Consider the following 144,179-nt stretch of genomic DNA (forward strand, 5'->3'; position numbering starts at 1 on the left):
GATCAGATCAGATCAGTCGCTCAGTCGTGTCCAACTCTTTGCGACCCCATGAATCGCAGCACGCCAGGCCTCCCTGTCCATCACCAACTCCCGGAGTTCACTCAGACTCACGTCCATCGAGTCAGTGATGCCATCCAGACATCTCATCCTCTGTCGTCCCCTTCTCCTCTTGCCCCCAATCCCTCCCAGCATCAGAGTCTTTTCCAAGGAGTCAACTCTTCACATGAGGTGGCCAAAGTACTGGAGTTTCAGCTTTAGCATCATTCCTTCCAAAGAAATCCCAGGGCTGATCTCCTTCAGAATGGACTGGTTGGATCTCCTTGCAGTCCAAGGGACTCTCAAGAGTCTTCTCCAACACCACAGTTCAAAAGCATCAATTCTTCGGCGATCAGCTTTCTTCACAGTCCAACTCTCACATCCATACATGACCACAGGAAAAACCATAGCCTTGACTAGATAGACCTTTGTTGGCAAAGTACTGTCTCTGCTTTTGAATATGCTATCTAGGTTGGTCATAACTTTCCTTCCAAGGAGTAAGCGTCTTTTCATTTCATGGCTGCAGTCACCGTCTGCAGTGATTTTGGAGCCCAGAAAAATAAAGTCTGACACTGTTTCCACTGTTTCTCCATCTATTTCCCATGAAGTGATGGGACCGGATTCCATGATCTTCATTTTCTCAATGTTGAGCGTTAAGCCAACTTTTTCACTCTCCTCTTTCACTTTCATCAAGAGGCTTTTTAGTTCCTCTTCAATGTCTGCCATAAGGGTGGTGTCATCTGCATATCTGAGGTTATTGATATTTCTCCTGGCAATCTTGATTCTAGCTTGTGTTTCTTCCAGTCCAGCATTTCTCATGATGTACTCTGCATATAAATTAAATAAACAGGGTGACAATATACAGCCTTGACGTACTCCTTTTCCTATTTGGAACCAGTCTGTTGTTCCATGTCCAGTTCTAACTGTTGCTTCCTGACCTGCATACAAATTTCTCAAGAGGCAGATCAGGTGGTCTGGTATTCCCATCTCTTTCAGAATTTTCCACAGTTTATTGTGATCCACACAGTCAAAGGCTTTGGCATAGTCAATAAAGCAGAAATAGATGTTTTTCTGGAACTCTCTTGCTTTTTCGATGATCCAGCAGATGTTGGCAATTTGATCTCTGGTTCCTCTGCCTTCTCTAAAACCAGCTTGAACATCAACTGTGACCTTAAGGATCCTTAATTGTTACACATGCTAAAAGCCACTGATTCATGCCCTTGGTGCCGAAGATTCTGGATTTGATGAGCCTCCCCTCTTGCTCCTTGGCTGTGGAACAAAGTCACAAAGCTGGACTCACAGGTTCAGGGACAGATTCCTGTCCCACCTCAACTGGATCTTCTTGCAACCCTAATTCTGGCTCTTTGTCACTTTATAGAAACTAAAACAATCCGGTTTGATTGTCAGCTACCCTCCTGTCTACCTCACATTTCTCTATTTGTTTCTATCCTTTCCTCTTATCTTAAAGGTGCAGGCCTCATTCTGTCCATGGCCAACCCTCCATGAATGTCCTATCTCTCTTCCTGTTCATTGAGACTACAAATTCATGCTCAGTTCTCTCTATCAATTAAAAAGCAAAACTAAACTAAAGAACCAATCACAGAAACAACTTTGTATGTTTGGCTACCTCCTTACTAGCTTCAGATTTATCTTTTCCCCTCTCATTTGTTGTTTCTCAGTAGTTCAGTCATGTCCGAATCTTTGCTACTCCATGGACTACAGCACGCCAGGCTTCCCTGTCCTTCACCATCTCCCAGTTTGCTCAAACCCATGACCATTGAGTTGGTGATGCCATCCAACCAGCTCATCCTCTGTAGCCCCCTTTTCCTCCTGCACTCAGTCTTTCCCAACATCAGGGTCTTCTCAAATGATTTGGCTCTTCGCATCAGGTGGCCAAAGTATTGGAGCGTCCACTTCAGCATCAGTCTTTCCAATGAATATTGAGGACTGATTTCCTTTAGGATTGACTGGTTTGATCTTGCAGTCCAAGGGACTCTCAAGAGTCTTCTCCAGCAACACAGTTCCAAAGCATCAATTCTTTGGTGCTCAGCTTTCTTTATGATCCAGCTCTCACATCCATACATGACTAGTGGAAAACCTGTAGCTTTGACTATATGGACCTTTGTCCGCAGGGTGATGTTTCTGCTTTTTAACATGATGTCTAGGTTTGTCATAGTTTTTCTTCCAGGGAGCAAGTTTGTCATAGCTTTCTTCTTTTAATTTTATGGCTGCAGTCACTGTCCCCAGTGATTTTGGAGCCCTGGAAAATAAAATTTGCTATGAAGTGATGGGACCAGACACCATTATCTTAGTCTTTTGAATGTTGAGTTTTAAGCCAGCTTTTTCACTCTCCTCTTTCACCCTCATCAAGAGGCTCTTCAGTTCCTCTTTGCTTTCTGCCATTCTTGTCTCTCATTCAGTTCAGTTCAGTTCAGTCGCTCAGTCATGTCCTACTCTTTGCGACCCTATGAATCGCAGCACACTAGGCCTCCCAGTCCATTACCAACTCCCAGAGTTCACCCAAACTCATGTCCATCGAGTCGGTGATGCCATCCAGCCATCTTGTCCTCTGTCGTCCCCTTCTCCTCCTGCCCCCAATCCCTCCCAGCATCAGAGTCTTTTCCAATGAGTCAACTCTTCGCATGAGGTGGCCAAAGTATTGGAGTTTCAGCTTTAGCATCAGTCCTTCCAAAGAATACCCAGGACTGATCTCCTTTAGGGTGGACTGATTGGATCTCCTTGCAGTCCAAGGGACTCTCAAGAGTCTTCTCCAACACCACAGTTCAAAAGCATCGATTCTTCGGTGTTCAGCTTTCTTCACAGTCCAACTCTCACATCCATACATGACCACTAGAAAAACCATAGCCTTGACTAGATGGACCTTTGTTGGCAAAGTAATGTCTCTGCTTTTGAATATGCTATCTAGGTTGGTCATAACTTTCCTTCCAAGGAGTAAGCGTCTTTTCATTTCATGGCTGCAATTACCATCTGCAGTGATTTTGGAGCCCCCAAAAATAAAGTCTGACACTGTTCCCACTGTTTCCCATCTAATTCCCATGAATTAGAGGAATTGAATTCCCATGAATTGGGACCAGATACCATGATCTTCATTTTCTGAATGTTGAGCTTTAAGCCAACTTTTTCCACTCTCCACTTTCACTTTCATCAAGAGGCTTTTTAGTTCCTCTTCAATTTCTGCCATAAGGGTGGTGTCATCTGCATATCTGAGATTATTGATATTTCTCCCGGCAATCTTGATTCTAGCTTGTGTTTCTTCCAGTCCAGCATTTCTCATGATGTACTCTGCATATAAGTTAAATAAGCAGGGTGACAATATACAGCCTTGACGTACTCCTTTTCCTATTTGGTACCAGTCTGTTGTTCCATGTCCAGTTCTAACTGTTGCTTCCTGACCTGCATACAGGCTTCTCAAGAGGCAGGTCAGGTGGTCTGGTATTCCCATCTCTTTCAGAATTTTCCACAGTTGATTGTGATCCACACAGTCAAAGGCTTTGGCATAGTCAATAAAGCAGAAATAGATGTTTTTCTGGAACTCTCTTGCTTTTTTGATGATCCAGCGGATGTTGGCAATTTGATCTCTGGTTCCTCTGCCTTTTTTAAAACCAGCTTGAATAACTGGAAGTTCATGGTTCACGTATTGCTGAAGCCTGGCTTGGAAAATTTTAAGCATTAGTTACTCTTATTAAATAAGAGTAGCTATTACTTCTTTAGTAAGTATAGCTACTACTTCCTTGTCACTTAATCATTTCTTAGCTTTTTGCAGCTTGGCTTCTATGTTACTCCCCCAAGAATTCTATCTTCAGTGGGTCACTAGTGGCCCATTTAGTGTGGTATAAACTGCCCATTCTCATCAACGCCCACAGTTCCCAGCCTCTGCTACAGAGAGACACTGGCTCCTGGCTGTTGGGATGTGAGCGGAAGTGGCAGTTGTAGTTGTTCAGTCGTTCAGTCATGTCCGACTCTTCTGCGATCCCTGGACTGTAACTCACCAGGCTCCTCTGTCCATGGGATTTCCCCCATAAGAACACTGGAGTGGGTTGCCATTTCCTTCTCTAGAGGATCTTCCCAACCCAGGGATCGAACCCATGTCTCCTGCATTGACAGGCAGATTCTTTACCACTGAATCACCAGGGAAGCCAGAAGTGATAGGCTGTCTCATAAAACTCGCAAGTGCTGATCACTGCTCTTCGTCCCATCCACTTGTGGAATGGAGACTCTGAGAACCTAGGAGAATATCAAACCAGATGTGTCCATTCCAAGTTTCAAGGTCCCATTCCTTCTCAGTCACAGGAAAGGCTTAGTAAGACTGAATTCAACTGATAACATTCAATAACATGCACTATATTTTTGTTCTATTTGTAGCTAATAAGTCTGGTGACTACAAGAAATAAGAGATCTTTCATGGGCTATCATGGAAGCTCTGTGACTCTCTGACCATGCTTTGAGCTGAGAGTTTAAAGGCCCCAGCTTGTCATCTTCTTTCTGTGAGGACTCATGCTCTCAGAATTCCTTCTGCGGTCATCATCACTGCAGTCCCTGTAGTCATCCTCACTGCCATACAGTCAAGTACAACAGCCACTTGGGCCCCCAAGGCATTTGCTTTAGTTATCACGCATCACAAATAACCACAGGTGATAATTTGATTAATCATGTTGCCGCAGCATGCCATGAATTAGCAGCATCACATTTCTCATTGGCAAGAAGCTCAACACATTCAAACCCCATGACACAACCAAAACAGTTCCCTAATCCCATCTTCTCAGTCGATTCCCTGGGACCCCTCCTAGCGCCAATTTCTGTATCCCTCAGGGTCCTGCCGATGAGAAAGAAACCACACAAGTCACTGGAGAAAATGTAATAAACAGAATGATTAGCCATTCTAGGTATAACATTGTTATTAGTTATCTGAAAGGGTGAAAAGAAAACAGATTCTATGGAGGCAGCAATAGTAAGAAGCATCTAAACTCCTAGGACTAGGAGAACAAAAGGAAGAGTTTGGAATTACTAAAACTTGGAAACTTAGAAGAGGGGTCCTACAGAGTTGAAACTCAGACCTCTAAGTCTAGTGTTGGTGGAGGAGAGACCAACACTTCTGAGAAAGAGGTGCTAGAGATGGTGTTGGTGTCTCTAATTGGTACGCCATGAAGCAGGGTCTGCAATTTTTGGAAAAAACTGCAAGTGGATTCAGCTGCTGCTACAGGATGACACTGCTGCTGCTGGGGTGAAGGAGCATAGTTTAGGATGATCTCACAGGAACAGGAAGCAAACTGAAGAAAGCAGTCTTTTCTTCCTCTTCTGACCTCATTATCTCCCTCTAGTGGCCCTTATTGGCAGAGTCAAACATAGAGCCCGCCGTCAATAGCAATGTGATTTGCAAAGTCCCAGGTCCAGTATCTCATAGTAGAAAGTAGAAGGGTGGATTTGGAGCTGAAACAATAACTTAATAACTAGCCCAGGTACCTTCATAAAGTATTGGGAGAAAAAGGTGAATTTAGGTGAGGATTAGCTTATTTTTCAGGCAGAGGAAGTCCAGAAACGATGGGCCTCTCAGGGTCACTAAAAGTGACTGTTTCTGGACTAGAAATTGTATAAGATTGAAAAAGTTCTCAGACAACATGAGTTGAAAGATGTGGTCATCTCTAAGGCAAATATCAGGTGAAGACTGTGGCCTTCCCACTTATTATTTCAGATGACCTCAATGTAGCCATCATTACATTGGAAGTGAGGCAAGGGGATACTAGGAGGAGATAAATATATCAGCTTGAAAATTCTATCTAGAAAAGAACTGGAGTGTGGTTGTGTCACATGGATCTGACTAGAAGCAAAGAGAGCAGAAATCTATTGTGCTAATTTTGTGTCAACTTGGCTAGGCCACAGCATGCATATATTTGGTCAAATATTCTGGACATTTCTGTGAAGGTACTTTTCAGGTGAGGGTAACATTTAAGTCAGAAGGAGTAAAGCAGATTATCCTCCATAAATTGACTGGGTCTCATCTAATCAGCTGAAGGCCTTAACAGAAAAAAGACTGACTTTCCCTGAGAAAGAAGGAATTCTGCCAGTAGACCTGCCTTCAGACTTTTATTACATCAATTGTTCTATTGAGTCTCCAGCTGCTGGCCTACCCAGCAGATTGTGGACTTGCCAGCTTCCACAATCATATGAGCCAATTCATTAAAACCTCTCTATAAAAAAAAAAAAAACACACCTCTCTATAGACAGATAAACAGATAGGTATAGATATACACACACACACAATCCTACAGGCTATGTTCCTCTGGAGAATTCTGACTTACACATCAAAAATATTTTGAGGTAATGGTATTGTCAAAGAAACCATGAGCCTAAATTGAAAAAAGAAAGAAAGAAAGAAAGAAAAAAACGTTGACAACTTAAATATAACAGGAAATCTCAAAGGACCCTGAATAGCCAGAACAATTTTGAACAAGAAGAGTAGAGTTGGAGGTCTCACCCTTCCTGATTTCAGAACTTACTACAAAGCTATAGTAATCAAAACAGTATGGTACCAGCATAAAGAGAGGCATAAAACAGACAGCTTAGGAACCCTTGCATATATAGTCAAATGATTTAATAAGGATTCCAAGACCTTTCAATGGGAAAAGCACAGTCTTTTCAATAAATAGTGCTGGGAAAACTGGATATTCACATGTATAAGAAAGTAAGAACTTTACCTTATTCCACATACAAAATTGAACCCAAAATGGATAGAAGCTAAAACTATAAAACCCTAAACATAAAAGCTAAAACTATAAAACTCTTAGAAGAAAACACAAGGGAAAATCTTCATGATACTGAATTTGGTGATGATTTTTCTGCATATGATACCAAAAGCATAGGCAATAAGAGAAAAATAGATGAATTGGACTTCATCAAAACTAAAAGTTTTGTGCATTGAAGGGCACTATCAATAGAGTGAAAAGGCAACACATGAAATGGGAAAAAATATCTGTTAATCACATATCTGATTAAAATCCAAAATATATAAAGAACTTCAACAATTCAACAACAAAGAAACAACCCAATTTAAAAATGAGCAGGGCTTCCTTGGTGACTCAGTGGTAAAGAATCCGCATGCCAATGCAGGAGACATGGGTTCGATCCCTGATCCAGGAAGAACCCTCATGCCATGGAGCAACTAAGGCCGTGCACCACACAAGTTGAGCCTGGGCTCTAGAGCCCAGGAGCCATAACTACAGAAGCCCATGCACCTAGAGCCTGTGCTCTGCAACAAGACAAGCCACCACAGTGAGAAGTATGATCACTGCAACTGGAGAGTAGCCCTGCTCACTGCAGCTTGAGAGAAGCTTGTAGAGCAATGAAGACCTAGGACAGCCAAACATAAATAAATAAAATTATAAAAAATGGGCAAAGGATCTGAATAGACACTTTCCCAAAAGTATACAAATGGTCAAAAGCACATAAAAAGATGCTCAACATCACTAGTTATGAGGGAAATGCAAATCAAAACCACAGTGAGATACCACTTCATACCCACTAGGATGGCAAGTATTAAAAAAAAAAAATAGAAGAAGAAGGGACGAAAAAGGAAAGTAAGTGTTGGTGAGGCTGTGGAGAAATCTGGATCCTTGTGCATTGCTACTGGGAATACAAAATGGTGCAACTGCTATGAAAAACAGCATAGCAGTTCCTAAAACAACAACAACAGCAGCGTAGAATTACCACGTGATCCAGCACTATATGCTTCTCAGTATATACCTCAAAGAACTGAAAACAGGCAACTGTAATGTTCATATGGCTTCCCTGATAGCTCAGCTGGTGAAGAATCTGCCTGCAATGCAGGAGATCCTGGATCAATTCCTGAGTCAGGAAGATCCACTGGAGAAGGGATAGGCTACCCACTCCAGTACTCCTGGGCTTCCCTGGTGGCTCAGCTGGTAAAGAATCCACCTGCAACGTGGGAGACTTGGGATCGATCCCTGGATTAGGAAGATCTCCTAGAGAAGGGAACAGCTACGAACTCCAATATTCTGGCCTGGAGAATTCCATGGACTGTATAGTCCATGGGGTTGCAAAGAACTGAACAGGACTGAGCGACTTTCACTTTTCAATGGGCTTCCCTTGTAGTTCAGTCAGTAAAGAATCTGCCTGCAAAAAAAAAAAAAAGAATCTGCCTGCAGTGTAGGAGATCTGCGTTTGAACCCTTTGTTGGGAAGATCCCCCGGAGAAGGAAATGGCAACCCACTCCAGTATCCTTGCCTGGAAAATCTCACGGACGGTGGAGCCTGGTGGGCTGCAGTCCACTGGGGTCCCAACGACTGAGCGACTAATACTTAATTACTTTTCTATGTTCATTAGTAGTATTATTTTAAATAGCCAAAAGGTGGCGCTATCCAAGTATATCCATCAACAGACAAATAGATAAACAAACTGTGATGTATACATAGAATAACGTTTCATTGTCATATCTTTTTGCCCTTTCATACTCTGAGGAGAAAAGGAAAGATACAACCATCTGAATGCACAGTTCCAAAGAATAGCAAGAAGAGATAAGAAAGCCTTCCTAAGTGAACAATGCAAAGAAATAGAGGAAAACAATAGAATGGGAAAAACTAGAGATCTCTTCAAGAAAATTAGAGATACCAAGGGAACATGACCCAGATAACCACGATGGTGTGATCACTCACCTAGAGCCATACTCTAGGTCCTGGCTCTAGGTCAAGTGGGCCTTAGGAAGCATCACTACGAAGAAAGTTAGTGGAGGTGATGGAATTCCAGTTGAGCTATTTCAAATCCTAACAGATGATGCTGTGAAAGTGCTGCACTCAATATGTCAGCAAATTTGGAAAACTGAGCAGAGGCCACAGGACTGGAAAATGTCAGTTTTCATTCCAATCCCAAAGAACGGCAATGCCAAATAATGTTCAAACTACTGCACAATTGCACTCATCTCAGTTCAGTTCAGGTATGTCCGACTCTTTGCAACCCCATGGACTGCAGCACGCCAGGATTCCCTGTCCTTCACCAACTCCCAGAGTTCTCTCAAACTCAAGTACATTGAGTCGGTGATACCATCCAACCATCTCATCCTCTGTCGTCCCCTTCTCCTACTGCCTTCAATCTTGCCCAGCATCAGGGGCTTTTCCAGTGAGTCAGTTCTTCACATTAGGTGGCCAAAGTATTGGAGTTTCAGCTTCAGCATCAGTCCTTCCAAGAGTATTGAGGACTGATTTCCTTTAGGATTGAATGGTTTGATCTCCTTGCTGTCCAAGGGACTCTCAAGAGTCTTCTCCAACACCACAGTTCAAAAACATCAATTCTTTGGCGCTCAGCTTTCTTTATAGTCCAACTCTCAAATCCATACATGACTACTGGAAAAACCATAGCTTTAACAAGACGGGTGCTCATCTCACTGCTAGCTCAAATTCTGCAAGCCAGGTTCAACAGTACTTGAACCGTGAACTTCCAGATGTTCAAGCTGGATTTAGAAAAGTCAGAGGAATCAGAGACCAAATTGCCAACATCCACTGGATCATCAAAAAAGAAAGAGAGTTCCAGAAAAACATCTACTTCTGCTTACTTGACTACACCAAGCCCTTTGACTCTGTGGATCACAACAAACTGTGGAAAATTCTTAAAGAGATGGGAATACCAGACCACCTCACCTGCCTCCTGAGAAATCTGTATGCAGGTCAAAAAGCAAGTTAGAACCAGACATGGAACAATAGACTGGTTCCAAATTGGGAAAGGAGTACATCAAGGCTGTATATTGTCACCCTGCTTGTTTAACTTATATGCAGAGCACATCATGTGAAATGCCAGACTGGATAAGGCACAAGCTGGAATCAAGATTTCCGGGAGAAATATCAATAACCTTAGATATGCAGATGACATCACCCTTATGGCAGAAAGTAAAGAGGAACTAAAGAAACTCTTGAGGAAAGTGAAAAAGGAGAGTGAAAAAGTTGGCTTAAAACTCAACATTCAAAAAACTAAAATCATGGCATCCATTTCCATCACTTCATGGCAAATAGAGGGGGAAACAATGGAAGCAGTGACAGACTATTTTCTTGGGCTCCAAAATCACTGCAGATGGTGATTGTAGCCATGAAATTAAGATGCTTGCTCCTTGGAAGAAAAGCTATGACCAACCTAGACAACATATTAAAAAGCAGAGACATTACTTTGCCAACAAAGGTCCATCTAGTCAAAGCTATGGTTTTTCCAGTAGTCATGTATGGATTTGAGAGTTGGACTATAAAGAAACCTGAGTGCCAAAGAATTGATGTTTTTGAACCGTGGTGTTGGGGAAGACTCTTGAGAGTCCCTTGGCCTGCAAGGAGATCCAACCAGTCCATCCTGAAGGAAATCAGTCCTGAATATTCATTGGAAGGACTGATGCTGAAGCTGAAACTTCTATACTTTGGCCACCTGATCCGAAGAACTGACTCACTGGAAAAGACCCTGCTGCTGGGAAAGATTGAAGGCAGGAGGAAAAGGGGACGACAGAGGATGAGATGGTTAGATGGCATCACTGACTCAATGGACATGAGTTTGAGAGAACTCTGGGAGTTGGTGAAGGACAGGGAAGCCTGGCGTGCTGTAGTCCCTGGGGTTGCAGAGTCAGACATGACTGAGCAACTGAACAATAACAACACACCTACAATGGAATGTTATTTAGCCTTAAAAAGAATGGAAGTATTTTTAAATTTATTTTTTATTGAAGCATAATTGATTTTCAAAGTTAATTTCTGCTGCAGAGCAAAGTGACTCAGTTATACACATATATACATTCTTTTTTTTTCTCTTTTTTTGGCAGCACTGCAGAGCTTATAGGATCTCAGTTCCCAGACTAACGACTGAACCTGGATCAGGGCAATGAAAGCCTGGAATCCTAACCACTAGACCACCGGGGAACTCCCTATACATTCTTTTTTATATTCATTTCCATTATGGTTTATCCTAGGATATGAATATAGTTCCCTGTGCTATACAGTAGGAACTTGTTGTTTATCCATTCTATATAAAAAAGGAAATTTTCACACCTTCTATATGAATGAACCTTGAAGTGGTGATGGTTGCACAACAATGCAAATATACTTAATGCCACTGAAATTTATACTTAAAGATGGTTAAAATGATGAACTTTATGTTATGTATGTCTTTACCCCTCCCCACACACATACATAGGCTTTTGGCTGGCCAAGATTTAAAGTAACTTTTAGGCCCTTCATGCTTGTACCAGCAAGAAGTGGCTGAACATTCACCAAGGAGGTCATACTTCCCAAAGCCCATTTCCTGTGTGGTCATGCACAATAAACAAGCCAGGAGCTGTGAGAAGAGTGGAGAACAACGGACAAAGGAGTCTTTCCGAGAGCAAGTCAGGGTTAATCAAGGAACTCTCCCCAGGCCCAGGGAAGAGAGCTTTGACAAGTCTGACCATTAGAGATTAAGGAGTGCTTTGGAAGTGACAGTTTTACATCTTCCATTCTCTTCTTTTCTGAATAGGAGCTTACACTGAGGTTACCCTATTCTTGCTCTATTATTGTATACTTTCTTGTCGGGTATGGATAAAAACTCCCAACAAAGGAGCAGATGGATTCACAAGAGAATTCCACCAAACTTTTTCTTATGGGTGTGTATACTTTTTTTTTTTTTTTTTTTTTTGGAGTAAAGCTGATTTTGGGCTTCCCAGATGGTTTAGTGGTAAAGAATCTGCCTGCCAAGCAGATGTGGGTTTGATCCCTGGGTTGGGCAGATCCCCTGGAGAAGGAATTGGTAACCAACTCCAGTACTCTCGCCTGGGAAATCCCATGGACAGAGGAGCCTGGTGGGCTACAGCCCATGGGCTCGCAAAGAGTTGAACCAAACTTAGTGACTAAATAACAACAACATAGTTGACTTACAGTATTAATTTCAGGTGTACAGCAAACCGAATCAGGTATACATATACATATATTCACTCTTTTTAAGAATCTTTTCCCATGGATAACTTGGTTTTTTAGTTCATCATCACCTTAAGGAACCATATTAGAAGATGGCTGAGCCACCTGGAGCTGAATAGGGTAACTAGATGGGATTTGGGAGAGTCTCCCTTGGGAAGGGTAACTGTTCTTTCTGTGGGAAGGGCAGAAACAGGCATTTGATTCAGAAACACAGACTGAGGCATACTGTGACACACAAATATCTGTGTTCTCTTTGTCCTAAACTCATAGCCAGACTTCACTTCCCACTAGGGTTGCCAATTTAGCAAATAAAAATACAGTATATCCAATTAAATTTGAATTTCAGATAAACAATGAACTTCTTACATGTCTCCTACAATATTTGGAACATAATTATACTGAAAAAATATATGTCACTTACCTGAAATTTAAATTTAACTGAGCATCCTGTATTTTATCTGGCAACTCTACTTCCCAACCTCCCTTGGGAGTTAGATGTGGCCATATGACCGAGTTCCAGTCAATGGAATGACAGTGAAAGTGACGTACAACTCTCCCAGCTCTGGCCCCTGAAAACCTCTCCGCAAGCAGAGGACTCTGAGCATCTATCTGAAGGACGGCAGGGTCAGGAAACGGAAGCAGCCTGGGTCCCAAATGACCTGGTGGAGCAGGCATCCCTCCCCAACTCTCTACTAGACTATGATGTGAGCAAGAAAAATCTTTTATTATTAAACCACTGAGTTTGGGGAGTTGTTTGTTACCGCAGTTAGCCTACCCTGATTAATATCCCTAATCCCTAAATTCAATAGCTTTTCTCATCCTTTCCTTAACAGCATATGAGCCTGGTAACCGTTTCTTTCTTCTTCTTTTTCTGGCCATGCAACACAGCATGTGGGATCTTAGTTCCCCGACCAGTGATCAAACAAGTCTTAACTGGACCTCCAGGGAAATCCCCATTTCTTTCTCTTGAAACTCTCTTTTCCACCTCATACAATTTGTTCCTGGTCTTTCAGTGACAATGACTATGACAATGATGATAATGACAATAAAAAATAGCTACCATTCATGAAGTTCTTCCTACGCGCTAGGTGCTAAGCTAGTGCTTTATCAGGTTTCTCATTGAATCTTCATAACTACTCTGTACGGTAAGTGGTATCACCCCCATTTTAGAGATGCCCCATCCAATACCGTGGCTGCTGTAATTATCCTGTCAGTGCGGAAAGCTCCCTGACCCCCCCTTTGTCTCCAGTTCCACCTTTCCTGGTTTAGGAATGTGCTGATGGCACTGTAAATTCAACATGTCCAAAATGCAGCGATTCCTTTGTTAGTCCTTTTCATTTAATTTGCACAACAACCCTATGAGACAGACAATGTTATTATTCATATCTGCGAGGTAGATCGTGTTATCCACGTTTTACAGATGAGTAAACAGAGGCCTAGAGATTCAGTACCTTGCTCACCTTTACACAGCTAGTACGCAGTGGAGCTGAGCTTGTGGGTTTCAAGGCTTAGATGTCAACAACGACACACCTCAAGTTCCACTCAAACTGAGTTCTCCTCGTTCTGTTCTGTTTCCTGCTGCTTATACTCATTCTCTGGCCTTAACTTTCAAATCCTATCAGTCTATCCCTTGTGAAGTCTTTTCAAGTATTTCAAGCTGGGCGGGACCTCCATCTTGTGCGAATTTACAGTGTACTAACTCTGTAATGTCAGAGAAGGCGATGGCACCCCACTCCAGTACTCTTGCTTGGAAAATCCCATGGACGGAGGAGCCTGGTAGGCTGCAGTCCATGGGGTCGCTAGGAGTCGGACACGACTAAGCGACTCCACTTTCACTTTTCACTTTCATGCATTGGAGAAGGAAATGGCAACCCACTCCAGTGTTCTTGCCTGGAGAATCCCAAGGACAGGGGAGCCTGGTGGGCTGCCGTCTCTGGGGTCGCACAGAGTCGGACATGACTGAAGTGACTTAGTAGCAGCAGCAGCAGCAACTCTGTAATGTGGGGTCTTCCCTGGTGGCTCAGCAGTAAAGAATCTGCCTGCAATGCAGGAGACGTGGGTTCGATCCCTGGGTTGCAAAGATCCCCTGGAGAAGGGAATGGCTACCCACTCCAGTATTCTTGCCTGGAGAATCCCATGGACAGAGGAGCCTGGCGGGCTACAGTCCATGGCATCACAACAGTCAGACACGACTGAGTGATTAAAACACCACCACCAGTTCTTGTACCACACTTACCCTTTCCTAAGTAAAATTCATCCTCATCACAAATAAGTTCAAGTAGAGAAATATAGAGCAAAAAGTTTTTAAGTGTCTCTCCATTCCCCAGAATTTATCAGTCTTTCCCTTGATTAATGGTCCTGTGTTTCTGCTAGAAACTATCAAATAGCTATTTGAGGACAAGAGGCACGCCAGTCTTATTCCCCTAAAATAGGCATTACTAAACAATTGCTCAAAGAATCGGTTTCAAATCCCCTAAGCCTGCACACACTCCATGTTTTAGATGAAAGTGAGAGGGTCGGGTCAAGAAAAGTGATTATTTTTTTCCAGGGAGGCTGGTAAAGACATGTCAAACACTCCCTTCTCCTCCCACTTTCATTAAAGAACAAAAAAGCATCTACTTCTAGGTACATGAAGGGTCTGGTTTCTGTTTTAGCTGGGTCTCAGAAGGAAATGACTTTTCTCTGAAATTGTAGACGCCCAACCCAGCTGCAGCATTGTTAGACCTCAGGGTAAACAGGAAGCTTCCTGCCTTGGGTCCTTCATGTCCCTCTCCCAGACTATTAAAGACTGTTAATAGGATAGTAAAAAGACAGCTGCTGGCCATAAAATCAGCCCATTCCTTAGTTCCTTAGAGAACAGCAACTAGATCCCTCCAAGGTCAGAGAGAAAACGGTGTCCGTCCCAGGTCACACCAGGTGTGTCCACCTAGCTGGGGTTCTCAGTTATCTCCTCTACGATCAACTGTACCTAGAATGGTCTTTGCAAAATACCAGAGTGATTTAATTCCTTGACATTAGTTGAGAAGGAGAGGTTCCAGTTTATAAGGGTTTCTGGTCCTTGAAATCATTTGTTTCCGGGGTGATGAGATCCAGTGTGAAGGTTAAGCTGAGGCTGCCAAAGCAGTGAAATCACCCCCTAACCTGTGGAGTCTGAGTCACCTCTTCCAGTAGGGGAATAATCGGTCCTGATTACCCGCCAAAAGCGGCAGCGAGGTGCATCCGTGAGGGCAAACCACCTAGTACTTCTCCCTCTGCTGTGAAGAGCTGATTCAGGACCTCAACTCTTCCTGTACACAGGGTGGAAGGCCCCAGACTTGCAGCTGTTGCTGAGGAGAGAGGGAGCAGTTTCTGCCAACTGGAGGGACACTAGGGCAGGGGTGATCATTTTTGCCAAGAAGGGCACTCGGGTGTCTTGGCAGAAGGGCTGTCCTGATTTGTGTGTACATTTTCAGAAGCACTTGACTCTGGACCAAATTCTCTCAGCTGTGCTAAAGCTGGGGCAATGGATGGGAAATGCTTATTGGCCAGGCTGACTAGGAGCTCCAACAGAGGGTGCTGGGGCTCAGCCAGGAGCGTCCCTTCAGCTGGCAAGTTGAGCTTTCAGTCATGGTCAGAGGGAGTGTGTCATAATTCTAATTCTCACAGGGCTCTCCAGAAGCCGCTTATCCATCTATTTTGAAGTTTCTGCTTGCTGGAATTTTTGGTTCAAATGGGGAACGAGTGGTGATGATGCAGAACATCTTACCTGGCTCAAAGAATGAGAAAAAGTAGCTCAGCAGGGATCAAGGATTTTACTACAATTACACAGACAGGCCCATAACCAAACGGGGGCCAGAAGATACCATTTCATTCAACCCTGGACTTACCTACAATTTATCAATTCCTGCTGCTGTGATGGTTCCTCTGATCCTTGTCTACTAATAAAGCAAGCACAGGCACTTGTGAAGGGCAGGAAAACCAGTCACCGCTCACTGAGCTGAACACCTAGTTGCCTTGGGCAGGTTTACTAACACACGACAGGAGCCTTAGTTGCCAGTGTCAGTGCTTTTCCTCATTCAAAGGAAAGGTCACTGAAGTTACTCCTCAGAGTTGCACCTGCGAAGAGGGAGAGTTTCTTCTAAGTGCTGAAAACAGGAGAACTGGGTATTTTTCTCCAGTAAGCTAATAGTTTCCCCTTAGTTTCAGAAGAGGTAACTGAGGCTCGGGAAACTCTTCCTGGCATGCAGCTTGTGAGTGGGGTTTCCTGAGGGACCAGGACTAGGCCTTCTGCCTCCTCATGCAGTGCTCTTATCATGACTTCCCCCGCAAATAACTTGATGCAGAGCATGTGGCAGGGTCTCAGCCCTTAATTTGTGTTATTATTTTTAAAATCTTTATTTTTAAAATTATTTTTGGCTGCACTGGGTCTTCGGTGCTATCTGTGGGCTTGCTCTAGTTGCAGTGAGCAGGGGCTACTCTTCATGGCGGTGCACAGGCTTCTCACTGCAGTGGCTGCTCAGGTTGCACACGGCCTTCAGTAGTTGCTGCACGTGGGCTCAGCAGTTGTGGTTCACGGGCTCGGCTGACCCACGGCATGTAGGAATCTTCCTGGACCAGGAATCGAACCTGTGCCCCCCTACATTGGCAGGCGAATTCTTAATCATTGCACCAAAGGGAAGACCTGTATTATTTTTTTTGAAAGATAATTTATGGGATTTCCCTGGCAGTCCAGTTTAGTGCTTTCACTGCAATAGCCCGGGTTTAATCCCTGCTAGGGGAACTAAGGTCCTGCAAGCCAATGTAAGTAATAACAATAAAAAGGTAATTCATTACAGATATAAACAAAAGTTTAATATGCATATCTTTGTAAGATCATATAAATAAGTGAACAAATCATGAAAAAACTCGTCAGAAACAACATCCCATTTAGAAAAGATGGTCCCATTTTACTTACTATCGCTGCTACACTGTTCAGGCCTCCATCATCACTGTGTGGACTATGACCAGCTTGTCAGCTAGAGCCTTTGATGAAACTGATATTTAAATTTACATGTGGGTAGGTGGTAAGTTTCGGAGAAGGCAATGGCACCCCACTCCAGTACTCTTGCCTGGAGACTCCCATGGACGGAGGAGCCTGGTGGGCTGCAGTCCATGGGGTCGCTAATAGTCGGACACGACTGAGCGACTTCACTTTCACTTTTCACTTTCATGCATTGGAGAAGGAAATGGCAACCCACTCCAGTGTTCTTGCCTGGAGAATCCCAGGGATGGCAGAGCCCGGTGGGCTGCCGTCTATGGGGTCGCACAGAGTTGGACACGACTGAAACGACTTAGCAGCAGCAGCAGCAGGTGGTAAGTTTAAGACTATCTCTGCTAAGGTTGACTGACAACATAGATCTGGAATAAGATTTCTTCCTTTATAGAGAAAACAGTTACTACTCTAAAATTTGCCACAGCAAGGACCAGAAAGGGTTCTCTAGAGGCTTTCACTTTTTCCATTCCTAACCAACGTTCACCTACAGAGAGAGGTTCTAATGGACGGAGTAAGGATTCCAGGGAGCACAGGCAGCCCCAGAGTGTATTTGTACTTTCAGACCCTGGTTATGTCTGCTTCAGGCCTGTCCCCTAGGTCTCCAGGTTATGTCCAAGGCAGCCAGTTGCAATGGAGGAGTAGTCCCAAGAGCCAGTAAGTCACGAAGTAGCCTAGAACGCATCGTGTGACCAGAGAACAAGTTTTCCAGTTGTACAAGAGTCCCATGATAGAGTTTCTGGGGCCCTTTTGTCCTGGTGGAGGGTCCCCTGCAGGAGGCTTCCCAGGCACAGCCTCTAGGGATTTCAGCAGCGGTTCTTGATCCAGAAGCAAGTGAGCTGAAAACCAGTACACAATAGGAGTGGAGGAGCATAAAAACCTGGTGAGAACCTGGAATCATAAGAGGGGGAAAATCCACACATTTATTGGAATGTCACTGTCTCAAATGGGATAAGGCTGGGACCTCCCTGCTTCTGGGTAAACTATAGCTCCCAGACTAGGAATGTATTGTACTGGAAAAGATATTCATTCAGCAGAGCTTAGTATCTGCCTTATAAAGCTGTGTATAACACCAGCCAGGTGACTGAAATGTTACAAGTAAACATAGCTACAGACTAATTACCACAATAATGGGCCAATCAATACTAAAAACTCCATGGGGTCTACTTTTAGCCCAGGACCAGGACTCTAAACTCTCGGCTGGGGACCTCCCTGGTGGTCCAGTGGTTAAGACTCAGTGCTTCAAATGCAGGGGGCCTGGGTTCGATCCCTGGTCAGGGAACTAGATCCCACATGCCACAACTAAAGATCCCGAGTGCTGCAACTCACACCTGATGCAGCCAAATAAACAAATAAATATTAAGCTCTAGGCTGCCCCTGGGGCTTTGGGAACCTGAAGCGGTTCTCTCATGTCCTGGGGATAGTAAAGCAGAAGGAAAGGGGCAGGGAATCCTGTGGTTCAACACGGCCCCTCTGGGGGAGTCCAAAGCCAGGTCTCCAAATGGTCTCCCTCATCTCTGGAAACTCTAAGCTTTGCTGGCATTCACTCCAGTAGCTAACCTGGCTACAAACACAGAATGCTACTTTCTATTTCCCCTGTGCCTCTTATTCATATAGCTTGGAGAACTTTAAAGACAGCCAATGTGCACCTCCAAGAAGCAGAAACTGCTGAAGAATGACCAGTATGGAGACCAAAAGACTTCCCCGGAGTCATGCTGACCTGAGGTCACAACCAGGAACAAAAACAATCGGACATACAATCAAACCCTTCCCATCTCTCTCCATCCTCACCACTGACCGAATACTGCACAAGACGTCCCCTCCAAACACAAAGCCCCTGCCAGAGCTCAGAGTACCTCAGAAAGCTGGCATTCAAGGAGACATTCCAGGTACAGCTGTATGTTAGAGGAAGGTCCCAGAGGCATCCTCTGTGCTCATCCCTATAACTCAGTCAGATCAGGTCCTTTTAGGACTCTCACCCATGCCCTTCCATCTGCCAGAGTGCTCATCCTCTGCTTCTTAAATGGAATTCCTTCTTACTCTTCAGGACCCAGCCTACACATGACACCCTCCTCGCCTCCTTGGACAGCTGACTACTGTTTCCTCTGTGCTTCCACAATGCTTTATCTCAAAAGGATCTCCTCTTCCATTCTGCTATACTGTGCTTTTACCTTTTACTTGTTAAATGTCTGCCTCTCCATTTTGACCACAAGACCCACTAGGGCAGCAACCTTATCTTATTCATGTTCCACCCTTAGTGGTCTGACCCAGGGACTCACAATAAAAACACCCCCAAATAGTAGTTGAATGAATGAATTAGGTACAGGTCACTCAAACGGAAGAAGTCAGCTGTCTTGCCTGTTCCTGACCAGCGGGTGTGGCCTGTGTTCACACCTCTTCCCAGCCAGGAGTCCACCTCACCTGAACATGCATGCACAGACTGCCAAACAGCAGCAGCGCTGCAGCATGGACCAGGTACACAAACACCCGAGGACTGAGGAATCCAGGTTCAGGCTTCTCCAGGGTCTTTTTGTTCTTGCTCCTTTGCATCCCAAGTGTAAGGAAGAGCCAAGGGTGGGTGGTCACGTATGTCCAAGTTGCCCAGGCAACCAATATAGCCATCGGTGCAGCCAGTAGAAAATTGGGCACCTGCTTGAGTTCAAAGTATCTCAAAAAGCCAACATTCCAATAGACATCCTGGATGTAGCTGTATATTAGGGGAAGTCCCCAGGAGCACCAAGGTGGCTTGTTTCCCTCTGCAGTTCGGTAGCCCTGGTCTACAGCTAATTGCAGCAAGGGCTGAGGAATGGGGTGGGCTGAGCCTGGCAGACAGAACTGGGTATAGGCGTAATACTGAAAGAGGGCAAAGGGAAGGCCGAGTGTGAACACTGACAGGAACACAGAGCCCATCAGCTTCAAGAGCTGTCTCAGAGCATTGTGCACCATGAGAGATGAGAAAAAGCCCTGGCACTGAGAATGTATGAGGAAGCCAATGTTGACTAGCCCATTGGAGCGTACACCAGTGGCCATGGCAAAAAGGAGTCCACTAGTCCAGCTGTGGCCCCTTTCCAGCTGCCCCATGGCGCTGAATGTCAGGAGAGCAAATAAAGCTTCTGAGTAACCAGCAGTCAGGAAGACATTGGCGGGGCTGAGGCAGAAGAGCAGTGCTCCATAAGAGGCCTGGCGGGGACAGCGCAAAACCAAACAGCCCAGGTCATGAAGTGCAAGTGCAGCCAGCGCGGAAAACAAGGAATTGAGCAGTGCTACTGAGATGAGCAGGCAACTCCGTAGGTTCAGTAACCCCCACAGGGGTCTCAGCAATTCAGCCCCAAGCAACAGGACCAGGGGGAAACCAGGGAAGAAGGCAAAGTTGTGCTCATACAGGTAGCCGTGCTCGGCAATGAACAGGAAGTGTTCAGCGTCCCAGTGAGATAGGCCACCCAGAAGACCTTCCACGAGTTGGTCTGCAGAGCCAGAGGGGGCGAGGCGAGGAGGAGAGAAGGCTTCTGCACGATGGTCTGGGATGATGGCATTGAAGACAGCCTGTGGGATAAAGAAGAACTAGTACTTTGGTTGAGCAAGTGGAAGAACTACCATTTAATAAAATGAGGAAGAAAAGACACGTTGGGGAAGAATCACGAGTTCAGTTTGAAGTAGACGTTCCAGTGTAGCGGTCAATGAGGCAGTGATATATATGAATCTTGAGGGTGAGGAGAACCATCAAGGGTGGAGATATAAATTCGGAAGTCGTAAGTGGATGGATAGTATTAAAAAGTGTAGACTGAATGATATCACCCAGGGAAGAAGTGCAGATACAGAAAAGAAGAGCTCTGAAGATTGGGTCCTGGACATGCCATATTTAGAGGCCCAAAGAGAGCGAGGCTCCAGCAATAACGGTAAAGAAGGAAGGGTCAGTGAGGTAGGGAGGAATCAGAAGAGCACAGTGTCATAGAACCAAGCAAAGCAAAGGAGTGATCGGCTCTGTTAAATGTGGTTGACAGGTCAAGTAAGATGGGAACTGAAACTGACCACTGGATTTAGCAATCCAGTGAAGGTCACCAGTGACTATGACGAGAGCTATTTCACTGAAGTGGAGGAGAGAGAAGACTGCCTAGACTGGGTTCAACAGAGAAAGGGAGAAGGGAAACAGTAGATACAGACAACTATTTGGAGGATTTTTGCTGTAAAGGGGAGCAGAGATGGGATAATAGGTGAATGACATTGTGGGGTCAAGAGAAATCTTTTTTTTTAAGTGGGAGGCGTTTGTTTGCCAACGGGAATAATCCAGCAGAATGGAAACCACTGTGTACGCGAGTGAGAAAGGGAAGCGTTGGTGGAGCAAGCAGAAGGGCATGGAATCTGCTACAGAAGTGGAGGAGCTGACCTTAGTTTAGAGAGGACAGACAGTTCACCCCGCCTTCAGCAGTGAAGGTGCAGAGGTGCAGAGGTAGGTTTGTGGATGGCTGTGGAGGAAGTATTCAGAAGGTTGCTTCTTATTGCTTCTATTCTTCTGAATTTTCATTCAGGAAAACAAGCTAGAGAAAAGGTGCTAGAGACTTGAGGAAGTAAGAAAAATGTGTAAAGTAAGTAATTTCTGACCCCAGTTCTCAAAATAGCCTGTGCACTGGATTTTCAAATACAAGATGCCTGGGTTTCTCCTCTGCTCCACAACATTGATTTAACCAGTATGGGGTACAGCCTGGGCATTTAGGTTGTTTTTAGCTCTCCCAGGTGATTCTGATAGGCAGAAAAATTTAGAGAATACGTAGGGACTGGACCAGGGAAATACACTAAGATTGCCAGGCAGCACTAAGGACTCACTTGGGTTAATGGTATTGAATTTAAAGAGAGACTAGTTAACAGAGTTGTATGCTTTTCTCTGAGCAGATGCAGGCGCAGAGTACACATGGAATTGAATTTAATCAAGGTTGGGCTTTTGTCTTGTGATTAACACAGGAAGAAGGGAGCAACTGAGTTGTACATGTATGCATTGTAGACCATGGACTCTAAGCTGGGTAAGAAGGGCAGCTGAAGCCACGAGGTGAGTGAGGGACAGGGAACACAGCTAGAATCAATGGCTAAGTCCTGAGGGAGTAAACTGCAAAGACAGGAGATAGTGGTTAGATGTATAGTGGTTAGCTGTATCAGCTTTATTAATATTGAAACCACCAAGAAACATACAGTAATGCTGGAAAGAGCAAGAGTGAATCAGGAGCTAAAACCTTCAAGGAATGAGGAAGAATGAGCTGTCACTAGCAGAGATAACAGAAACAATGAGGGGTAACTGGGGATATAACCTGATGGCAGGAGTTTTAAAGCTGCCAGTGGGGAAGGGGAGGACAACGAAATAGTATTATTATTAAATGTGTTTTTCCCCATTAGACTTCCTCTTAAGAGGAAAGAGATCATGACTTTTTATACTCCCACCTAGCAATTCTTTGAACAGAGCAGGAACTTAATAAAATTTGGTGGCTGAGTGAACAGCACAGAGGAAACATGCTTGTTTCCAAATCACCTGAATTAGAACCCCCGCTTCCTGGTACCCTATCCCAGGTGCCATGCAGTCACAGCACTGCTTCCTTAGTTCTGCCAGTCACTCAGTTGATGCTGGTTCAAAGCCATCATCAAGTCAGTTTTCCCAAGCCTGGCCACAGGAGTACAACCTCATTTTTAAGGCTCTTTCCTTTTTTGGTCAATTTCTTTACTAGGCCACTTTGAACAGTGAAACAAGTGGGACAGGACTGACAGTCACAGGGAACAGTCCTTGGCTCCAAGCTGAAGACGCTTTTAACTAAACCTGGGACCTAGCAGAGCCTGTTACGCCACATATAGTTGGGGAGGAGAGCGGAAAGGAGTTTTCCACAAAGGAACCAGCTATGAGCCTGAGATAATGTGCTTGTGATGAAAGGCACACAGAATATGTTGACAGAACATCCCTAGGCTGCTGACGTACATTCAACAATAATAGATACTGTGGACCTACAAGCAGTGGGTACTGTGCTAGGCACCATATATAGTTCATATATACCTGAAATCGGATTAAAATATCTATCAAGGGCAGCCATGGAAGGGAAAGGGAGTTGCAAAATGCACTGGAGGTTGTGTGTGGGTGAGACAGGAAGGGGACACAGCTAGGGAAAGAGCAGAAGACACTGATGACTAAACAGATAAACACAGATGGTCGCAGGACAGTGCCCCCTCTCTTTCACTCAACGGACTGATACTGTGCTCAGCCTCCTGGTTGGGGACCCAGGGTAAAGGCATCAGGTTACAGAACATCACGGTCTGGTGGAAAGATCACTAGCCCAGGGGTAAGGAAACCTGGGGTATGATCTTGGCCCTTTTCTAACTTGTCTTGTGACTTTAAGGAAGCCATTGAAGCTTTCTGGGCCTCAGCCATTTCATGTGTATAATAAGAGATTAATAGATCATTTCTAAGAGTCTGTCCACTTTTCAGCTATGTGGTCTAGGTCTCTAGAGTTCTTACCACGTGGAGGGGCACATCTGGGAAACCGAAAGATGAGGCCTATTCTTAGCATCTAGCTCAGTCATGTGGCAACGGCATGTTCGGGACAAAAGATCAGAGACTGACCTGCAGCACCAGAGTCAGGACACGGCAGCTGACTGCAAACCCCAGGACCTCCTTCCGGGATGGGTCCAGGGGCCACATCCTCTCACCACCAGGAACTCAGGGGGCCTGCTGCCAGGGCTGAGCTCCCTCAGGCTTCTAAACACAAAATCCAAGGAGGAAATGTCACACATGGGCAGAAAGTAAATTCTTGAAAGCGTTCTTCATAGAAACACCCTCCTGCTTCAGCATTATTATGGCAAACTTAACCACCTAACCTCCTAGATGAAGAAAAAGCATCTTAAAGGCAGATGGGACTGCCTCCCATCACTCTGAAGCACTGTATTCTTGTAGGAAAGTTCCACATTTCCTCTAGGCAGGAAGCTGGAAAGCTAAGCTCACAGAAAACCTTTAAAAGCCTGTTGAGAGCCCCCGTGCGGGAACTAAAGGCCTGGGTTCAAGTCCTGACTTTCTCATCCATAAGTTTTCATTTTGTTCTTTTCAGCTTCAGTTCTCTAGGTGTAAGTGAGATTGGACTCTTTTTGTCTGTTTCATGAAATTGTCATGATGGTGAAATGGGCTGAAGTGTGAAAAAAGCACTACCAAATCTACACTGCGGTTTCTATTATTTGGTGTGTGCCCTTTCCCTCTTGCCCAGAATAATACACTAGGTCCCAAACCAGAGTCCCAAAAGTGGGGCATAGAACTGAACTGGAAGACCATAATGACTACACACTCTAGTTAAGCTCTCTGATGTGTATTCAGTTGGTCTGTTAAATTAAGTGGAGAAGGAAAAGAAAACCACCACTCAGCAGGACTTCAGCCAGCTCATATTGCTAAAACAAACTGAGAGGGACGACAAAGTCGACTACTACAGATGGAGAAACTGTTATTTCCCATCTCTTCATTGGAATGGCAGCAATGTATAAACAACTGCAAAGCCATTCTGAGGGAAGGACTGCACTTAATGGCTTTTTTTTTTTGTTTTTTTAAACACAATTCCTTGGGTTCACAGAAGTAGCAATGGCTCTTACAGAACCAGTCAGAAATCAGAAGGGAGGGCAGGAGCATCAGAGGCAGCTCATCAACTTGGGGTGAAGAACTAACCCTAAAGGAAAAATATTGTACTTAAACTGAGAAATTAAGAGGGAGGGCTGGAACACTTTCCTAACACCAAACCTTTAAGTATCACTTGTTTCTGGAATTCTGTGACCCTCACTAGACTATGTGATATGCTCTCATTACCCTCTCCCTTGTCGTCTTTACAGTTATTGCTTATTTAAGTTGTTTATGAGAGCAGGGGTTTTGTCTATCTTGTTCCCAACCACCCTTCCAGGGCCTCGCATTACACACAGGCACATTAAACCTGTGTTCTGATTCAGTGGAAGTGGCAGGAACTGGATATGGCTTCACCAGTTCACTGGCTCTGGAAACAAAATCTCTGCTCCAAGTACTCCTCCCACCATATCTCACGTTGAGAGCAAAACAAAGTCATAGAAGCCACAGGAAAACACAATTTTTGCAGAAGCAACAGTTCTCTTTCTTCAGCACAAGGGGGCGCCTGTTGATTACTCCATCACCAGGAGGCCTGGAGGAAGGGAGGGGCCACCAACGCCACACCGGTTTGCTCATCAAAATTCAGTTCAAAGGCAAGCTTTCGAAATCCCCAGAGAACAGCGGTAGTTTGTGAATCTACCTAACATTGCCAGTATCTGACTCGCTGAATCGAGAGGAATCGTAGAAACAAGAACAGCCAAACTTACACGGCCGCTGGTTCTTTATCCTAGGATGAATTCACTTTTTCCCTTCCTTCACTTCCTATCCACATGCAGAAGAGTCGGGAACAGAAAAGCACATAACCCACCTCTGCCTCTTCACCAGGCTTCCATTCTTCCTTTCGTCTCTCGAGACTCAAGCTCTAGACCCAGCGAGCACACAAGACGTGTAGCCTACACTTAGTTTGCAGGCAAACCAAGTAAAAACAAGAATAAAGCCAGTGAGCTCTCCCTCTCAGCTAATTGCGGCCCTCACTTCCCAACAACCCCTTTACGAAAGCAGACTCTGAACTGGCAGGACACGTACAGAGCAACTAGTTTTACTCTTTTCCCTTGAGATAAATATGCCCCAGGGAAGTCAGTAATAAAAACTCTCCAGAGTTTTTACACAGAGAGCTCATTAGACCCTGTGTAATTACCATCGCCATTTTACAGATGTGGAAACTGAGGCTCACTAGATCAAGTGGCACACCCAAGGATATATTTAAGGAGAATGTCTTTTTTTTTTTTTTCTGTCTGAAACATCAGTCTTTTCCACCAGCCCTCACTCCTGCCAAAGCGGATGCGCTCTTTCAGAGCCAGGATCTCCCAACTCCAAGCTCAGTACTTGTCAGATGACAGCGCATGCTCTTGTATGCTTAGGGCAGGGAGGGTCCCATCTGAGCAGACAGGAAAACCTGTTGAATCTGAGCCCTGGACCCTTTGGGTAAGACTAACATCCTCGGGGGCGAGGGGTGTTGTTCGGACCCAGGGTCCCCGGGACCAGAGGCCTTGCTGGCCGCCGGCTTCAGGGGCCGCTTTCTGCCGCCCACCCGGGTCCGAAGCCCTTTCCAGCCGTTTCCTTTTCGACAAGAGTCCCAAGCAGAGATTGGGCATCTCTTCTCTCCAAAGGGCCACGGCTCAGGGGTTACTCCGGAGGGGGCCGGCGACGCCTGGCCCGGCCTACGACCGGAAGGCAGGGGAGGGCGAGAGGCTGTAAAGGAAGGGGCGGCACTGGGAGGCCGCTATGGCGGAGGGGGCGGGGCTCCTCGCTTCTCGGCGGCCTCCGCCTCATTTCCCTCGGCCTCCGTTTGACGACTTCCCTCCCCCACCCTCAAAACTCCTAGGCTCCGAAGCTGGCGCCGGATCCCCAGCGCCGGCGGGTCTCAACCTCCCAGGCGGGGTCCGAACCTTAGCTCCTCCATCCGGGCCTCCGAGCGGGCGCGCCTGCGCACTGGCTCCGCGGATGGCGGCCCCGCCCCGCTCCTGCCGGGAGTCGGAGCTGCCCCGCCCCCTCCGCAGCCGCCATGTTGATTCCGGGAGAGCGGGGCGGGGACGGCATAGCCCCTCGACTCAGCGCCCCTCTGCCTTGGCCCCTGCCAGCCTTGGTGACACCTGAGGAGTCCCCGCTCCGCCAGCCCCTTCCCCCCGCCTTCAGTTAGTCCTCCAGGGCTGCTGTCTTAGCGTCGGTGCTCTTGGCCCAGTTCGAACCACCCCTCAAACATCCATAAGTTCCCTTGAGGGCCGAGGCCCTCGGAGTTGGGGGCTGCCCTGCGGCCCTTTCACTGAAGCCAGAGCCGCATTTTCCCTCCTATCAGGCAAGAACAGCTCAGGACAGGTTCTGGCACACAATAGCTGTAGTTTGAGTAGAAAGAAAAGCCTTCTTGGGGTTTCTGTGGCCAGCAGCGGCACCCCGCATCTTGGGTGTGAAGAAAGTGGGGGTTCCCCCGGACTTTCCCCTCCTCCGGCTACTAGGGACCTTCTGTCCTGCTTCAGTCCTCAGCCCCAAGTCAGGTGGCTAATGAGGGTGGTGAAGGAAACTTAAGAGAACGCCCCCCACGACTCCTTTCTCCTTCACTGAAGCCGTTTCTCTCGTAGGAAGTGGGGCCAAAAAAGAAGAAAAAAGAAGCTAACTCAACAAAACCGTCTGTTAGGGAGGAGCGGCCAGTTGGTACCCCTGTAACGGAAACTGTTAGAACAACTTTGCACCCTCCTTAGAGGAAACAGATAATAAATCCTTCTCCGTTGGTGGATTTCTCGTTTCTCAGGATTCCAGAGCCCTTTGTGGTTTCAGTTATCTGCCCTCCAAACGAAGCTAGGGTCTGGGTTAGCCTCTGGCCACAGCCCTGGCTGAGGGAGGGGTTTATCTTCCGCCACAGCTACTCCTGTGGGTGGGAACAAAAGAGGTGGTTGCTATCTCTCCAGGCAAAGACAGGCAGCTCACGGCAGTTCTGTGGGGGCCAGGGACTGTATCTTTGGATTCTTCATAGCTCATTTCAGGCTCTGAGACCTAAATTGCCCTCAGATATTTGTTGTGTGTAAGGTGGATCTATCACGTTTTAGTCGTGGAGTGCTGGAGACGGGGGGAAAATGGAGCTTAGAACCCTAGGTTTCTCAGTGACACACCCTTCTTCTCGGCTCCAGAGGCATGTGAGTGAGTCGGCAAAGCTGTGGGTTACACTCGTGACTGGGGCCTAAGGTTGTGGCTTGAATCTCTAGACGTCTTTGAGGCTCCAAGCAGTAGTGTCTGCAAGGACAAAACCGAGAAATGAACCATCCTTCCTTTGTGAATTCACAAGGGAAAAAGACATGCATTCTTAAGATTCCCTCTGTTCACACACCAAATTCTCTCAAAAATCTACTTGTGAAAAGGACAGGCGTCTATTGTGACAATTCAGAATGTTTTTTTTAAAGCTCAACTGTCACCCTTCAGAGGTAGAACTTTGTCCAGATCTTCAGCTCTACTTTCTTGCAATTTCTCCTTCCTTTCCTTCTCTACTACCCACCCCCCTCCTCTTCCGCTCTGTTTCCTGTTTCATTTTCTGGCTCCTGCTCCGACTGGAAAACAAGGAGGCTGAATCTTGTGCTCACAAAGCTCTGGCTTGTCAGAATGGAGGAAGACTTAGGTGGGATGGGAGGGGTTCTGGGCCTCCAGGACTGTGAGTAAGTAGTGGAGGAGGCAGCTCTCTAGTCTGCTTTTAGAGTCTGCTGCTAAAATGGAGCCTGCAGCCACACAGGGAGCCAGCTGAGCGGCCAGCGCTGTGGGAGAGCCAGGGAGGCAGAGACTTACCCAGGGCTCCCAAAAGATTCTACACCACTCAGCCACTTCCCTAAAGAAGTAAATACGCCACACCACCAAGACACGGTTTCATAATACAGATCTCTGACTAAATTAACCAATGTAAGCAGTGTACCACTGTTTCTAGAATCCTAGAATGTAAGAGAGTTAGAACATTTCTCTTTCTTGAACTTGCCTAGCTATGCTCTTGCTGTTTCCTCTGCTTGAAATGCTTCACTGCCGATTACCCTTTGGCCAACCCACTTCAGGTCTCAGCTGAAATGCCACCTCCTTGGAGAAGCTTTCTCTGTCTACCCCATGGCAGTCACCACCCTGTACTTCCCACCACCCTAATTCTGCTCTCTTTATGGCATTTATGATCACCTGGTTGTCCTGTCCATGAATCAAGTATTTGTTTCATTGTCTTGTTTTCCTCATGGAATCTAAGTGCTATGGCGGGGAGGGGGCCTTGTTCACCAAGGTGTTTCCAGCACTTAGCACCTTGTATATTGTGTGTACTCAGTAAGGATCTAGTGAATACATCTGTTCGTTTAACCTGCACTTTATGGATGAGGAAACTGAGGCTCAGGTGAAAATGACCAGTTCTGAAGTTACACAGCTAGTGGCAGAGGTGGGATTTGAATGAAAAACCTTCCTGGCTGTTTTGTTTTTTTTTTACCACCCCACACTATTTTAAATCTTTCTCAGGTTTACCTCTTTGCTTCTCTTCCTTTTTTCACTCAACTATGGGTCTTTATGGGCTATATTGAAAATTCTACATAGGGCACACCAAGTCTTAACAGCTCCTACCTACTGTTTCCTTCATTAAATTCCAATTTTACCTTTTGATTTACTCAACAAAATAGACTACTATGTAATGAGGATGAGAACAAAACACTGAACAAGACAGACACAGCCCTTGTCCTCATGGGAGATGATGGTATCCTTTTTAAATTAATCTTTAAATGAAACAAAGGTGAATTATTTTTAATGATAAAAGGTACAATTCACAAAGAAGCTAGACATCATAATCCATGATGGTATCGTTTGTTACAAGGATTTTATAGCGCTTGGCACAAATTGCTTGATAAAGTTGGGCTGTTACAACTCCCTGAACAAAAAGGGGAGCAAGTGATTTTCCCATTGACGATGTGAAGGAAGTTTGGTAGTTTCCATAGGATTAGGACCATGGAGTGTCTAGAGACAAAATTATAAGAGACGGCCAAGGCCATCTCCAAATGTGATGGCAGAGCAAAGCAAGGTAGCTAGAGAGAAGTAAGTTGTCAGGTTGCTCCAAGGAAGCGTGTGCTCCATGAGAACTACTAAACTTCCTTCACAGAGTCGGACAAGACAGAGTGACTGAGAACACAATCCTACGGGAAGGATGGAGTAGCTGATGCTGATCTTGGTTTTGAGGGCATGCCATTATGGGACAAAAGTGACCACACTGGCCTCTGATCTGCCAACAGTTAGCAGGCAGTGCTAATGCCTATGATGACAGGCACATGAGCCTTACCAGAACTTTATGCTCCTTCTTTTATGTGGATTCTTTTTGTGGGCATTCATTGGCAGTTTTCAAGGATGCTGGATGACGCTAAAATCCATCTTGAAACTAGGGGTGGCACCACCAGAAGCATCCTTTTTGGCCTTGCCATATGTATCACTTGAGGATGCCCATCCACCCTGCAACAGAGACCCCACCCTCCTGTCAGTTTCAGCAGTCAAATGCTGATCCTTTAAAGGCCATGGATACTATATATTTTCCACCCTTTCTTTGGTGTTTGCCTTTCAGTAATTAGAAAGCCTTGACCCCACAGAGAGGCCTAGTGGGAAGGGACTTAGCCACTTGGGGGTGGTAGTGGCTGCAGGGCAAAAGAGCCAATGAGGTTGAGAGTATTGTTTAGGCTGGACTTGGCGGCTCTCCAGTTATGAAAGAAGGTTAAGGTCATTTGGGGGGTGGGGAGGGAGGAGCCTGGGAAAAGAACTGCTGGCCACACCCCTGGGTTCTCCACTGGCTAGGTTCTATTTACTTCTCCAAAGCAAATTACTCACAGCTCAGTGGCCAGCAGTTCTTTCTGCATGTGGTAACTCCAGTCAGAAACTGGAGTCCAGGCTAGGCTCATCCTGCATTGCAGGAGAGCAGATGAAAGGAACCCAGGAAACCAAACTCCTAGGTAATGTTCCACACACAGCCCAGAAATGCACTTTCTTGACTAGAAACTGGAGTTTCAGAGGCCCAGAGCAAAAATACCCATTAGCAGTATTACTTGCCAAAATATAGATATGAAAAGTTTGCCATTTAGTTTTTTCCCCCGAGAGTTCTAGGAAGGCAGCTTAGTTGACAAACATTAGCCAGTTGTCTCTGTTTCCCCCCCTCTCAATGGAGAAATATACAAACTATTCATTCCTGTCCCTGACCCAAATATTAACAACCACACTTCGTTTGACAAACACTTGATTGAAATCAATGGAACAATTTTTACCTCATGCTGAACACAACAAAAACCAAATCTTGCCTGCTGTGCTCCGCAACTAGATCCAGTTACTCCTGGTTGTCCTCCAACCCAGAAAGGAGGTGGAGTGTGTATTAAGAACATGGGCCTTGGAGTCATGGGCCTTTGTATGTGAGCTCAAAGAAGCTCCTTTTCTCAACTGTAAAATGGGAGCCAGAATACTTACCTCACAGGCACAGAACTGTTGGGGAATTATTTGCAGTACTCTGTTTCGTACACAAGTAGATACTCAATAGAAAGCTGTTGTTTCAAGTTTCACTTTAAACGTCCATGATAATAGCATTTTCTGTTACTGCTTTTGGTTTCTCCATTGTGTCCCTAAGGAAATAGATGAGAGAAACTATATATTGCAACATTAACCTTATAAAAGTAACTGTGTCTGGCCAACATCTACCATTTCATTCAACAACTACTTAGTAAGTGGCTGCAATTGCCAGGCTGTTCTGTAGGACAGGAATATAGAAATGAACCAAATAAACTCCCTGTCCTCAGAGAACTTACATTAATTACAGTGGAAGGCAGTAGGTAAGTACAATATACAAAAAGTCTGATGGTAACAAGTGCCATAAAGAAAAATTCAGCAGAGAAGGGAAATGAGGCAGGGGAACAGGTTGCTTTTTTTTCCTTTTTTTTTGGTCGTATCACATGGCATGTGGAACTTCTCCAACCAGGGACGGAAACCCATACCCCTTGCAGTGTAAGCAGAGTCTTAACAACTGGAACACCAAGGATGTCCCAAATCACTATTTTAAATAAGGTAGCCAAAAAAAAAAAAAAAGGTAGCCAGGGAAAGACTCACTGAGATGATATTTGAGCAAAGACCCGAAAGAGATGAGGACTTTAGCTATGCAGTTATCTGGCAAAACAGTATTCTAGACAGAGGGAACAGTAAGTGCACAGGTCTCAAGGTGGAAACAGCTCTCTATGGTGGAATGTGCAATGGGGAAGAGAGAAGAGAAAACCAAAAAGGTAACAGCAAGCTAGATAACTGAGGGCCAGGTAGATCATTATAAAGATCTGGACTTTTATTCAGAGTAAGGCTGAAGCACTGGAAGATTTTGATCTCAGATTTTAATGGGAGCATTCTGGTTGCTATGTTGAGAATAGGTTCAAACACCAGGCAAAGCAGAAGCAGGGAGGCCAGTTTGGAGGATATTTTAAAAGTTTAAGAAAGACACGATGGTTACTTGAACTACAGAGATGGTAGCTGGACGGAGGATTATTTTTTGAAGAGTACCAACAGACTGGATGTGGACATGAAAGGAGTCAAGGATGTCTTTGGCCAAGCGATGGAGTTGCCATTTCCTGAGGCTTCTAGAGGAAGAGGCTTCTAGAGGGCTTTTTAGGCATGTTCAGACTGAACTTCCAAGCAGAGATGTCAAGAGGACAGGTGAATGCTCTAATCTGGAATCAGGGGATAGAGCTGGTCTGGGGAAATATTTCTAAAGAAAAAACACAGAGATACTCTCTTTGCCAACTATTTTCAAAAGGTTTCTTTTTCTGGGGTATCATTACTTTCTTTGGCTACTTAAACCCACTTTATTTCAAGAGGCTAATAAGATTTTTGAGTTTCTCTGGTGGTTCAGTGGTAAAGAATCCGCCTGCCAATGCAGGAGACGCAGGTTTGATTTCCCAGGTCGGGAAGATCCACTGGAAAAGGAAATGGCAACCCACTCCAGTATTCTTGCCTGGGAAATCCTGTGGACAGAGCAGCCTAGTAGGCTACAGAGCTTTCTTAAATTCAGACTTACACTGTGGAAGGTCAAGTGGAATATGGTACAGAAATGACAGGGGCCAGGATGTCACCATTTAGGGAGAGAGCATACATACCAAGGGAGATTTGCAAGAACAAGACGAATTCCCCCAAGCCCCCAAAAGGTCAAGATTTTAAACAGTTTGAAAATAAAAAGCCTCACAAACGTCTTACCAAGATTTAATGTACATTTATTCTTAACACGTGGAACATATAGTATAAAGATTTCATACTGAATAAATGATATTCATTAAGCCAAAAAAGGAAAAAAGGAGGAATTTACATCAAGTTTTAGCTACATTGTTTGAAATACAAATATGCAGATTTTATCACTGAAAAAATCTCAATTGTGTTTCTTCATCAGGAACTTCAACTGAACCTAGAACTTTTTCACACCTCGATTAGAAAGAAAACAAAAACAAAAACAAAAACCCAGAAAAAAATAAACTATAAGTTGATTGGCTGCTGAGACAGCAAGGACTTTTTACAGAGACCTGTACAGCATCGCACCAAGAGGGGCGATGTCTGGCAAGAGATTAAATAGCTGTGTCTCGCTTTGTGCAGGTCACCAACTCGTTAACTCGTCATACTATAAAGGGGTACCTGGGAGGGGGACCAAACTGTGGGGATCCAAGGGTATGTGCAATGTACAACGTCATATATATACACACGTGGCAGCGCAGCCGCTGCAGCTAAAGGTTAAAACCAGTTCTAAGAGGTGATCTCAGGGTTATTCATACAATCAAGGAGGAGAGAAAGAGGTCAGGGTGTTGTAGGTTCACACATGATACTTTGGGGGAAAAGCCTTTTTTTTTTTTTTCTCCTCAACGTTTAACTAAAAACATTTTTAAAAACTACAGCTTGCTGCTGACCCAGCGTTTTCTCTTGTTTCCATGTGAGACATTATTATTACAGTATGTTTACAGTATCAGGTGTACAGTACAGTACATGAAAGGGTCTACACTCTACTGCACAGGCCTCTCCAGTGAACAGGGTCTGTCCACAACTGCGAACTTCTCGGTTCCTGCAAGATTGTGAATGTACAACAATAAACCACACACAGTTCAGCAGTCACCTTTTTTGTCCTTCAGGATTTTTTTTTGTACTTTTTTTTCCTTTTTTTTTTTTTTTTTAACCATTAAAAACAGTTATGAAATGTGGCATCCCCTTGATGCAAGGACCGGGAAAGCCATTTTTATTTTATTTTTTTTCCCCAAACTCACTGTAAACGACAGTAACTTTGGTTAAAATAAAAAAAGTCTTCTATGTAGGCAGAGCTTTGTCTTTTCAAATAGGGCAGGGTCCTGAGGGGAGTAAAGTGAGGACAGGGACTAGAAAGGTGAGGGTGAAGGTGAAGAAGGGGTGAGAAGGGGGAGGAAAGAGGAAATAGGGGAGACTTCTTTTCCCGGGGAGAAGCTGGACAGCACAGGGTAAACTGGATTCTGAGGTGGTTTTGCATAAATAAAGGGCAACAGTCAGTTTCTAAGTTCTCCACACACGCACACACACACGGGGAGGGAGGTGTCCCACGGCTGTCATGACTGGCCAATCAAAAACAGTACATCACAAATGACTTGTGAAACCAGTGAGTTCATCAGCGGTGATACCGAGATGTCCAACAGCCGTGACTCATACAGCGTGAACTCTGAGTGGTTCTCGTCCACCTTGGCCAGGGCCAGCAGCGCACGGGCAGCCCGTCGCATCATGTCCACACTGGTTGGCTCAAAGGGCGGGTTCTGCATGTGGAGCAGGCTGGCCTGGCTCTGCTGGAACTGTGTGGCAGCAAGGCTGTCCTCCAGGAAGCCCAGGAGGTTGCCGATGCTGCCCTTCTGTACTGCGATGGCACGGGCTGCCAGGCTGTCGCCCTGTGCCAGGTTGGCCAGCAGTACTACAGCCATCTCCCGGCACACTGGGTTCTTTCGGTCACTGAGGAAGCGCACCATGGTGCTATACAACTTCTCCAGGCGGCTGAAGGGGGGCGTGGCCAGGATCAGGTCCACATTGTTGTCCTGGATGCTGAGTTTGCTGAGGGTTTCCAAGACCAGTCTCTGTGGGGAGAGGACGGCGTTGGGGCCCAGGGTGGAGAAGGGGTCCTGGGCCTCAGCTGAAGGGCAGACTGCCCAGTGTAGGAGTCCGTCCAGGACAGGCAGGCAAATGCTCTCGGGGTACGGGGAGAGGTCCAGCTGCCCCGAGATGTTGGCGAGCGTGACCAAGGTGTTTTCCCGAAGCATCTCCAAGCAGTCCCACCACCACTCCACTTTGTTGCAGCTCACCCCTTGGTCCTGCTCCTCCTCCTTCTCGTAAGTTAGTGGTGCCTGCTTCCGTTCTGGGTGCTTGTGGTGCAGAAGGATCAGCTTGCCCAGGATCAGCAGCAGCCCCGGGTGTTTGGACATCTCAAAGTCGTTGCCTGGCACAAATGACAGGCTTCGGATGGTGTTGGAGACACAGATGCAGCGTTTGGCAAGGGAATCCTGCCAGTCCAGAAGGGTACACAGTGGGGTCTCATCTTTACTGTGGGGTTCATCCTCTAGGATCTTGATGTTCCGATGGCTCTGCGCTGGGCTGATGCCGAATGGGAACTTGCTGCTTTCCTTGGTGGCCTCTACACTCTTAGCGCCCTCCTCGGTCAGTGTGCTAGACCTCGTGGACAACATGTCGTCCATAGTGGCCGTGATCCGTTTTTCTGGAGGGCCATCAGGCGGGGGGCCCTCCTGCTCTGCTGTCCCTGGTGTGCCCTCTACTGCTGTGACATACTTCCGAGGGACTGGGGGGCAGGGCACATGAGGCCGGGAAGGCAGCAGCTCTGTCTTGCTCTCAAAGTGGGTCTGGATATGCTCAGTGGTGTCGCCCCCACCAATCCGCCAGTGCAGCAGGCCGCTGTCAAACTCCTGCACGCGCCCAAGCTTATCTGAGCAGTCCACCACAAACGGGTCATTCTTCTGCACGATCTTTACTGGAAGTTTGTCAAACTTACTAATCAGTTTCTCCTCACTATTCTCTGAGGCTGCTTTGTCCTTGCCCGAAAAGGCCATCTCCTCATCATTTTCAATTACTTCCTCCTCTTCTTCCTCCTCTAGTTTGGGACCTAGAAGGTCTTCCTCCTCCTCCCCTTCCACAGGGGCTGGACTAGACGCTTTGCTGAATCTCCCAGGGTCCAATAGTGTTCTCTGTCCTGGGTCACCCACCTCATACTCCTTTAAAATGCCAAAGATCTCAATCAGGCAACGTCGGAAATATTCCACAAGGAGTTCGAGCAACCCTGGGAGCTAAAAGAGAAAGAACAGGAACTAAATTAAGGGAGAAAAGTGGCTAAGAAGAGAATCCTTGACTTGAGAGGCCTGCCAAAGTCTTCTATTTAACCTCCCCTCTTCCCTTCCAGATCACACATCTGTATCACTGGGAGAGTCAGGGTTCTTCTTTCCCAAAGGCTGTTCACAAAGCAAGTCATTAAATTCTCCTCTGCCCAGCACAAAGTTCTTCCTTCAGCCCAGTCTTCACAGAAGCCTGCGTCTGCAGATGGACATGCTGACCAGCAACTCTGTACCTTACCTACCAGGGCCACCCACCTCTCCACCTCACCTTTCTCAACCAACTTCTGCTTTTCTTCACCAGGCCCAGTTTCCTACCTATTGGGTCACTGCCATTGTCCCTCTAGGAGGACACTCTACATTCCAGTGCCAGTGGAGCCCAAGGCTAGGCATGCTGGGATGATGCCTTCCAATACAAGGCAGGCTGGACAGATGTTCGTCTACTCTTCCCCAACCTCCCCAACTTCCCAGGAGGCTGGGCCTCTATGCATCACCTAACACAGTAAATGGGATGAGGCTTGTGCTCTCTGAACACTGCTCCAAGCTGGTACAACTTTCCAGCTTAGATCCTGTGCAGGCTATTTCCTACCCCTAGCAGAAAACATTAATCCAGTAAGATTAATCTCTGGCTGAAGAGTATAACTGAAAGGAAAAAATAGGGCTTTAGACTTAAAAAAGGATCCAGGTTTGAATTCTGGCTTGTCCAGGAACTATCTGTGTAACTGAAAATTCTGAGCTGCAGCTTTCCTATCTTTCCACTGAAAATGAGGCAAATTCCTAAATTTCATAGCGTTGTTCTGAGGTTTAAACGGAATATGTCAAGTGCCTGGCTTATGGAAATTGCTCAATCAATATTTGTTCCTTTCTTTCTCATGGGAAGCAGGCTTTGGATTCAGAAAGACTGCTAACAGCTGTGTGAACCTGGGCAAAAATAAGACTCTCAGCCTATTTACTCATCTCTAAGCGGCCACATCTGCTCAGATGGCTACAGTGAGGACGACACAAAAGAAAACACAAAGGACCTAGCACGAAGTGAGGGCACAGTAAATGGAACTATTAATAGCATTGCCCCGCTAGTCAGTTCCTTGACAGATGAGCTAGGAGGTACTGAGGATGATCAAAAGACAGAGTAGGGTGGTGCAGAAGAACCTCTTCCTAGCTGAGAAAACTCCCAGCTACATGTCTCTGCAGAGAAGTTTTGGAATTTGGAAAGCCACCTCTGTGTTAACCTCCCCCACTGCCCCACAATGTACACTTCTTCACACTTTCCATTCTACATCTTAGGAAAAATGGTTGTCAATAAAGACTTCATCTATTCAGCAAAGGTGAAGAAAGAAAGGGAAAATAAAGAAACTGCTCTGCTCAGGGACAGAGACCACAGGTTCATGGATAGAGACCCCAGGTTCTTTTCGGTCTAGAAAATATGGTGTCCTCATTGGCATCAGCAGAATCCGCCCTTCTTACCAATACCAAGAAGTTTCTCCCAAATTCCCTTTAAAGTCAGTCCTGATCAACTAACACAAATTATCAGGCCTATGACAAGGGGCAAAGTATTGGCATAGAAGGTATCAAGACAACAAGTGAAATAAAGGAGACCATGTTGGCCAGGGAGGGTAGAATTCCCTGGTCACTTAGTACCATCTACTTTAAGAAGATCCCAGGCCCTCCCGGTGTTCCCCCAGCACCTAGACTCACCTGACTGAGGTTGAAAGTCATGATGCTGTTGTCATCGTACAGCAGGATGTTAATGGTGTCTAATGCCCACGTGCTCTCTGCCAGCAGCCCAGACTTGAGGGACATCATTACCCGCCATGCCTCCGGGGTTCCTGAAATAAACCTCCACGTCGTCCATCCACCACGCCCAGGTTGGCAGGAGGCCCCCCACCCCAGAGCTGGCTCATTAGTCAGGCTACTCTGAGGAGAACACATGGTGAGAGGCACTTCCCATCTGCCCCTCATGGCTTCTAGGCTCGCTTAGGACATCACTGCGTGGCAATTCCTTTAGTAAAGCCTGACATCGGCTGATTTCTTCCTTACTCAAAGTTCTTTGGCTCTATTTTAGTCAACACTGGACCAGATTTTAACTCATCCAGAACATCAGGATGGAGAGAGAACACTGAACCAGATGTAAAGAGGCAGATTAAGCAACCCAATCAAGGAGGTCTCCTTACCAATGTCTTTCATTGTGAGCCGCCTCCGCTGCTTCAACACAGGCTGTGTGGCTTCAACAGAGCCAGGTGGGAAGGTGATGTCCCGCCGAATCAGAGGGGGCTGCACAGGAGCAGGCGCTATGTGCGAGGCGGGTACTGGGGGCCCTGCCTTCTGCATCTTCATCCCAGAGTGCAGGAATGGAGACTTGCTCGGAGAGGTGCGGTTCTCCATTGGCCGGGGCAGGGGAGCAGGGCTGGATACCTGAGGAATGTGATTCTGCATGCTTGGTGGGGGCTGGTAGTTGGCTGGAGGGGGCCTTGTCATGGGGGGCACGGGGGCAGAAGGACCATAGGGGGGCTGGCGTGTGCCATGGGAAGGCCACGGGCCTTCATGGTTGGCCCTCTGATCCGTGTGCAGCATTTCATCTGTTCGGTTCACGCCATGATAGGTGGGGCCTTGCGGGGCCGAGCCCGTGCTCTGCCTGTTGGCGTAGTTGTAGGTCATGTCATTGCGCCCCTGCCACATGGTGCCTTGCTGGGCAACCTCAGCCGATGCCTGTATGGGGCCGCCCATCATCTGTGGTGGCATGTTCTGCTGGGCATTGGAGCCAGGGGGTGCTGAGACACGGTCCCGGCCAAACTGGAATGGAAACTGGTTCTGGGGGCCGCCTGCTGGTCGGCGCTCAGTAGCAGCGGCGGCAGTGGCAGGATAGGCGTTGCCGTACTGGTTGTACACGTCCTGCTGAGGGGGAGGCTGAGCAGCTTGCTGCTGGTTGGCAGGTGGGGGCTGGGCGGGGGGCAGCTGCTGCTGCTGGGGCTGCCCCTGCCCCGCACTGTACGGCACGCTGTACATCTCCCCTTCGTGCCGCTTGGCAGGAGGGCCATAGGTGCCATCCATCGGCCGCTTGTAATTCTAAGACAGGGACAGAAGCAGAGAGAAAGTTAACACTCTGTATCCGGGGACGCAAGACCACAGCTGCCAAGATGCAACACCAGACACGTGCTGGGCTTACTTCTGCCCCTCTAGGAGAGGGGACACAGACTCCACGGGAACAAAGGAGTCACCTTTACGAGTTATCTTTTGAAGCTCCTTCTGAAAGCAAGAATCATTCTCTATTCCCTCTGGCTCTCCCTTGCTCTAAGCAGAAAAATGTAGAAAGGTTCAAAAATCAAAATACAAAATACCCTAACCCTCATGGAGCACTGGAGATGGGCCTGGACCCCAAACAGGGAAGAAGAGACTGAAAGCTTGGCTCTTCACACAAAACTGGCTGTCGGGGTGGGAGAAGAACGCCAAGGAATCTAAAGGGACTTCTCAACTCTGCCTGCTGACAAGGCTCTTGGGGGGAACCTGTAGGCCAGCCCATCCACTGCCCTCCTCACCTGCTGCTGCTGCTGATACATTGTGGTCTGCTGGCTGGGGAAGGGGCTGCCGGAAGGGGTGCCTTGAGCGGAGAACTGATTGCCATAGGAATCATGTCTGCGGGCAGGAGAGAAGCGGACGGTCAGGGTGGGAGTGGGGAAGCCTGAGTCACAGCAGCGCGGCGACCAGGCTTTACTCACCGTTGCTGCTGCTGCTGCTGCTGTGGCGGGTAACGGCTGGGAGAATACATCCCCGAGTCTGGGTTGGAAGGCATGAGATTCGGCTGTGGGGCCCCAGTGCCCATGTTTCCCTCGGGTCCTATGCCAGGCTCCGTCCTAAACAAAATCAGAAGAGCAGGTTGAGTCCATGATAGTTGTGGGGTGTTGGGGTGGGACGGGGTGGGGGTGGGGGGACATGCTTACCTCACTCTGTCATAAGGACCTCCATAGGGATAGTGCTGTCGCGGTCCCATTGCCACATTTCCCAGCCCAGGGCCGGCAGCTCGACTGTAGGGGTCCCCCATCCCGCCATTGGGGCCCTGACCTGAGGACATGAAGGGATCGCTCCCCGGAGCTGAGAGCAAAAGGGAAGGCAGTGAGTAAACTGGTGGGTCAGCGGGCCGAGTAACCTCTGCCTCGCCTGCCCCCAAAACCCAGACCCTCTTCAGAGCTCAGGTTTGTTCCGTTTTCCTGACCGGTTTGAAACAGAGATCTAGAAAGGCCCCAACTAGCAAAGAACACGTACTTGTAAAGGATGATGCGTGAGCCCAGGGAGAAGACGACAAGAAAGAGGATGAAGGGGATGGTGTGACGAGCAACAAGAACCTTAAGCCACTCCAACGCCCCCATACTCTGGCCCTGCCCTCAACGACAGAAGGCCAACAGCAGTCAGTCACCTTTCCTCATGCTGCCGTAAGGATCCTTATTTGGCTCATAGGACATGCGCCCCATCATGTCGGAGGTATTCATACTGGGCTGGTACCCAGGGTTTGGAGTCATGGAATTCCGCTTCTGGAATGTGGGGTCACTTCCATCAGGAAAGGCATCCTGGATCCCAACTGAATTGCTCCTACTCAAGAGTGAAGGGAGCCAATTAGACCCTAAATAAAGCAATTCCTCCAATAACACAAGGCACATGGGAGTCACTGGTTGGACAGAGCAGGGACATACCCTGGGTTACACAGCCTGACCCTGCTCCTGGCCTTACCTCATGCCTGGCAAGGGGGGGATCTGGCTGTGCGGCGTGGATGCTGGAGTTGGTGGCTTCAGGTCTCCTCCTTCTGCCATGGAGCTGCTGGTTGACTGAGGTGTCTGTGGCCCCTGCATTGACCCTGATCCCGCTGTGGACAGTGATACAGGATGAGCAGGAAAACTCTCACAGAAACACACACATGCCCTAGGATCTCTTTGAAGAGGAACACTAAAAAGGCTAGAACTAGGGTTCTTTAAAACCTAAATCACCCTTCTCAGCAGATCTGCAAGGCCAGTAATAAAGAAGGGAATTTGAGGGCTCCATCGCTTCTCGCTGCTGTTCACGTTTGGAGACCATTAGCATGCTGGTGATGACGTGAGTCTCTGTCAAGATTCCCAACTCTTTTTCTTTACTTCCCCAAGGACCCTGTCTAACCTATTATACCTTGTAATGCTGGTACACAAGCTCCCAGTAAGGGGCCCTGGAAAGCTGGGTGGTGAGGTCCCCTCTTACCCCAAACCTGCAGAGCACTGTAGGAACCTAGGAACTCCTATTCTCAAGCATCTAACCCAGTGTCACCAGCAGTTCGAATGTTCCCCGAAGCCAATGAGCACAGTACCAGTAATTAAGGCTTCCATTAGTTACCATTCTCAGCAGCAGATACCCCGCGGCTTTGGCCTCCCCAGCTGATGAGTCATCTCAGGCACTGCTTACACCCTTGGAGGTCAACCCCAGGGCACATGTGTTCACACCCACCTTCTAGGAGCCCTGGCCTTCCTCCCTCGACATGCCTGTCCAGGCCCCATCCTCCTCTCAGAAAGGAGGGTGGGCAGAGGCGCTCCCTGCGGAGTACTCCATTCATATTCCCGCCCCACGCCCTCCTTCCCATTCACTGCCATCTCAGCTCCCTGGGGAATTCAGGGCTCTAGTCTGAGCAGCATTCTTAAGGCGCTGACATCAGTGGGCCAAGGCTCCCAGATGGCCTGCCTCACTGCTATTTGTCAGATTTCCCGACTTGTTCAGTGTCCCTCCCACTCACTAGTTTACAAACATTTGGCAAGGTGCCAGGTGCACAATGAAAATTTAAACTTAAGGGTTGCTGCAAACTACCTCCCAAGGGAGTCGCCACCGCCCGCTCTTCAGTCTGCCAACCTGTTATGCTCAGTGGTAGGACAGGACAGAGTACACATCCCTGGTGGCAGCCACTGGTGAATGAGGAGCCTAGGCCCTGGACTGCTACCCCTGCAGGGTGAGCCTTGGTGAGGCTGCTCACCCCATCCTTACCAGGCGAGGGAGGCTGGATCTTGGGCTGGGACTTCTTGGAATCAGCAGCTGCAAAGATGTCTGGGGGAGGGTCTTCTCCCCGTTCGATCTTGCACTCAAAGGCATAGAGACACTGGATGTACTGCTTTTTCAAGGAGCTGGCAGCACTGCTTGAGGTGCCGACATTGAGGTTGGTCGCAAGTTCCCGCCACTTCTTGTTCTTGTTGACCTGTACAACCAACCAGAAGAGTCGGGGTGCATCTTCCATCTGGCCTTCCTGCCCACATACCCCAAACCCCATCAGGCAACCGACCAGGTACTCATCTTGTGAAACCACAATTCTCAGTTAACCACAGAAGTTATCCTTGCTTGGTGGATAGTACACAGCCAACATTAAATCCATGGCTTCCCTCTACCCTCAGCAGGTTTTATCCACAGATCACTGCAACTGTCAGACAGCGCTTATTCAAAATAGGGCGAATTTTACATCACTATTAGTCAGAGAGATCAGAATTCAGAAGGTATGTGCTTTGCGTTACACAAGTGTACTGTTGAAAAACGATGTGCAAAGCACCATCAGATCCAAATCATATTTTACATGCACTGATAAAAACTAACATTTTATAAAATGGAGATGTGTGGCAATATCAACAACCACCCTGCCTGACTTACTTTGTCAAACTGGGGGTTTTCATATCGGATTTTTTTTTTCTTCTCAGTGTGGGGCTTCTTACAAATTTGACATTCTGTGTCCCTGCTCCCGCATCTCAGTGACGTATGACTGCAAGCCCCTCGCCCTCAGCAGTCACTGTCCTGACTACCCAGGAGATGCTTCAGGCCCCATGACTTCATTTTTACCTTCCCAGGGATCAGTCTAGAGCTCTGCTTCCTTTCCTCAGCTTCAGAATACACTGTCTCCCATCCCTACAATTAGTCTGTCTGCTTTAGCCAGGCAGGATTCCTTCTTCACGTAATTGTTTTTTGACTGCGCTGCACAACATGCAGGATCTTAGCTCCCCGACCAGGGCATGATCCCGTGTCCCTGCAGTGGCAGCGTCTAACCACTGGACCACCAGGGAATTCCCCTTGAGGTATTCTTATGTTTATTCGTCCACCACGTGATAAGCCTGTCTCTCAAGGGCTACAAACACCAACTTTCCAGTCCCAATCCACAGGGAATTCAAAATGTTTTGACACCTGCTGATCTGGTACCTGTGACACCAGAGACAAGAGTGATAAGGAAGCAAAGAAAGGAATAGTTTAGATGGAGGGGAAATGACCAGGAACACTTCCTAGAGCAGGCAATGTCTGAGCTGAGACTTGGAAGGCTGGAGGTGGCATTGGTAGGGTATATTCCAGACCCTTTCCCATCTTCATGCCATCAGGGCCAGTCAACTGGAACAGCTCCTCACTTGACCCAAACCCTGTTAATCCTTCAGAGAGCTCAAGACTCATCTTTTGCCTTCTTGGAGCCTTCACAAACTAACTCATAACAGCACTCTATCTTCTCTGAACTGTCTTTAGAATTCAATCACATCACAGCATCTAAAAGGCTGGCAACCTTTTGGAAACTGGAAGACAGACCCCTGGGCTTTGGGATTCTCCCTATACCTCATTTTAGGCCCGGTGAATCCAGAAGCCCATGCAATTAAAAAGTATGCCAAACCTAACCCAATGCCCCTTTTCTCTACAGGTAGGAGTGCCCTGACTATGAGAACTCAACACCAGGGAGAATGGCAGCAGTGAACCCAGGTCACCGCAGAAGCCTGCTGGGCTCTGCTTCCCACGCTGGTTATGTGGCAGTGTGCACGTGTCTTGTTTTATTTTGTTTTCCTTTTGTGAGGGAGGGGAATAAAGCCTGAGGGAGAAGGAATTCATAACTGACTGTTGGTTGGCTTCATTCCAATCATTTTCTCTTCTGCTGGTGACAGCTGTTTTCCTCTTCTGATTTAGAAGATTTGGAGTCCACCCCTTCCCACCATGCATCCCCCTGAGCTCAGCTGCACATTCAGATCCAATAGCAAGCTCCTGGTATGATGACTACAGAACATACATAGGAAGAAAGTTTGCAAGGCATGATGAACTGTCTGCCACGATTGCCTCACCTGTTTGACTCCTGGGCTGAGTATAAAATAAAGATTTAAGCTATCAGGGCAGGCGCAAGGCTCAGGGTGGTGTTCAGTTTGGGTTTCCAGTGGAGATTAATCCATTCATTTAAGTCTCGCATACAGAGTAACTAAACACAATTTCCCACCTACTTCTTCCTTCATAAACTATTTCTACTTAATAGCTCCTGAAGTCCCATCTCCACTGGGAAGCTTTCTAGAATGAAAGGATCAGCAACTATTCTGGCTTCCCTTGTACCATCCTGTAGACCAATTTATGTGGCAGAAATCTTGCTCCAAGTTTTGTTTGATTATCCCTAGCTTTCAACAGTCTAGCAGGATACACACTGTCCCTACATTACAAATAAGAAAAACGAAGGCTCAGAGTGGTTACACCTCTTGATTAAGGTCACTTAGGTTGTAAGTGGCTAAGAAAGAATTCAAAACCAGACCCCTCTCTGAATCTTGCCCTTGTCTCATACTCCAAACTGCCTGCCATGGAATCAGAATGCTCATAGACTTGCCCTGTTTTGCAACTCAGGGGGACTCTGGGCACATGTAAATTAATGCTAATACTTCACGCTACCCATGGAGATCTCAGCCTCCTCCCGTGGCCTTGTCTTCTGGAAGGCCTGGGCTCCCTGGCCTGTCAGTATGTGACTCAGAGAGCAGGGGAGGGTGATGTGCCTGTGGGAGGCATGGCACCAGTGAGGCCACTGAGTACCTACAGAAAGGCTTGTTGAAACCACAGGGGGAGCCAAGTGCCAGGCACTCACCTGAGTCAATCCACCAATTTCCTTCACAGACACATAGAGGCGGTACAGGTCCAGAGGTTTCCTACCCACAGCAGGCAGATTTGTCATGCCCATGGCCTTCTCCTCCGTGAAGGCCAGATAACGGTCCACCCACATCTTCCTCTCAGGCTCACCACCCAGCTCATACAACTTGGTGATCTTCTCATTGGTTGTAGTAGAAGAACTGGATTTCTGGAAGGGGCAGGTCAAGATTCATAGGAACTGGTCAGATTCAAAGCCTATGCTAGGGGTCTCAGAAGCCCCTTGATTAGGGCAGTAGTAAAGCTTCTCACTCTGGGGTGGTCACTAACATCTGCCCTGCCTTCACAAAAACCAAAAGGGAGCTAGACCTTCCTGTAAAGAAAGCAAGCTAACCCTGCCTATACATTAGGTATTGAGTGCTGTGCCAGAGGCCTTTATGCAACAGGTATTACAATTATCCTTCTCTTAAAAGGTAAGGCAGCAGGCACCAAGGAGGCCATGCCTAAGATCTCCTAGTGTTTCAGTAGCAGGACTGAGAGTCAAACCCTTGTCCACCTGACATCAATGTCACTAATACACCCACACCACTACCCAGGAGCCTGGACACGCTTTTACAGACGTTTCAGAGAAATCAAGAAACTCAAAAATATGACCTTGAGACGATAGACTAAAATGAAAAGGAACTTTTCCTCCTCTTAAGAAAGGAAGGGTTCTGCTTGAATGGCTTTGGATGACTATCCAAGACATGAGGATGACTAAAAGGGTCTGGAAGCCAGAGGTGAACGTCCACAAGAGGTGGCAGCTAGGATTGTTATTTCCCCTACTTTATAAGGTAGGGAAAATGAGGTATGACGAAGGGCAGAAATATTTTAAATGACTCAGATACTGAGCAGGTCCCCAGAATGCCACACAGCCCAACAGAGAGCAGACCCAGGACCAACCTGAGAGAGGTCAAGGACCCAAAGCCCACCTGCCTCTTCTCCCCCTTTATGGAACATAGGGTACCAACCATTCCTGCTGTTCTGAGTCCAGGAAGGTCCAGGAAGACAACAACCAGTCACCCATGACATACGTCATCTATCAGTGCATAAGGACAGGGGTCACAGTTTCAGAGAGTACAGCGTAGAGAATTCTACTCTGCCAGTCTGGCATTTCCTCCGTATCAGACAGACATGAGAACACTATGTTATTTACATTAGGACCCCTTGGGCTAACTCATACCTAATTCAATGAACGATTATCCTGGGACTCTTCATGGTTAAGAAGAGGTAACAACACCCTTTGCCAAGATTATCTAGTCGGTGTCATATAAAAGGCTGGAGTCTAATCACCCTTTCTTCTTTTTCCTTCCTATCACTGAAAGGATGGGACAGAAAGTTGAGGAGTCAAGATATAAGCCATTACCTTGGATTTAGATTCCGTCTTGGGTGTCCCATCTGCCTTGTTGTTCATTTTGGAGGCTGGAGTTAACTTGACATCCCCAAGACCCATCATCTCTGGACTGGCTGCCATTCCTACAAAAGAAGAGAAAAGTCCGATGGGTTTGTGACATAAAGACCGTTCTGGAAGAAATCCCTGGGGTGATGCCTATGACTTACCTGCTGAATTGTTGGCCATGGTTCCACCCATGGGATATGGGGGTCCCTGAGGGTTGATCATGCCAGCCATACTATTAATCCCCTGTCCATAGGGAGGTCCAGTTCCCATTATGCCCCCTTGATTCATATTGGGGTAGCCGGGTGGTCTAAGGAAGAAGATGCAGAGTATGAGAGACAAGAGTTAGAGACGCTAAGCTTTCAAATTAGGGATGAACAGGGCTGTGTGAGACGAGATCATCTAGTTAGGCTTACAAGGGAAAGTCTTATGGGCCCCACAAACTACAACCATGCACACAGATATTCTTATTTTCTACCACCCACAAAAGTTCTAAGAGGGTTTAAGCTCCCAAAAGGAAATCATCGCTCAGTTTTAAAGGATGCACTCCTTGAAGAATGGAGTCTTACTGTGTCTCTTAAATACTACTTCCCTTTAAGGCATCTCCAAAGTCAAGCTGTGTTTCCATTTAGGGGCCCTCACTATGGCAAAAGGCCTAGATTAAATACTCAGTTTTACTACTCTGTCATGTCACCCCAACCAAACTCACAGCATAGCACCTGGAGGGTCTGTGTATTTTAAACTACACCTCAAAAAAAAAAAAAATCTTAGTTTTATTTATTTTTTGGCCACACTGCACAACTTGTGGGATCGCAGTTCCCTGACCAGGTATTAAACTTGAGCCACAGCAGTGAAAGCCAGAATCCCAACCACTAGGCCGCCAGGAACACCCCTTTGTATTCTTCCTTGATGGGCCTACTGCAAACTTTGTGTTTCTATCATCCTAAAGTACTATCAAATCCACCTCTCTTTATTCAGTTACCCTATTCTACCTTTGTTCACCAGCATCCCAGTTAAGAATCACTGTAAGAACTGTCAGCATCAACAATGGGGTACACAGACAGTCTTCAGAAACAGCAGAATCATAGTCACTGAAGCCAGTGGCCAAGGAAGAGATGAATGTTGAAGTCATAAACCAAATCACACAAGCCTTCTGCACTTTCGCACCAGAGTCAAATACAAAGGAGCACACAGAAGAGTAAGCAAGACGGCAGACCACAACCTCACCATCCTCCATTTCCCACACCGCAGGCGCAAATCATGTGCATCGTTCAAAAGAATTTTTGGAAACCAAGAAGCTGGATTGGCAGAAGAAATAAACTCTGAAAACCTATTTTACTAATCAAAGTAACGTATACTTTATAAATTTCTTTACATATGATGTCTGATACCAATCTGAGATGCTTACAAGTCAGCACTTCTGCTGTCTTTTTCACTGTAAAGAAACATGGTTTTCTAAAGAGCTCTCAATAAAATGCCTATTTACCAAGATAACACGGTTTAGGTCCAGAAGTATCTCAACGACCTAAACGACTCTGCAATTAGATTAAATGCTCGCTTCCCAATTAGATGAAATGCTCTCCTTGCACTGCTACTGTCCCCCTTCACTTCCCAGGCCTTACCTGTTTTGGATAGAGTTGGCAGCAACATGCATGGCAACAGCAGTTTCTTGAGTTTTCCGGTTCATGCCCCCGGGAGGGGGACACATCCCTGACCCAACCTGAGGTGGCATATTGGCCATGTTAGGGCCATAAGGCCGGTTGCCCATGGAGGCGTGACTCATCCTCCCGGGAGGGAGTGTGCCATAAGGTGGGATGCCAGGTTGCCCATGCATCTGACCTCCAGCACCCATAGGGTTCATGCTTCCAGCCATGCCTGCACTGGGGTAGTTAGCATTGGGCAAGGCATTATAGTTTGGCTGCCTGGGGTAGCCTCCTGAGAGGGGAAGGAGAGAAGATACAGAGACTTGGTTAGTGACTCACTGGCAACTCATTAATAATGCTCAACTCTTAAACTCTAAAGACATAAACAATGGGAATCATTCAATATTTGGTCTGGAAAGAGACCAATTTCATGGTCTCTTTAAAAAAACAACAAAACCTCATAGTCCATTAAAAAAAAAAAGTTTAAGGAGGGTGTGGCAGGAATGTATAAAGCCAGGCCTCAGTTGCCCCTCATCTTAAAGACAGCACAGCACAGGGCAAGGCTGGCTGGCAGGCAAGGCTGGCTGTGCTGCTAAGCCAGGTCCTTCACCTCCCAGATTCTTCCCTTTCTACACACTCATCTTCCATGCTCTAAGAAATTCAGCTTGAGATCCATCTAGGGCTGATTTTGAGCAAATATCTATTCTATTGGGACTAATTTACTAAAAAATAAAAATTAATAACCAATAATTACCACTTACTAAGTGTTTGTGCTCTGTCTTGGGCTAAATTACCTTATCCTCATTTTACAGATGAAACAGAGGCTCAGAGAGATTCAAGGACTTTCCCATGATGGCAGTCCTGCTCTACTTTAAGACCTGGCCTGGGTGGATTTAAGGCAAACATAGTTCTACTCTTATAACCCAGATAGCAACCTATCAAACAAGGAACTCTTTTCTAGCCTCACCCCCATGTACTCCTGCCTGGGTAGTATACTCACCCTGTGGGCCGTACTGACTCCCCTGGGGACCATAGCTCCCCATGGAGTTCTGCTGGTAGGAGCCCATGCCTGTGTGCATCTGTCCTCCGGAAGGCTGACGTGGAGATAAGGCTGACCCGGGCTGGGGGGAACTGTACTGGGGCATCTGGGGGTTCCTCTGCATGTAACCTATTTGTGGGTAGTGTCCACATAGTTATTATCTCAGTACCATGGGAACAAATACTCTCCCTTATCCTAGGACTTCACCATCTACATTTTCTTTAGCAAATACTTACATGAAGTCTCTTATTTGTTGTATAATTATGTGCTCTTTTAGGCACCCTCAAAAGTGACACAGTCATTAACCCAGGGCATACCAACTGTTTCTACTAAATGGAGGTTTGAGGAAAAAAAAAAAAGCAAAGACCCCTGCCCCAAATCCCTGATAAATGCTGTAGGATTTACAGGGTAAAGATTTGATGCTGAGTATTTAGTATTTGCTGACCAAATTAGGCACAATGGAGGGGTAATCCATCAAAACACATGACCAATAAAAATGGCTGTGGGGAGATGTAATTCTGGAGCCACCAAGATGGCCAAGCCCATCCTAATTTCACAATCTGCTGCTGAGATTGTCCTAAGCTTCATGGTCATATAGTTCTCCAAAAGCTGTTGCAGAGATAATGAACCAAAGGTCTGCCTCTGCCCTCCACCCCTCTCCCTTGAAGCCCAGGCTCTCACCTCGATCTTGGGCAATGCTTGATTGGTTCATAGAAGGATGCATGATGCTGTCCGACTGGCCACTGGGTGGCCGAGGTGGCATCTGGTTGCCTGCTCCAGAGAGAGAAAGAAGTAAGCCAGTCATGGCTACACCTGGAAAACCTAGTCAGCAGGTTAAGTTCGAAGTGGAAATGGCTTCTGGGAAGGCCAAGAACCTCCCAGGATCACATACACTGGAGGATCCAGTAAAGGGGCTCCCATCTCCTTTCTTCAAATGCTGAAGGGAATCTCTCAGCCAGTGGAAGGCCGGGACTCCCTAATATCATGCGGGGGAGGAGGTGGGGGTGTGCGGGGGTCACAGCAGTCCTCTTTCCCTTTCCCCAGAGGTCAGTACTTGATAGTACCTGGCACTGCAGCAGGCGAGAGTGGTCCTGAGCGAGACTGAGCAACACTGGCAGGAGAGCCAACCGGGGACGGGGAGGGGCCTCGGATGCCAGGCAGGTGAGGGGAGGTATGGGGAGAGAAGGGAGACTGAGCTGGATTACTCTGCTCCCCTTGGCTGCTGGAAATCCCTGATGTGCTCACTCCAGGGCTCAGAGCTCCTTCTGTCCCCATGGGGAGATCATCTATTGAACCAGACAGATCCTGGAACATATACACAAGGATATGGATTAGCAATTTTGAGGTAGAAAGATTCTTTGTTCAACAATCCTACTACAGGATTAACATTTTCCTTAAACAGCCCAAAGTAAATACAGGGCACACATTTATGTACTCGTGATACTAGAGCTTACAGTATACAGCAAACACTCTATTAAGGGCTAGATACAGAATAGTTTAGACTCTGCAGCCCATACAGTCTGTGTCACAACTGTTCAACTCAGGCCATCAGAGTACAAAAGTAGTCACAGACAATTCGTAAACAAATGGATGTGATTGTGCCCTAACAAAATATTACTTATAAAAACAAGTAGCTAGCCCACAAGCTATTGTTTGCTGACCCCTGGTCTATCTACCAGAAGCAGATTGAGTACTTTCATCTTCTTTCCCAGCCCCAACTTCTATAGTCAAAAGAGAGCAGCTCTGTCAGTGAGCCTTTAGTTCTCTTCCAACGGGGAAACTTACAACACTGCCAGCATGGCACCAGGAGCTATAAGAAAATGTTAACAAGTTTGGGCAACATTCACAGATCCCCTCTGCATCAGATTATTATAACCTACATTTACCAAGAACTCACTCCAAGTTGCCATACTTTAAAACATAAGGGGTAGGAGGTAAGAAAGGGATATATTACACAGACAATTCCTTAACTGCCAAGAAGGCCTGGGACTACATTCCTAACACCTGGCCAATAACAGGGATGAACAAATGTTTGCCAACTGAACAAACCAAGTTTTTTTTGTTTTTTTTTTTTTAGTTTTATGTTTCAATGAGAACTTGGTGTTTATTTGGGGGTTGTGCTTAGGGATTGTGTCTTGAATTAAACTGTAAAGAGTTCACTTTTCACTCTTAAAAAAAAGTTCACGCTCCATCAGTAAACCCCAAGGTTAGCACTTAGGACCTCAATATGAAAAAATACTCTGAAAAAGAAAAAAAAAGAGGGACTTCCCCAGCAGTTCAGTGGTTAAGATTCCACACTTCCACAGAAGGGGGCATGGGTTTGATCCCTGGTCAGGGAACCAAGATCCTGCATGCCATGTGGCCCAGCCAAAAAAGAAAGGAAAAAAAAGGAAGATATTCACCCCAGAAAATGCATCCCCACCCCACCCCAGCCCCAATTTCACTCTCTGGCAACACCACAGGCTCAACATCATACATTAACTTCAAGCTGGGAACTAACTACACTTTGAAGAAAGGATGAAAGCTTTGGGAACAGGCTCAGGTCTGGGAAAACCCTAAGGCTCAAATGGTTAAGAAAAGAGTTCTCTTAAAGAGACACATCTGAAGAGGAAAAAAATCCAAAATGGCCTGATTTGAGTCTATTCCTATTCCCACAACAAGCTCACCTTGGAAAGTTGAGTTGGAGGAGATTCTGACCCTAGAGTCAGACAATAACACTGGAGATCAAGAGTACCTCTTACGCTCGCCCCAAGTGTCCAGGTTGGCTGGACCTTTTGCAAACCAGTTGGTTACTTTACTAGGTTGGGAGTATTTCTGCTGAGTTTTGTGGGAACAAAGCTTGCCTTGAAGGCAAGGCAGGCAGGTAGGTGTACATTTGTCTGTGTTCAGCTCTCAGGGTGAGCTGAGATTTCAGAAAATGCTAGCTTTTCTATAAGAAGCAGACCCAGTACACCATAGCATGCTTTAAAAATGCAATTAGAATTAGTCCCAGCATGGACGAGAACTTAAGAAGCCCTCCTCTAGGTAACACCAAAGGGCCTCTTTCTTTTCAAAGGACTAAAGCACCTGGAGTTCTAAAGAGCCTTGGGTTCATCCCAACAGAGGATTCCTTCCACGTTGAGGGCTAAGCTGTCCCAGGACACCTGGCTTCTGAACCAAGAAGGGTAAACCCAAAGTGGCAGCAAGATGACAAGAGGAGCCAACTGTGTCGGCCAGAAAAGGCCTCGAAAGCCACTTGTTAAGCCCTGGTCTATAACAGAAACCACAGCCCAATGCTCTGTTTTAGGGACCATGAGCTTCCCTCGCATTCCTTCCTACTGTCTCCATTCTTTACCAAACCACCAGCTTCTAGTAATAAGAGCTACTTGCTTAGAGGAAAAAGAAATCAACATATTTTGGAACAGAACAAGAATCAACGGTCCAGCCATAAGACAAGAACTCTTCCAGTGGCCTTGAAAAATTATTTTAAACATTTCTGTCTTTAATTAAACAAGTAAAACATGAACAGTTTCATGGTAAAAATAGCTCAGATAGTACACGTAAACTCAAAGTCCCCCTCTGTTCTCGTTTGGCTGCTTTCAATAGAGGCACCCTATTCCATTTGGTATATATCCTTGGACACCTTCTGAGGAACTGAGGAGGGGGAAAAAAATAAAGGATGTTCAACAACACTAATTATCAGGGAAAAGGAATTCAAACCATAACGAGCCTCATGTCTATTAGGATGGCTATTGACAAAAATAAAGAAACCCATTTTGGCAAGGATGTGGAAAAAAGGGAACCCTTAGGCACTGTTGGTGGGAATACAAACTGGTACAGCCACTACGGAAAACAGTATGAAGGTTCCTCAAAAAACGAGGGAAAAAAAAAAGGACTACCAAGTGATCCAGCTATTTCACTTCTGGATATTTATCCTAAGTAAACCAAAGCAATCACTTGAAAAGATACACATACTACCATGTTCACTGCAACATGGAAAAATTATTTCCAATAGCCAAAGCAGGAAAGCAACCTAACCCCAATGACAGATGAATAAATAAAGGAAATGTGGTGTGTACACACACAAGAATACTCAGTCATAAAGAAGAACGAAACCTTGCCATCTGTGACAACACGGACGGACCTGAGGGGCATTATGCTGAGTGAAGCAAGTCAGAGAAAGTAAGTACCATACGATATTACTTACATGTGGAATCTAAAACAAACAAAGCCAGCTCACGTTGGTTGGCTGTCAGAGGGGGAAGGAGAAATGAGAAGGGAGTCAACAGTACAAACTTCCAGTTATAAAATAAATAAGCCAAGGGGGTGTGATGTACAGCACGGTGACTAGAGTTAATAAAACTGTATATCTGACATCTTTCAAAAGTTCTCATCACAAGAAAAAAAATTCTGCAACTATATGTTAGTCACTCAGTGGTGTCCGACTCTTTGCGATCCCATGGACTACAGCTCTTCAGGCTCTTCGGTCCATGGCTTTTCCAGGCAAGAATACAGGAATGAGTAGCCATTCCCTTCTCCAGAGGATCTTCCCAACCCATGGATCGAACCTGGGTCTCCTGCGCTACAGGCAGACTCTTCACCGTCTGAGCCACCAGGAAGCCCTGTAAACTTCAGGGATGACGTTAACTAGACTTGCAGTACTCATTTTGCAACACATGCATATACTGAATCATTACATTATACACCTGAAACGAGTATTATGTTGTAAGTCAATTGTATCTCAATAAACAAAAATAAAAGGAAAAAACCCTACCAGCTCACTGACCACTGCTACAAGGTCAGAGTAAAGCCTGCAAATGCTCCTTCAGTTAGAGTGTGTTATAAATCAGGCTCTCCAGAGACACACAGGTGAGTGTCCTAGTGCAGCTGAGGGATCCCAGGGGCCTGGAGGCCTGTGGTGGCAACGTGGCGGCTTCCTTCACAGAGGCACTCTGAGGAGAGCTGTCAGTTTTGGTAAAGTGCCCTGAGGCTCCTCTGGAGAAAAAGTACTAAATAAACCACTTGTCAACAGCAGCCCACGTGGACTGGAATGCCTGGGCAGAGAATAATAGTAGGGAAAGAATCAGCATTAATCTTCTTATCTCTCTCATTTGATTGGTATGAGGCCAGTCCCTCAAAACTACCGTTGTCATCAGATGGCAAGTGGTCAGGGGAGGGGTTGATTAAAAAAAGAAATTTTTAAGAATCAGAATGTTGGACTCCCCTGGTGGCATAGGGATAAGAATCCACCTGCCGATGCAGGGGACACGGGTTCAATCCCTGGTCCAGGAAGATTCCACATGCTGCAGAGCAACTAAGCCCCAGCACCACAGCTACTGAGCCCACACGCTAGAGCCCGTGCTCTGCAGCAAGAGAAGTCACTGCAATGAGAAGCCTGCATACCGCAACTAGAGAAAGCCCCCGCATAGTAACAAAGACCCAGTGCAACCAAGATAAATAAATTGAAAAAAAAAAAACAAACAAACCTAGAATGTTAGCACAGGAAAGAACTGAGCATTTATATGAATATTAATGATCATTTGAGCATCTATGATGCTTCAGACATTTTATGGAAGTGGAAGTGTTAGTCACTCAGTCATGTCTGACTCTGACTCTTTGTGACGCCATGGACCGTAGCCCACCAGGCTCCTCTGTCCATGGAATTCTCCAGGCAAGAATACTGGAGTGGGCGGCCATTCCCTTCTCCAGGGGATCTTCCCCATCCAGGGATCAAACTCGGGTCTCTCCTGCATTGCAGGCAGATTCTTTACCACCTGAGCCACGCTATGGAGTTCCTTAATTATCCACAATTCTCAGCTGTAGATACTAGTACCACTAATATGTTAAAAAGGAGTAAGTTGATTCTCCGGGAGACCTGCCCAAGCCACCCACCAAGTAAATGACAGAAATTAAGACTTTGAACCCAGATCTGCTGAACCCCAAAGCCTGTGTTCTCTCTCCATTATGCTGTGATACCATAAAGACTGAGGAAAAAGCATCACAAGCTTGAGTTAGGAGACTAAAGCTCTTGGTACTTATCAGTTGTGACCTCGGGCAAGCTAGCAACAAGCTAGGCTTCAGTTCTATCACTTAAAACGACAAGATGACTGGACAAATCTGAGTCTGTGATGCCCCTGGGGCATTTGCAAGAAACTCTACTGGCACCACATGGTCAGGGCCATATGGAAAATGCAATACCAGCAGCAGTACCCTGGAATAAGAGACACAACACAACAACACGCGGCAGTATAAGACGTAAGACACACCCATCAGCTCCAGCAGCTAATCACAGGAAAAGTTTTTATTGGGAAATGAGAGGGAGAGGTAAAGGCGGAAGACTCCAAAAGAGGGCTCCCCGCTCCATCTACATGGACACTGCTCTAAACTCCATGTCCTTTTATTGCACAGGACACACCTCTGCTTTCTACCCTACAAAAAGCCAGTTTTTCAGGTCTTTTGTTCCACAAAGAGCTGGATGTCTGATTGTTGAGTCAGACCTCAATGTGCCTAACGAGTTCGACTTTCTACAACACTTAGCACACAAAGTCCAAACAATCCAAGCCCCTGTTCGCTCCTTCTGCTGGGCCACCTTTTAGCATTTCAGGACTCTGGGTCTCAGTTCTCCCAAGTCCACCCAACAGGTGCCTTCCAGGAGGACTGCTGAAAAGAACTACAGCAATGCCCTGTAAGTGGAAAGATCTCTTTTCCCAGCTCTGCTTTCCTCCAAGCACAATCCTGCTGAGAGACAGGAGGTGAGGATCAGCCCACTCAGTGCCCTGCCAGTTCCAAGGAAGCAGCAGGGCCAGGGAGGATTTCCTCACGTGTTTCCAACGTGTTTCATGCATTTTATTGCTCATCTACCATGCAGATCAAAAGCGCTGGAGCAGGTCCAACTATTTCACACAGAATCTCACACTCCAGGCTGGCTACAGCCCCGAAAGCCTTCGTTTCTTCACTTGAAATACTGCCCAATGTTATTTTGGGATATGACCTGATAGAGGAAGCCCATAGGGATTCCATGACGATAAGCGTTCCAGCTGTGATTGGTTGCCCAGCCCCAGCGAGTGCCAGCATGGGTTTGTCAGGCTCTGCTGACAAACAGAACTCAGCAGCTAACACCTTCTTTTCACACCACAACAAAACCATGCCCGAAAATCACACAGGCCATACCTCATTGGGGGTGTGGGGCGGGGGTTTGCTAGTGCTCTCGCAGGAAGAGCTGCGAGTTCTAACATGAATCGGCTGCCTGACTGAGTACATTTTCAAGCAGAAAGATACCAGATCAGGGTTACAGAAGGGGGTTAAACAATCTCCCAACAGAGACTCACAAGGATGACATCAGTTCATTTTGCTGAGCAGATTAAACAACATCAATAAGGAAGTTTCATGGCAATGTTCAGTTCAGGGTTTTCTCAGAAATTTGGCTGAATCCTTGAGAAATGGAGCTTTTGTTAACCCCCCAGATGGAGTTCTCATATTCTTCACTTGTGAAGAGCTTTTGCCAAGCTGTGCTGACTACTGGCAGGGAAACCATCCACCCCAGGTAAATACTACACACACACTTGTAGTAAATGTGTATGTGTGCAAGCATGGGGTGCATGTGAATGTGGTAGGAACTTCACAACTCAGCCATACTCACTTAAATGACAAGTCCCGGATGAAAAAAGTCCAAATGCACAGACAGAAGAGACCAAATCTGCACTAGCACTCTGTTAGCCTAGCCTAACGGGCCCACGGCCACGGAGGGAGGCTGCTCCCAGGCTGGAGAATGGGAGGAAACCCTGAAGAACACAGAAGAGGCTGGGAAACCTAACCTTTGATGAAAGGCAGGTGGTAGGAAAGGAGGCAACAGTTTTGACAAACTTCAAGGAAAAGACAAACTTTAGGAATGACTTAAGACAAATAAGTTTTGGGGAGGCCTGATTTTTCATAAAGCCTTCTTTAAAGCAACATTTATATGTCAAGGATCAGAGGAAGAAGAGACTACCTCTATCAAACACCTCCCCCGCCCCGAATATTCAGTACAATAATTCTCTTTCTTTCCTTCAGTCTTTGCTAAATAGAAAGATGGGTGATCTGACCCACCCAGACTTGTTCCAATGAGGGGTCTTCGTCCAAGAGATTAAATGCCAACCCTCCCTAGAGAGCAGTGCTGGCTGAAATGCCAGGAACGAATCAACACACAGAAGAGGCTGCCTCTTACTCCCCAGTCAGGGTTTAAGCAGGCACTAAGGAAGAAACGGGCTTCCCGTGTGGCTCAACGGGTAAAGAATCGCCTGCAATGCAGGAGACCAGGGTTCGATCCCTGGGTTGGGAAGATCCCCTGGAGAAGGGAAGGGCTACCCACTCCAGTATTCTGGCCTGGAGAATTCCATGGACTGTATAACCCATGGGGTCACAAAGAGTCGGGCACAACTGAGTGACTTTCACACTTCAAGGAAGAAGAAAGAAAAGACAAGGAGACTGGCACTATCCTACAGTTTGGGACCATCATCCTGCCTGGACTACATTCACTGTGGAAAAGCAGAAACCGCTCTGGGAAAGGCTCAGAGAACTCTTATTTCTTACCCCCTACCCCAAGTTTCCAAAAAAAAAAAAAAAAAAAACCCTCACCAAACTCCCTCTTCCCTTTTTCTACAGGTTATTACTCTGTGGACAATGAATAATTTCTTTCTGGTACCTTCTGACTGCCTGGTGGGGAATGCACAGTAGAGAAAAGGTCAGACTCTTCTTGTCTCCAGGACGCTTTTCAGGGCCCACCCACCTCCAAGAAGAGATCCCATACATGTACATGTTGAATTTCATAAAGAAAGCTCTGGGAGACCAAATCTCCAAATTCAAAGAATGTTAGAAAGAGGAGTAAAGCAAGATCCTTCATATCTTCCTCTTGAAGGGACTTAGAACTGACATGAATACATAACTCTCAGGTGTTCAACCCAAGGGTACATGGCTGTCTCACACTTCATTCTCGCATCATTTTCTGGGGTAGGGATCGTGCCCATTTTAGCAAAGAAGCAAGAAGCTCAGAAGTTAAATGACTTGCCCAAGGACAGAAAACTGTTAAACAGGAGAACTGGGTTTAAACCCATATTTCTGACTCCAAAGCCTGCACTCTTCCCACCATAAGGTGGGAGCTTGCCAACATCAATGGCTGGGCTCCATGCTCCACACAACATGAGGCAACAGCTTGTCTCCAGACATGCTGGGTGGTTAGCTACATGACTCTAAGAGGCTAACCTCACTCGGCATCACTTAGTTCTTTGCAGAAGAAAAGAGCAAAACCAAACAATTCAGCTCCCCAAGTCTACCATGCTGTGTGTCCCTCTCTTTCCTAGCCACTCTTCCTTACTAAACTTTCTTTCATGGTTATTTCAAGTCAGCCCTTTCACCTGTAACTTTCTTGATTTAAGCCTACTTTTTCTAAACTAAAGGGTATAGTACTTTTCCTCACCTCTGGGTCCTCAGAAGGGTACTTAATGGATGGAGCGGGGAAGAGAATGACTCAGAATCCGGGGAGATAAGCAGAAGTCCCATGAAAGTAGCTATGTGATCTCAGCCTGTGCTCCTGTGCCCTAACCCTACTATCAGGCACAAAGGTGGGGCTCAGAGAGAGAAGTCAACACATTCCTGGCCTCCAGGTGGCCTCATCTCAGATAACTTCAAACCCCCACACTTTTTTCCTCACCCGGCCCTGTGACCACCCTTCCAAACTGCAGGACAATTGGGTCTTGCTGAGCAGCCCCAAACTACAACATGGGAAAGCTCCTTTCCAGGGGCATGAGCCAAGCAAGGTCCAACCCCCTGCCCACAGCCGTGCCCAACAATGGGGCAACAGAACGCGCCTTAACAGCACCAGGCAGCCCATTTCCCAGCCATCAGTGAGAATCGGGTGGGAAGACCAGTTGTGTGAAGTTGCACCACCAGTGCAGCAACTACAGACTAGAGTTGTTTTCTGCCTTGGGAACTTCAAAGACAAGAACAGCTTCGTGGGGGCAAAGCCTCCACAACCACAGTATAACTTCCCTGATCCCCCCTCCCTCCACAGACAAAGCCGAGTCCCTTCAAGATCCCCCAGAGCCAAAGTTCAGGACTGGTGGCACTATGCTCAATCTGCCCCTCTCCTCACTAGCCCGTGGGGTGAGAGCCTCCAATGTTACTACTAATGCCAGGCCCACAAAAGATAAAATGCTTGATAAATATTACTCAAAAGCATCCTCTTTAGATCCAATCTCTATTAGTCTCTCTCTCTTCTTTAACAGTCCTTCCCTCACCCCAACACTGTACCTTCACTCTAGACCTCCACAGTTGAAGGAGGGACTCGGGTGTTGTCATCAAGGGAACTGACTTTCCCGACTAAAACTGAGAAGTGTGATGCTGAAAGGACTTCGGCCGCCTGGTAAGAACTCTTGACAGAATTGCACTAAAGGGAGGAATGTCTGGAGAGGAGGCTGTTGGGAGGCAGGTCTCTGTGTCCCTGGAGAAATTTCCATCTAATTACAAAAATACAAGAACCCACTGTCCTAATCCACCTCAGCAGAATCTCTTGAGGTAGGTCTGACCCTTTGAGTGAAGGTTGACGGCGCCGCTGAGGTGAAAAGAGGGGAGAAGAAAGAGTGCTGGGCTGCTGGCATTCCTACAGTGGGTACCCCTTCAGACAGCAGCTCAGCCACTGCAGCTGCCATTGATTTTCCAGGGGTTGATACTCTGCTCCCACAGATCTGCTCAGCTGGAGGCTGAATCACATTGAGCGCTTCTGCTCATCTCCCTGCACTGGCCCCTCCCCAAACCAGTCAAACAAACACCAAACACAATGTTAGCTGGCAACAGAGAGATGGTGCTCCCCACACACATCCCCACCCCCAGAAAAATCATAAACACCAGTTCAAGGGAACCAAAGCTACATGGGCAACCCACAAGACGCTGCCTGGGCCAACCCACAGACCCCAGAGAGCCTTTTAATCCACTGCCCAACATCCCCACAGAGATCTTTCTAAAGATGCAGACGTTCTACAGAAAAAAATCCAGGTTCCCAACTTGTGAAAACAACAGATGCTAGAACTCCCAGAGAGCGCTGATGGATTGAAACCCTGCTTTCTGGTTTGTCACAGACCCCACCAGGTCCGTATGATACCCATGTTACTACCTGAGCAGTCTTCTGACACACACCCCTCCCCCTACCAGGGTTTCTCACTTAGGCCAAGACAGAGAATGTCTTCTCTAGTCAAAAACCACCTCCTGGCCAAAAATGTACAGCGTGTTCTAAGGGTCACTAGCTAAGACTCAAATTTGAAAAAAAAAAAAAAAAAAGAAACTAGGGCAGAGCTGGGTCTGAGTTAGAGCAGTCAAGACCGGTGCATATTTATGGAAAAGGGCTATTCTAATCCCAGCAGGAAAAGAGCACTGTAAAGCTAGAGAAGGCAAAGAAGTGAAGAACTCCCTACTTTCTCCAAGTCCTGCATTCCATCAGGAAGGCCAACCACACAGACCATGTTCCTTCATGGTCATCAGCTTGGATCCTTGAACTTGAGCAAGCAGACTAGGAAAAGGGGGGCAGGAAAATAACACAGAAAACACAGCAGAATTCTGGGTCTGAGAAGTTTAAGGGGGAGGGGTACTGCCTTAAGCTTCCACCTCCTTTGGCTGCTCCTCAGAAATATAGCAACCAGAAAACAAGGAGGATGCGATGTGCACCGGCGGGGAAGGTGAGCTTGGCACTGCGCTGAACACAGTGCAGACCGAGGTCTGGGGGGCTGGATGGCCTCCTTGGTTTGATATTTAAAGCTCTAAATGTGTATCTCCAGTGGTCTTCCTTACCATGACCTACAGGTCTAGATAAAATCCAAAAATTTAGAAGGAAGAAGTGGAACAAACAAATCTGAGTGGGAAATGGATAGACTCTTAAACCAGAAAAGACAGCCATCAACCCTGAAGGCCTTTAAAACCAAAAACACCAACTCTATATACAGGGAAAGACACGGTCAAGTCCTAAAGGTAGAAGACGAAGCAGGGGGAAGAGGAACGACGCGCACTCGTGACAGCAGTGCCTCTGCGCACAGGTCCTCGGACTACTGGAACTCCACTTCTCTCCTACCTTTCCCCCAACCATCAGATCACCTTCTCGCATCTCGGTAAACAACATTCAGTGTTCTTCCCACATCAAAGCTGGCCTTCAGGAAGGGACAGATAAGCTGTCAGCTTACGCCTCCAATGCCCAGTTCCCACCTGCAACAAGGCGAGGTTTCTTAGACCCCTTGGGAAAAGTCAAATGGGAAGCAAGCTAACAGCGTGGAGGTGAGCTCCACCTCAGGGCAATCAGAGATTACGTCACAATACCAGACAATTCCATGCTGACAGCAGGTGTGGAGGAGGAATAGGTTCTGGCTACCGAGGTAGACAGAACAAGAGATCAAGCAGTGGCCCCCAGAGGGACAGCCCTAGATCACATACCAGTTTCATCACAGCTTTCAGGTAGAACACCAAATATCTTAGAAATATGAGAAAAAGACAACAGAGCTGATTCTGTGCTTGATTTATCAGGTATGTTAACATAGCTCCACACCTATGGGCCCTCCCCTCTGGGCCCAGATTCTCACTCTGCTGCAGGGGGCCCTACTGGTTTCTGTAAAGACAGCATTGCTAGGCAAGCTTTGTTCAAAAACCCCAAGATACCCCTCACCCTCTGCTGCTTCTCACCCTCTTCCCCAGAAAGACAAGACACAGCTTGGCAGTCCCACACCTAGGGGCTAGCTTTTGGATTTTGGTTGGTCTTCTTGAAGGAGGACAATGGCAGAACCAGGGTAGGTACCTCACTGAGGTCGTCTCCCAAACGGCTTTGCAGAAGGTTGTAAAAGCACCAACAGGAGAGAAGGGGAAGAGGAGATAAAGATGGAGGAAAGCCACTATCACCAAGGCAACTGAGTTCATCCATATGTTGACTCGGGAAATTCAAGAAATTCGAGCTTTTGAGGTTTCTTCCTTCCAGAATAAATGCTTCCTACATCTTCCTGGGGAGCAGACCCAAACCCAGAAGCTATAGTATCATTACCTTTGCCTAGAAGTTTCAATCTCACACCTCTCCATCCCACCTCCTTTCCTTTCTCCAAAGAGAAGAATATATGGAAGACAAAGTCTGTCTTTTTAATATGGCATTCTTCCTTCTCTTAAAGGAGCTTTTTGCAGATCCTTTATAGGAGTTGGTCCTAATAGTAAAAGCAATGGGCTAGAAGTCAGGGAACCCCATGTTCTCAGTTACTGAATGACCTTGGGCAACTCCTATACCCTTTCTGGGCCTTAGGTTCTCGTATATGTAAAGTGTGGGGTGAAAGGGGATGATGGTGTTTGTGTTAGTGTGGTGAATATTCTGTGGAGTAGCTCATGCTGCCTCCACTCTGCTCTTTTCCTAACTGCAGAGGTTAAAAAGCTAAAAACTACATTTCCCAGAATCCCCCTGCAGATGCTTTTGGCTACAATTTAGGTTCTGCTAATTAGAATCAGACTCAAGATTAGATCAAAGTATGGCAGTGGCCATACTTCTGTCTCCTTTCCTTGTTTCTACAGGAGCATTTTGGTTTCATCTTCCAGTTAACTGGGCGCTAGTTCTGGTGGCTGCAGCTGCTGCTGCTTGATTCCAGCTTACCAATCCCTAGATAGCAGACGAAGAGCACGCAAGCTGATAGTGGCTCCCAAGAGGAAGTTCCCTTGGTGGGTCAAATCTAGGTCTAGATCCCGATTCCCAGAGGACAAGCCCAGAGGCACGCTCCCTCAATCCTTCGACCAATCTTCAAGCCCTATTTGCTATATTAAACCCTTCTCTATTAAACTACCTAGGGTTTAGTATGGCCTAGGTTCAGTGTAGAAACCACCGTCTCTGACATAATTTTGTCAGACGACACGAAGAGTAGTTGTGAAGATGAAAGAAATTATTCACAAAGCATATTCCCTAAGTCAGAATCTTCTGAGGAAAAATGGGCAAGATGGGGAAGCCTAGAACTTTAAAATACATTTGTCCAGGACAACTTCCTTCACTTCTTCCCTTTTTACCATCTTCCTGTACTTTCTCCCTCCCACTCTAAGCTCTGGGGGGGGAGCTGAATGGCTCACAGAAGATGGAAGGCTGAGTCAGCACATGCTTTCCTTTCCATCCCTATATTCTCTGCAAGCTTTTACTCTGCTGAGGGTAGCATTACCTGCCCAACCCCAAATAAGTATTCTCTGGGCTTGGGCTAGAGAGGGCACCAACTGTCTTCCTCAGAAGCAGGAAATATGTTTACATAATCCAGGGGGTAAAGAACCAGGGCACAGCCCTGCACAGCTAATGACCCAAGACATGTTTGGCCCATACAAGATCCTAGTTTATCTTCTTATACCAATTTCTGGTTGAAGTAACAAACCACCAGCTTCCTGTAGCAGGAGTGGGGACAAACTGAAAAAACAAGGTCAAATTCAAGTGGCACGCTTGGTGGGACGGGGTATTTCCCACCAGTCGTCAGCAATGTTAACTAAGCCCAGGAGCCATCACACTAGAGGTGAGGCTCGGTTAGTTTTCAGAATGAAGTTTTCTGAAGAAAACAAAAGGTTCCAGCAAGAGGAATCTGTGTGAGACACACAGGCAGGAAGCAGAGCTGAGCCACCAGCAACTAGAATAGAAACAGGAAACGGGCCCAGGAACAAGCATACAGTAATCTGCTGCAAGCAGCACCGGCTCCGGCAGGCACCAGGCAGTGTCAGGGTCGGAGCAGCGTGACTAAGATGGAGAAGCAGATTGGCTGGTCTGCCAGAGCACAGGCACTCTAGAGAAGGGATGGCTACCTGCACAGGGTACATGCTGCTCTGAGCACTCTGGGCAGATGTGACAGAGCGGGTGGGGATTTCCTTTTTGAGACTTTGTAAGAGCACCTGGGTTACAATTCAAGGGGACCGAGCACAGATACACAGTCAGATATAAAGAAAACAGGTCACTGACCTCAGAATGGCTCAGCTTCTCTGGGTACCAAAATTGCTAGTGACATTTCAGTTATCCCTTAAAAAAAATAAGCCATCAAAAACCTAGGCAAAGACTGTTGGTCCTGCCTCCTCTTACCATGAAATGTAACAAAAGGGAACATAGTGTAAAACTTAAATCCTTCAAACATTCCAGTTTATTAAGCTTTTAGAGAATTTCTGTCACCTCTCCTACCCCTCACCAATAAACCTAGACAATGAAAAGCAGGTCCCCAAGCTCAGGCAGGTCAACAAAGGTTTACTAAGATTTGCCTAACACAGGTATTAGACACAGGTCTGAATGCTCAAGCAGAAGCACCAGCATAATGCTACACCAACATGAAGAAAATGGGAAGAAGTCCCAGAGAAGGTATTTCACAGCTAGGTTTTGAAGCCAAAGTAGAACTTTGTTGGACATTAAAAAAAAAAAAAAAAGGGGGGTGGGGGAAGAGTAATAGAGATGACACACACCTTAAGCCAAAGGACAACAGCTCTGTGAGGACCGGGAGCTGTGAGGAGCTTCAAGGCGCCCCCGAGTGGCCAGAGATGAGGCTGTGAGGCATGCTGGGAGTGGCGGATGGCCCCATAATAGGTTCTGGGCTGTAGGTACAGGGAGCCAGGGCTCCCAGAGCACACACAAAACAACTAGTTTACTAGACGTGGTAACATTTATTAGAGGAGACCGGTGGGCTACAGTCCATGGGGTCACAAAAAGCTGGACAAGATTGAGCATGCTTGCATGTGTGCACACGCATGTGGGGGCATGCGCGCGCGCACACACACACACACACACACACAGCTTCTGGCAAGGTATTTCACTTGCAAATTTTACTCAGCTTTCAGGGTCTAACTCTTCCTTGCTCCAGAACCATAAGACACATGAACCAATAAAGCTGGTGTAGGGCCCAAGAATCTGCATTTCTCACAAGCCCCCAGGTAATGTCTGTGCTGCTTGATAATGGACCACATTTTCCTCAGCAACAAGGATCTGACTGATTAAAGTTTCACCATTAATCAGAACACTGTTTAAGAAAAAAGGCACAGAACAGAGCTTGCTCCCATACAATACTAGGGAACCAAAGAACCATTCTTGTCAACTTTTCATTGTTGGAGCTGATGCCCTGCTTGGTGAACTCCTCAGCAGGCCTGACCTATAGATTTAACCACCTTCCCTCTTCCACTTCCTCCCTGCCCCTTCAGTTCACAACTCATCTATGCTTCCATCACAGGGAGGGTTTGGGGGAAGAAAGGGAAATGGATGTCCATTTACACTCCTCCTTTTACGACAAATCTAGTAAATGGAAAAAAAAAAATCTAGTAAATGATAAATGACAAAGGGTTGAGACTTTTGGCTAAATATTAAAAGAGAATAGATTGTCCATGCCTTTCCTTTGCTGGGCGGGATGCTAAAGGAAATATTTCATCTGAATTATCAGAGAAAACTGAATTCAAATTCTAACTCCAACCCTTAGTTTCCTATGTAAAATAGAAGTGATTATTAAACTTAGTACATTTCAATTCCTGCTCTTCCAGGAGGATTCACTATGGCTGAAGATCCTTTCCTGGCCTCACACCTGTCCTTTAAGATTCAGATTCTATAAGAGTTCCTTTCCATTTTCTCATTCCAGATCACTATAACCCAAGCTCTCATGATACGAGAACATCACAGTAGTAAAGCTTGAGTGTGAATAGGTACCCTGTTGTTAAGTAGAAATATAAAGGAGGGCTTGGAAACTCAAGCTATAAAAGAACACCTTTCGATAATTTAACAGACATTAAAAATCCTATTTCTACTTACTTCACTCCTGGTATCAACAACTTTCACTCCTGTCCAACCAGTGCAAGCAAGTATGGTCTAGATCTTCAATAGCAGCCTCTAAGACTTTTTCAGTCAAGGATATAGTGTCCCTTTTAAGCTAACCCAGTGCCCTTGATTCCCTTCTCTTGTTAATTCCTGGAGGATGTGCCTGTTTATATCTTCCTAACACTCTGGCTGTCCAAGGGACTCTCAAGAATCTTCTCTAACACCACAGCTCAAAAGCATCAATTCTTCAGCACTCAGCTTTCTTTATGGTCCAACTCTCATATCCACACATGACTACTGGAAAAACCATAGCTTTGACTATATGGACCTTTGTCAATAAAGTAGTATCTCTGCTTTTTATTATGCTAAGTTTGTCATAGCTTTTCTTCCAAGGAGCAAGTGTCTTTTAATTTCATGGCTGCAGTCACCATCTGCAGTGGTTTTGGAGCCCAAGAAATAAAATCTCTCACTGTTTCCATTGTTTCCCCATCTATTTGCCATGAAGTGATGGGACCGGATGGCATGATCTTCGTTTTCTGAATGTTGAGTTTTAAGCCAGCAATTTCACTCTCTTTCACTTTCATCAAGAGGCTCTTGATGTGGTGTCGGAGAAGACTCTTGAGAGTCCCCTGGACTGCGAGGAGATCAAACTAGTCAATCCTAAAGGAAATCAGTCCTGAATATTCATTGGAAAGACAGATGCTGTAGCTGAAGCTCCAATCCTTTGGCCACCTGATGCAAAGAAATGACTCACTGGAAAAGACCCTGATACTGGGAAATACTAAAGGCAAGAGGAGAAGGGGATGACAGAGGATGAGACGGTTGGATGGCATCACCGACCCGATGGATATGAGTTTGAGCAAGCTCCGGGAGTCGGTGATGGACAGGGAAGCCTGGCGTGCTGCAGTCCATGGGGTCGCAGAGTCAGACATGACTGAGTGACTGAACTGCACACTATTTTGTACCCTATCTGCTTTATACACATAAGAATCTTGAGATGAAGCTGAGGAATTTGGGCCGATTCAGCTGACTCCTCCTAACATGCCTTTCAAGAGTCCTCTTCACCTTTACACCCTTCCCTTACTCATTTCCTTCCCTCCAGCTTCAGAAATCAGGGCCTCTCCCTAACTTAGAAGGATCCCAATAAACTGCTTCATGACAAATTCAACTTTACATTCCTTGATAATACATTAGATGCAGACCATCTTTGTCCCTTTCCTTGGCTTCCAGAAACATGACACAACCCTGGGCCCCCTCCAACCTTTCCAGTTATGTGCTGGGCACTTCTACTCAGTGACCCAAGCACAGTCCAGCACGCCATCTGACTCCTCGCTCCATGCTGCATGGCCGGGGAGGTTAACTATTAACCACTATGCAGACAACTCTCAAACTCTATCCAGACTCAGCTCTTACCCGAGTTTCAGCCTCCTAAATTCCAACTAGTAATGAAGCATCCATTTTTAGACATCTCATTGTATGGAATTTAACTTCTCCTCAAAGGTGAGTTTCCCCATTAACCTTCTATTTTTGTCAATGAGAGCCCCACCCTCCCCAAACCTGGTATATCAAGATTGTTATATTTTCCAGCCAGTAGAATCCACTTGTTCCCAGTTCTATAGATTCTTTCCTGAGCGCCTCACAACTAAGACTAGGTAGCTACGTAAATGAGGCTGAAGAGCAGAACTCCACTGAACGCTAGAATTATTTCAATAGTTTAACTCATCCCCTTGCTTGCAGACTACCACTTTTCCAAACCATACTACACACCAGTGGATCATTTTTGTTAAAACATTAGCTTCATCATGTTATTGCCCTAATTACGTATCTGCAGGCCTATGAGATCAGATCCAAGTGGCTTACTTATCGTACCAGGGCTCCAGCCCCTGTGATCTCGCTTTCCTTCCTGTTCCTGCCCACCTCAGGAAGCCTGATCCTGACCAGCCCCCCAGAAGTCATCCACACTGCACCCCACCCCCACCGAGCCTCAGCCCAGCACTTTTCCTTTCCACCCCACCCAAGACACCCGTATCTAGTTCATTCTAATTGAATTTCTGCCGTGATGTCCCCTCTACAACTTTATTTTATGCTTATTTTTAATTGATTGATGATTACTTTACAATATTGGTTTCTTTCATACATTAGCATGAATTAACCGCAGGTGTACACACGTTCCCTCCCTCGTAAATCTCCCTCCCACTCTACTCTTTAGACATAAATGGATCACTGATTTCACCAAACCCTGATAGCACTCACTGTAACATTCAGGCACACAGTCTTCTATTTTACCAATGAAACAGAGGAGGATCCCTGAGGGTTACAACCATATCGTAGTCAGAATCACCCACTTAAGAGTTCAGGTTACCTCGTAAGTCATAGGAGTTCAACCCTTCCCTGATGCGTCTAGGCCTTCTATACAACAACCAGAGCAAATGGGGCACCAGAATTTACTCCAGAGACAGGCAGCTTACCTACTTTTCTTTCTGAAATATCCTCAATCCTCCAGATCACAAAGGAATCTGTATGTCACACTTGGGCTTAGACCTATAGGAATCAAGTAGTCAGAGGTAGTGTAACTTGTGAAGTTTGATTTTTTTAAGATGACCACCCTGGTGATTATGTTGAAGATGGACTTGGAAAGAAAAGAAACAGCTCAGGACTCTGCAACAAACAAACACCAGGTAAGAGATAATGGGAGCCCAACAGAAAGGCAATGAGGAAGGACAAGGGATCCAGTGATGAGTGCCAGAGAGCAAAGAGTCCCCAGGGTGGAGCTGGCAACGCAAGAGGTGCCCTAACACAGGAATAAACTGCAGGGGTCCCAGCTGCAGGCAGTCGGGTCAGTCGGGTCTCTCCCAGGTCTCTCTTCCTTCACCCATTTTCAACCCAGTCTTCCCTCCAGATCAAGAGTCAAACTACAGCGTAAGTCACCACTATTACTCACGTTGCCATTGTGGCTTCCCAGCCCAGTAGTTTTTTCTTCCCTTTTTAAAGGACCACCAAAGCTCACTGCTATTCATTCAAGTATGGTCTTAAGATCTACAGCACCACTTGAGAGTTTGCTAGAAACGCAAATTCTTGGGTTCTACCCCACAACTACTGAATCAGAATCTCTGGCTGGATGTCAGTAATCTGTGTTTTAATTAATCTCCAGATGATTCCTAATGCATGCCTAAGTTTGAGAAGCAGTGATACAGCTAACTTCCCCAGATCAAAGCTTTTAATCCTATATCCATTTTGCACCACTAAATGGAAACTCTATTCCAGGTACACTTGCAAGACTAACATGTAAATTTACAAATGTGCCTCAGTAAGAAAAACTCGGGAAGCCATCATTACTCTTAAGGAAACCACATACACTTGAATGAATCACTTAAACAGAAGCTTTTCAAGACGCAACTATTCCAAGTCATTCTCAGAAATGACTATAATCAAAAGTCAGAAACCAATTTTCAGATGAGTCCCTTACAGATTTCGCCCCTAAATAAAGAAAACTAAAGACTTAATGAAACACCATGAGATTTGCTCACCTACCCCTTACAAGAACATTTTTTTTTTTGGGCGGGCCGGGAGCCGCACTGTGTGGCACGTGGGATCTTATGTTTTCCTGACCAGCGACTGAACCTGTGCCCCCTGCAATGGAAGTGTGGATTCTAGACCCTGGACTACAGCAGGGAAGTCCCAGGAACCTTCTTAACATGGGGTGAAGTGAGACTATTTCACAACATAATGACAAATTCTAACCCCACTTCTTCCTAAGGCCACTGTCAGGAAGCACAAATAAATTCATTCATCCTCTAAAATGAAGTTTGGGTGGTCCCATAACAGTCTGTGATGACTGTCTTGCACTAGCAGGGAAAACAACAATTTGGTAATATGGTCAAGTTGTACCCTGTCAGTCATACACTTTTTGGATGAGCAATGAATCTGCTCAGGTGTACCTATTCGATGAGTTGGAACTATTATATGACAAGCTCTATAACAGCAATGAGCAAGACAGAGCAAGTCTGACCCTCGGTGAGCTTGAACTAAGTAACAGAAATTACCCTTGAGATGAGCACTGACGAGAAGCATGGTGCTGAGCCGGTCTGCTGTAGTCGAGGAACCCGACACAGTGTGGACTTGAGAAGATGTCTACCAGGGCTACCAACCAGAAGCACCCGCACAGCTTCTCGCAGGCCAACACCCAAGCCGTACCCCGCGCCAAACAAACCAGAATTCTGTGAACCCTGGCCATGGGTTTTAAAAATCATTTGTTCCCCCAGGTAATTCTAACATGCAGGCAAGGTAGAGAACTACTGGTCTTGGGTATGGTGAGACACGGTTTGGGGTACAGAGGTCACTAAGACAATGCCTGCCCTCCAGGGGCTTTCTATCTAGTGGGAAAGACCCAACAACCCAGAGGTATTAGCAAAATGCTCTAGCAACATGGAGCAAAAAACCCTCAGATCCAGCATGATGCTTCTCTGGGCACAGGATGGGGAAGTGATCACAATGGATTATATAAGGTGCTTTTACCTGTGGCAGCAAGGTTTGGCTCAGGCACCTAATTATTCTTTATACCTTTTCATACATCTTAAATATTGCAGGCTTTTAAAAAAGTAAAAATAAAAAATGCCTTTAGTCAGTGAAGGCAACATGGAAATTATTTAAGCTGAATTTTGAAGCTTAAGGGGTTTTCTGAGGAAATGATTCTGAAGATGTAGTCTGAAATATAAACAGAAAAAGTCAGAAGGAAAAGTACCTTAGGCAAAGGGAAGACTGTACGCAAGAGCTGGAAGTGGAAAAGGCATGGGGCCCCACAGAAACTGAGAGAAGGCAGAAAGCAAAAAAAAGGATGAAGCAGAGGTTCTCAGGGGCTTCCCTCGTGGCTCAGACAGTAAAGAATCCACCTGCAATGCAGGAGACCTGGGTTCGATCCCTGGGTTGGGAAGATCCCTTGGAGGAGGGCAAGGCAACCCACTCCAGTATTCTTGCTTGGAGAACCCCCATAGACAGAGGAGCCTGGTGGGCTACAGTCCACGGGGGCTGCAAAGTGTCAGACACCACTGAGTGACTAAGTACACACACAAAGGTTCTGAGAGTGCCATTCTTGGTCTAGCAGCATCAAAAATTTGTTAGAAATGCAAATTCTCAGGTCTCACTCCAGACTTACTAAATCAGAAAGAGGTGGGGAGGCGGGGTGGATTTTGGATTTTATTCTTAATCAAAAATAATTGAGAGGTTTTAAATAGAGGAATAACATAATCAGGATAACAGTAACTAAATGGTCTGGCGTTAATAGCTCAGCAAAAACCCCTCAAAATCTAATTTTTGTAATAATCAGGATCAGAAACCATACTGAGTCTTTAAATCAAGGGTCACAATCATAATGCCTTTAGGGCTAAGCTGAAAGGGTGCCTGAGTGGGAAGAGGGATATGAAAAACTGAAGGGGCTGCCCTCCAGTCAGCAGAGCATCTGCTCTGTAGCCAAACACAAACACGTGCTGAGTGGAGGGATACACTGGTGAACCTAGGGCCCCCTTAACACAGCTGCTTAAGAAAGGAGCGGGCTCCTTGCAGGGAATCCTGCCTTCTCCTTTCTTCAGATGTGACTATTTCCCCAGCCTGGCTAGGCAAATCTGGCATCAAACCAGAAAAAATTTCAAAGAATAAACCACCGTTTGTTTCTTTGTCTAAGTAGCAGAGGGATAAAAAGCAATTCAACAAACAAGATGCCAATAACCCGGCCAGTTTGCCTCCCACATGGAGCTTCTACTACTACAGAACAAATGACCTGTTTGGATGAACCCAGGGCAGAAGCCTGAACCTGGGAACGCTCCTTGGGATGGGCTACCCAGGAACAGCTCTCTCCTGGGTCCAAGAGGCTACAGGCTACTGGTGTCTTCACTTCAGTAGGTCATATCAAGCTCTTGTATTCAACAGCATAAGGCTCTCAAGCTTTAACAGACAATGTGTTTGTATGCTAGGTTTCTCAGGACTAAAACTACCAAATGCAGTTCAACCAAAATGTCACCAGAAACAAGCAGAAACTTTCTGATGAGGCACAACTTACAGCATGGGCAGAAATCTACCGATTTGGGTTCTTGCTACAGTAGTACCTCACCCGGATAGGTGATGAGGGAGTGGTTACACAGTTCTGACTGAATCAGGTTAAAAAGCACATTCCAGTGAAGTTTAGGATGCAAAACAGGATTGCAACAGACGTTAATGAGAAGGGAACAAGAGTGACTGCCTTATTCAGACACTTCCTCCCTCAACCCCTCAGCTGAAATAGTCAACAGTCTCCGAAGGCCTAGCTGACAATAGCGATTCATCCTGGCCTGGAATGCCGGAATTACAGGTGCTGAGGGACTCCACAGACCTTGTCCTACTAAGGTTACGGCTTAGAGATCTTCAGGGGAAGCCATGGGGCCTTCATGATAAAGTGAGTTCCCATCTCCTACCTTAAAGATCCAGAAAACCATTTTCTTACAAGTCAGAATAATGGAAGAGACAAGCTTCAAATCCAAGTAGAATAAAAATTTCACAAGAATCTTATTCTTACCTGCGGCTGAATTTCCATCTCCTAACTGAAGCCAGATTTGTTAAGGAAAGGTTTGCTACCTACAGTCTTCTCAGGACAGTCCATTTTATTCCTGTGCCCAGCCTGAGGGACTTGCCGACATGTAGTAACAGAGCTAAGACCAAGGGAAAATGCTCCCAGGACCAGCCTACTATTAAATAGTTGGTGTTACCTGCCTTTGAGTATTGAGTATAGTTCCTTGAAGATGATGGTCATTACAGCCAATGTTTATGAAGGCCTAACAAGCACCAACGCTCTCTTTATACTAATATTAACCTCTATGAAGTGGGTACTTTTAGTTTCATTTTACAGATGCAAAAGCTAAGGCATGGACAGATTAAGTGACTTGCTCAAGGTTACAGTTAGTGGCAGAGTCAAAATGCAGATCCAGGGCTCTAGAGCCCAAGCTCTTCATCAGCAGACCATACTGTCTTTTTCAGGATACTGTCTGTCCATTCTATAAACACTGCATCAAGCATCTGGCACCAAAAACTCTACTAGACAAAAGCATCTATTCACATAAAACAACTAGAAAATCTGCTTTTACTCCTCCATGCTCAAACGTGACAATCCATGCTGAACGCACTCCAGATTCTACCTCCTAGCTAAAAGTTAAGACAAATACCTAAAAATTTAGCTTTCAAAAGTAAGATATAGAAAAAAGCAAAAAACACTGAACTTTTTCTCAGCTTTGATGGAAAGCAGACAGTGCTTCTATCATTTCCATCTTCTCTGTCCCTCAGTTGCGTCTATGCCTAAGAGCCCAAGATTTAAAACAAACAACAACAACAAAAAAACCCATTTAAACAATGTTTAGATCTCTGAACAGAGATCACAAATATATTCTTCCCTGGGCAGGCAACCAAAAAGGACATTCTATAAAGTCAGTCCACAAATGCCTATTCAGAATTCTGAGCTTGAATTTAAGGAATAGTTCATCATTCATTTAGCTCAATACTACCAAAACATCCAATCAGAAACTGGTCTTCCTTGCTTTTCTCTCTGCCCCCATCAGCTTTTAGAGGGTGGCAGAAATACTCACAGGCAAGCTTGAAGGTCTTGACTGAAGACTCAGGTTCATATCTTCTTGCCCTCCCTTACTGGAGGTCATTGAGGGGGCTGAGGATGCCTGAGACCCAAATGAATCTTGAGATAACTCCTAAAACAAGAGAAACAAAAGCTGTGAGAGCCTGGTTATTGATAAACCAGGCCACCGTGCTTCATGGTGAAAAGGGCTATGGGACTCTATCACACAGGGGGAAACTGCGTTTGAGAGACTGACCACTCGCACACAATACTATTCAAAGGCAGAAAAATACAAACTGTGGCTCTTAAGAATGTCAACAGTGGACATAAGACTCTCAGATGGCACTGCTGACCATTTATCATCACCAACAGAAGAAAACTGTTCTTTGGAACAAAGGTTCAAATCTAGCTAACTACAAATTTTATCTATCAAGGAAAGAGACCAACCGATTTCAAAACACCAACAAAAAACTCATAATAGAACCTCTGTATTAAAATGAGTACTGCTTCCTTTAAAGGCACTGGCCTGGGATGAGACTCCAACAATGCCTCCAATGCACAAAATCTCTAGTGGACTTGTCATCATTCAGGCATTTCTCCTCTTTTTGTTCTTTAGAGAATAAAGCCCAAATTGTTATTTTCAGACTTTATCACCTAACTTGTTCAGAGACATGGCTACAAATGAATTTTAGCTATTTCCCAAAATCCACTCTCAAATAAAAGTATTTGCTACAACTGAAAACGGGCTTCCCTGGTAAAGAATCTGCCTGCAATGTGCCAGGAGACCTAGATTCAATCCCTGGGTTGGGAAGATCTCCTGGAGAAGGGAATGGCTACCCACTCCAGTTTTCTTGCCTGGAGAATTCCATGGACAGAGGAGCCTGGCAGGCTACAGTCCATGGGATAGCAAAGACTTGGACATTACTGAGCTTACCTTCACTTTCACCACTAAGAATATTCTAAAGAATGTTATATCAGCCCTGATAGCAATTTCAAATGAAGGGGTCCAAAATATTTTGAGCAATAGCAGAACAGAATGGCAATTGCATGGCAGTACAGTACAGTCTCCCAAAGTGACTGTTTTAAAAAAGACCAAACTCACTTGGATGCTCAAGTTCTCAATGCTCAGTTTAAAAAAAAAATAAAAACTAGTCCATTATCTTTTTTTCTTGTCTGTCTATGCAACTTTCCACTGCCCTATTAATAAAGAGAGCTACAAATTTTTATGCAGCTAGTTCAGTTAGAGAACCAATTCATGTGGCAAAGTTCTCATGACACCAACCCCCAAAGTCTGCGGTCACGTGGAGGGAGGGCGCATCTTACCTGCGGTGGAGGGAAGCGCTGCTGGGAGTAGGCAGTTTGCTGTGACTGCTGAGACTGGGGCTGAGGGTATGCAGCCTGCTGGGAAAGCGTCGAGGATGCTGGCTGCTGAGGTTGCTGCTGCTGGTAAGGAGACTGTGCCTGCGGCTGTGAGTAGGGGGGCTGGCTCTGGGGGTGCTGCTGGGTGCTGGACTGTTGGGAGGGGTATGGAGTCGGGGACGGCTGATGGGGAGGCTGGGACGGCTGCTGGGAGTACGGAGGTTGAGAGGACTGGAGCTGCGGTGGCTGAGACTGAGGCTGCTGCTGATACGAAGGTTGGGCATGGGGGGTCTGGGATGGTGGCTGCTGGGAGTAGGGTGGCTGCTGTTGCTGGGGGTGAGGACTTTGCTGGTTGTAATATGGAGTCTGGCCCTGCTGACCATACCCGCTGGGGCCTTGCTGTCCATAAGGAGGAATCTGTAAAAGGAAAGGACACTTTTAGCACTGACACTTCTGAATGAAGAAACGTGAGGTATTCTGTTAGAAGCTATGCCCTGAAAATGGGTACTGAAAGCAGGCAAGCCAAGCCTCACACTTGGAAGGCCCAGGGTTTTTCTACCAACCCTGTTAAACTGAGCCAGGAGGGTCAGCCAAGCTGGGTTACTAGGTTGGTTTGTTTACAGATGGACGACATTCATCCATGGAAAATTTACACTGTTTAATAAAAATTTGGGCAACTTACAAGAGTTCAAGAACAGCTGTCTTCACCAATGAGACTACTCTTTTTTATCATGGCCTAGACTTTTTATAAGCGCTAGGAATCTATATCCTAGCCACAATGAAAAGTCACTGGCTCAGTCAACTGAAAACCTAGGGTTTCGTAGTCTAGATGGTATGCCAATGACTAAACTACTCTGGTTCTTTTTTTCACTTTGTCTTTATTCATAAAGTATCTGAGAGCCTACTTGTTTACTTGTACCAGGCACTATTCTAGGCACAAGGGATACATTTGGCCAACTAGGAAAGAAAAAAGACCAATAAAATTCACCCCAAATATCCTCTATTTTCTCAGTGCGGGTTGGGGAGGAAAGGCAATTATATTTAAGGGCATACTTTGCTTCACAGTCTTAGAAGTAAAGTTAGGTTCAATATTCTATTCCTCACACCATTTTCAATATGAGTATCACTCATATATAAATGATAGAAAATGCTATCAAAACAAACAAAAGAGAATGGCGATAAAAAGATGATGGTGCGGATGCTCAGACAAAAGGAGACGAGTAAAATCTTAGCGTCTGTAATGGCACCATTGGCACCTTTACTGTTCAATCTTCCCTTTGCCCGCTACTCCCAGTCCCTTCTACGTATTCACTGTAAACCAGACAGCTATATATGTTGAAGGCCTTGAGAAATACAAAAGGCCTCTTCTCTCCTCGGGCTTCCCTGATGGCTCAGATGGTAAAGAATCTGCCTGCAATGCCGGAGACCTGAGCTCCCTGGGTCAGGAAGAGCCCCTGGAGAGGAAACAGCAACCCACTCTGTATTCTCGCGTGGAGAATCCCATGGACAGAGGAGCCTGGTGGGCCACAGTCCATGGGGCTGCAAAGAGTTGGACACAACTGAGCAACTAACACTTCCCTCCCCAGGACACATGGTACGAGTGGCTTTCCTTGGTAGCGGTGGGTTGGTGTTCAGCTACTGCCTTCTTCTTTCTTTAAACCGCCTTCAGAGATAACCACTCAGTGGATACAAGCAGGCCAGCCAGGTCAAAGAAGACAGTTATGTATAGCCAGTGGCCAGGGAGCAGTTTTCCTTCAAGTATACATGCTATGATGACCGCAACCTCGGCCTTGTACGTAAGCACACTGAAATTGAGTCGGCTGGCCTATGCTCCTTTCAAGGGGTTTAGAAGCCAAAGACACCTTCTGATCCTACAGCTCAAGACCAGATCTTGGACAACAAGAAGGATTAAGGTCATTGGAGTCACCATCTACCTGCTGTGCATAAGAGAGGCCGCCCATGGTACTCTGCGCTCGGCCCTGCATGGTCATCGGGTACCGCTGTGGGGTCTGGGACCCATATGGCTGCCCTGGGTACCCATGTCCTTGTTGCGGTCCTGATGGAGGTCCCTGTTGTTGCGAGTATGGGTTAGTCCCGCCATATGGCTGAGGTCTCATCTTGCCCATCTGATCCATTGGACTGGATGGCTACAAAATAAAGAGCATTTCATTAACCTGAAGCTTTGATGGCCTCTTGCCAGTATGAACACAACCTAGGCATACAAGTCTGTGTGCCACAGAGGAAAACAGTTACTATGAAAAAGTAATGGTATATACCCAGTAACCCTTGGACAAGCCATTTAACCTTCTTCAGAACTGGATTTTGTCATATGTAAAAGAGAAACACCACCAGTTTATGAAAGCATCTTATAAGCTATATTCTACTTTATAACTGTGGTACTACTTGAGACCCAAGGAACAGGCCAGGTGTGGAGCAATGAACACATGGACTCTATGGTACAGAAAACAAGAACATAGGCCCTGTAGTTGGGAGGGGTTGGTGTCACTATACTCTCCCATGATCTTGTTCAGTAATACCAAAACTGATGCTTCAACACTGTGGTTGGGAATTTAAATATACAAGCATCTAGATATTTTTATTCTTTAAATAGTGAAATCTTATTTCCTTGCATATCAGTAGCCCATTTGTACTATGGCACAAGCACTTAAATTTATGCTTTCTTCCAAATGGGTAGCACAGCTAAGTTACCGTTGTTGAGGGAATTGTGACCATGAATTTACTTAAGAGCCTTGTACAACTCAACTGAAAAGTTCACCTCCTTGAGAGTGGCAAGGTGGGTAGAACTTACGTCTCTTTAAAGAGCAAGACACAGAGGTACCGATAACGAGAGTCCAATTCATAGGTATTTGGCTACAGACATAACTTTCAGCTCTTTACGGTACAATATGATCAATCAACTCATTCATTTTCTGACCTAACTTTTATCTTACTGGAGCTGCATAGAACAGAGCCCCGGCACATTTTCCCCTCCCCAAGACACTCACCCATATCTACTGGTGGTGAGAAAGTGAGGAGGGAGTGTCTCCAAGCACTTAACTAGGTACACCCTGGCTGCAGAGCAGGCCTGGACGTGACATAAAACTTGAAAGCTGAATCTTAAATTGGGGGTGGGGAGCAGATATTAATACCATGACCTGAATATCAGTAACTTCAAATTAAGGAATTCAGAGGCTCTCAAACTTTAGAATACTTCAGAATCACCTGGAGGACTGGTTAAAACGCACGCTGCTGGAACCTACTCCCTGAGTCTGATTTGGAGTTTGGGGCTGGGCCTAGGATATGCATTTATGAGAGCGCTCAGGTGACGCTGATGTTGCTGGTCCAGGGACTACCACACTTTAGAACCACTGACCGAGATTACACCAAGGGTCCCTTCTGGTTCTATTACTCTCTAATTCATATATTACTTTAGCCTTAAAAACAAAAACAAAAACCCTCCAAAATAAGGGGAGGGGGGCACTCAAGTAATTGGTTCTCTGTACATATCCCTTTTTTTTTTTGGTGGCATACTACATCTAAGTGTTTTATGTTAGAGGAAGTTGAGCTGTCTTGAAGAAAATGGCTAAGATTAAAAAGCCACAGAGACTATTCCTCTAAATATCAACAGAAAAAGTGGAAGCAAAGCTCTCTCAAATCTCAGCCTTAAAGGTAACACGGATCATGAGAATACTCTCCAAGTTTCTAAACTATTATAAGAATCATAGTAAACCATGCCCCAAATCACTATTACATTATCAGTATTATTAAAATGCTCTTTCCAACAACCATAACTGAACAATTTTGCCCAGTCCAGCCTTGGTATCAGAAGCCCCAACAACATTTCCGATCATAATTTTGGAGCTCCATGAATTCTTTTGGGAAGTTCAAATTCAACAACTGCACCAGTGAGTAATAAATATCATGTGATCTTCCCCAGACACACCTGGCAATGGAGCCAAAATATCACCGTTCTCTCTTACAAGGAGCTCAGGGGCTTAATAGCCACAACACGCTGCAGATGACAAGGAGATTCTCATTTATCCTAGACTGCAGCTGCTTTCCATGCGGCCCCCAGGTGAAGAGACTACATGTGCTGAACAGAGACCAGCCCACTCTGGGCAGCTCTGTCAGTCTAGGTCTCCCCAGCACACAAGGGGCAGTCACTACCATGGTTACTATGGAGCTTCTAGAGCAGCAGCTATTAACCAGGGCTACAGATTGGAGTTTTCCGGGAAGCTTCACAAATGCCTGGGCCTCTCCCTAAAGATTTCAACTTAGTGGGTCCAGAAAGCCCTGGGCTCCCTCCCCTCAAACCCCAAGATCCCTGGATGATTCCAGTGTGTGCACACTGGACTGCACACGCACGCTGAGATGCACAGCTCGAGTGACCTTAGTTTTAGTTCCTTAGCCAGGGATTGGACCCAGGCCACAGCAGTGAAAGTGCCAAGTCCTCATCACTGGACCGCCAGGAAATTCCCCAGTTCTAATGTATATTACTAGCTGAGAACCAGTGATCTAGAGAAGCATGCCCAATAAAATTTTCTGTGTTATATAACTATTAAGTACTTCAAATATGCCTAGAGTGACTGAGGAAGTGAATTATTTTTATTTACTTTTAATTAAATTCAAATAACCACATGTAGCTGGTGGCTATCATATCGGACTGCACAGTTCTAGAACAACACTCACAAATCATTTGCACCTCTCCCTGCTCAACAACAGCTCCAATCTTCCTACCTACTACATCATGTACAGTATCAAATGGAAAGAGCAAAGAACATAGTAAATCGATAGACTTACGTTCAAATCCTAACTCTATCACTGTCTGACCCTGAATACATCAGTTCTTTATCTAAAACGCACATAACACACTTCACACAGTGCCTGGTACTTAAAACACCTGATGAATAGTAGCTATTATCAGTAATGATAAATAGTGCTTCTGCCTGGCTCTAAAGTCCGCCACAGTGTGCTCCACTTCTTTGCATTTTTCAGGCTCCTCATGCCAAACTTTCCACTGTTCAGCTCCACGAAACTGTACCCTGCCCCGCCCTCCTGCCCACAATGGCTTCCACCAGCAGAAACTCAGCCCTTAAACATGAAGCCACTTCCCAATTCTTTAGCACATCCTGCTCTTTCACATTTCTAAAGGCTCTGCTGTAAAATCAGTCAGAAGCACAGGCTGCAGCACTCAGTTGTCCAGCTAACCGGCGGCACCTCTCAAGACTAAGTTCTTGGAAGTCAGAGACCAGGTATTTTATCTTCAAAGTCCCCCCAAGACCCCATCTGCAGAACTAGGGTTCAGGAACTTCGATGTGCCAGGCTGTCTTTAGGAAGTGGTAGAGGATGCCATGGGTGGAACGCCTAGATTTAACCATCGAGTCAAAGGACCAGGGGCACTGCTGAACCCTAAACCAGGTTACAACTCTGAGGGCAGAAGAAAATGGGGATGGCACTGAAAAAGCAGGGGGGGGGAGAACAAGCAGTCAAAGAGAATGAGCACATTTCTGAGGGAAATCTTGGGTGCCACCCTATAACCAGAGAGGCCATCAAACTACACAGGCGTCCACAAACAAAAAGGCTAAAGGCAACTTACTTTTTCCTCTCTCTCTCACATCAGGGGGACTGCGCTCCCAATTAAGGACAGCTACTAATGTAGGGGCTAGTTAATAAAGGGTTCAAGGATTCTTCCATTAAGAAATTCCTTGCAGACTAAAAATAAATGCAAGTTAAAGAAATTCTTACTCTTAAAAAAAAATGAAATGAAGACATTTCCCTTTCCTGGACATGAGATTTCTGACCCCCTCCCTTCAACAGAATATGCAGCTTAGCAAACTAAAATGTATTCAGTTCAATCAGATTACTCTGGTCTCATGTGAAAGTTAAATATCTGCTCACATGAGGAGGGGAGGTGGGCAGAGACTGAACTCACACCTCTGACATTTAAAACCATTGTTAAAGATTTGTGACTTGCAGTTATAGATGAAATGTCATCTTCCAATCTTTTGTAACAGAGAAGGGGGCCTTAAATCTTCACTAATCAGTTTTATTGGAAAGTAGCAATTGCAGACCAGAAAAAATCCCTACTACATGCAAGACAGAAAAACCAGTATCAGCAGTCTGCAGGCACCCAGGAAGAGGCAGAGGATGGGAAATACCAAAGAGCCAGAGGTTCCACTCTGGGAGAGACGGAGAGGAAATCCTTTCAATGGGAAACCACGGGGGTAGATTACTGTGATTACACTTCAAAAGCAAAGGCTCTGCCACAAAGACACATAATTGAGAGGAAAATACTGCCCCCTTGATCAGGGAAGTCGGGGCCCCCTGCTATATACTCTCCTGCATTCATAAAAATAAAAATAAAACAGAGGAAAAGAGCTATAAGAAAACCCCCATCTCCATTCACCATTTATCTCTTTCCAGATCACTGGACGTGTTACAAACTGCCTGCCAAATGAAGTGCATCAAAAGATGCTGTTTAGGGGCATCAAAAGGAAAGGCATGCCTGGCAGGCTAGACCCTTTGAATATATTCAGAACAAACCACTTACAGACTCACCACTTGCATAGAGTCCCCCTGCTCTAAGCAAATGGAATTAAAAGCCCCACCAGATCAGAGGGCTAACGGAATACCTTACAACTTCTTATTGCACCAAGGGAAGCCATAACAACCTAAGGGGTTGCTGAGATATAACACACTTGACTTCCCAATTCTCTTGTGATCACGACTGATTCAGAAGGGAGTAGAGAGGGCATGACCAAGGACCCAACTACCAAGCGATATACAATTCATCAAAACACACCGTACCACATGGCAGGGGCAAAAGGAAAGAGAAACTTCTTAATTTTCTTGAAATAAAAGCTCCACTCAGAAAAGCTCCAGGTTTCAGTCCCAATCCAAAGATGCAGAAAGGAAGTGACCAGGCAGCAAACCAAAGGAGCCAGATTTAGTACCCAAGGACCAGCAAGAACGTGATCAGAGAGGGATGGGCCGGGGGCTGCCACAAAATGCATCCATCAGCAAGCAGAAGTCTTGACTGCCACTCGACCTGTCACCCTAAATGCCAACTAGTTGGGGCCAGCAGAAACCTAGAATATCATTTCTTACTCCTTGTGCTTTCAAATTTATTCCTGGCCAGATCTGTTGTATGACTTTTAATAATAACAATAAAAAAAAGCATCCCTGGCTCTTTAACCGAAAGAACCCCCTAATTGATTCCCACAGTAATTAACCTGCATTTTACCTCAGAGAGCGGTAGTTAAGGAAGTCGGCACTGCTATTTATAACTCATCTCAAATTGAGGGCAGACTGCCTAAAATCTAACACATCCCAGCTGTACTCCTGTTTGAACTGGGGCCAAGGGAATTTTTTAAAGCAATCTTGGCACCGAATGAATGACACCAACAGTATGAGAGCGCGAGTGGTTGTGTTGTGGTGACGTAGCACTGGAGGTGGAATGGGAGGGGGCCAGTGTACTGTGATCCCTCTCGTGCACGCCTGCTGCTTGCTGAGTCCCAGTACAGTAAGCTGGGAACCGCCCACTGAGAGCCAAACACAGGAAAAGGCTTTTCCTGTGGAACGCCTTGAAGTGAGAAACACATGGCTAATCTGCATAAACGCGAAGCCATACCGCCCCTGCCAGGAAGGTTAGTGCTCGTAATCTCTGGCCATGAAGCTGGCTGCCTGGGAGGACTTGGACTGGCGCCTGATAACCCAGAAAGAGCCGAGAGAACAGATGGGTAAGGACCCCGGCAGAAAACAGCCCCAGGTCACGTGACGCGCCACATGGCCCCGCCAGCACAAACTATTGTCTGGCTGCGGAGCTCCCATACAAAGGCACCCGGCCTCAGCTTCCTGTGATTATAGGGACGGGCCGCAGCTGTTGATCCAGTTCCCGGGTGGGACCCTCCCCTACTGAGCAGCATTCCAGGCAGGGACAAGTAGAAAAAGTTAAGGTCTCTCAGCTTCCCCACAAGCTCCACATGGCCCCACTCAGATCTTAGGAAGGACTGAGCAGACTTCCATAAACAGAACCACCCTTTGCACCCCGAGATACACGTGTTGACCAGCATAAATCATTCTCGTTGTGCTCCCCTCCCCAGCCATACAGACATCTGTATCCTCATTCAGTCTTTTCTCACTCCTCCAGCACACTTCAAGGCTTTGAAGACTGGTCTAGGAGCCCAACCCCAATCACGGAGAAACTGCCCAGAAACCTGCTTATTTAGTTCTATCCCAGATCCTGCCTCCAACAATGAGATTCCTTCCTTTTCGTTTTGTCTTGCAGTTAAGTAGTCATTTCCCCACCGATAATGTGACCCAGGGCAGTAAGAGATTCTTTACTTCCTATCTGGTCTCACCAGCAGCATTCACTGATGATTTCCTGAATCTAAATTGATAATAAAAATCTCTCATCAAATCTACCCATACCTAACCCAGGAAATCAACCCACTTAGCCTATATGTCTTATCATTCATAACCTGAGAATCACACCCCATTTTTCTCCTTCACAAGAGAGTGAAAATTCTTTCAGTTTAGTTCTAGTTCATTCAAGTGCTCAACAAACTGGTCATACGCCTGTGGTGTGAGAGGAATTACCAACCACTAGTTTACAACTACCACTCCAAAGAGACAGTTTAAAAAAAAAAAAATTCTTTCAAAGTTCTGTACATGTTCACAATATAAATAAAAAATCCAAAGTCAATGAAAAGTTATACCTACCCCCATTCTGTTTACCGGAAGTGATTCCTGAAGATGAGGGCACATTCCTCTTTGCAGCCTTAAGTAAGAGCGCATTTCAAAGACATCACCTGAAGCATCAACCTCACGGAACCCCTAGGAGGGGCTGCAACCAGACGACAGACTCAGAGACCTTCCAACCCACACTGTCTCGAAAGTGACACGAGGCTTGGCTTGTCCAGGCTCAGAGGTATTTAGGCTGTTGTGCTCCATCCTTCCAAACCAGAAGATCAGGGGATTAAAAGAAACAACCTCACTCAAGGCAGAAAAGAGAGACCAGAGCGGGAAAGTCATTGAATCTTCAGATCATGAGAGCCAACTGTAATAACCACCTCACAGCTGTCCATCCAAAAGAGGCATATGACAGAAAAACCACAACCAGGTGGCTGATAAATCTTTATTTCTTCGTTGGTTCCTGAAAGGGTCTTCAAATAAAGCAGCTAGAGCATCAAAGTAATAAATTCCCCAACAAATGATAAAGTTCTTCTCATTCAGAGCACTTTCATTAGCCACCTTTCACAGAGAAAGTAAAGTGGTCTTCCAAAAATGATCACTTTTTTGAAACACCAAACTTAGCAAACCAAATTCTCCCAATTTCCAATGAATTACAAAAACCTCTAAGAAAGACACACACCCTCTTGAGAAAGGTACTAGTAAAACAGGGATAAAATATATAAAACAGTGAGGCCCCAAGACAAGACTTCCCTGACGGCTCAGTGGTAAAGAATCCACCTCCAATGCAAGAGACACAGGAGTTACACGTCTGATCCCTGGGTTGGGTTGGGAAGATCCCCGGGAGGAATAGCAACCCCCTCCAGTGTCGTCGCCTGGAAAATCCCATGGAGAGAACAGCCTGGTGGGCTACAATCCATAGAGTCACAAAGAGTCAGACACGACTGAGCATGTAGGCACACAAGGCCCCAAGACAGTAACTAAACAAGAATGAAATGCCATTTGATAAAATTAAACATCCCCTTCTTTACAACTTTTTAATCTGAAGAGTGAGGCAGCAGTACAACGTGGTGAAAAGAGTACACCAGACTGAGAGAACGACTGGGTTTCCATCCCAGCTCTCTGACCAGCTGGGGAGAGAGGGGCAGGTGCTAGCCAGGTCGCACCTTAACCTCCTCAGCCGCATACTAGAATCCTGCCCTCCAGATTCTGAATCAGCAGCTCTGGGATGGGGCCAGGAATCTCTTCAGGCGATTCTCAGGTCCAGTCTGGAAGCATTTGGGCTCCATGGCCTCCTTCCAAATTGCCTCCATCTCCAGCACAGAGCACCTCGAGAACTCAGATGCACGTTCGGTTTTCCTTAGCCAAACAATGGTCTGAAGAGGGCAGTGCCCGGCCAATCGAGCAAAACCAGGAATGGAACTCAGATTCCCAAGTAAGCAGCACTCTCAAAGCTAAGATTTCCCCAAATTGTTAATACTCAATCCCTGACTGTCTTGTCCACCTAAGCACCTATTACTAACAATTACTACAAGCTTTACTTATTTATCTTGTTCACGGTCTATACCCTAGAGTAGAACATAAGCTCTGGGAAGGAACATAAGACACCTGTATGTAAAACACACTTACCCACTTTAAGAGGAAAAGAAAGGAGACTGTGAAAGAGAAAGTGGGATTCTGTAGGTCTGGCAATTCCTACCAGCATTCATGTTGAGAGGAAATGCTTTGGCTAAACATTAGGTCAATCCTAAGAGCTCTGCCTCCAACGTCTCTGTCCTTCAGTTTCTATATCAACAGAATAGAGATGACAGTAATAGCACCCTCAGGGTTGAATGAAATAAGTTATTAAAACAAAACAACACAAGACACTGTTCTTTAAACCAGCTGGACATGCTCCAGCCTCAGAGTCTTTGTACTCACTCGTCTCTCCACTTGGAATACTCTTTCTCCTTCCAGGTATTAGCACAGCTCACTCACGTAAAATATCACTTCAAACTGACCTCCCCTGGTGCACCTATTTAAAATTTCAATCCAGCACACTTCTCGCAGCTGACCCCTGATTAACTTTGCTTCTGAGCACATATCACTAAGCATACTATATGCTAAAGTTTACTTATTTATCTTGTTTAATGTCTATACCCTAGACTAGAATATATAAGCTACAAAGCTAGAATATAAAGCATGTATCTGTGTTTAAATGATAGCTGTATCCTCCAAAACTTAACTTTAGCTATTATCATCTACACAAATCCCAAATTTCTAGCAATAAAGCTTAGAAACCAGAATAGTTAAGGTCCAGTCCCACACACTCAAGACCAGAAACCCAAAGTGGTCAACTAGAAGTTAACAAATTACTTCCTTCTCTACACCCTCAACAGGAGAAAAAGCAGAATGGAGCTGAAAGTGGTTTCAAAATACCTACTTAAAAAACAAAAGCACACAAGCCAGACACCAAAAGCGTTGACCAGTCCAATTCTCAAGCTCCACCTACTTTCAGTGTGTTCTTCCAAAGGAATTTCTCAATAGCTCCTTCCAAGAATCCTGACAGTAAAGTCCAACAGTTTTCAACCAGGACAACACGAGCCCCTGAGCAGCGTTTGGAAACAAATGTATGAAAGTGCCTCTTTGGTTATCACAGCAGTTCTGTGGCATTACTGGCGTTTGTTACCTGGGGAGCAGGATGCCAACTGTCCTGCAATGCACTGCCACACAAAGAAGAGCCTCAGAAACAATGGACTCCGGCCCATTACAAGCCGAACCTGAGACGGAGAATTTCCTGTAACGCTTGACTCGGGAGCAATGGAGGGAAAGGGAATCAGAACTGACTGGTACTCATCCCAAGTACAAAGTCACCCACTAGCCAAGATAATCATAAATTAAATATTTACTTTATGAAATAGTTGGAAGATAATTTATTGAAGGTAGTACTTTCCCAGTGTGTTAATCACAATTATACAGTTATTTGTGGTTATTTATATATATACATCTTTCCCTACTAGAAAGTACTCCATGGCATTAGAATCCTGGTGCCTGATGCACTGTAGAAGCTCATTAAATATTTGCTGCATTACTGTAAGCAAGTGCTGAATGGCAGGTAGATACAGGTTTTTCAAAAAAAGTTTTGCCACAAGACTTCTTACACTGGCAAGTCCCAACTATTGTATGCTTTAAATGAGACAATTTCAGTAACAGGACTGGACAATTAAATCAGCTAAAAAAAAAGTTCTTATCCTGAAAATTCTTGAGAAATGAAGCATGATCAAAGCCTAAGAAATCTTGATGATATACAAGGAAGACAGAGTGGTATACTGTATCCCCAGTACATGCTTAATAATTAAAAACTTAATGTACAGATTTTGCTACCCACACTAAGTGTTATGAGTTGACATCAGAAAAAATATATTTCCTCCTGCAAGCCATCATTTGGTACTTCTACTCAGGAAAGGACCTTAGTGTGGATGGACCACAAGCCCAAACAAGAGGGGCAGTTTTTTAAGACATTTTCTTCCCTACCTATTTGTCATTCATCATGAATTGATACGGTGCACTTAAGGGATACCTGGAGAGACAAGGGTCACATAACCTTACAAACGGAGCTTTACCCAGGAGAGTACCTATCAACTTTTCAGTAAGGACAACACTTCTAAATCACACCTAGTTCTTTTGACCTGGTTTCTAAAATACTACTCTTTCTTCCATGTATTAAATTGCTCTGCGGGTAACTACTCAGAAACAAAGAAAGAAAGGCAAAAACTGTTCTTAACCAAAAAACATTAAGGCCTTCTTGCTTCTCTTTTAAAAAGCTCTCTTGCCCCCTCCCTACCCTCTATTCCTTTTATCTCCAAAGTTGGACTGATCTGGCATGGGTTATATAAAAAGATCCTAAACTTCTCTGAGTACACAGTTCTACATTCTGCCAGTTTTTTCTTCTTTACTAAAAAAGATATCTGTGATACATCACTTAGCTGTAGGAACATGACTTACATGCAGCAGGGGATTCTGTATGTCATCATGCTTTGTCATCAATCCAACCAAGTACTATGTTTTTGATAAAGATACTGAGAAAAGGCAGCCATATCACTATTTCATTAATTCCTAGGGCTGCCTTGGACCACTCTCCAAAAATGCCAGCCTTTCCCTTGGTCCCCCTACGTCCACTGGGACTATAACAGGTACAATAAAATAAATTAAAGACTGGCTGAGGGAACAGCCAACCTTACTAAGATTATGCTGTTGTTCAGTCACCCAGTCGTGTCTGACTCTTTGCGACCCCATGGACTGCAGCACGCCAGGCCTCCCTGTCCCTCACCATCTCCCGAAGTTTGCCCAAGTTCATGTCCATTACATCGGTGATGCCATCCAGCCATTTCATTCCCTGCTGCTGCTGCTGCTGCTAAGTCGCTTCAGTCGTGTCCGACTCTGTGTGACCCCATAGACGGCAGCCCACCAGGCTCCCCCGTCCCTGGGATTCTCCAGGCAAGAACGCTGGAGTGGGTTGCCATTTCCTTCTCCAATGCATGAAAAGTGGAAAGTGAAAGTAGGAAGTCACTTGGTCATGTCCGACTCTCACCGACCCCTTGGACTGCAGCCCACGAGGCTCCCCCGTCCCTGGGATTCTCCAGGCAAGAATACTCTGAGATGCTTCCAAATCAGGCTTTTTAAAGGTCATTAGTTCCCCAAATGAAAAACCAGAGTCCTTCCTATAGATTCTCCAATTCTCTCTTCAGAGCTCCCAAAGTACCTGGGTACCAACCTCCTCTATACCACTGTCCACACAAATGTGTAAAGAGCCTAGCTTCATCATTTATACCAGAAATACATGAGAACAGACCAAAGATACCAGCTGTCTTTCTTGCTATCTCTGGCCAGTATAATCAAATTGGGATGGCTACTTGGCATGCTAAGCTATGGAAATCTAGCTAATATTTATCCATACCCCCACCCCCAAGTCTGTTTTGGCTCACAGACTCTTTTGAGACTGTCTTATTCAAGGCACATAGAATTTCCCTTTGGTAAATATGTCTGGGTGGGTGAACACAGCTATCTCAATCTCATTTTATTTTAACCCAAAATACCATAATGAGACCACATATTGGTCACTTGAGGTTTTATGTAGGGGTTTTAAAGAAGCCAATTCAAAGCTGCACTGGGAAAGCAGAAGATCGAAATCACAGACTAGAAAGAAAAACAAGAATGTTACAAATCTGTCCTAGACCAACAGAACCCCCAAAACAGACTGAGGGCTGAGAAACAATCCCTAGACCAAAGGAAATAAAGTGGGAAAGGAGAACAGGCAGAGATCACCTAGGGAACTCTGGTTTATTAGTTAATTAGACAAAGGCACGTCCTGCCTCCAGTTAGCCAGGCCATTCCAACAGAGGTGAGCAGACACCAGGAATCTTCACTGAAACAATGTTGACCTGAAAGTGGTACAAATTGCCTCTCCAGTTCTTGTAAGACGTTTTACCAGCTCTGATGTGTTAAAGTTACTGATGTCTCCCAATGTGCTCTGCATTCTACTAACAGAGTTAGACACCAAAGGAGAGAATGAAAAAGCAAGAAAGCAAGAACAGAGAGAAAATAAAGCTAAATGGCAGAGGGATGATACAGTGAGTCTAGAACACAGAAACACACACGGAGCACATGACTCCCTGCCAGAGTATTCATCTGTACATACAAATACCAACTCACAGATCAAACTGTCAACATACTGCCTCCTGGAAGCCTCTGCCTTCATCGCAGCCGGGTCACAGCGATCACAGTTTCCCTACTCAGGCAGGAGGGAAAAGTGGTCTGGTACAGGAAACTTATTTTTAATGGGAAGGATTCAGAAACCACATAGGGTTTTCAGAAAGCCCACATGAACTAAACACTGGTTCTCCCCTTGGTCTTTCCATTATTAATGTTTATTATCTGACCATTTCTGTGCCAAGCACAATCCTTAAGACATACAACGAGGGACAGGTCGTGGCTCAAATGTCCATTACTCAAAGAGACCTCATCCACTTGGTAACTTGTCAGGAGTCTTCTTAGAGGGTTTATTTACTAGGACTTGACAACAAGTGACACAAGGAAAGGAAAAACAACAAAACTCAAGATGGCCACTGGGACAAGGGGCCGGAATGAGAGATAGAGGGAAGTTATTAAGAATGATCTACTCAGGGACCACCAGATTCTCAGATCGGCTGGCCATCAACAAGCTGAAAGGTTATCGTAGCATTTAATTAAGGCTCCCATACTAGCCTCTGAGCAGCGTTTTCAAGAATCAGTTTTCTTAACTGGTCATACTTGGAGACCACCATAGGTCACCATCCTAAAATGAGCTTTTCCACCTTCATCAACCAACCAGACCACAGGTTCAGATTATCCTCATGCTATGCCACCAAAGAGCTAGAAGAGAAAGAAATGGAAGGCAGGGAGTCCCTAGGTCCTATAAACAGAGTTTGTCGTTACTGCATAGTAGAAAATATACTATGTATATCAAAAGTATTTTCTTAAAAAAAAAAAAAAGTATTTCCTTTTTTCTCCCCCAACTCCAAGCACTTTTAAACTTTTCTCTAACTAATAACACACTTTGAACACAATGTGAGGGGCAGATACATCTGAAACATTTTAGCCTTTGGTACAATTTGGAAGAAGCCCCTCAGGTAATTCAGATATACTCTGTAGCCTAGATGAGCATAAATCCAGTTCTCAAGCTTGAGTATGCACTACAGTGGCCTGGAGGTCTCACTGAAACACACTGTCACAGCTTCAGATTCAGCAGGTCTGGATGAGTCTTTGCACTTCGAAACAGGACCCAGGTAGTGCTGGGTGATGACGGACGGTTAGGGATGACACTGAGAACCACTGTACTAATGTACCTATCAAACTAGAACAGATGCTTAACAAAACTTGTTGGGGTTTTGTTGTTTTAGCATTAATACAACTCAGATGTAGCTAAATACTACAGGGCAGCTTTTAATTTAGCAAAGACCAATGCTGTGTTTAAGCACTCAATTCTATCCCCTTCTCAAGCAGAGGCCTCTACCAACTAGGAGTTGTGTTCAAATTTCAGTTGATAAAAAATAATACTTTCAAAAAAAAAAAATAATACTTTCAAAAAAAAAAATAATACTTTCATATATGTTATTTAACATTGACTACAGTTGCAAGGCAGGTAGTTTTCCTCCTTACACAGTTGAGGATACAGATTCAGAGAAGTTAAGTGACCTGCATAAAGTCACACAGCCTAAGGGAACTTTAAACCTCAATTTCAGAACTGACTCTAACATGAAACCGCGAGGCACTTAACCTTTATGTGTTCACTCTCTTGAAGTGGAAAATTAAGACAAAAATCCTCATCTCTCCAGTGAGTGCCCCAAGTTCTAGAAAGTAAAATCACTCGGCAAACATTTTCATAATGCAAGTTATATTCACTTAGATCAAAGTGAAGGTTTCTATCTTTGAGTCTGAATCCTACCTCCACCCCCACTGTCAAAGAGAACAGGGCCTCAGGACCAAATGCTGCCAATTCTTACCACTGGTATCATACAGCCATTCATCAGAAACCTAAATAAAAATCTAAATGGAAGAGATGGATGGGACAGAAATCTTGGCATAATGTCAACTGTAACTAAAGGCTTTTCAGTCTTTCACCCCATGTAAGAGTTCTAGACTATTGCAAAAATAATGTCCCAAAAAGCTCCAGTGCTTGAATAATTTATTTTGGATAAGCAAACTTAGTATTTTATAATGTTACATAGTTCTGGAGAATCAGACAAACCTAGATTCAAATCTGAACTCTACCTTTTACTAGTTTTTTTTGCCCTAGGGCAAATTTCTCATTCTTACTCTACTTTCTCGTCTGTAAAGTGGGAGGAGTAACAGTAGAACCCGCCTTTCAGGGTTTTGAAGATTAAATGAAGAAATTCATGGAGACACACAAGCATAGTGCTTGGCACACAGTAAGTACTCAAAGACATGGCAGTTGTCAGTAATAGTCACCTCTGACATGCCATCAGTAGAAATCACGGAACTCAGTGAGGTCCCTGGTCTATCCCTGGCCCAGGACAAAATTGTGGACACATTAACTACTGAAGTGATCCCCAAATCTTTTATAACTTTGGCAGCCCAGACTCCTAAACAAGTAAAAAAGTTAGAAGTCTAGAAACAAAAGGCAGGCTAATGCTCACGAAACTCCATCACTTTGTGGCCAGAACAGAATCTTGTCCAAAATGCAAGAGAGAATGCCATCTGTATTCACCAGAGAAGATGCAGTAACAAACAGTAACCTATTTCCAGCATTTCTGCTCAGGTGACTTCTTTAAGAACAGCAGAAAGCAGTAATAAGGTCTACCCAAGAGACAGGGGAAATCACTGGGCAAGAAGAGCCCAAAGACATATCTGTTTCCTCTAAAAGGAAGCACCCAGCACGAGGTAGCCTTTAATCCTCTACCACGTGGCTGAACTCACACTCTTCTTAAAGTCAAAGTACACCAGGCACCAGTCAGTTGAGAATAAACAGCTGGATCCAGATGCACTCATGCAAGTTGTGACCTCAAGGAAAACAGGAGGCAAAATAAAAAACACTAAGCACACAGCAAATGGGTTTTCAAACGACTGACATCACACCAGTCCCTCATCTCCCCTGCTGCTGTCATGCTGCTGCTAGATCTTGAAGGGGGAGTTCCTTTTAACAGAGATGTCTATAAACAAGCAAGCTGAAAGCTAACAAGTTTAAGAGGGAAACGCATACAAAATTCTTGGCTGCTGGTGAAGAGCCACAAAAAAATCATGAATGCGCCAGTGCCAAGGGAAGAGGAAGTCTAATATCTAACACTGCAGACTTGGGAACCCAGAAGCAATGAAGCCATAAGGAAGCCCAAATGCAAAAAAGGCGAGGGGGAAGCACATGGCACATTTCCTCTTCATATTCAAGCAGCAACTCTGGGCCTGAAGAGCACATAGCCCAGTGCCCAAAAGACCCTTAGTGTTTCATATCAACATTAACTTCCTGGAGGGCGACAAAAATCTGTCCTGGATTACTGAGTGATTTCTAATATGTACCATAACCAACACTAAGTCAACATTTCAGGGATCAAATTTCCTAGTTGGCTGCATGTTGGAATGCATTCTTGGCATCAGACTTCCTCCCACTGCAGTCCACCCTTAGAAAATGCAGACGCCACTGGGAAATAAAGATTCAACCTGTCCCAAGACCATCTTCTAGTATGCACAAATGACTAACAAAAATAAACAAAAGTTCACTCAGATGTCCCTTCAAATTCACTAATGCCATCCATTTAAACAGGGGGAAGAGTGAGTTCAAGGAAGAATACTCAGGACAGTTAAGCCAATATTCACCCTAACTTGGATTCTTCTAAAACCTAGATTGACTGAGAAGTTCATCTCAGCACCTACAAACTTGCTGCTGAACCACTGTGCCCATTTCCAAGTTGCTGGAAACTCATTTTTGCAAAATGCCAGAACGGCCAGGAAAAGGTGGTGAAAGAGATATTTCCAAACTAGAATCTGTATTCAAGACTCCATACAACTTTACATGGGAACAGCATAACCCACCCTCCTCCTCCAGGTGGAAGCCCTGTAGTAACCTGGCACTGGATCCTCCATGCACCTTTAGCTGTTAAGCATCTACTTAGAGCCCTTTGAGAAGTGCCAAAAATTGCTTGTGATCCAATCACACATGGACCAGCAGGTAAAGAGAAACCAAAATTACTACATTAAAGAGGCTCCTATAAGGAATAAGCATGTGTTTGCAGCATTTAGGAGCTTCTTGGCCACAGCCAACCTAGTCAAAAACAATATTGAAGGCCATTTCTGTGAACAGATGGGCAAACTGCGTATATGCAGGTTTACCCGTCCAACAACCCTCAATATAAGGTCTGATCCAAGCAACTCAGCTTGAGCATGGCTCCCAAATCTTCAAAAACAGCAGCAGTCTAAGATCTGGACAGGTACCTCATGGCTCCTGTTTTAAGAAAGGTCAATTACCTCTGCCAAAAAAGAAAAAACTCAGGTTCTCTAACCAAAGTTGAACCACGGACACTGAAGCATCCAGGGCACACAACTCTGAAGGTGACACAACCTTCCAAACCCAAAATTACTACAAAAGAGGCCCTGAACTGGCCAAGAACTTGGCAGGCTGTACTAAAGGCCCCATGTAACCACAGGAACCACTAAGACCCTGAAACCACTCTCTTTCATGGAATTGGTTACAGTCCAAATCCCCAAAGTCACCAGAATGAGACAACTACAGGTCTGGGGATGGATGTGTAATTTGGATTCTGTAAAGCCCGTGAAACTCAGAGTAGCACTATGAAAAAGCAAATTAGTAATTTAACTTTCCCTTTTTTGGACATTTAACTTCATAAATCACTGCCTCTGAAAAGCTGTCCCAGGTTTACCCTGCCCAAATCTCATTGCTCCTTATTCCCAGATTCCTTCAGGCCATACACTTAGTTTGGTCTATATCCATTTATAAAACCTTGCTCTGCAAGTTTTCCACATGTGTGCACATAAGCATGCTTCCCAAGAAAACTAAATTCCTCTGAAGCAGATATTGCCTCTATCTCTCAGGTCCCTCCCTAGTATCTAGTAGATATGTTCAGACAGAGCTACTTCCCACTCTCATCTGAAACTCCAGACCTCCCTGAGCTAGAAATCAGGCTCTTAGCAACAAACCTGAAGTTCTAAGACCCTCCCTACCACCATACTGGGAAAGGCCTGGATAACCAATGTGAGTGTCAACCCAAGTTTTTGTATCTTGTTTTAAAACAAGCTGATAGTCTTTGGTAAGTGAGCTGAACCTAACTAAAAATTATGGTCAGAGCCATAATTACATTCATACTCCCTACTATCGATACTATGTTGGGTCAAAAAGGCACTTCCAGGAATCTGGTCTAAAAAACACTTCTTGAGAAGAAAACTGGTGTCAGAGCTAGTGGATTACGTTTGAAAAGGGACTTTGAGAAAGTAAATCCAGTCATCTCACAAGACCACCAAGGGAGATTACGATCAGAAGACAGTTCAAACAATTCTAAAATACTTCCTCCTCCATAAAAAGGATGTTTCACTAAAACAACCCAGAAATGTGTTTAATCCTAAAATGGCAATTTTAAAAACAAAAATTGAATCTACCCACATAACCCTTCAGGCAAGATTTGTTGAGTCCCCAAACACTGTACTGAAACCTGGGGCATTAATTTTCATATATAAATAAGTGATGCATAGGAGTCCAGTAAAAACTACATAAATAAACACAGCCCTTGGAGTGGGCTTATAATCCTGAGAGCCAAAGCACAACAGAGGCTTGGGACAGACAACACCCCAGTTGTAGTACTTTTTTTCTCTTTATAGTATTCTAAAAATGCAAACCCCAGCCCTAAAAACATCTCACCAAACTACAAAACCTTTCTGAAAGAACAAGGCTTTAAATTTAAAACTCACAGTCTCATAAACAAAGTTTAAGAAGCACACTTAATTCACTGACTGAAACTTAGGTCCTTCTTTCCAAACTTCTGTTTATTTTCACTCTGAACTGCAATCGATTTTAAACAGGGCTCCACGTGTCCTGAATTTAGCACGGAGCCAGGAGGCTTCTCTTCCATGGCATCATCTTTTCACTTCAAACTCTTTTAGATCATCTCTTATCTCCATGCTCCCTGCCCTCACCTCCACCCCCACGCCCCACATCACTCTCTCTTCTCTATCCCCAGGTCTTTTTCTTCAATGTTATTTTATTCCACCACGTGAAAAGAAACTAGCATTATCTTTGCTTGAAAACTGTTTATTAATTTGCCTGTCAAACATTCTATAGAGCCGTTTACATCTTACTACAGAAACCTCCTGGGTACATATTGACAGCTCAGCAAGTATTTACACAAAGCTCTGAAACATTTGGTTCCTTCCGAGAGAAGAAGCTGCTGTGTCAAGCAGAGAATTATCAAACACCTTTCCCTCATTCATAAAGGGAAGCTTCCTTCTAGCACCCCTCTAAGATGCCTAAATTACACTTTTTAACTGCTAAACCAAGAGGAGAAAGACCGGAAATTCAGGGGCACTGGAGAACACCTGAGAGAACAGCATTTCCAGGACCAATTGCAAACCACACCACCTGGTTTAAAAACAACAACGACAACAGCAAAACCAGGGCTATGAGAAAGCAGTACACCTACAAAGCTGACCCTGAAACACTTAAGCTTTTCCTGTTCCTGTTCCAGTCTCAGGAACTTTTACTCCTCTCTCAGCAAAACTTACAGGGCAAGTTCAGGCACTCAGATTACAACCAACTGCCCAAACCAGACCTAGACCTGCCCAAACACCAAAAGAAGCTGGAGAGCTTAATGCTGCCTCTCCCCACCTTCCTATCCTGCCCCAGAAAAGATACGGTGTTAACATTCAATTTATGAACATCCACTCCTCACTCCATTCCTAATCTACCTCCAAAATCGTCTTGTGGAGATTTTGAAGGAACTATTTTTCAAGTCTTGCTTTAATGAAGTCTGCCTAATTTTTTCAATTACTACTTAGTGTTTTAATACCACAAGCCAGGTGGAATGACTAATGACAAACAGATTAACAGTCTCAAAGCAAAGGAGTCTGGTAGGGTTCTGCGAAGGGCCACAGACACAGTGGTACCCAACTATTTAGAGCCTGATTCTGTAAATCCTCAAGAGAAAACAGCCTCGAGTTCCATGAGCCCAGGGGAAGAAAGATGGTCTCTGGATCCCTATCGAAAAAGGTACAGGAAGAGGCTGCCCTCCTAACAAGCCAGGTATGGAAGCACAGACAGATACACAGCATCAGAGAAGAAGGTCATGCAGTCCGATGAAGAGAAAATGAACCAGAGAAGGCAAATGCCCTGTCCAAAGTCACACAGCTTAATCCAGGGCTACATATGGAGCCAAAGCTTCTCTTCCCAAGTCCTGTGCTCGTCACCCCTCACTACTGCACCACACGCAACTCAATGCACAACAGTAACGATAATGACCAATCTAACCAGGAAAAAACTCAAGAAAAAAGCAAAGGGAATCTAGGAATCCATATCAGAGATCAAGGTATCACTCCAGCTCACAGGCAGAAAAGAACTGTTCAGTGCCAATTTATTCTGAATACCATATTTGCATGCTTCAGATCCTTCTAGAATTTTGGGATTTGTAGCCAATCAATACCACCTTTTGAGGGACGGGGATGGGAAAAGCCCCTGACCACTACTTTGTTAGCTGATTTCCACATTTCAAAAAAGGTTCACTAACTTTGTAAAAGGCTTGCTAGAGACGTCACACTGTAGATTGACTACAGGAGTCAATCTAACATATGAATGTTTAATGCAATCCAGGACATCTTGTTACAGCAGGTGCCACTTGTCATGGTAACTCTGTGTCACACACAAAGGAAGGAACCTTAAAAAGTCCCCACAGGGCCCATTACAAAGAAGCCAGCTTTGGTCCTGACGGCTTTCTCTCTTCTCTCACCATCAACCCCACTCCATTACCCCCAGTTCTCTCGTGGAGAGCAGAGACACATGAAGCCCTTACAACTAAGTGCTGTCTCAATGTGGTTACCCTGATCCCTCCTACTTGAGAGAACTCCAAAGAGTCCTGTGTTTCAGCCAGCCCAGAGTTTCTGCCAGTAGGCATTCCCATAATAAGCCTAGGATTCCTGTGTTTGTTTCCCAGGAGTCGGAAGTACCGTTTGATATTTCCATAGCAGGAACTAACAACCAAGCTTCTACAATCAAATTCACTTTGATCCTGGACTACATATTCTATTGGATTTTTTTTACTTTGATGAGCTGGTACTACTCTCAAGGTACTATAGCTAAAAGCATCCCAAGTAAAAAGCTTTAAGTGAGGTTCAGTCACATTGGTGACTGAAAAGTATTTCATTACTAGCAGGATACAACTCTTTGAGATACAATTTTACTTATGGAAAGGCTTAAAGGAAATGTCTGTTTGCTGGGATCTTTCCAGCTCCTGTGAAAAGACATAGCCACAATACACACACTTATCTAATCTTTCTTTCAAAAAGGCAGAGTCAAAGGAGAGCATTACTATCTTAGATGTGTTAATCAAGTATCTACAAAAAACTGTTAATTCAAGACTGAGGAAAAGAAAAGAACAGAGCAATATCTTATTATTTAAGAATGTTAAGAATAGGCCATCATGGTCTGACAAGAAATTTATCCTTAAGTAGCAAAAAGGAATTCAGTATGAAATCTATCCACCTACAACCTTCATCTAGATGACATATCTGAAGCAACCTACAAAACTGGAAGTTGCACTGTCTCTCCTAAGAGTGAATGCTCTCCAGCCCATGGCTGTGGGTCTCAGGAGAATAGGCAAATGAACTGAAATCCAACAGGAATCTATGTTGTGTGAGGTGCTAAGCCTGGTAATGTTAAAAGGGAGTCAGAAAAGTTGCCCAAAGGCAGCACAGACAAGGATTGTATCTATTTTCCCACCTTTTACCCCGCATAGAACATAGTACCAAGTACATACAGAATGCTCAAATATTTAATATTTAAAGCAGAAAATGCTATACGGTAAACGTTATTTAAAAAAAAAAAATTTGCCTGAATATCCCCAAACTTAAAAAATTCAAATTAATTTTTGTTTTTAAATGAGCCTTGACTTACCCCAAATTTTTTCTCCAATGATTTAAGGTAAATTTCTCAGCCCTCTTTCCCCCTCCTCCACAAATAAAGGGGGAAATGAGAGGAAAGAGATATAAACTATAGAATTACCCAGAGACAAGAGGATGTTCTAAACAAAATTTATCCTCCAGACACTAGGAATCCAATTTAAAATTTCCCTATTTCTTGCCCAGATATAGGACATCATGGAAGACATGGAGTCAAGGCACAGACCTCTAAACCTGCTATCTGACACAACTACTTTAAAAAAATCCCAGCTCCAAGTAACAGTGGAAAAGCAGCTCTAGAATGGGGAAGGTATATATATATAATTAGGCCACCTAAGTGAACAAAATGTGAATAAAATCTCACAGGACAAAGGTACAACTGGGTACTGCTGAGAGAGGGACAGACATGAAAAAGGATCAAGCCTTTTCCCCTGCTTTGAAAAGATGACTCCATAGAACACCCAATATTCCTGACCAAAGCATTGAAGACAGAACACGATGAAGAAGGAAGAGCAAAATAAAGCAGAATGCACAGAAACATACCTAAAAGTTGTAATTTCTAAGCAAATCTTAAGTATCATTGTAGGTCATATTTTTATTATCTTGGAAGACAGAAATAAATGGAACTTAAAATGCAGAGAAAAAAACTGACCTGTATTTCAAAGCTGTAAAACGATGACAAAATAGAAAACTTGGTTTTTTTATATTCCAGGAACAAATGATAAATTTCACCAAACCAAGCCTTTAAGAAACGGTACCTCTCAAGATCATGAAAGATGTCCTTCCCTTTAAATTGAGTTGCTCTCCCAAAGTTTAATTAACAAAAGAAAAGTGTTAACAAGATTCAACATGTAAACAAAGAATGACGCCAGCCTTCCTTAGAACACTTAAATGTGAAATTCTCTCTCAGAAAGCCTCCAGTTCTCAGTTTTCTCTTACCCCCTCTGATAAAGATCCCACATTTGCCACTCAATAAAAAGCTCAGTAAAATAATTTCAATTCTGCAAAGCGAACAGGGTCAAAATTACTCAAGACAAACGCATCTTCAGAGCCATCAAAGAAGTCATTTATACCATCAGGAAAGTCACAAAACCAAAACAAACAGCAAACCCATTGTAGAGAAAAACTCAGCTACTGTTCGGACAACACAGAATCTATTTCAGGCTGCATAAAACATAACAAGCAAAATAAATCCAAGGTACAAGCAAAATGCCACTGCCTCCTCTTTTGTTCCGGGCACAATGTAACAAGGGCAGCCTGTCTGGGGCTCTGTTCCTGCTGATACAGTATTGCTGCTTAAACCTCCCTCCTCAAGGTCACAGCCAATTTCAGCTCTGGAATAAAAGGCAGATAGTGGCAGCGATGGTTTGGGTTATCACTGGCAGAAAAGCAGAGTGTAAAAGTTTATGAGCTCATCAGGATTGTTGTACCATTACATCAGAGGCAATTATAAATGGCCAAGAGCAGGAGATGGGGAGCCAATCAGATCACAGATAGGATGTCAACCTAAGACCAACTGTCTCCTGGCTTTGACAGAAGGATTTTACCTCCATAATTCAAATCCCAAACCAAAGCAATCTGCACTTACTACTCCAATCACTCAGCTGTTTACCAGCACTTCCAGGGAGAAGCCCAGGCCACTGGGCCGACGGAGACTAAGACAGGAGACGACCCGGGCTGCCCAGGGTGAACCGAAGCCGGCCTCTAGCTGCTCCCAAGCAGGCCCCTGCCCTCCCTCGAGGTCCCCCCGAGCCCGAGGGGCCCCCTCCTTGAAAGCACAGATAGGGACCGGCCTAGAGGAAGGTAGGGAGGGCAGAGAGGAGCGGCAGGTGAGCAGAGAACTGTTCACTCAACTCCCGACCTCCGAGGGCTGCCTACACCCCTAACCTGAGCCCCCAACACCCCCTCACCCCGGGCCGGGCCCTTTTCCCGCACACCCGGCTCCGCACCCCTCTGAAGACCCCCCGGAGCTGGAAGGGACCCGGGGGGGAGGAGGAGGGGAGCAGACACCTCAAGGAAAGCCCCACACAAAGGCTGAAGGAGGGAAAGAGAGGAAGGCAGACGGGCAGCCATTTTAAGAGAGAAAGAGCGAGACAATGGCAGCTCCCCAGCAGTGGGGGCCCCAGACTGGGGGTAGCCCACGGCCGTGGCCCGCTCCCCGCCGCCGCCACCACCCACTCCCAGGACCCCCCACCCCAGTCGCCACAGGCCCCCCACCCCACTCAGCCGTGTTACCTGCGGGGTCCGGACGAGCGGCTGCCCCCCGCCGCCGCTGCTCCCAGGGCTCATGGGCGCGTGGTGGCTCCTTTGTTGGGCCCCTCCCGAGGCGGCCGCGGCCGCCGCCGCCGCAGCAGCAGCAGCCCCCCAGCACTGCGAGGCCATGTCCGCCGGGCCCTTGCCGGCGCCCCCGTCCTGGGGCCCGCCGCCGTAGTCGCCCCCGGGGTAGCCCTGGTAGCCACGGGCCGAGCTGGGCGACGTGAGCAGTTGGTTGAGGGTGGGGGTGGCGGTGGGCTGGGGGGTTCCCCCTGCGGCCGCTGAGGGGCCGCCTCCCCCCATGGCCCCGAAGCGCTGCTGAGCGAAGGACGAAGACGACGAGGAGGCGGAGGCGCTGGAAGAGGGAGGCGGCTTGGAGCCGGCGGCCGCCGCCGCCGCGCCGGAGCCCGGAGTGCCACCTCTCGGGGAGCTCAGCGCGTAGGCCTGGGGGGGCGGGGGGTAGGCGCTGCGGTTGGGGTAGTAGGAGTTGTACTGGTGGTTGGGGAAGCCGTGGTCGTGCGAGTTCTGCTGGGGCCCCGCGTAGGGCTCCAGGCCCCCGCCGCCGCCGCCGCTCTGCAGCGCTGCCAGGCCAGGGCTTTGTTGTCCGCCATGTTGTTGGTGGAAGACGGCGGCCGCGGCGGCGGCGACGGCAGACGGGCTCCGGCCGTAGGGTTGCCCGAAGCCGTAGGCTGGGGGCGGCAAGGCGGCCGCGGCTGAGTGAGGAGGCGCCCCCACCCCGTCGCTGCTGCCGCCGCCACCGCCGCCGGGCGGCTCCGTGAGGTTATTGTTCAGGGCGGGCCTAGGGCCCGCGTTCCCGTTCGAGTTCTTCAGGTCCGGCTCCGCGCCGGGCCCGCCGGCTCCGCCGCCGCCGCCACCCCCATTGCTCTCGGCCCCGTCCTGCAGCTCCTTTCCCAGTGGCTGCGGCGGCCCCACGGCGGGGCCCTCGCTTTCCTGCCCGGCGGCTGCCTTCATTTCCCCGCGCTCCGCCGCGACCGCCGCCGCCGCCTCGCCCCCCGCCTCCTCCCGCTGCTGCTGCTGCTGCTGCTCCGCTTTCTTCAGCTCCGAGGGCGGCGGCGGCGGCGGGTTGCCCAGGCTGCTGGCGGCGGCGGGGGCGACCTGCGCGGCCATGATCCCCGCTGTCTCGTCCGCGGAGAGACCCGGCCCTGTCTTCGTCTTCTCTCACCCCCCTCCCACCCCACCCCGCCCCGGGGCCGAGTCCCCTCGGGCTTCCCTCCCCACCCGCCCGGGCGGGCCTCGCGGGGCTCCGCGGCTTTTGCGCTGCGCTCGCTCGCTCGCTCGCTCCTCTCCCCCCCGCCCCGCCGGCTCAGGCTCCGGGCTGGCGGCGGCGGCGGAGGAGGAGGAGGCGGCGGCGGCGGCCGAGGCGCCGGCGGCTCAGCTGCTCCCGGCTCTGTAAGCTCGGGACCCGGCTCTCCCGGCTCATTCCCCCCCAAGCCCTTGCCTGGGAATGAGGGGGGCGGTGGAGGCTCCGCTCCCCAGGGCCTGGCCCCGCTGTGACTCTCCGCTTTCTGCTGCCGGAGAAAGGAGGGAGGGAGGGAGGGAGGGGAGGGAGGGAGGCGAGGGGGAGGGGGCGGGGAGGGAGGGAGCGGGGGGAGGGGGACCCGGGACGGGCGGGCTGGAGGGCGCGCGGCAGCAGCCCGGGCGCCGGCAGGCAGAGTCGGAGCGTGGGCCGGGCCGGGCGCCCTGCCTCCCCTCCCCGGCCGCGGCGCCGGGCCGAGGCTACTGCGCGGCGGCGGGCGGGCGAGCGGGCGGGCGGCCGGACTGAGCGGCTAGAGCGCCCCACTCTCCTCCGAGTCCCCCTCACTCCGACACGAGGCTCAGCACTGCCATTTTACCCAGAGCCGTCGCGGCCGCCTGGCAAACCCGGAACGGAGCGCGGAGCGGGGCGCAGGCCGTGGAATGGACTCGCTCCCTTCCCCTCACAAAGGAGGAGGGGAGAGAACCAGCCGCGGCGGCGGCGGCGGCGGCGGCAGGCGCTCTGCCGCTCTCGCTCGGCAGCGCCGCCGCCGAAGGCTTCGGGGAAAACCCGGCCCGGAGCTCGCGCCTCTCCGGAGCCTGCGCGCCGCCTCCCTCCTGGCCTCCCTATCCAGGTCGGTCCCCTCCGCGCCGCGGGCAGCGTGAACTTTACTCGCGGCTGCAAAATTGGCCTGAGCCCGAGACCGCGGCCGCCTCGGCCCAGGCCTGACCCCCCCTGGCAGCGGGCCTGGTCTCTTGGCCGCTACTTAGCATCTCCGCGGCACTTTTCCTTCTTCAAAGCTTTTTGCAGACCTGCTCCAAAGACCCAGCTGAGCTTTACGTTGTATCCTCTTTGCAAGCTGCATGGAATGACAGATCATTGTTTCCGACTTTCCGTTTTCCCACTCTCTGCCCTCATTAGCTGGTCCTCACAGGCCCTGGGGGGCATGAAGTCCCTGATCCCCATTTTACAGAGTCATAAGACAGCGTAGGGGACCGGCCTATTATTTATAAGGAGTATGAAGTCCATTATCCCCATTTTACAGTTATAAGACAGCGTAGGGTACTGTCCTATCGCTTAGCCTATCACAAAGACGAGGGCAGTGGAGGGTGACTTTAAAAAGTAGTAGAGTCCCCAGTGCTGCCCCTGTCTACCTACTTGGCATTAGAAATAATAGTAATAAAAAGAAAAGTGGTGCTACATACAACAGTGGGATCAGAACATCAGAATGGGTTTGAGATCAAAGCTGGTCATCTCAACTGATATAAAATGGTCACCCCTGAAGATATTTTGGGGACATATGACAGCCTTCTCGCAGGAAGACACAAGCCCCACCTTTGCCCACAATGACCAAGGGTCCCAGTCTCCAAAGACAGTACCTGTAAGACTGTAACAGACCACAGAAGAGACTCCAGGGACTGGTGGAACCTGAGTGTTCAAAGGAACCACTGCCTAAGAGGGATGACCAAATAGAGGGAACCATTTTCTCCTTAAAAAGAGAGAAAAGGTGCAGTCTAACACCTCACTCAGAAAACAGATGCAACCTAAATTTGTTTTTCTGTCCTTCATTGTAAAGAATCATTAAAGTTTACTGTTACATTCTAAGAGATGCTGAGTGAACTGGAGGTATACACAGAAAATTCTAGATTCACAGGCTCCACCACATCTCAGCAGCAGCCTTGTCCTCTGACTGACTTAGAATGCTCTGACATGACAGGCTACACAGGCCAGAGGGGATACCAGCTCCTCACCAAGCCCAGGGCTGCCTTGAGAGATGCTAGGTCAGCTAGGCATTAGACACCAAGGCTTCATCCCCCCTTAAATGCTGTAAATAGACACTTCAGGCCACAGAACTATTACCTTAGAATTTCCAGATTCTGCAGGCCCCTGGAGTTTTTTGGCTGTACCACTCACTGGTCACTGAATAATTCCCCAAACCTGAACTCATTCTTAACCCCCCAGAAAACCTAATATCTTACACTAAAAAGGCACAAACTTCTTATGACTATTAAGAGTGGTGTTTTCTTCCCCTCAAGCCAAGAACCAAACCAGCCTACCAGGATCTGACTGACTGGAATGGACCAGTGCCCTCCTTTCATTCACAGTCCTCAGGGGCAACAACTCTCCTGGTGCATCAGGTCCTAGAAACCAAATTATAGGCTGCCTCAGAAATGGAGCTTGGCTATTTAATCAACTGCCTCTGAGCTGGCAAACAGTCCTGAGTCCTGCACACAAATGAAGAATTTTTTACATGCAATTACCCTGCCATTTCCCTCAGAGCTGGAGTGTAAGGAGAAACCTGGAGCCCAGTGAAAATCTGGAAGCCAGAATGAATTTGTCTCCAGAGAAAGCCCTCATCCCCCTTCTTCAATGGTTGTGAAATTTGGAAAATGCCAAAATCCCTTTCTGACACGTGGGCATGCTGTTTTGAAAACAGCCACCATCTTTATCTAGCAATAAAGTGCACAAAAATCTATCCACTTGGGTTGAAGGAGGTAATGTAGGATTTCTCCTTTCCCACCTTTTTTTTTTTTTTTTAATTTCAAATCCTTTAGGATCCTCTTCCACGGCTACCTCTAGAGCCCACATCACTGTCCCAGGGACAGCCGAGTGGACGGGAACTTTCTTAGAAACTGGCCCATTAGCTTTCCCTAGGGGCAATGGCAGCGGGAAAGGGGGGGAGGGGAGGAGCTGGGCACGTGGCTGGCCCGAGCTCCAAGACCCGGGTTTGGGACTGCGGGTCCTCCCGTTGGTGGAGTTTTCTCCCCCACGGTCCCTGCCTTTTAACCCCACACCCTGGCAGCTCAGGAATCCCGGCGCAGACTGGAGAGCTAGGACTAGGACAGCGCTCCCCGAACGAAAGCTCCAGTGCCACCAACAGCCTGATGGCAAATATGGACTGAATCGTTGACATGGAAACCGGACTAAAGTCTCGCTGGCTCCCTCACGAGAGAGTTCTTATCGCCGTCCCCGACCGCACGGCACTTGGCAAACATGGACTGGATCTCCCGCCCGGAGAATCAGGCGGAGTTTTCTGCGCGCAGCATTAACTCCCGCGGCTGCTGCAGCCAAGGAAGGGGGGCAGGGCTGCCAGGACAAACCGACTGAAAATGGCAGAGGATGTGCTCTCATTTAATCTGGCTGCACGGTGTGCATGGATTGGGCCTGAGAGTAAGGGAGCAACCTATTAAAATCCACGCAGTCAACTGCAAAATGTGGAACCCAGGCCTGGAGGGTTTGCTAAGAGATGGAAGCGTTTGCAAGGTGGACCGCCTTTTCTTTCTGGCTATTTGCTTCCCCTAAGTGTCCGAAATACAAAATTCAATAAACAAAAGATCGGGCCCGGCTCCCTCTTTTCTACACTTTTTTTTTTTTTTTTTTTTTTGAAGGAAAACGTTTAAGTCCAGGGACCCAAGTGAGGGTTTGTCTAGGTTCTGAACTAAGACGCGGGGAAATCGGATGGAGCGCCGGGTGGTGGCCCTGCACGCGTCTCCGCCGCGGCGAAGCAAGCAGACACCCAACAGAGCTCTCCCGAGTGAGAACTGGAGCTGCGAGTTTGAGCAAAAGGGCAACTATGTCAGTTGACGGAAGCCAGAAGCAGAGCTCAAAGCCTGGCGTGGATTTCCGTCTGGAGCTGTCTGTTTCTTAAAGTTTGTAACTCCGTGTTCTGAAACAGCCCCAGCGGAGGCTTTGGGAGCAGTGTGAAAGTCTAGCACTACCATCTGACAGCGAGCTGCAAAACTTTGGGCTGCATATTAAGCGAGGAAAGTGGATTGAAGCAAGAGTCAAGGCAATTCATTATATTGCCGGCTTCCAGGCGGGAGCTGTAAGATACGAACTGGATCGCCACCAAGAAAAATGGAACGGAGTCCGAGTGGCGCTCTCAACAGACCCTGGTAAAATTGCGCTTGCCCAGCACCTAGAATTCCAAAGGAGCAAGTCCAGAGGTATCAAGCATGGTGGTGGCTCAACAACTGCTTGTCTCGATCCTTTTGCCATTCATTGTAAAGTTTTAAAATAAACAACTTGAAGGAATTTATCTTTCACAAAAAGAAAGAACACATTTGGAGAAATGTTAATTTCTGAATGAGTCTTTTTTTTTCACCAGGAGCCCTGCAAAAAAAAACCTTAGGTATAAGTCAACTTACTTTTTTTGTACCACTATAAAAAAGAATTAGCCTCACCATCACCTACCCCAAAACTGAAATGTAAAATAAGATAAAGTTCCAGGCTGATCTGGATTGTGGTAGATTTCAAACAAAGCAAGGACTCAGAGTCAATCTAACAAGAGGAGAAAGGCATCAATTATCCCACACTAATATATGCATTCTCCTTATCTACCTGTCTCATTGGTGAGCTTGCTGATGATTCTTTTGCAGAAGATAGTATAAAAGTATTAATACTATTTTAAGACAAACCATTGCAGACTGGAGTTTTATAAAACCACTGAGCATATCAAGAATTTGGGAATTTCTACTGAGCCTCCTTGAAGGTTTGTATTCACCAAATGACACAGAAACAGTGCATATATGAAAAATCTACTTACAAAGAAGTTTGAAAGCCACTTTATAGTTCATCAGAAGACACAGGACAATTTTGTATTTAGCACTTATTACACAAAGCTGTTTTTAGATTTGGAGAACTAAACACTAACAACACACTCACAACACTACCAAAGAAAGATAAGGTCACCAGTTTTAATACTGAAGGTATTGCTCAGGAACAGGAAAAGTCTGTTTTCTTTGACTTCCCATATTAAACCAATACAGGCTGCTTTTGTTCTGCTTTATTGTTTAAAAACCAGTCTAGAACATTTCACACATGTAAAATGATTGTAAGGGACATTTTTGAAAGTTGAGAATGGAGAAGAATATCAGAAAGAAAATCAAATATTCTAGGTGGGTATTTATTTCAACCCTGATTGCACAGAGCTTTCTTACACTGCCATTTTACTGAGATAGGAGAAAAAAAAGTCAGTGGGGAAGTTTTTCATAGCAACTCTGGAATGGATCTGGAATGGAGTCTTTTGCTCCAACACAAATCTGTAGAAGAGAGGTGGAAAGTAAAGGAAAACCCCAATGAGCACGGACAAAATGGAAGGAGGCATGGCATACAGTCCTTTGAAACATGAAGGGAGGCTAAAGCAGCAAGTGTGCAACTCAGCCACCTCAAGAGAATACTCCAGCATGATCATCCCAGGCTTTTTATGTAAGCATCAAGGAAAAGCCAAAGAAACTTACAAGGCAAAAGGCAGGAAGTGAATGGGCCTTAAGGGAAAGCATTCCGACTAGCTTTAAGAGAGTGTAAATCCATCTATCCCTACTGAAAAAATGGCTTCTTCTGAAGATGAATGTGGACCAATTGAGAAAGTCTGCTGTGGGATATTGTAGTAGCAGTGGTGTGGTACTCCAGTGAAATGCAGAACTTACCAGTGACACCAGGGGAAAGCTGCCAGGAAAAATTACAGTCAGTTTTGGCACTTTTCCAAATTATCACTTTCTGCCCTGAAATTTAACAACATTGAAAGGAATCTACAGAGGGGCTGGGGGTGGAGACGAGTAGGTTGGTTCCAATTGGCTGGGGTATAAGTGTGTTGTTCTTCCAGTCTTGCTGTAGAGAGAACAGGAGACAAAAGTAAAACAACCTAACACACTGCATCAAGCCTACCCAAAAGGCCATTTAAAAACTGAAACACAGACATACACACACACACACACTCAAGCACGTCACACACTCACGCACGTTCCTATCCACCACAATGTATTTTGTTTAATAGAATCCATCCACAAACTATGTTCAAGCAAAAAGAATACATTATATCACACAACATTAGGTACGATTTTTGCTCCAAACACCAAGATCATGGTATAAAATACCCATTTTTTAATGTGAGGTCACTTTTGACCTCAGAACAAAGTCCAAGAGCTCATTTAAGTATTTTTTTCCCCAGGCGATCACAGTTACCTGAAAATATGGCAGTCCGTTCTACAAAACTTGGGAGTTCATGACTGATGTTGTTCTGCTTTAGCCCAGCTAAAGTTGGAAGCCCAACGTAACTTCTTAGAAAAGGATTCTAGTCAACTCGCATGTACTCTGGTTTTTTACGACTAGCAGCCAGTGTTTTCAAGATAAAAACATAGGAGAACTGAGATACTACATAACCTTCCTAAGATATTCTCTAGGACTTCCCTAGTGGTACAGTGGATAAGAATCCACCTGCCAATGCAAGTCCGTGAATATTCCACAAGCCGCAGAGCGACTAAGCCCATGTACCTCAATGACTGAGCCCATGTTCTGCAACCACTAAAGCCTCTGGGCCTGGAGCCTGTGCTCGGCCACAAGAAAAGCCACCGAGATGAGAAGCTCGCACACCGCAACAAAGGGTAGCCCCTGCTTGTCACAACTAGAGAAAGTCCATGGGCAGCAATGAAGACCCAGCGCAACCAAAAATAAATAAGTAAATAAATACAATTATTTTTTAAAGAAAGATATTTTCTAGGAAGAAGCTTAGAGCTAAGGAGGTCACAACCTAATTGGCTACTGAAATTTTTAGTAATCCATTATGAGCACAAGTGGTAACTATTACAGAGAGTTTAGGTAGAAACCATTGTATAAACTTCACCAAGGACACACAGTCTATGCAATGAATATTCACCTTTCATGATGAAGCAACTTCACTCTACGTGCTTGCCCTTCTTCAGCAATCCTTGAGTTGCATGTGCTGTTCTGACCCAATTTCCACCCAAATGGGTCTTCTATTTAGGCTCCAAATTCCTGTAAGCATTTTATTTTTTCAACTAGAAATTATGACTATTATTATTGCTAATAATATCAATATAAAACCACACTAAGTAACTTGTTCCTTGCTTTAACTGTCTCCTAGAATACTTACTTATGCTATTGTTGGCAGTAGATATTTCTAAAGTCCGACAATAAAATTCAGAGGAGAGCCCTGCCGTAGCAATGGTGCCAGGACTAAATGCAATAGCAAACAGAAGCAATCATGTTGAGCCATAACTATTCACTGACATCACTTTTTAATGGCCTGTGAGTGATCTGCTAATTGGATATTAATTTAGTAAATGCTTCACTATTGTATACACTGTACTATCTAACCTAGTCTTTCCCTGTATAAACATATATATACACAAATTCTGATCAGGACTAGAGTTATATCAAACACATTCTACACTGCCATTTCCCAAACTTCTTGAAATAGAACAAAAACATGGATAAGAAGGAATTTACAGGAATGAGGTACTACAAAGACAACAAAAACTCTCTTAGAAGTGTAGTTCTTAGGAGTGATTGAGGGTGGAAAGGGAAGACAAGAAGTTAAAGGAGAACAAACCACCTAATATTCAAGGCAAAGAGCCTACCTACAGTTTGAAAGTATCTCATCATTGGAGATAAAGGTCCAGACTTTCATTCTAAGTCAGATTTCCAAAAGGCTGTATCCATTTATAGACAGCAATGACCAAGATTTCAGACTCACAAAATCTAATCATGTGGACTATGTACACTCTGAAGCATCAGAGCACAGGTTTTCCATGAGTCAAATGACTGTCTTTTCACTGTGATGCTTTGAAACCAGTCTGGAAGTTTCCACTTTTTGATTTTGGATGCCAATCCTCTCATTCAGTTTACAGTAAGTGGAAGGTTCTCTGACAGTTACCCTGCTGTGATATACAACACTGTAATATACACTACTTTTGTACATCCCATAAATACAGTGTAGGATGATCTCTAACAGGAAAGATACTATATACCTCCAAAACAGTATATACCTTTTTCCTTCAAAATTTATGAGTTTCTAACACTCAGAGCAAAATCCCTCATTTTGCAAGAACGTTGATGAATCAAGACAAACAGGGAAAAACTTAAGACATGGCAATTCCCATTCTGTGGGACCTTAAAGACACTTTGATGAATACAAAGAAAATAGTGGATTTTAAAAGTACTTTGAGATCACTGGCCTAATTATCAAAGATATTAATATTACTAATGCTCTTACACTCAGGTTATATTTTAGTCATTTTTCTCCCAGAGGAGAAGAGAATTGAGATAATTTCTCTCCTGCGCCTCCTCTCCTGTCGTTTTGTTTCAGTGTCGCATAGGCTCTCACAATGGGTAATTGTACTTGGACTAAATGGCACAGAAATGTCCACAAGGCGCAGTCTATGCCATACTGGCTACACTCAGCGCTCAGGCTCCTGGACGTCACAGCACTTATGCCTGTGATTCCTGTATAGATTGGAGTCCAGTCCTCCTAAGGCAGGTATGTGGACTTATGAGATATTTTTGTTTTACCAATTTGGCTGACTATGGGTTTAGACTGGTCTTTGGCCTTTAACAAGAGAAACAACTGTCCACCAAAATGAATGGCTAAGACGCACCAAACCAAATAATGTCCTTAATTGGCCAGATGAGAAAGGAAAGAACAGGTCGACTTAGAGTCCACCCCAGGGTAACTCTTCACCAGAACCCTGGTGCTAGATGAGGAAACAGGATGCAGACTTCCAACCTTTTGATCCTTGCTATTGAAGAGAAGAATTTGGTCATTAAGATCAATGTTTAGGGGGTTTTTCAAAATTAGTGACCTGGGAAATCCCCAGCCAGCAGCTAGCACTTCCTCACTCCATGAACACGTGACTGTCCCTTCCAGGGGGCTGGTGTTTCTAGTTCAGCCTTTCTGAGCCCCTCATGCAACAGTGACATAAAGCAGAACAGTTAACAGAAGAAATCCTAAATATTCAAAGCTGCACTGAAGAGGCAGAACCCCTTGTTTCCTTCTCCAAATTTGAAACTATGTTTTCAACATAATTCTCCATAAAACAAAATTTTTAATTTGTTTTTGACATCTCCAAAACCAGTTTTATATTACAGTATTTACAAAAGTTAGAGTGCTGTTTATCTTAAACTCTAAACATTTACCAGCTGACACCATTAGAGTCTTCTATAATTGAAAAAACAGAGAAGGAAACATATTTTTAAGTCTCCATACTGCTTAGGTCTTCATATAGGTAATGCTGAGTACACAGTGATAGTAGGTGTCGGCAAGAGGCTAAATTTACCAAAAAAAAAAAAAAAAAGAATGATTTATCACTAAGAAATGAATTCACTAATGCTGCATACCAGGAACTTCCCAGTGACAATTAGTATCTGCTACATATTCTTCCAAAAACCAGGAAAATCAAGGAGATAAAGTCAGCCTAAAAGTCAAAAGAATATAAAAACAAAAGGAAGCAAATTCACTAGGCAGCCTCCTACTACCAACATTCAGATAGTAGCCCAAGTATAACGTGGGAGAACAAGGCACCCGGGCGCTCACCTAATAGTGTAGTCCATGGACCTCCCAGATCAGAGTACTGCAAGAGGGAGAAGCAGTCCTCATTCTAGCCCAAGTTGTGATGTCATGTCATTTGCAGGAATCCCTCTTCCATAGGGAGCTACTAAGGAGCAGCTCTGCTCTAAAACAGGGTTTTCCGAATTGCCTCTCTCTATAGGCTTCCCTGAGGACCAGACATTAGAAGAACTTGCCTGCTGTACCTGTAAAGGAAAAGGAAAACAATAGAACCCCTAAAGTGAAATTGAGTAACAGCTTGAAAATTCCTTTCACCAAAAACAAAAGCCATTGTGGTTGAATTATTTCAGCTTTGCACTTGAGAAATGGGGAGACCAAAATTCCTTATTAAATTAAATATCCTGAACTTTTACTTTGAATCTCTTAATATCAGAACCAATAATCTCCCCCATACAAAAAAGAAAGCACACATCTATGTATTAAAAATTATTTTCCATATGGATTTTACTAGAGTTCTAAACAACACCTTCTTCAAGCAGATAAAGAAAAATAATCCTAGAGAAGCATCTCCCACACAACTAAAATTTCAAGATTTAGGAGATTTAAAAGAAAATACAGAGTATGCAGATGTGAAAAGGAAAGTGGGGTAGATCTCGCCTCACACAGCTTTGATGACAATAATAATGGTTATCTCAAGAGTGACTCACAAAAATCCGCTGAGATAGGTATTAGTATTTCCATTCTATAAACAAAGAAACTGAAACACAGATAGTCCAAGGCCATGACATTGGTAAATGATAGAGCCAGGATTCAAACCCAGCTCTCTTACAAATTCCAAATCCTGAACTTATCAATGAAAAACAGATCATGCTTGTGGTCACTTGCTAAGTTGTGTCCAACTCTTTGCAACTCATGGACTGTAGCCCGCCAGGATCCTTTGTCCATGGGATTTCCCAGGCAAGAATATTGGAGTGGGTTGCCATTTCCTTCTCCAGGGGATCTTCCTGATCCAGGGATCAAACCTGGGTCTCCCCTGTGTCTCCTGCATTGGCAAGTGGGTTCTTTACCACTGAGCCACCAGGGAAGCCCATAAAGAAAAAGATAATAAACCCCATAATGTTGGTAATGTACTTTATTCAACATACCTGTATTAACTGTTGTTAGAAGCATCATATATATATTTTGCCTCTAACAAGTAAAAATAAGGTCAAAATAAAAAATTTACCTGGCATTTTAACTTCATACAGAGCAGACATACCACTGATCCCAATCAAAGAGTAAATATAATTTCATTAAGTCTCTTAGAGTCTCTCTATTCAAAGTGTGGGGCTTCCCTGGTGGCTCAGTGGTAAAGAATCCACCTGCCAGCAGGAGATGGGGGTTGATCCCTGGATTGGGAAGATGCCCTGGAAAAGGAAATGGTGACTTATGAAGGACTTAGTGACTAAACAACAACAAGAATTTAAAGTATAATTCCAAGTCAGCAGCTTTTGGATACCTAGGAGCTTCTTAGAAATACACAGTCTTGGGCTCCACTTCAGACCTTCTGAAACAGAATCTGCAATTTGACAAGATCCCCACGTGATTTGTATGCAAATTAAAGAGGCACTGGCTTAGAGATGGGGTATTCCAGGTAAAGGAATTTCTCTCATCCCTACTGAAGTCTTCCGTATTCAAAGACCAGGGAGGGAGAGAATGGTTAAAAATGCACTCAGATTTCCTCTCTGGTTTTTAACTAAATAGTCTTCTTCTTTTTTTTTTTAGTAACAGCGTTATTGAGGTTTCATTACAGTTCATCCATTGAAGCGCACGATTCAATGGCTTTTAGCTTATTCAAAGTTGCACAACCATCACCACAATCAACTTTAGAACATTTCATCACCCTAAGAAATCCCATACCCTTTAGCGGTCACCCCCTCTTTGTCCGCCTGCAATACCAGAGACCACCTGCAATGCAGGAGACCCAGGGTAGACCCCTGGGTTGGAAAGATCCCCTGGAGAAGGAAACGACAACCTACTCCAGTATTCTTGCCTGGCAGGCTATAGTCCATGGGGTCACAAGAGTCAGACACAACTTAGTGACTAAATCACCAGCACCATTCTCTTTGCCCCCAGCCTCAGGTCCTAGGTAACCACTAATCTACCTTCTGTCTCTGTAGATTTGTCTATGTTGGACATTTCATATAGGTGAAATTGTACAATATAGGTCTTTCGTGATTGGCTTGTTTCTCTTCCCATGTTTGCAAGGTCCGTCCATGTTGTTCATCGATCCGTCTTGCTCCTTCCTCTGAAGTGGCAGTTCTTTTAACAGATGTGTGGGTGTCAAGCAATGTGACCTTCTCCCCCATTCCTTCCAGGGGAGTTCCTGGGTGCCACCGCTCCTCTAAAAGAAGGCTTTTTCCTTCCATCGCTAACTACCCTACTAAGGAGGCCTTTTGCAGAGTTCTCCTTTTCCATCTTTTCGCTGGGACTAAGCAGCTCAAGTACAGCTGGCCCTAGGCCAAGTTTCTCTCCACAGCACCTGCAGGCACTACCAGTGCTGCCACCTTATGCCCATTCCTTGAAGTAGTGGACACTGGGGCAGGCACTGTCTTCCTCCCCGAGAGCCCAGCTCTTTGCTTTTTGCTCAGCACTCAAGGGTGTGACTCATGACAGAGTGTGACCAGGAGAGGTCGAGGGTGTGCTGTGTGGCCATGCATGCCTGGCACCTCCAAACAGCCAAAAGCCAGAGAAAGAAGCAAATGCAGATGCACTTCAGGCTAAAGGGGGCATGTTTTGCAATCTCTCTTCCTGATTCTTGGCTGTTTCTTCAGCTCCCATTTCTCTTCCTCTCCTCAATTCACTTTCATTTCCCTACGTTACTCTCCACAGAATAGGGAACCTAAACATCTTTTCCTGTTCATTTCTACCTGGATTGTTTTCTCTTGTCACTTCCAGCAGCATAACAGTTGTGTACATAGACATTTGGGTATGCTAAGTTACTTCTATAAAAAAGACAGCCAGTCTAAACATTCTGCCCTACTGAACAGCAAAACAAGGAAACGGTTTTCTGTTCTCCAAAATCAAGATGTTCTTCTTTAATGAATGAAGCTGCCCAAAGCCAAATTTTTGTTATGAAACGTAAATGATCAGTCCCAAAGAAAAACTAGCATGATAACAAAAGCATTTTCCCTAGCTGCCTTTTCCTGGGTTTGGAAACTTGTCTGAGTTCATTTGGGGGTGTACAGTTCCATTACAGATTGTTGTATATTGCTTAGTACTCCCTGAATAGCCTATACATCCCCAGGTCATGCCCTTATTCCTGGGAAAAGCTTTCCAAAAGAAGGCTTCAGGTACCTCAAGGTCTCTTTGCCACTCTATCATGTTCATTCAGGAAATGCTTGGATAGTACTACATGCCAGCCCAGTGCTGTACGCAAGGCACACAAGGTACCAGCTCTCATTGGGTTTTGCCCTGGAGTGGGTGGGAAGGGAGGACAGGTAACAGACTGCAGCCCTGACCGACCTGCCATGTGCTTGGGTGATTCCCTCACTGTGTCTTGAAGAGTCCTGCTCTTCCTGAGTGAAGCAGGAAAGAAAGACCCTGAGGTCTTGGACAGCAAGGAAGAAAAGCAGATATATTCATGAGTTCCTGGCTGGTAGCCTTGCAGAACCTTCTGCTTTCAACCTCCTTTTGAGCCTTGAATAACAACCCTAAGAGCCACAGAGGTATCTCAGAGGGTGAGAACAAGAGCAGTAATGGACTTCATAATATTACTGCGTTCTTAAGCAATAGCTTATTAGGTTTAGAGGGCTTCCCTGGTGGCTCAGTTGGTAAAGAAATTGCCTGCAATGCAGGACACTCAGGTTTGATCCCTGGATTGGGAAGATCCTCTGGAGGAAATGGCAACCATTCCAGTATTCCACTCCAGTATTCTTGTCTGGAAAATCCCATGAACAAAAGAGTCTGGTGGGCTACAGTCCCTGGGGTCGCAAGAGTCGGACACAAATTAGCAACTAAACCACATTAGGCTCAGAAATTGTTCTTGTATATAATCTTTGCTAATTTGTATAGATTCATGTTATTTAGCAGTACAAATAATTTACATTGTGGGTTTGTTTGTATGATCATCCTTTAATCCTCGGGAACTCAGAACTTGGTGTCTCATAACTTTCCTATTTTCTACTCTTTTTCTCTTCTACAGGGCTGGGCATACCAATGGGAACTTGTTACACTTTTACTGTTAGTCAGCTTGTAAAGGAATGCATTATTTATTCTCTCGTGCTTGGGGTGGCGGGTGGGGGGGAGGTCAAAGCAACCAACCAGATCTAAAGACACATTTAGAAGACCTGTCAATGTAAACAGATGTGTATTTACTCTGACTTTGCTATTACAATGTATTTTTTTTAACAGTTAAAATTTTTTTTTAATTTATTTATATTTGGCTGGGTCTTCATTGCTGTGCAGGCTTTTCTCTAGCTGTGGTGGGCACCACTGTCTAGTGTGATGAGTGGGCTTCTCATCCTGGTGGCGTCTCTTGTTGCAGAGCATGGGCTCTAGGGCGCACGGGCTTCAGTAGTTGCGGCTCGTGGGCTCCGTAGTTGTGGCTCTCGGGCTCCAAAGAGAACAGGTTCAGTAGTTGTGGTGTATGGACTTAGTCACTCCAAGGCACGTGGAATCTTTCCAGATGAGGGATCAAAGCTGTGTCTCCTGCATTGGCAGGCAGATTCTTTACCACCAAGCCAATAGGGAGCCCTGCTGTTACAATTTAGAAAAGCTTCATTTATCTAACACCTTTAGAGAATGTGAAAATTCTGAATTAGTTTTCTAAATAACTTAATTAACTAAATGAATCCTTTTCAGTACAAGATGTTAAAAAATCTGCCTTTAATAAAACATTATTTTAAATAAAATAGATGCTTGCCTTCTTGAAACACACAGCAAATACACTCCAAGCTCTTCTCATGGTCAACATTAGCATTAAGAAGTAGAGTTCGAAGTAAAGCATCTTGTGCTACTGTGCTCAGTTGGGTCCGACTCTTTGTAGCCCCATGGAAAGCAGCCCACCAGGCTCCTCTGGGTGGAATTCTCCAGGCAAGAATACTGGAGAGGGTTGCCATTTCCTCCTCCCCCACTGATCAAACCCGCATCTCTTGCTTCTTCTGTATTGGCAGGTGGATTCTTTACCACTGAGCCGTCTTGGGAAATATTAAAAAACGCCAGGCTCTTTGCTCTACCCCAAGTGACCCAAGGCTGGTGTGTCTTTGTGTTCTTTGATGTACTTCTAATAATTTTCTTTCTGGCTTCTCCGCCTTCCTTTGTTAAATTGTTAGATAGTACCTCTTGCTACTTCCTAGGCGCCTGGCTTTGGCAGTCCTTTTCCTAATCTGTGTCCTAGGAAACCAGATAACTATGTTTATTAGCATTGTGTGTAAAGTAGGAGCAAATAGGTTAATCTGAGAGTTTTTCCTGGAAGTGAGTTGTATTGGCTTTTTAAAGGCAGTTCAATGTTCCTTTTCACTAGCTCCTGTATCCTCAGTTTCCCTACAGATGCCCTAAATTGTTGGATAAATTACCTTCGTTGAAAACTGAATTACCTTAGTACTTTTCTGTTAACACAATTCAGCCAGATATGCTTTTTCCCATCAAAAGTTCTTCTTTATTTCGTTTCTTTTCAGTTCTTCTGATTTCAAACTGTTAGTCCCTCCAATATGGGCATACAGAAAACCTCAGTAACTTAGAAACCTGATCTTCTTATAGATCACAGGGAATGCTCTAAACACAGTTTTGGTTTTGGATTTGTATGTGTGTGTGTGTGAGAGAGAGAGAGAGACAGGAAAAAGACCCAAGTTGTAATTTTAATTTAAAACCAATGTATTCAATTTTAGAAATGTAATGGCTATTATTTAAAACTGATTGTCCACTATATGCCAGGTATACCTAGTTTCTTTACTTGGAACAGTGCTGTGAAGTATATAACAATCTTACTTTACACTTATGAAGCTAATAGACATTAAAGGGATTTAATCAGTTCACAGGAGTATTAAATGTAAGAGCTAATATTCAAATTCCACCCTAAATCAAGAGTCTACATTCTTTTTTCTTTTTAAAAAACAGAAAACAGAGTTTATTTCTCAAATAGCAGTCTGGAAGATGCTGAACAGCAGGCAGCTTTGCTGTCCCTGGTCAGTCAGAGATGGGTTCCTTTCCTATTGTTGCTTTGCCCTCTCTTAAGGATATCACCTCAGTTGCCTGGTCAGAACTCACTCACAGGCACATCTGGTCCAGCTTGCTCTGGAATGGTGGAGGTCAGACTGGAATGGGTAAGGGACCCTTCAAGTCCTGTATGTTGAGGGAGAAGAGGGTGAGGGAGTCTGGGTGCCCCTGGATAAATGAGGAGTCTTAAATACTGGGGTTGCCCATCTCCCTGTCTCTGGTACCCAGACCTAGAAAGCTACTCTCAAAGTCTGCATGCTTTCTATTAAGTCAAGTTGTCTTCCTTCTACTATTGCTGAGAGGTAATAAAAGAATGTTCAGCATGTTTTCAGCAGTATAATTGAGACCAACTTGCCCATGGACCTATTGGTAATAAATGTAACAAACCTGTGTTTGTAATTGGCAGTTATCATTAGAAGATAAAGTAGAAGTGGTTCTTCCCAGTTGCTAGACTCTCCCTCTGAGGGAGGGGTCAGGAGTGCCTTGGACTTAGCCCAGCTAGGGCCAAAGGCCAACTGGCTTAAAGGCTAGGATTGGGTTCCAGAAGAGCAAATCTAAAGCCATCTGATGAAAGCTAAATGGCCAAACACTAGGCAATCAGGGATATGAACATCCTGACTCAGTGGACATGAATTTGAGCAAACTCTGGGAGATGGAGAAGGACAGGGAAGCCTAGCATGCTGCAGTCCATGGGGTCTCAAGGAGTCGGACATGACTGAGCAACTGAGCAGCAACAAGGGGTGTGAACACCCCATCCAGAGTGCAAAGGCAAAGTTGAATTAAGATAGTATAGCATTGAGACTGGTGCGAACGAGCACAGGCATAGTTCAGTAAGAGGAAATCTTAGGCAATTTTCTAAAACACCTGTTATTGAAAGATATACAGAGGGGTTACCCTTCCTTAAAAGAGACAAGGTCTTCTGCGATGGCCTGGGATGATTTGAATCATAAGTGCCACTTACAAGCTTTGTTCAGACAGTGGCGTAGCCCTCTAATGAATGAATGACGGTGAGAACTGTGTTTTCTGAGTTCTTATTTAATATTTACAGCAACTTTTAAAGTGTTTAATTCTTTATCTTTTCTTCCTTTTTTCCCTCTAATTGTGATAAACACCAATTCTAGTGTGTCTCAATTCTTGGTCTTTCTTCCACTTTCTGTTTCTGCTTTAATTAGTTGTCTATATATTTATATCTAGATATATTTATATCTATGTCACGTTTTCTCTAGTTGTGGCAATCGGGGATACTCTAGTTGCGGTGTGAGGGTTTCTCACGGTGGTGACTCTCTTTGGCAGAGCACAGACTCTAGGGCGTGCAGAGGCCTAATTGTAGCTCATGGGCTTAGTTGCCCTGTGCCATGTGGGATCTTAGGGATCAAACTGACCAGGGATCAAACTCATGTTTCCTCACTGGCAGGAGGATTCTTAACTATGGGACCACCAGGGAAGTCCCATGACTTTTTTTTTTGCCTTAAGATTTTCAGATGTATAGTTTTGTCTGTTACTTTGCCTTCTACAGAGGCTTCCTTTGTGGCTCAGACAGTAAAGCTTCTGACTACAATGCGGGAGACCCGGATTTGATCCCTGGTTCAGGAAGATCCCCTGGAGAAGGAAATGGCAACCCACTCCAGTATTCTTGCCTGGAAAATCCCATGGACAGAGGAGCCCGGTAGGCTACAGTCCATGGGGTCGAAAAGAGTCGGACACGACTGAGCAACTTCACTTCTTCACTTCTTTGCCTTCTGTATACCTACTGTCTTTCTACCTAGGAGATGTGAAACATCTCATCTTCATTGTGGTCAACAGGATTTGGATTCTAGGAGTTCTCCTTTCTTCAGACCCCTCTATTCCATCTAAGTTGGGGCCAAAACTCAGTGTGATCAAAACTCAGTTTAACTGAAAGTAAAGAGAGGCCTACGATTCACTGTTAGAAGCTTTGCTTCACACCTGTACATGAGGAGGACGAAGGACATGTGAGGCTGTGAGCTATGGTGCCACCTTGGTGCTGGGCCTCGTGTTTCCCTGTCAGTGTCTCGTTCCTTCCGTTCCTATGGTCGGAAGCTGCAGTGATTGAGACGGGGGTTAAGCTAGTGTGGTCTTGCTCTAATAAAGACTCCTCTCCAATGTATTAGGAAATATCCTTTCATAACTTATTTCATGCTGCTCCCTTCAGCAGAAGGACTCCTGTGGCTCCAAGCCTCATCTCAAATATCACCTCCTTAGAAAGCAGCCTCTAATTTCTCTAACTTAGGGTTGGCAAATATTTTCTATAAAGAATCAGATAGTAAATATTTTAGGTTTTACAGGCCAAGGGAAAAGAGAGAGCTATATAAGGTCTCTGTCCCAATGAAACAATCCTACTATTGCAGTGCAAAAGCAACCATAAACAATAGACAAATGGGAAGGGTTGTATTGCAACAAAATTTTACTTACAGAAAAAGCCAATAGACTAAATTAAGCCCATGGTTTGTTGACCTCTATTCTACTCAGATACATTTTCTTTTAACATTTATTTTTTATTTGGCTGCATCAGGTCTTAGTTGTGACATGATGGATATAGTTTCTTGACCAGGGATTTAACCCGGGTCCCCTGCACTGGGAGAGCATGGTGTCCTAACCACTGGACCACTAGGGAAGTCCTGACTCAGATATTTATTTTTCAACCTAATTGTTCATGCTTCCATTATCACATTTGTACTGTGAGTTTATTTCCACTAGAACATGAGTATCTTGAGAGTAAATATTCTGTCTTTACATCTTTCTGAACTGTGCAAAACAGCTTCTAGTGATTGTAGGTACTCTATAAACATTTCTGGAAGATAGTGGGGCAGAAAGGCAGGAAGAGGTGTGTGTTAGTTGCTTAGTCGTGTTCAACTCTTTGCGAACCCATGGACTGTAGCCCACCAGGGTCCTCTGTCCATGGGATTTCCTAGGCAAGAATACTGGAGTGGGTTGCCATTTCCTTCTCCAGGGGATCTTCCTCACTCAGGGATCAAACCCGGGTCTCCCGCATTGCAGGCAGAATCTTTACCCACCAGGGAAGGTAGGGAGCAGGGTCATGCGAGTCCTCTACTGATATGCAGTTGAATAAGACCTTACTCGAGTAAAACAAACAGAGGCTGTTTATGAAATGGTTGCATGGGGTTCTTCTGAAAGTCTGATTTCAGCAAGCTTGCATTTGGAGATTCATACAGGTGGCAGTCAGCCTCCATGATGCTCTTTAATAGTCTTACCTCCTGATAGCCATGCCCCCTCCCATGCTGACAGAGATGACCTCTGGAACCAGTAGGATAGTGTGGAAATAAAGGTACAGGATTTCTGAGGCAAGTCAGAAGAGACTTGTGGCTTCTGCGTTACTCTCTCTTGGATCACTCTTCCCAGAAAAAAATACTAATGGCTATGTCTTGGAGACGAGCAACTCTATAAAGTAATCCATGAGGCAAAGAACTGAGGCCTCCTGCCAACAACCAGCTGAACGAGCCATCTTAGAATTGGCTCTTTTTGCCTCAGTTAAGTCTCAGATGACTGCAGTTCTGACATGTTGCCTATAAACTCATGACAGTCTCAGAGCCACACTACTCAGACACTCCTGAACTCCTCATCCATATAAATTCTATGGAATAATAAATGTTAATTTTTGTCTGAAGTTTCTAATTTTGGAAATTATTTGTTATATAGCAATAGATAACATACAATAGACTCAGTGGCTTTCCTTCTATCTAAATTCCCTATAGTTTTGCAAGACACCTTGAACTTCTCTTCTTAGTTTTGAATTCTCTATTTGTTTAATGTCTGTCTATCTCCTTCAATGGAGGCAGAAACCACATCTAATTTTTCTTCAAGGACAACTCCTAGCATTAAAAAGGCATTAAAATATGTTTTGCTGCTGCTGCTGCTAAGTCGCTTCAGTCGTGTCCGACTCTGTGCGACCCCATAGACGGCAGCCCACCAGGCTCCCCTGTCCCTGGGATTCTCCAGGCGAGAACACTGGAGTGGGTTGCCATTTCCTTCTCCAATGCATGAAAGTGAAAAGTGAAAGTGAAGTCACTCAGTCGTGTCTGATTCCTAGCGACCCCATGGACTGCAGCCTACCAGGCTCCTCTGTTTTAGTAAATATCTAATAACAAACAAAATGAAGAATCCTAAACCCAAGAATGATTTCTTCCCAACATTTTATATCTCTAAAAATATTATAGTGATGTCATTCCCTAAATCATTTTTCACATAATATTAAAACATATGTGTGCCTCTATTATAGCATTATCACACACAGTAATAGTTGGCACTCTGTGAGCTCCATGAGGGCAAGGATCTTAGCTTATTGACTCGGCATTCCAGCATTTGCAAGTAGCCACCACAAAGGTGTTCAGTAAATGCTGCTGCTGCTGCTGCTAAGTCGCTTCAGTCGTGTCTGACTCTGTGGGACCCCATAAACAGAAGCCCACCAGGCTCCCCCGTCCCTGGGATTCTCCAGGCAAGAACACTGGAGTGGGTTGCCATTTCCTTCTCCAATGCATGAAAGTGAAGTTGCTCAGTCGTGTCTGACTCTTAGCGACCCCATGGACTGCAGCCTACCAGGCTCCTCCGTCCATGGGATTTTCCAGGCAAGAGTACTGGAGTGGGGTGGCATCAGTAAATGCTAGTGAGTGACAGATTAAGAGAAGTAATCAATCTGCGGAATGACTAAAGATGGACTTCTCATGATACTTATTATTCAAGACTTGAAGGTATGCTATCTCATTCTCTGCAGTTTGGAGGATTCTTTTCTTTGCTATGGAATCATCAGTTATACTGAATTAAAAAAAAAACCCTTCTAAAAAAACCCTTCTAATAATGCCCATTGATCAAACCAAATTTAAACAAGAGGTTCTACTCAGAAAGACAATAAACAAGAGGAAGGATAGTAGCATCTTCTGGTCCAATTTGGCAGATGGAGAACACAGGAAATATACATTCCATGAGACAAGTAGATCCATAGACTAGTCACTTCATGTTCATACTGAACCAGCAAACCCAAGAATGCAAGGCACAGATTCTATAATTAGAAGGGCTCCCTTGGGTCTTGCCTGGTGGTCCAGTGGTTCAGAATCCACCTGCCAAAGCAGAGGACACCAGTTCGGTCCCTGGTCCGGGAAGACTCCATTTACAACTACCAAAGCCTGGGAGCTCTAAAGTTTGTGCTCTGCAACAGGAGAAGCCACTGCAATGACAGGCCCACACGACACAACAAAGAGTAGCCCTCACTCACTGCAACTAGAGAAAACCCGTGCACAGCAACGAGACCCAGTGCAGCCATAAGTAAATAAATACTTAAGGGCCCCCTTGAGAGAGACTGTCATTCAAAACATTAGAAAGTCCAAGTGATAACAGAGGAGTTGGGTGATACATGATACATAGAATAGTAAAACCCAGAGCAAAATACCTGAAACTGTATAGTATTTATTTAATACTCAGAGGGCTATGGGTACAAATACCATTATTATGATGTCAACAAGTCAGCAGATTCTTTTTGAACAAATTTTTATTTTATCTTACTGTGGAAATTTCAGAGAAGGCAATGGCAACCCACTCCAGTATTCTTGCCTGGAAAATCCCATGGATGGAGGAGCCTGGTGGGCTCCTGTCCATGGGGTTGCTAGGAGTCAGACACGACTGAACGACTTCACTTTGAATTTTCACTTTCATGCATTGGAGAAGGAAAAGGCAACCCATTCCAGTGTCCTTGCCTGGAGAATCCCAGGAACAGGGGAGCCTGGTGGGCTGCCGTCTATGGGGTCACACAGAGTCGGACACGACTGAAGCAACTTAGCAGTAGCAGCACTGTGGAAATTTATAATAGAACTGTTAAAGTCATTCTCAGTGAAAACAATACATCTAAAGTATCATGTTAAATACTGTATAATGTCACTTATATGTGGAATCTAGAAAAATGATATAGATTAACTTTTTTGCAAAGCAGAAGTAGAGACACAGATGTAGAGAATGAACGTAAAGATATAGAGTGGGGGAGGGGCCACCATGATTTGGGAGAATGGAGTTGACATGTGTACACTATTATGTATAAAATAGATAACTAATGAGAATTTACTGTATAGCACAGGGAACTCTAACTGATGCTCTATAATGACCTAAATGGGAAGGAAATCCAAAAAAGAGGAGATATATGTTATATAATCCAAAAGAAGGAGATACCTATTGCTGATTCACTTTGCTGTACAACAGAAACTAATGCAACATTGTAAAACAACTGAGTTCCAATAAAAGTTAATTTAAAAATGTAAATAAAGTACCATGTTATACTAGAAGGTATCAAACACGATCTATCTGACTGCAACCAAAGCTGCTTGTACAAATTATGTAATAAGTATACACTCTAATGAAGTTAGCCAGGGTATCCATTGATTTAGGAATGACTGAGAGTTGAATCAGTTACTTTTTTTCTGTTACTTACAGTTCCTACTGCAATGACTACTAGTATAATGTATTCATACTAAGGCATCCATGCAGAGTTCCATCATCAAAATGAGGTCATGTCTTTCACTGGTGATCTTTCTAACTGTTGATGACCTTCTCATCCCATATACAAAGAATTGCCATAAAGCAATAGCAAAAACAAATCTATCTTATATTGCCAAAGTATAATGACCGACATGAAACACTAAAGGAAAACAAAACAAAACAAAACAAAGATAACATTTAAGCTGGTACTCCCATATTCAAACACTTTCATTTGGATATTTAGTAAAAAAAACAGGAGGGCACAGTAATGCCAGCAATGGATCACACAGCTTTGAAGAGGATCTCCCAACAAAGCCACCAATGTACACTTGGTGTTTAATGAAATATAAAAGTGCAATGTTCTAGGAGACGGCTATGTTTATACAGTGTTGGTGTAAACACCATCTCAGCTCCAACTCTGGCTTGCAAGGGTCATGAGGGAAGGACTTTTGTTAACTGATGAAGCTGTTAATTAACAGTTCCGAAGACATAACCATGAAGGCCTGAATGCTAATTTTCACAGAAGTAGCCAATTTGATGTTATCCCTATTTAATATACTGAATTTCATTATATATTCTCAAACTATTATGGCAATCATTCATCCATATTTCCCCTCTTTGGTCATTCATCAGGTATTTATTTTACTACACATTAATTTTGGTGATAGAAAAGATTTTATTTCATTTTTTTAAGTGTCTTGACTTGTATCTTTTTTTAACATTCATTTATTTTTTAAAAGCCTATGATTTGCCTAGCCCTAGTTTCAGTATTAAGGAAATAGGGGTGAACAAAATGGACAAAAGTCTCTACTGTTAAAAACTGACATTTTAGTGATGGGAGCTAGACAATAAAAAATAATTAAAGTATAGGTATAATATGCCAAATGATTCATTGGAGAAAAATAAAGCAGGAAAGAGGGAAAGATAGCTGGGGTTAGATGGGATTGTAACTTTAAACAGAATGGTGAGGAAACGCCTCACTGAGAAAGCAACATCTGAGCAAAAACCTGGAGAAAGTGGTGTGTGTTAATCAATTCAGGCTGCCATAAAAAAACACCATAGGTTGGGTGGCTTAAACAATAGACATTCATTTTTTTCGAGTTCTGGAGGCTGGAAATCAGAGATCAGGGAGTTAGCATGGTTCAGTTCTGAGGAGAGCTCTTCCTGGCCTGTGGAAGGTAGCCTTCTTGTTCTGTGTGCACACGGAGACAGAGAGGGGAGGAGAGAGAGAGGGAGGGAGGCTGTGCTCAGGTATCTCTTCTCATGTGGACATTAACTGTTATATCGGGGTCCACCTTTATGACCTCATTCAACCTTAATTACCTTCATTAAGGCCCTATCTCCAAATAGTATACTGGGGGCTGGGGCTTCAACATATAAATACGGGTCGGGGGGACAACACAATTCAGTCCATTGCAGGTTATCAGTAATGTGTATATCTGGGGGAAGGATGTTTTGTTTTTAAATAGGAGTATAATTGCTTCGGGCTTCCCTGGTAGCTCAGCTGGTAAAGAGTCCACCTGCAATGCAGGTTCAATTCCTGGGTCAGCAAAATCTCCTGGAGAAGGGATAGCTACCCACTTGAGTATTCTTGGACCTCCCTGGTGGCTCAGACAGTAAAGAATCTGCCTGCAATGGGGGAGACTGAGTTCGATCCCTGGGTTGGGAAGATCTCCTGAAGGAGGGCATGGCAACCCACTCCAGTATTCTTGCCTGGAGAATTCCATGGACAGAGGAGCCTGGTGGGCTACAGTTTGTAGGATTGCAAAGAGCCGGACTGAAGCGACTAAGCACAGCATAGCACATAATTGCTTCACAATGTTGTGTTAATTTCTGCTGTGCACCAGAGTGAATCATCTATATGCATACATGTATCCCTTCCCTTTTGAGCCTCCCTGCCACCTTCTCCCCCATCAGATGACCCCTCTAGATCATCACAGAGCACCGAACTGAGCCCCCTGGGGGAAGAATGTTTTAGGCAGAGAGTTTGGGACAAATATACCAGTCAAGGAGTTGTCAGCATATAGATGATATTTGAAGCCATCAGCCTGGATGAAATCACCAATAGACTAAAAATACAGAAGCCAAGGTCTGAATCCTAGACTGAAAGGAGCAGTCAGTGAGTGCGGTAGGAGAAAACCAAGACAGTGTAGTGACCTGGAAGTCTAGTGGATAAAACATAGATATTTCAAGAAGGAGGAGGCAAGAGCTTTGTCATCAAGAATGAAGGCTGAGTTTTGACTGTTGGATTAACAACATGAAGGTCACAGGTGGCCTGACCAAGAGCAATTTTGGTGGAGTGGTAAGGGCAAAAGCCTGGTTTTGGAGTAGGTTCAAGAGAGACTGCGGAGAAGGCAATGGCACCCCACTCCAGTACTCTTGCCTGGAGAATCCCATGGATGGAGGAGCCTGGTGGGCTGCAGTCCATGGGTCACTAAGAGTCAAACACGACTGAGCGACTTCCCTTTCACTTTTCACTTTCATGCATGGAGAAAGAGATGGCAACCCACTCCAGTGTTCTTGCCTGGAGAATCCCAGGGACAGGGGAGCCTGGTGGGCTGCCGTCTATGGGGTTGCACAGAGTCGGACACGACTGAAGCGACTTAGCAGCAGCAGCAGCAAGAGAGACTGAGAGGAGAGGATTCAAAATATTGAGAAGACAAACAGCAAAAAAAAAAAAAAAACAGATAAATTGGACTGTATCACAATTAAAAACCTTTAGCTGCAAATGATACCATCAAGAAAACAAAAAGACAACCTACCATATGGGAGAAAATTTTTTATAAATCTGATAAGAGACTTGTATCCAGAATATCTATTTTTAAAAGCTTTATAACTCAATAGTAAAAAAAAAAAAGCCCATTTTTTCCAAATGGACAAAGGACTTGAATAGTCATTTCTCCCAGGAAGATATGTAAATGGTCAGTAAGAATGTAAAAAGGTGGGACTTCTCTGATGGCTCAGTGGTTAAAGCTCTGCACTTTCAATGCAGGGGACGTTGGTTTGATCCCTGGTTGGGGATCCTACATGCTGTGCCATGCAGCCAGTAAATAAGTAAATGTATAAAATAAAACAAAATAAAATTACCTATGGCTGATTCATGTTGAGGTTTGACAGAAAACAGAAAAATTCTGTAAAGCAATTATCCTTCGATTAAAAAATAAATAAATTTTAAAAATATATAAAATTTCTTTAAAAAAACATAAAAAGGTACTCAAGAATCGTTAGCCATTAGAGAAATGCAAATCAAAACCACAATGAGATACCACTTCGCACCCACTAACATGCCTATAATATAAAAGACAAATATTTACAAGTGTTAGTGAGGGTTTAAGAAATTGGAACCCTCATATATTGCGGGTGGGAATACAAAATGGTTCAGAATTTTGGAAAACAGTTTGGCAGTTCTTCAAAAAGCCAAACATAGGATTACCCTATGGCTTAGCAATTTCACTTCCAAAGATATATCCAAGAGAAACAAAAGTATATATCCACACAAATACTTATATCATAAGAGATGTACATGGATGTTCACAGCAGGATTATTCATAATAGCCAAAAAGTGGAAACAATTTGAAAATGTTCATCAACTGATAAGTGGATCAATGAAAGTGGTATATTCAAGCAATGGAATTATAATTGAACAATTCAAAGGACTCAAGTACTGGTGTATGCTACAACCTGGATGAACTTCAAAACATTGTGTTAAATGAGAGAATCCAGTCAAAAAAGATCACGTAGCATAATTCCTCTATATGAAACGTCCAGAATAGACAAGTCCATAAAGACAAAAAGATTAGTGATTGTATAGGGTTTTATTGGATGGGAGTGATTAATGGACTAGGGGTTGTTTTGTGGAAGATGAGAAAGTGCTTCTTGTTGCTCAAGTCTGTGAATATCTTAAAATCATTAAATTTTACACTTTAAATGAGTGAATTTTACGGTATGTGAATTACATCCCCATGGAGATGTGGTAGGGTTTTTTGGGTTTTCTGTTTGTTTTTTAAATTACTTATTTATTTGTTTTTGACTGTGCTAGGTCTTCGTTGCTGCGCACAGGCTTTCCTCTAGTTGCAGGGTGCAGAGACGACTCTCTAGCTGCAGTGCTCAGGCTTCTCATTGTGGTGGCTTCTCTCGTCGTGGAGCACGGGCCCTAGAGCGTGTAGGCTTCAGTAGCTGCGGAGCATAGTTTCAGCAGTGGTGATTTGCTGACTCTAGAGCTCGGGTTCAATAGTGGTAGCACATGGGCTTAGTCCTTCTGCGAGATGTGGAATCTTCCCAGTCCAGGGACCGAACCCATGTCCTCTGCATTGGCAGGCAGACTCTTACTCACTGGGCTACCAGGGAAGTCCCAGGTTCTTTCGTTTTTTAATTGCACAGTGGTGATGAGAGCCACAGAAATAAAACTCTAGGAGATACTTACTCATCACTGTTCGGGATCCAATTCTAAGTTTATCTGACTCTTAACCATTTTGCTATACTGCCTGCTAAGGATTATTTTCTTAAGTTAGATTCCTTGTAGAATTAATTACTGAAACAAAGGATCTGAACAATTTATTGGGAGGGCTGAAGGAGTCCATGCAGCCATTTGGGCTTGCCAGGTCCTTGGACCCTTTCTAAGCAAAATGATCCAAACTGTTCTTTCCTGCTCAAATGATATGACTCATACAATCTGTTTTGAATGAAATATACTCTGCTATCACAACTGATTAACCAGAGGCCAAGACACAAGTCCAAGGCAGCTATATACAGGCTAGTCAACTGCCACTGAGGCAGTAGCAGTAGCTTAGCGTTCAAAAGCAGAATTCACTGGAGAAGGGAGCGGCAACCCTCTCCAGTATTCTTGCTTGGGAAATCCCATGGACAGAAGAGCCTAGTGGGCTGCAGTCTATGGGGTCACACGACTGAGCATGCAAGTGTGAGCTGGGAGGAGGGAGATGGGTTGATAGCAATAAATAGAGGTGCTGCTGCTGCTGCTAAGTCACTTCAGTCGTGTCCAACTCTGTGCGACCCCATAGATGGCAGCCCACCAGGCTCCTCCAACCCTGGGATTCTCCAGGCAAGAATACTGGAGTGTGTTGCCATTTCCTTCTCCAATAAACAGAGGTAGAACTAAAAACAAAAAACAAAAACGCACAACTCAGTACTGAGTAATGGCAAATCAACCCAATCAAATGATCTCTTTAGGGACATATGCCAAGTGAACAAAACAAGGTGAATAACTCAAGCCCAAGTTGTTAAGCTTTTAGCAGCTGTGTGGTAAGTATAGAAAATGAATTATTTGTGAAGAGTTTTCAGTTGTTGTCCAAAGAATGAGCCCAAACACCTCTTGAAGACAAGCCCACACCGCTAGGAACCCACGTGTAACACATTGGTGCCAAGTTAATTATACTAATGTAATTATATGAAGCATTCTCCAAATGTAAAGGTTACAAAGAGAAACAAAGTCATTCCATCAGATTGAATCATTATACCAACAAAATTTTTAAATAAATTATCTTTTTGTTCCAAGGTGGGGAAAATGAACATGAACTAGAACATCTAATCCAGTAAGGCCTCTGAACCTTCTAAATATTCAACTGCCCTCAAGCCCTAACATCCTTTTCTGCTCTGCGCCTACCTAATAAATTTGCCTTTATGCCACTGGGAAAATATGGCAACCAGATAAGAACTTTCTCATCCTCTCACCACCAAATCCACCAACCTATATCTGCGTTAGCACCCATATTCTCAGGAGCGTCCTGTTCTTATTAAAGACCAACTGTCCCATTTAGGCTTTGTTTCACATTTCCTTTAGCCTAGTTATAGACTTTGCTCCTGAAATTTTCCTTAATCTCTCCTGCATTATCAATTTCTACCTTTCTATTGAAATCATGTGAACACGCTCTAGAATTTCCTTCCCCATACTTAAAAAACTCTCCTGGGAAATTAAAACAAAACAAACAAAAACTCTGGGGGTGGGGATGGTTTTCAAAGTATGACACAAAACTCAGAAAAATTCAGCTGTGTAAAAAAAAATTTCTTCAGAGAAAAATCAACATAAATTGAAAAGACATATTTGCAGTTCATATCACAAAGAGAAGGCTAATGTGCCTAATATATTCAGAGCTCCAACAAATTAATAAGACCAATAATCCTTTAGAAGGATTAAAAAAAGATAAAAAGGATAAGAAGAGACAATTCAAGGAAAAAGAAATACAAATAGCTTTAAAATTTTTGAGAATATATTCAACCTCACTTAAAAGAAATAAATGAAAATTTAAAATACACTAAGAAACCATGTTTCATTAACTAGATTGGCAAACATAAAAAAAATTAATAACATGATATAGGGAAACAAATACTCTTATCATTGCTGGTGGTAGAGATACTGATACAAATTATATTGAAGTCTTTTGGAACCATATCTATCAAACTCACAAATGTACTTATCCTTTGACTCAACAATTCCTCTAAATAATTTTAGATATATTGCCACACATGTGAAAAGACTTATATATAAAATTATTCATTGCAGTTTTGTAATAGCAAAAGATTAAAAGTAATCTAAATATTCATCAACAGGAATCACTAGGGGGTTGAATAAATAAATTATGGTATAACAACACAATGCAACCACAAGCAAAGTAAGTGGAAGACCTTTTTGTACACCTAAATGGAACGATCTCCAAGATATGCTGAGAAATAGAAAAGCAAGAGACAGAAACTGTGTGTAGAATGAGCTACCATTTGTGAACTTGTTTAAAAGGAGGGAAAGTGGAAGAAGATATGTATATTTGCTTGTACAAACACAGAATATCTCCAGAAGGATTCCAAAGAGAATGGAAACATTGGAATGAGGAAGGGAAAGGCTGTGCTGGGGACAAGGTGTGGGAGTGAGACTTTTCACTGTTCACCCTTTTGTGTCTTTATAATTTTGTACCTAGTGCAACCTATTCAAAAGTTGTTTCTTTTTTTTTTTTAAGTTTTTTCCAAAGTTTTCCCTGACCTACCTCCCCTCCCAGCTATCCTAATTCTTTACAGAACCACTCAAAGGGTTTGTCTATTTGCTATCTTTACTTTCTCATCTTTATTTTCTCTCCAATCCATTCAAACCTAGGTTTTATCCCCACCATTCTACTGAAGCTGCCTTGTTCAGGTCATTATAACCTGCATTCTCTACCTTCATCTTAGCCTCTCAACACTGTTCAACACTGTTGATTACTCCCTGCTTGAAGTAATTTCTTTTGTTGACTTCTAGGACACTTCATTCTCCTAGTTTTCTTCTTGCCTCCATGGCCACGCCTCAATCATCTTGGTTGGATCCTCCGTGTAATTTCTAAAGATTGGCTCTCTCTTTGGCTCTTTTCTACTCTACCCACACTCTGCCCTATCAGTCTGATAGCTATCAGTCTGATAGCTTAAAATACTACCATTCACCACTTGATTTATAATCCAGTCTTGCCTGTCTCCCCAACCTTCCAGTTCATATAGTAAATATACACTTGAAAATTCACTGGATGTCTAGCAGACATCTCAGATTTAACATATCTAAAATAGAACTCTTGGGACTTCCCTGCTGGTCCAGTGGTCAGAGTTGGTGCTTTCACTGCTGGGCCAGGTTCCATCTTCAAGTTCCTGGCGTGGCCAAAAAAAAGAACTCTTGACTTCTCCCTAAAACCTCTATCTACTTCAGTCTCCTCCAACTCAGTAAAAGACTCTTCTTGGGGCTTCCCTGGTGGCCCAGTGGTTAAGAATCTGCCTTGCAATGCAGGGGACACTGGTTCGATCCCAGGTCTGGGATGCTTCCACATGCCATGGGGCAACTAAGCCCATGTGCCATACAGCCTATGCTCCGAAACAAAAGAAGCCACTGCAACAAAAGTCCAAGCACCCCAACTAGAGAGCGGCCCCCACTCTCGACAAGTGGAGAAAGCCTGCACACAGCAACAAAGACCCCAGCGCAGCCAAACATAATAAATATATATATATATATACACACACACACACACATATGAAGACTCTTCTGGATATTATTCACAATTATTCAGGCCCAAAACCTAGGATCATCTCTGATCCCTCTTTTCCTGACACCTATATCCAATGATCAGTAAGTTCTTTCAGTTTTACCTTGAAAATGTAACACAGATCCACTCGCTCACTTTTCGTCACAAGGAATCTCCTTTGAGTCACGTGGGATCTTTTGTTGGCCACGTGAACTGTCTAGCTGAGGTGCACAGGCTTTACCCCACAGCATGTGGGATCTTCCCAGACCAGGGACTGAACCCACGGTGCCTGCATTACAAGGCAGATTCTTAACCACTGGACCACCAGCGAAGTCTCCCATTCACTTCTTCTGTCTACAGCTTCTTAGCCTGAGGCATGATCATCTTTCTAGTGTGATGCTCATGGTAATTTAACATTTTTTTGCAACTACTGATAATTTAACATTTCTACCTCCCCAAATACAGCATGAGCCTCTCAAAAGTAGGACCCACATCTTAGTTATTTTTGTATTCTGTTATAAAATACAGAGCTTGGTACATTATAGCTGTTTAATAAACGTTTGTTGAATAAATAAACAATTAGGGGAAATTATGGTGAATGGTAACAAGTAAACCATGACTGAGGTAAATAACAGCACCCATATCCAGTGCCTTCTGTCATTTCCTTGCAGTTGTTTGCTAGAAAGGCCATATCTTTATAACGTTTCATACAGTAGACACCCATTAAGTTTTCCAGCCAGCATTACATTTTCTGTGAACTGCTTTCCCCACCTCCCACCACACTGTGGTGGTCGTGGGTTAGTTGCTAAGTCGTGTCTGACTCTTGCGATCCCATGGACTGTAGCTCGCCAGGCTCCTCTGTCTATGGGGATTCTCTAGGCAAGAATACTGGAGTGGGTTGCCATTTCCTTCTCCAGGGGATCTTCCCGACCTAGGAATCAAACCTGGGTCTCTTGCATTGCAGGCAGATTCTTTACCAACTGAGCTATGAGGGAAGCCCCACCATACTAAATTCACCGTATGATGGTAGTGGGGCCACAGTACCATTTTGTGAGATTTTTGAATACCAAAGACACCACAAACTAAATAAAATGTAAGGAAAATCCCCTTGGACAGAAGGTTAATATTATTAATGTAAAAATAACTCCTATGAATTAATAACAAAGTGATAAACAGGAAAAAACGGGGCAAAAAATAAGAACAGGCGGTTTATTAGAGATAAAATGCAAATGTTAAAAAAACAAAACAACAAAAAACAGAAGATGGTCAACTTATAGTCAGAGAAAAACAAAATAGATTTATTTTTTAAAAGTATTATGATTATTATTTTGACCACACTGAGCAGCTCCCTGTGTCATACAGCAAATTCCCACTGGCTATCTATTTTATATTTGGTCATGTGCTTTCTCAATTTGTCCTGTCCTTTCCCTCCCCTGCTGTGTCAAGTCTGTTCTATCTGTCTATGACTCTACTGCTGCCCTAAAAATAGGCTCATCAGTACTCTTTCTAGATTCCATATATATATGTCAGTTCAGTTTAGTCGCTCAGCCATGTCCGACTCTTTGCAACCCCATGAATCACAGCACGCCAGGCCTCCCTGTCCATCACCAACTCCTGGAGTTCAAACTCATGTCCATTGAGTCAGTGATGCCATCCAGCCATCTCATCCTCTGTCGTCCCCTTCTCCTCCTGCCCCCAATCCCTCCCAGCATCAGAGTCTTTTCCAATGAGTCAGCTCTTTGCATCAGGTGGCCAATGTATTGGAATTTCAGCTTCAGCATCAGTCCTTCCGATGAACACCCAGGACTGATCTCCTTTAGGATGGACTAGTTCGATCTCCTTGCAGTCCAAGGGACTCTCAAGAGTCTTCTCCAACACCACAGTTCAAAAGCATCAATTCTTGGGCGCTCAGCTTTCTTCACAGTCCAACTCTCACATCCATACATGACCACTGGAAAAACCATAGCCTTGACTAGACGGACCTTTGTTGGCAAAGTAATGTCTCTGCTTTTGAATATGCTATCTAGGTTGGTCATAACTTTCCTTTCAAGGAGTAAGCGTCTTTTCATTTCATGGCTGCAATCACCATCTGCAGTGATTTTGGAGCCCCAAAAAATAAAGTCTGACACTGTTTCCACTGTTTCCCTATCTATTTCCCATGAAGTGATGGGACCAGATGCCATGATCTTCGTTTTCTGAATGTTGAGCTTTAAGCCAACTTTTTCACTCTCCTCTTTCACTTTCATCAAGAGGCTTTTTAGTTCCTCTTCACTTTCTGCCATAAGGGTGGTGTCATCTGCATATCTGAGGTTATTGATATTTCTCCCGGCAATCTTGATTCCAGCTTGTGCTTCTTCCAGCCCGTCGTTTCTCATGATGTACTCTGCATGTAAGTTGAATAAGCAGGGTGACAATATACAGCCTTGATGTACTTACTCCTTTTCCTATTTGGAACCAGTCTGTTGTTCCATGTCCAGTTTTAACTGTTGCTTCCTGACCTGCATATAGGTTTCTCAAGAGGCCAGTCAGGTGGTCTGGTATTCCCATCTCTTTCAGAATTTTCCACAGTTTATTGTGATCCACACAGTCAAAGGCTTTGGCATAGTCATATATATGTGTATTAATATACAATATTTGTTTCTCTCTTTATGACTTAATTCACTCTGTATAACAGGGTCTAGGTTCATCCACCTCACTTGAACGGACTCAAATTCATTCCTTTTAATGGCTGAGCAATATTCCACTGTATATATGTACCACAACTTCTTTATCCATTCATCTGTCTATGGACATCTAGGTTGCTTCCATGTTCTGGCTCTTGTAAATAGTGCTACAATGAACATTGTGGTACATGTGTCTTCTAGAATTGTGGTTTTCTCAGGGTATATGCCCAGTAGTGGGATTGCTGGGTCATATAGCAGCTTTATTCTTAGTTTTTAAAGAAATCTCCATACCATTCTCCATAGTGGCTGTATCAATTTACATTCCCATTAACAGCGTAAGAGAGTTCCCTTTTCTCCCCTTTCTTGTCATATCCAAAATATTGTTGCCAAATCCAGTGACATGAAATTTTTCCTCTACTTTTTTCTCCTGAGAGTTTTATAGTTTTAGTTCTTTCATTTAGGTCTTTGATCCATTTTAAGTTAATTTTTGTATATGTTATTAGGTAAGAGTCTGTTGCACAAGGGTATCCAGTTTCCCCAAAACTCTTTGTTGAAAAGACCATTTTCTCCATTGAAAGATCTTGACATCCTTATTGAAAACCGTTTGAACATCTATGCAAAGATTTATTTCTGGACTCTATTCTATTCCATTGGTCATGTTTTTCTTTATGGAAAATAGACTTTTATTGACTTTCCTGGAAGTCCATAAAACTAAGATCTCACATGCTGCATGGCGAAGCAAAAAAAAAACAACAACTATAAAAACAAAAAAAATAGACTTTTAATATACTATTTTTAACTCTTCAGATTGGTAATATATCAAAACATTGATAGCATTCAGTACTGGAAAGAATATGGGGAGATGAGAACTCTCATACATTGCTGGGGGAAATAACAAGTTGGGAAAGTAATGTGGCAGGATCTTTTAAAATGTAATATATCCTTTTAACACAGTATATGGGATCTTTTTTATAGAAATAAAAATGCCAGTACATAAAAATGCCAGTACCTATGTGTACAAAGATACTTATTGTGGCATCAGTTGTAGTGGGAAGAGGTCAAATTGGAAAATAGTCAGGTAGCTTTCTCTCCATGCATCTTTGTTTCCCTGGGGTCATATGCTTTCTCTTCTCTCTTTCTCTCTGTATGTCTTCTTGGACTTACAGGACCATCAAGGTCACCAGACTTGAATCTCTCTGATCCTACAAATTTAAGTGCTCACCATGTCTTAGTCTAGAGTTTCTACTTTGTTCATTTACAAATCTGCTAATGTCACTTTTTATAGTTTCTAGTTCTCTGCCAAATTGTTCAAGTATAACTTGTTATCTCCTAGAACATAGTAAACAGAGTTGTTTTATAGTGTCTGCCCACTGATTGTAACATCAGAGTTCCTTTGGGTCTGTTTCTATTATCTATCATTTCTCTCCTTCCTCATAGTATCTATTCTCCTCATGTGCCTGGTTATCTTTGTGCTGGCCACTGTATTTGAAAAAAAAAAAAAAATTGGGAATTCCCTGGTGATTCAATGGTTAGGACTCTATGCCATGCTTCTACTGTAGGGGGCATTGGCCAGGGGCACAGATTTAATCCCTGATAGAGGAATTAAGGGGCTTCTCTTGTGGCTCAGCTGGTAAAGAATCTGCCTGCAATGTGAGAGACTTAGGTTCGATCCCTCAGTTGGGAAGATCCCCTGGAGAAGGAAATGGCAACCCACTCCAGTATTCTGGCTTAGAGAATTCCATGGACTGTATAGTCCACAGGGTCACAAAGAGGCAGACATGACTGAGTGACTTTCACTTCACTTCAGGGGAATTAAGGGGCTTCCCTGAACAAAGCTAGTGGAGGTGATGGAATTCCAGTTGAGCTATTTCAAATCCTGAAAGATGATGCTGTGAAAGTGCTGCACTCAACATGCCAGCAAATTTGGAAAACTCAGCAGTGGCCACAAGACTGGAAAAGGTCAGTTTTCATTCCAATCCCAAAGAAAGGCAATGCCAAAGAATGCTCAAACTACCGCACAATTGCACTCATCTCACACCCCACTCCAGTACTCTTGCCTGGAAAATCCCACGGACAGCGGAGCCTGGTAGGCTGCAGTCCATGGGGTCGCTAAGAGTCGGACATGACTGAGCAACTTCACTTTCACTTTTCACTTTCATGCATTGGAGAAGGAAATGGCAACCCACTCCAGTGTTCTTGCCTGGAGAATCCCAGGGACGGCGGGGCCTAGTGGGCTGCCGTCTATGGGGTCGCACAGAGTCGGACACGACTGAAGCAACTTAGCAGCAGCAGCACATGCTAGTAAAGTAATGCTCAAAATTGTCCAAGCCAGGCTTCAGCAATATGTGAACCATGAACTTCCAGATGTTCAAGCTGGTTTTAGAAAAGGCAGAGGAACCAGAGATCAAATTGCCAACATCCGCTGGATCATGGAAAAAGCAAGAGAGTTCCAGAAAAACATCTATTTCTGCTTTATTGACTATGCCAAAGCCTTTGACTATGTGGATCACAATAAACTGTGGAAAATTATGAAAGAGATGGGAATACCACACCACCTGACCTGCCTCTTGAGAAATTTGTATGCAGGTCAGGAAGTAACAGTTAGAACTGGACATGGAACAACAGACTGGTTCCAAATAGGAAAAGGAGTACGTCAAGGCTGTATATTGTCACCCTGCTTATTTAACTTCTATGCAGAGTACATCATGAGAAACGCTGGGTTGGAAGAAGCACAAGCTGGAATCAGGATTGCTGGGAGAAATATCAATAACCTCAGATATGCAGATGACACCACCCTTATGGCAGAAAGTGAAGAGGAACTAAAAAACCTCTTGATGAAGGTGAAAGAAGAGAGTGAAAAAGTTGGCTTAAAACTCAACATTCAGAAAACGAAGATCATGGCATCTGGTCCCATCACTTCATGGGAAATAGATGGGGAAACAGTGGAAACAGTGTCAGACTTTATTTTTGGGGGCTCCAAAATCACTGCAGATGGTGACTGCAGCCATGAAATTAAAAGACGCTTACTCCTTGGAAGAAAAGTTATGTCCAACCTAGATAGCATATTCAAAAGCAGAGATATTACTTTGCCAACAAAGGTCCGTCTAGTCGAGGCTATGGTTTTTCCAGTTGTCATGTATGGATGTGAGAGTTGGACTGTGAAGAAAGCTGAGCGCCCAAGAATTGATGCTTTTGAACTGTGGTGTTGGATAAGACTCTTGAGAGTCCCTTGGACTGCAAGGAGATCCAACCAGTCCATCCTAAAGGAGATCAGTCCTGGGATTTCTTTGGAAGGAATGAGGCTAAAGCTGAAACTCCAGTACTTTGGCCACCTCATGCGAAGAGTTGACTCATTGGAAAAGACTCATGCTGGGAGGGATTGGGGGCAGGAGGAGAAGGGGACAACAGAGGATGAGATGGTTGGATGGCATCACTGACTCGATGGACGTGAGTCTGAGTGAACTCCAGGAGTTGGTGATGGACAGAGAGGCCTGGCGTGCTGCGATTCATGGGGTCGCAAAGAGTCGGACATGACTGGGTGACTGAACTGAACTGAACTGAACTGGCGGCTCAGATGGTAGAGAATCCACCTGCAATTTGGGATACCTAAGTTCAGTCCTGGGGTTGAGAAGATCCCCTGGAGGAGGGCATGGCAACCCATTCCAGTACTCTTGCATGGAGAATCTCCATGGACAGAAGAGCCTGGCGGGGTACAGTCTATGGGAATCACAAAGAGTTGGACATGACTGATCAACTAAGCACAGCAGTGTAGCACAGGGGAATTAAGACTCCACATGCTATGCAGCAACCCCCCCAAAAAATGATGATATTTTCCTCCAAAGAGGATTATTTACTGTTCTCTAAATATTGCTCTTATGTTACATTCCTGTGCTTTTTCATATGCTATCCCTTAGTCAGGATTTCATCCCCTCCTATTCTAGTAAACAAACTACCATTTCTTTTCAAGTATCTCAACAGTCCCTTGGACAGCAAGGAGATCAACCAGTCAATCCTGAAGGAAATCAACCATGAATATTCATTGGAATATGCTGAAACTGAAGCTCCAACACTTTGGCCACCTGATGCGAAGAACTGACTCATTGGAAAAGACCCTGATGCTGGGAAAGATTGAGGGCAGGAGGAGAAGGGGGCAACAGAGGATGAGATGGTTAAATGGCATTACGGACTCAAAGGACATGAGTTTGAGAAAACTGAGGGAGATAGTGAAGGACAAGGAAGCCTGGTGTGCTATAATTCATGGGATTGCAGAGTCTTAGTGACTGAACAACAGATTGTTGCCTCATCTCAAAAACAAGAAAAAAAAATAAACAAAAGTGCAAAGACAGACATTCCTTCGTCGGTATGCTCTTTGTAATGTGCAGAACCTTTTCAGAGCAATTATTCTATCCTTCAAGGTAGGAATTATTTTTTCACTTATGTGTCTTTGGATTCTATGTCTTCTATGAAAATTAAAGAATGAGGAATCTAAGCAATTACTACAAATTCAGAGCATTCCTCAGGGATTCCCGTATCAATCAATGCAACCAATTTCACTCCAAGGGAGAAATGGCAAAATGTTTTGAGAACTAAGGACCAATCTTTGGCAGATATTTTTAAGAAAGATAAGGAGGACAGGGAGGCCATACAGGCTATCAAGCACCAATCACCTTCATCTTCATCAAGAAACCATCTTCATCATTCAACCATATTCCCCAAGAAGAAGAGAGTAGGAAGAAAACACACAGAACACTAATAGTAGCTCTTTGAGGAGGAATAAAAAGAGAGGTTGAAGTATGACCAATTATACAAAGCAGGAAGGAGGAAAGAAAAAAATATCATTAAAAGTTGCTTCAACTCTAATGAGAAGACATCTACTGTGTTTAGAAAAGTATCTGTAGCCCAAGACCAAAGATGAAACAAAATAAAAATAATAAAATTTTACCCAAAAAATGAATCAAGTAGATTAACTAGTTTTTTTTTCCCCTAAAATATGCTTATTTAATAACAGTGTGAAACTTCTGGTATTCCATAGGTACTGATAACTTGAGCCACTTCTTTGATCTTTTGAAAGCCTTCATTTCAATAGTTGTGGCTTCCAGGCCTCAGAATCATTAGTGAAATGATGGCTTTAATATAATTTCCTAAGGTCTGCATGGGAATTTTCAGTCTATTATGTTCAAGAATCTAACCTTCTCCACTCCAATAATTTTATTTCTGTATACAGAAGGAAAAAAAAATTAAGTTGGGGAAGGACTAAAGAAAAGACAGAGTAGACCAGGCTGTTTCAGTAAATGCTTGTGAATGAACTAATGGCTACGGAAGAAGAGTTAGGAAGGAAAACAGGCTTGGGGCAAGTGCTGATCACGTCTTGAGCACACTGATTCTTAAAGAACACTGGCTACTTATGTAATACTCTTGCCGAAAATGTTTAACTTTAATCATAAAGAAATAATCTGATTAATCCAATTGAGACCTTACCTCTCCAAAAATGGCAATGTCATAAAGTAAAAAAAAAAAAAAAAAAAAAGGTGGGGAATTGTTCTAGAATAAAGGGAACTAAAGAAACGAAAAATGCTCGAGTTTCCTGGTGGTTCAGTGGTTAAAAATCTGCCTTCCGATGCAGGGGATTGCAGGTGTGCCCCTTTGTCTAGAAACTAAGATCCCACATGTTGTGGGGCAACTAAACCCGTGCGCCGCAGCTACTGAGCCTGCGAGCTGTGAGCCGCAGCTAGGATGTGACACAGCCAAATAAATGAACTTAAGAAATAAAATAAAACTAAGAAAATGCCATGATGTCTACAGTGTGCAACTTACTTCTGAAAGGATCATAAAATCATATTTTTTAAGGTATGGATGTATATATTTTTAAGATATATACATATATACACATCTTAGCAAATAAGACAAAATATTAATGTTATCAATTCATAAATTTAAATGATGGCATGGATGTTGTACTATTTTTTCCATTTTTATATAGAATTGAAATTTGTAAAAAAAAAAAAAAGAAATTTGGAGAAAATGATAAAAGTGTACTTCTCTAGCTAAATAAGAAAAAAAAAAAAAAAAAGACATTTACTGGCCATGGGTCTGTCAGTGTTTAAAAGCAAAGCAGTATTCACGGGTAGAAGGACAGTTATTTCAGAATGCTTCTTGGAAATCTTACTTCAAAACCAGCAAAATCTGCTGGCTGATATCCCCCACTGAACCCTCAAGATGAAAGAGCTATGAAAACTAATGCTTCTAAATGGCAGAGATAAACAGGCTCCATATATCACATAAACGGGGATGAGACAGAAAAGGTAGAGCAGCCAGTTTAAGTAAAACCAGAAAGAACCTTGGAAATAAATTTGTTTGTGATATTCCCTGTCTTCAGATTCATGATCTGAAGAAATAATTCCACCTGTACATATGGGTTCCTCCACATTCCACCTTTATGGAGTCAAGTACAAAGACGATTAACTTGAATGGTGCTAATATGAGTAAAGCTCTCTGAGGAGGAAACAAACTCAAGGCAATAATTTTTAAAAATAATATAAATATTATAAGCCATATTCAGACAAAACAAATTCAGTGACCCAGTTAAACTCTTTGCTCTCAAAGCTGAAAGTTAATGAAAGCAATTTTTACAAGTAAATCAGGAAAATAAATACTGTGGAAGTGAAGAGAACATGGACTAAGCAGCTCAATTCTGTAATGGTATTTAACCAAAAAGTATCTGTTAAAGGTGACAAATCACAAAGTAAAGCAACAAAAGTGAAGAAAAATCTTTGAATACAATATACTTGTTCATTGTAAGGTTATTGATCTGCACTCATGCTAACTGCATTGCTAACTTAAGGAGAGAACTAAGCAACTTTCTGGAGCCTAAAGACAAAAATAAAATCAGTTATTTCAATTTAGTTTTCCACTCATTCAGGGTCAGTTTTCATTCCAATCCCAAAGAAGGGAAATGCCAAAGAATGTTCAACCTACTGCACAATTGCACTCATTTCACATGCTAGCAAGGTAATGCTCAAAATCCTCCAAGCTAGGCTTCAACAGTACATGAACTGAGAACTTCCAGATGTACAAGCTGAATTTAGAAAAGGCAGAGGAACCAGAGATCAAATCACCAACATCCACTGGATCATAGAAAAGCAAAAAATTCCACAAAAACATCTACTTCTGCCTTATTGACTACCCTAAAGCCTTTTACTGTGTGGATCACAACAAACTGGAAAATTCTTAAAGAGATGGGAATACCAGACCACCTTACCTGTCTCCTGAGAAACCTGTATGCAGGTCAAGAAGCAACAGTTAGAACCGGACATGGAACAACTGACTGGTTCCAAATTGGGAAAGGAGAATGTCAAGGCTGTATATTGTCACCCCACTTATTTAACTTATATGCAGAGTACATCATATGAAATGCCAGGCTGGATGAATCACAAGCCAGAATCTAGATTGCCAGGAGAAATAGCAATAATCTCAGATATGCAAATAACACCACTCTTATGGCAGAAAGTGAAGAGGAGCTAAAGAGCATCTTGATGAAGGTGAAAGAGGAGAATGAAAAAGCTGGCTTAAAACTCAACATTCTAAAAACTAGAATCATGGCATCCAGTCCCATCACTTCATGGCATATAGATGGGGAAACAACAGAAACAGTGACCGACTTTATTTTCTTGGGCTCCAAAATCACTGTGGATGGTGATTAAAAGACACTTGCTCCTTGGAAGAAAAACTATGACACACCTAGACAGCATATTAAAAAGCAGAGACATCACTTTGCTGACAAAGGTCTGTATAGTCAAAGCTATGGTTTTTCTAGTAGTTATGTATGGATGTGAGAGTTGGACCATAAAGAAGGCTGAGTACCGAAGAATTGATGCTTTCAAACTGTGGTGTTGGAGAAGACTCTTGAGGGTCCCTTGGACCCCAGAGACCAAACCAGCCAATCCCTAAAGGAAATCAACCTTGAATATTCATTGGAAGAACTGATGCTAAAGCTGAACCTCCAATACTGTGGCCACCTGATGCGAAGAGCCAACTCATTGCAAATGACCCTAATGCTGGGAAAGATTGAAGGTAGGAGAAGGCGATGACAGAGGATAAAATGGTTGGATGACATCACCAATTCAATGGACACGAGTTTGAACAAGCTCCGGGAGATGGTGAAGGACAGGGAAATCTGGTGTGCTACAGTCTATGGGGTCACAAGGAGTCAGAGCAACTAAGCGATTGAATCACGATTCAAATATTTTTTGAGTACCTGCTATGTGTAAGACACTGGGATTGGTAGTGGGTGGTCATTGAAAATACAAATAGGAAAATGAGCTCCTAAATTTAAGGTATATATGAAAACATATTTTTAATGTATATAATTCACATACCATAAAAATTGACAGTTTAAATGTAAACTGTGTAATTTGGTGCTTTTGAATATATTCACAAAGTTGTTCAAGCATTCAATTCAGTTCAGTTCAGTTCAGTCGCCCAGTCGTGTCCGACTCTTTGCGACCCCATGAATCGCAGCATACCAGGCCTCCCTGTCCATCACCAACTCCCGGAGTTCACTCAGACTCACGTCCATTGAGTCAGTGATGCCATTCAGCCATCTCATCCTCTGTCGTCCCCTTCCCTTCCTGCCCCCAATCCCTCCCAGCATCAGAGTCTTTTCCAATGAGTCAACTATTCGCATGAGGTGGCCAAAGTACTGGAGTTTCAGCTTTAGCCTCATTCCTTTCAAAGAAATCCCAGGGCTGATCTCCTTCAGAATGGACTGGTTGGATCTCCTTGCAGTCCAAGGGACTCTCAAGAGTCTTCTCCAACACCACAGTTCAAAAGCATCAATTCTTCAGCACTCAGCCTTCTTCACAGTCCAACTCTCACATCCATACATGACCATAGGAAAAACCATAGCTTTCACTAGACAAACCTTTGTTGGCAAAGTAATGTCTCTGCTTTTGAATATGCTATCTAGGTTGGTCATAACTTTCCTTTCAAGGAGTCAGCGTCTTTTAATTTCATGGCTGCAGTCACCAATTCCAGAACATTGTCATCATCCCCAAAGGAAATCTTGCACCTATTAACAACCATTTCCCTTTTTCCCCTTCCTCTAGTCTCTGGTGGCCATTAATCTACTTTCTGTTCCTATGGTTCTGCTAATTCTAGACATTTCATATAAATGGAACCATACATTATGTTGCCTTTTGTGATTGGCTTCTTAAACTTAGCATAATGTTTTCAAGTTTTATCCATGTTATAGCAAGTACTGGTACTTCATTCTTTTTTATTTCTGAATATCATCCCACTGTATGGATATACCACATTTGTTGATCCATTCATTAGCTAACAGACACTTGGGTTTTTTCTATTTTTTGGCTATTTGAATATTGATACTATGAACATTTCTGTACAAGTTTTTGTGTGAACAAAGTTAATACAGAATGATTATACTAATTAGGTATAACTTAATAGAGAAGTAATGGAATGTGTTAAGCATCATTTAATGGATTTTTACTGGCTTTGACTGCCCAGCACTTACTCCTCCTTCTCCTTAGAAAGAGTGCCCATATTCTCTTATGTATAATCACTAAAGGAAGCTTCACACTCAAAACCAGGATAGACACTATTTGGCTTAAGCATAGCACATGCTATCTCCATGGACATTGATCAGTTCAGTGATGGGCAAGTGATCTCGATTCAGGCCAATGAGATATGAAAAACCTTTGCTGGGGCTTCTGGGAAAGATGCTTCCTTGTTATTCTGAAGGAGCTTCTGTAAGAGATGTCCTCTTCCCACTAGAGATGAAGGAAGCACATGCAGCCCTCTTAGAAACTGCTACATCCATACTGAGATTATGAAAGAGGAAACTT

General features: G+C 44.7%; 2 protein-coding genes and 1 long non-coding RNA gene across 11 annotated transcripts; 1 reads left to right on the plus strand and 2 right to left on the minus strand.

The window, feature by feature from the left end:
* Positions 1-16,785: 16,785 nt before the first annotated feature.
* On the minus strand, positions 16,786-26,547 carry PIGV (phosphatidylinositol glycan anchor biosynthesis class V). Of its 5 annotated transcripts, none has more exons than XM_010802568.4 (5): positions 26,145-26,547; positions 25,422-25,506; positions 23,582-23,716; positions 19,411-20,532; positions 16,786-17,880 (listed from the first exon to the last, which is right to left on the minus strand). In XM_010802568.4, the coding sequence occupies exons 3-5, from the start codon at positions 23,657-23,659 to the stop codon at positions 17,599-17,601; spliced, it is 1,482 nt and encodes a 493-aa protein (XP_010800870.1). In that variant the 5' UTR covers positions 23,660-23,716; positions 25,422-25,506; positions 26,145-26,547; the 3' UTR covers positions 16,786-17,598. The 5 variants fall into 5 exon arrangements, with proteins under 5 accessions (XP_010800870.1, XP_024857488.1, XP_059730504.1 ...); XM_025001720.2 differs by having other exon boundaries at positions 26,050-26,547; XM_059874521.1 differs by having other exon boundaries at positions 25,422-25,511; positions 26,050-26,547.
* Positions 26,548-32,799: 6,252 nt separating this feature from the next.
* On the minus strand, positions 32,800-102,064 carry ARID1A (AT-rich interaction domain 1A). Of its 5 annotated transcripts, none has more exons than XM_024977010.2 (20): positions 100,186-102,064; positions 76,551-76,763; positions 74,581-75,033; positions 73,274-73,390; positions 49,972-50,212; positions 49,589-49,678; positions 48,869-49,036; positions 47,848-48,160; positions 46,390-46,535; positions 46,196-46,305; positions 44,792-45,001; positions 41,932-42,139; positions 40,663-40,795; positions 40,352-40,524; positions 39,879-40,029; positions 39,657-39,791; positions 39,477-39,573; positions 38,115-39,006; positions 37,639-37,769; positions 32,800-35,901 (listed from the first exon to the last, which is right to left on the minus strand). In XM_024977010.2, exons 1-20 carry the CDS (start codon positions 101,329-101,331, stop codon positions 34,171-34,173), a joined length of 6,858 nt encoding a protein of 2,285 aa, XP_024832778.1. In that variant the 5' UTR covers positions 101,332-102,064; the 3' UTR covers positions 32,800-34,170. The 5 variants fall into 5 exon arrangements, with proteins under 5 accessions (XP_024832778.1, XP_024832794.1, XP_024832789.1 ...); XM_024977026.2 differs by lacking the exon at positions 100,186-102,064 and adding an exon at positions 83,338-99,835 and having other exon boundaries at positions 40,352-40,527; NM_001205785.2 differs by having other exon boundaries at positions 32,804-35,901; positions 40,352-40,527; positions 100,186-101,331.
* On the plus strand, positions 61,217-69,172 carry LOC112443408 (uncharacterized). The gene is made up of 3 exons (XR_003031716.2): positions 61,217-61,423; positions 68,267-68,347; positions 68,934-69,172. It is a non-coding gene; the product is annotated as an uncharacterized lncRNA (long non-coding RNA).
* Positions 102,065-144,179: the final 42,115 nt, after the last annotated feature.

Source organism: Bos taurus, chromosome 2 (genome assembly GCF_002263795.3).
Source record: "Bos taurus isolate L1 Dominette 01449 registration number 42190680 breed Hereford chromosome 2, ARS-UCD2.0, whole genome shotgun sequence".
Lineage (NCBI taxonomy): Eukaryota > Metazoa > Chordata > Mammalia > Artiodactyla > Bovidae > Bos > Bos taurus.

Excerpts from the sequence above, each read along its gene's own strand:
- PIGV (XM_010802568.4), bottom strand. The coding sequence starts at position 23,659 with ATGTGGCCCCTGGACCCATCCCGGAAGGAGGTCCTGGGGTTTGCAGTC. Across the intron at positions 20,533-23,581 it reads TCCTGACTCTGGTGCTGCAG|GCTGTCTTCAATGCCATCAT; the intron begins GTCAGTCTCTGA and ends TTTATCCCACAG. Across the intron at positions 17,881-19,410 it reads GTCTGTGCATGCATGTTCAG|GTTCTCACCAGGTTTTTATG; the intron begins GTGAGGTGGACT and ends TTATGATTCCAG.
- ARID1A (NM_001205785.2), bottom strand. The coding sequence starts at position 101,331 with ATGGCCGCGCAGGTCGCCCCCGCCGCCGCCAGCAGCCTGGGCAACCCG. Across the intron at positions 48,161-48,868 it reads GAGTCAGTACGGCCCACAGG|GAGGCTACCCCAGGCAGCCA; the intron begins GTGAGTATACTA and ends TTCCCCTCTCAG. Across the intron at positions 42,140-44,791 it reads AAATTGGTGGATTGACTCAG|GTCAACAAGAACAAGAAGTG; the intron begins GTGAGTGCCTGG and ends TTGGTTGTACAG.